Genomic DNA, 141,479 nt, shown 5'->3' on the forward strand with positions numbered 1-141,479 from the left:
ACAGAACACCTGACATCCGTGAGGAGTTAGAGGGGACCTGGGGTGAGCAGTGAGCCGAGACGGCTGGAGAAGGCACAGGTCGACCTGAATCTTGGAGGAGGGGGTGTACTCAGCTGGGGAAATGTTCTGGCACACTGAGTACGGGCCAGGGGGGCCTGGCGGGCAGCAGGCCTCACACTGCTCTGCGTGTGCGTGCCTCTAAGCCCACCACTTACACAGACGTCCAGGCCTCGTAACCACCGCTTAGGCGGCCTCTGTTATTGTTCCCACTTCACAGATGAGCAAACCTGAGGCTCGGAGTCATTAGGAGCCAGTGACCCGCAATTCTGATGAAGCCTAGGCAGCGTGGCCTCAGCACCCACAGGCATAACTTGTTTTATTCCTTAATCAGGGGCAGAACTACAGGATTAGATAACTGGTTAGAGAGGGGTATGAAAAGAGCCAAGAACTGCGCACCATGACTGCGATGTGGAAGGCGTGGCTCCGGGTAGCCGTTACACCTTGGAGGCCGATGACATCTCCCAAAGAGCACACAGTGAAGAGATGCTGGGGGCACAGCTGGGGACATCCAAATTCAAGGGCTTGTAGAGAAGACGGAGAAGGCCAGACGGGTGAGTCAAAGCCCCAACATGAGGGCCGGCGCTGTGGTGTAGTGGGTAAAGTCGCCGCCCGCAGTGCCAGCATCGTATATGGGCACTGGTTCTAGTCCCGGCTGCTCCACTTCTGATCCAGCTCTCTGCTGTGGCCTGGGAAAGCAGTAGAAGATGGTCCATGTTCTTGGGCCCACGAGAGAGACCTGGAAGAGGCTCCCGGCTTCAGATCGGTGCAGTTCTGGCTGTTGCAACCATCTGGGGAGTGAACCAGAGGATGGACAATCTCTATATATGCCTCTCTGTAACTCTGCCTTTCAAATAAATAAATAAATAAATACATAAATAAATCTAAAAAAAAAAAAAAGCAAAACACTGAAGTCCCAACATGAAACACACGCCATAAGCTGATCGTGTGTCAGAAACGATCCCCAACTCCACACCCTCAGAGGGGGCTGCCCTCTTCCTCTTGCCAGCTCACCTGCCCTAATGCCTCTGACTTTGTAACAGTGCCTGCTTCAGCAGCACGTATAGTAAAACTCTGGTAAAATGCTGGCTGTGGATCCAGCTGCTCCACTTCCAACCCAGCTCCCTGCTAATGTGCCTGTGGAAGCAGCAAAGGATGGTCCAAATGCTTGGGCCCCTGCACCCATGTGGGAGACCCAGAAGCTCCTGGCTCCTGGTGTCAGCCTGACCCAGCCCCAGCCATTTTGGCCATTTGGGAGAGAACCAGCAAATGGAGGCCCTCTCCCCCCAACACATACCCCATCTCTCTCTTTCTGTAATTCTGCCTTTCAAATAAATAATTCTTAAAATGCCTTCTGCTGTATGTATAGACTAGGGAAACACTCTAATGCATACATTAGACTATTGACATTTTATACTTTTCAAAAATTTTTATTTAGTTTTCTTTGTTTGAAAGGGAGAAAGAGCGAGAGAGAGATAGACCCACAACAGATGGTGCTGGACTGGGCTGGGCTAAGCCAGGAGCCAGGAACTCCATCTACGTCTTTCATATGAGTAGCAGGAATCCCTGTAGGTGAACCGTAATTTGTTGCCTCCCAGGAAACCGTTAGCAGGAAGCTGGATCGGAAGCTGAGGCAGGACTCTGACTCTATCCCAGGGATTCTGATACAGGATGTGGGTGTCCCAAGGAGCAGCTTTTTTTTTTTTTCATTTTAAAAAATTTTTATTTTTTAAAGATTTATGTATTTATTGAAAGTCAGAGTTACACAGAGAGAGGAGAGGCAGACAGAGAGAGAGAGAGAGAGAGAGAGAGAGAGAGGTCTTCCATCCACTGATTCACTCTCCAGATGGCTGCAACGGCTGGAGCTGCACCAATCTGAAGCCAGGAGCCAGGAGCTTCTTCCAGGTCTCCCACGCAGGTGCAGAGGCACCAGGACTTGGGCCATCTTCTACTGCTTTCCCAGGCCATAGCAGAGAGCTGGATCGGAAGAGGAGCAGCTGGGACTCGAACCAGTGCCCATATATGATGCTGGCGTTTCAGGCCAGGGTGTTAACCCACTGTGCCACACACAGCGCCGCCTCCCCCCACCCCCACCCCAAGCAGCAGTTTAACACCCATGCCACTCTGCCAGCACTTGTACTTTTTCCTAAATCCAGTATTTCATGACAAAAACTTGTCAAAAACTTAAAACAAGGACAGCTTTCTAATAAACTAGCCTCCACTCCCAGGCCATAAGTTGATATTACTGTTTGAAATGCTATTTTTTTAAAAAAAGATTTATTTGAAAGGCAGAGTTACAGAGAGAGAGAGAGAGAGAGAGAGAGAGAGAGAAAGGGAGGGAGGGAGGGAGGGAGAGAGAGGGAGGGAGAGAGAGATTCCATCCATTGGTTCACTCGCCAAATGGCTGCAACCAGGCCAGAGCCAGGAGTCAGGAGCTTCATCCAGGTCTCCCACATGGGTGCAGGGGCCCAAGCACTTGGGCCATCCTCTGCTGCTTTCCCAAGCCATTCACAGGGAGCAGGATTAGAGGTGGAGCAGCTGGGACTCAAATTGGTGCCCATATGGGCATATGGTGGCTTAACCCGTTAGGCCACAGCGCTGGCCCTGAAATGCCATTTTTGCTATATTGGGTTAAATATAAATCTTTCACCTACTTGTTTTTACTTTTTCTAATGTGGCTACTAGAAATTTACAGTCACACAGTGGCTTGCATTGTTTTCACCAGCAGTGGTTCTTCAGTCTCACTGGGACTTTGAAGCCACTTAGGCATTTCAAGTGTGGCCTCATCACCTCTCAGGGACCCCTCCTCCTCCTCCTATCACATCGGCAACACCTGAATTTTGGAAGGGGCCACCTTCAAACCACAGAAATATATTATTCATCTTTTTTAGTAGTTTAGATTCGTCCAGACGTTATTATCAGTTGATAAATTCTGATTAGGCTAACTGGCTTGATAGGACGGCTTGCACTAAGCATCTGGCTTATCGTTATTCTTAAAGATTCTGAAACACAGAATTACAAAGGGGCGGGGAGAGAAAGAGGTCTTCCATCTGCCAGTTCACTCCCCAAATGGCTGGAACGGCCAGGTCTGGGCCAGGCCCAGGCCAAGCCTGGACATCCCATTCATGGACCCAGGCACCTGAGCTGGCACCCCCTCCATCGTCTCCCGGAGGGTGGCATCACCCGGGCACCTGAGCCGGCACCCCTCCATCCTCTCCCTGTGGGCGGAAGGCACCCGGGCACCTGAGCCGGCACCGCTCCATCCTCTCCCTGTGGGTGGCATCACCTGGGCACCTGAGCCGGCACCCCCTCCATCGTCTCCCTGTGGGTGGCATCACCCGGGCACCTGAGCCGGCACCCCTCCATCTTCTCCCTGTGGGTGGCAGGCACCGGGGCACCTGGGCCGGCACCCCCTCCATCGTCTCCCTGTGGGTGGCAGGCACCCGGGCACCTGAGCTGGCACCCCCTCCATCCTCTCCCTGTGGGCGGCATCACCCGGGCACCTGAGCCGGCACCCCCTCCATCGTCTCCCTGTGGGTGGCATCACCCGGGCACCTGAGCCGGCACCCCTCCATCTTCTCCCTGTGGGCAGCAGGCACCCGGGCACCTGAGCCGGCACCCCCTCCATCGTCTCCCTGTGGGTGGCAGGCACCGGGGCACCTGAGCCGGCACCCCCTCCATCCTCTCCCGGAGGGTGGCATCACCCGGGCGCCTGAGCCGGCATCTGCCGCCTCCCCAGCCTGTGCGCAGGGCGCTGGGTCAGGCAGCGGAGCAGCTGGGACCAGAACCGGGACAAAACAGGCACTAGCATTCGGGACCAGGGACTCCCGCGCCCCACGCAGGCCCTAATGGGGTTATTTCGAGGACGTTTTTCGTGCACCTAGTGATTGAAATGGACAGCTGGTCACCGTCTGAAAGAGAATTCAACCCACTGATAAAGCTTTCATTATAAACCACCGCAAAATGTCTCCGAACGAGGGGAACAAGCACCACAAACGTATCTACATGAGTTTTTTTAAATAAATTCCTAAAAACTGAGAAAGCGAAGGAGTCCAAGTGGCTGCATTAAAAAAAAAAGTCTGGAAATGCAAAAATAATAAATAAATAATAAAATAATAATAAAAATAATAAATAAATAATTAGCTGACAAAAGATTTAAAGTTGGTGAGCGGTCAGCAGGGTTTTGGGCATTAACTGGCCACCGCCAGGGCCCCCTCCCGCGCCAGATAGCGGACCCACGGGGTCAGGACCCACCGCGTAGGGCGGCGCCCACGGCCGCGGCCCTGACGCGCGATTCGCCGTCTTCCGGCTGCTCCACCTCTTGGCCACAGCGTCTTCTGGGCGCTCGCACCGCGCCCCTCGGACGCAGGGCGGCCGGGCTCCACCCGCGCGGTGACGTCAGCGCAGGCGCGCCGCGCGTGCGCGCCTGGAAGCCTGGGCGGGACGGCCCGAGGCTCCGCCCCGGGGGTGGGGCGTGGGAGCGTGGCTCGCGGAGTCGTGCTGCTCTGGGAGCGGATGGGCGGGCGTTCCAGCTATCGCGAGAGCGGCGCTTGATGACGCACGGGAGGGCGGGAGCCGTCGCGGGCGCCGGCGGGTGCGTTTGAATCTGTTCCGAGCGCGGGAAACGGCGGGTCCCGGGGACTTGGTGAGCGCCGAGGTTGCGGAGCGGGATCGGCTTCGAAGTAGGGGCCGCGGGAACAGCTGGGTTCGGGCGGGCGGGCTCCGCCTGGTGGAGTCGGGGTTTGACTTAGCCCGTGGGCCGCCAGCGGCTCTGACGGGAACGGAGGCTGCGGCCAGCGCCCCGGCCAGCGCAGCCGGACTGTGCTGTCCGCCTCGGGGTGGGGCGGGGGGACCCCGAGCCCTGGACTCGGCTGACCCCCGGAGGTCCTGGCCTGAGAGAGGACCTCCCGGCCCTGGTCCCGGAGCGGAGCCCCCCAAGCCCTGGACCCCCTCCTGCGCCAAGTCCTGCGCGGTAGCAGTGCCCGGGGCTGGGTTCGGTGCCTCCGTGAGGAGCGGGTCTGGGGAACTCGACAGCTTTCTGACGCTCGTCTTGACGCAGTTGCAGGCTTGCCCCCCGGAGACGGACAGCCGGGCGATGCGATGAGCGCTCCCCTTGGGAGTTGCACTCGGGCCGCACGGGCCAGGTCTTTTGCCCAGATGGTGCAGGAAACCTAAAGGGACGCCGTGCTGAGGCGTGGACTGAGTGTAAGTTGAACAGTTCGTGGTCAGACGCTGCGGCCGTTACCGCGGGAGTGGGAAGCGGGGCGGTCAGCCCGGCGCCCTGCATCGCGCCTGGGCCTGGAGCGGACGGCAGCGGCCGGGGTTGGGCGGAAGCAGAGCGGGCAGCCTTGCCGCGCCCCGGTGTGTGCGTGGCCGTGCTGGTCAGCGCTCCCCGGGGGGTGGTGACGTGGGGGGTCGCGAGTTTCTGCGTGGACACGAAGATCTAGGGTTCCGGGTTGTGACGACGCCTAGTGCCATCCGTAGCGGTCATTATCCCAGCGCGGGCGATTTTTATTTATTTTTTAAGCGGACGGCCTGTGCTGCACAGGTGCACCCTCATTGGCTGTGGCTTCATCGTTAGGTGCTTGTCTTTCTAGCGGGGTACCTGTTAGCATCAGGTGGCGCACGTGTAAACCGGGGTTCGCTGGGGAAACAGACTGGGAGGAGCGTGCTCACTTAGTTTCCCCTGGGCGCTCATTATCCTGCGGGATGCGAGGACCTGCCAGGGCGGGGCACTAACGAGCTCCCCAGCGACCCCCCCCGCGCTGTTTTCCTTCTCACTTGGAATAACAAGTGACTCTAAGCCCGGGGTTTTGTTGATGGAGGTGAATGATGCCTTAGAAAGGAAGTCTTCAGAATTGGAATCAGCCCGTTCTTTGGTTGAATTGACTCAAATCTGCCTGAACCAGCGGCTTGCTAAGGCACTAAAGAGGGCGAGAAGGTGAGCTTCCTGGGGCCCCGCGGATTTCTTGATGAAAACATGTCATTAACGTTATGTTGGTAATACTTTCAGTAACCAAAATAAGTTGTGCTTTAGATACTATAACTTGTTTTTATGTCAGAATGTTGTTAGAAACTGTCTAGATGGTGCAGGAATTTTCTTGTAGTAGTTCTTGAATGTTTTAATAACAAAGCTTGTAGGAAAAGGCACATTTGCAAATTTAAGTTCCAGAGTGATTGTGTTTTCCACCAGGGTTTCAAAATAAATGCCATTTGAACAGTCTCATCTGTCATGGAAAAACGTGAGACATTTGTGCAAGCCGTGTCTAAGGAGCTGGTTGGAGAGTTTTTGCAATTTGTTCAGCTTGATGTAAGTTTTATGTTTTAAACTTATTCTGATTTTGGCTGTTACTGTATAAAATAATGATGTAGAAACATCATGTCTTCCAAGTGAAATACAGTTTTTTAGTGAAATTTTTTAAAAAGGTTTATTTATTTATTTGAAAGGCTGAGTTAGAGAGAAGGGGAGAGACAAAGAGATCTTCCCTCTGCTGGTTGACTCCCCAAATGACCGTTTTGGCTGGGGCTGGGCCAAGCCAAAGCCAGGAGCTTCATCCAGGTCTCCCACATGGGTGCAGGAGCCCAGGCACTTGGGCCATCTTCCAGTGCTTTCCCAAGCCATTAGCAGGGAGCTGGATAGGTAGTAGAGAAGCTGAGATTTGAACTGGCACCTTTTTGGGATGCCAGCATTACAGGCAGAGATTTAACCCACTGTGTCACAGCACAGGCGCCTTCAGTTACTCTTTAGAGACCAATGTTTATTTGTTTTTTTTTGTTTTTTTTTGTTTTTTTTTTTTTTTTGACAGGCAGAGTGGACAGTGAGAGAGAGAGACAGAGAGAAAGGTCTTCCTTTGCCGTTGGTTCACCCTCCAATGGCCGCCGCGGCCGGCGCACCGCGCTGATCCGATGGCAGGAGCCAGGAGCCAGGTGCTTTTCCTGGTCTCCCATGGGGTGCAGGGCCCAAGCACCTGGGCCGTCCTCCACTGCACTCCCTGGCCACAGCAGAGAGCTGGCCTGGAAGAGGGGCAACCGGGACAGAATCCGGCACCCCGACCGGGACTAGAACCCGGTGTGCCGGCGCCGCAAGGCGGAGGATTAGCCTAGTGAGCCGCGGCGCCGGCCCGAGACCAATGTTTATTTGTAAAAAGAGAACAAAATTCAGTAGGCTCAAATAGACGTGCTAATGGGCTAAGCTAAGATGTAAAAGATAAACAGAAGGCAACCCATCAATCATGACATTGAGGAAGGACTCATTTAGCTGATGGAACATCTGAAGACTAGAGAAGGCGGGTTGTATTTGAACCTAAAATTTTGCAGAGCCAGAGTATGGAAATGTCAGGTGAGGGGGGGCAGGAGGTGAGGCTAGGGGCTGGGTTACTTGGGCCTTCTACACCATTAGAAGGAGTTCAGACGTCATCCTGAGTGGGTAAGATGGAGACTTTGAGCAGGGAGGGATCTGGCATTTTGTAGCATTCTGCTGGTTAATTAGCTGTTAGTATGATTCCATTGATTCTTACTTTATTCAATAGGGTATAATCCATTACTGCCACGATTTTGGTGCTCAGATTGATTCAGAATTGCCTACAGGCAGTCCCACTTCTACCCCTCCCTGTTTTACTTTTTTTTTTTTTAAGAGTTAATTATTTGAACAGTGGAGTGAGAGGAGGAGGAGGAGGGAGGAAAGACTTTTCTCTCTGCTAGTTGGTTCCCAAATGTGCACAGCAGTTGGCCTGGGCCAGGCTCAAGCAGGGAGACAGGGACTCCATTTGGATCTCTGCTGTAAGTGGCAGGAATTGCAGCACTTGAACCGGCATCTGCTTTCTCCCAGGGTCTGCATTAACAGGAAGCTGGAATCAGGAGCTGGAGCTAGCGATAGACTCATTCACTGCGATGTGGTGATGTGGGATGGACATCCTTTCTTCCGTCCACTGGTTCACTCCCCAAATGGCCACAACGGCCAGAGCTGGGCCGATCTGCAGCCAGGAGCTTCTTCCAGGTCTTCCATGTGTGTGGCAGGGGCCCAAGCACTTGGGCTATCTTCTCCTGCTTTCCTATGCACGTTAGCAGGGATCTGGATTGGAAGTAGAGCCGCCAGGACACAAGCTGGCGCCCACGTGGAATGCCAGCATTGCTGGGTGCAGATGCCCGCTGTGCCACAATGCCAGCCCTGGGATGAGCATTCTAGCTCCTAACCTCTAAAGTATGCACTCACCTCATCAGGCAGTTTCTTTACCTAGCCCCTACAGCTTGGGTAATGGTCTGTAATTTGCTCTGTCAGAGAATGGGTGGAGCCATCTGCTCACAGAGGAAATGAGGACAGTTGTGAAGATCACAAAGGGTCTCGTTTGGCTGAGGGGAGAGAATGATGTTGGGGTGATTGGAAGGCGATGTTGAGGGTCCACATGGGGTTTAAGTGGAATCAGCCGACATGGCTGCATTTTTTTCTGTTATTGTTGCTGTTATTGTTGAACTCTTTTTTTTTTTTTGTAACCTATTTATGGGTCTCAAGATGGTATACATATGGTTCAATTTTAGGCAAGATTTTGCTAAATGGATGAAATTGTAAACTCCCAGATTAGAATACTAGGAAAGAATAGATGGAGGAAAAATTTGCTACTTTCTATTTCATAATCTGTACGTTTTCCCTTTTAGCAATAAATTTTGAAAATACACCAAACTTTTTTTTTTTTTAAATATTTATTTATTTATTTGAAAGGCAGAGTTACAGAGAGGCAGAGGCAGAGAGAGAGAAAAAGAGGTTCTCCATCCACTGATTCACTCCCCAGATAGCCACAATGGCTGAAGCTAGGAGCCAGGAGCTTCGTTTGAGTCTCCTACGTGGGTGCAGGGGCCCCAGGACTTGGGCCACCTTCTACTGCTTTCCCAGGCACATTATCAGGGAGCTGGACCGCAAGTGGAACAACCAGGACTTGAACTGGCGCCCATATGGGATGCTGGCGCTCCAGGCTAGGGCTTTAAGCCACTGCTCCACAGTGCCAGCCCCTACACTAGGCTCTTGAACTTCTGTTAACACTTTTCTGTTGATGCCATTTGAGAAGGATACAGTGAATTTTTTATGCTTGAAATATGACATTTGCTATTTCTTTTACAGAAAGATGCCTCTGATCCTTTCAGCCTCAATGAATTATTGGAGGAGTTATCAAGGAAACAGAAAGAAGAATTATGGGAAAGGCTGAAGAATTTATTAACAGACATGTTGTTAGAAAGCCCAGTGGATGGTTGGCAGACAGTGCAAGTCCAGGGTGAAGATGATATGGAAACAGAGCATAGTTCAAAAATGGTATGAGTTCTTCAAAAATAACAAATGCTCTCCTTTTCTCTGTTAAAAAATAATTATGTATTGTATATAATTAAATTTTAAGCTAAGCAAATTTTTTGATGTTGGAAGTCAGAATCTAGGAAGTTAAGTTGATTGATTGTGCATTTTTACCATTTTTTAGTCCTAGTGTTGTTAATGTTTCTAATGACAGTTCAGTGTTACTGTTCTTTCAGGACAATTGACTTGTATTCAGAGTAAAAAAAATTTTAAATTAGGGGCAGCGTTGTGGCATAGGAAGTTGAGCCGCCTCCTTTGACTACAACATCCCATATGGCCTCTAGTTCATGATCCAGCTGCTCATTTCCAGTCAACTTCCTGCTCATGTGCCTGAGAGCAGGGGAAGATGGCCCAGATGTCTGGTACCCTGCCCTCACGTGGGAAACCTGGAAGAATCTCCAGGCTCCTGGCTTCAGCCTGGCACAACCCTGCCCATTGTGGCCATTTGGGAAATAAACCTGGGGATGGAAGATCTCTCTCTCTCTCTTAGTCTCTTCCTCTCTGTAACTGCCTTTCAAATTTTAAAAAATAAAAAAAATTTTTTTTAATTTGAGAGGTGGGGAGAGCTCCTATTTGCTGGTTCATTCTGCAAATACTTGCCATGGCTGGGGCTCGGGCTGGGTCAGGTTCAGGCTGGAGCTGGGAGTGCAGTCCAGGTCTCATGCGGTGACAGGGATCCAAGACTTGAACCATCGTCTGCTGCTTAACAGGGTGCATATCAGGAAGGAATCTGGATTTGGGAGCAGAGCTAAGTTGCAGAACCAGGCACTGAAATGGGATGTGGGCATCCCAGCCAGTGTCTTAACTGCTAGGTCAGATGCCTGCCCCTTGAATTCTACTTTAACTCAGTTTTTCAACTAAACTAACTTGACTTAATTTTAGAAATTTAGTAACTTTTAAATTTCTTTTAAAAATTGAGGTTTAATTTGATGATTTTAATTCACTTGTGTTTTAATTTTTCATTTATAGAGAAAAAGTATAGAAATAATGCATGCAGTTACATCTGTGATTCTCATCTCTGTATCTGTAATAAACGAGAGTGAGAATTTTGAAGCCTTGCTGGAATGTGCTGTTATATTAAATGGTAAGCTGACCTTATTATAAGTGGCATATTTAGAAGTGGGGCATTGAAATTACTGTGAAAGTGACCTCCTTGTTTCCATGAACATTGTTGACTTCAGAAGCAGACGTGGTGAGAAGGCGTAGCTTTGCAGTCGAACGGTACTCTGCCCTCCAAGGAGCACACTGCAGTGACTGTCCTGAATAGTCACTCTGCTTTGGGCTCCCTTTTCCTGTTTTAGATGGTGAAGATGTGTAATAACTGCTATTGTTGATAAACTTTCAGGAAAGTCTTATTGGACTTAAAGGACCAATGACCAAGAACTTATTTGAAGAAAAAATATCTGATTATAAATTTCACAGCGCGTGACTGTTGCTAGATAGTGTCAGGTTAACCAAGAATTTGTGACTTTGGAGTTTTTCCTGTGGTTGTGTTGTAAATATATCTGAGTAGTTGTTGGCGCCTTAGTTGTTACTGAGGTTTAACTGGTGGTACTTCTGGTCAAGTTTTAACTGAGCTGTCAGACTATGGTTATTAACTGAGTAGTTCTTGTAGTGTGAATTAATGACAAGATCTGATTATGAAATAGTTATATAAAACTGTAGGTATAAAGGATTAAAGTAATTTAAAGTAATGCATTTTAAGGGCAATCTCCCAAGCTCCCTCGTGATGTGTGAGCATAATTAGTTCATGGGACACACCTTTCATCAGGCTTTGCGTTCTGAGCATTGCTGGTTGTGTTTCTGTTTACTGTGTTGTTTTATTCTGAATTCTTGAATCTAAATGCAGCATCCTACTAAAAATCTCCCCTAATCAACATAACAGTGACTCTCAAATACTTTGTGAATTTTACTATCAGTTTGTTTTCAGTCTCCAAAAGCTGATAAAATGATGAGCACTACCTTTTATGTTAGTATAATGGCTTTCAGAAAGTCACAGATTATAACTATGCATATATTATTAGTATTATAATTTGATTATAGGGCTTTTCTGTTAATAACAGCACTATAATTTTTATATTCATTATAATGGCAACTTTTACTATTTTTCATCTCTAGGCCAAAATTTGAGGGCTGCCCAATGAGATAGTAGTAAGTAGACCTGACCTGGCTCATTCATTTACATTTAGTTAGCTTCAAGATCTGCCTCTCAAATTTGGGATTTGGGCAATATCTCTCTGAGGCTTACAGTTCTAAAATTCTTTGTTCTAGTTTGTCTTTTTTTTTTTTTTTTTTTTTAAATGACTGACTTATTTGAAAGAGTTATAGAGAGAAAGAAAGGAAGAGACAGAGAGAGAGAGATTTTTATTCCACTGATTCACTCCTCAAATGGCCACAGTGGCTGGAGCTGGGTCAGGCTGAAGGCAGGAGCCAGGAGCTAGGAGCTTTGTGCAGGTCTCCCATGTGGGTGCAGATGCCCAAGTACTTAGGCCATCCTCTGCTGCTTTCCCAGGTGTATTAGCAGGGAGCTGGATAAGAAGTAGAGCAATTGGCATGCAAACTAGCACCCGTGTGGAATGCCAGAATTGGGAACGGCTGCTTAACGCACTACGCCACAATGCTGGTCCCTGCCTCTGGTCTGTTTTTATAACAGGAGTAAAAATTTTAATTAATATTATTCAAGTTCTATAATAATTAGCAGAAATTTTGGCAAGGTAAACATTAGTTAATATTCACTTGGGAAAGCTTTTCGATATACAAAGTCAAAATGCTCTCAACTATTGAATCTGAACTAATAAGAATTTGCTTTATAAACTGAAAAATTACTGTGCTTTGTTTTAGGTATTTTATATGCATTACCTGAATCTGAACGAAAACTACAGAACTCCATTCAAGATTTGTGTGTCAGATGGTGGGAGAGAGGCCTACCTGCCAAGGAGGATATGGGGAAGACTGCTTTTATCATGCTACTAAGGAAGAGCCTTGAGACCAAAAGAGTGTGTTTACTTTCTTAAGTATACACTTTACTAGAAACGGGTTGTGTTTGACTATGCATGGCCTGACTATGGTAGTTTTGAGTTGGAGGATTTTTTTTTCAAGATTTATTTGTTTATTTGAAAGTTAGAGTTACAGAGAGAAGGAGCGAAAGAGAGGTCTTCCATTCACTGTTTCACTCCCTAGATGGCTACAACAGCTGGGGCTGGGCCAGGCAGGAGCTTCTTCTGGGTCTCCCCTGTGGGTGGTAGGGACCCAAACACTTGGGCCATGCTCTGCTGCTTTTTCCAGGCCATTAGCAGAGAACTGGATTAGAAGTGAAGCAACCAGCACTTGAATTGGCACTCATACTGATGCTGGCTTCCTAGGTGGCAGCTTTACCTACTACACTGCAACACCAGCCTTAAGAAGGTGTTTTAAGGCCGGTGCTGTGGCTCAATAGGCTAATCCTCCACCTGCGGCACCGGCACACTGGGTTCTAGTCCTGGTCGGGGTGCCAGATTCTGTCCCGGTTGCCCCTCTTCCAGGCCAGCTCTCTGCTATGGCCCGGGAGTGCAGTGGAGGATGGCCCAGGTGCTTGGGCCCTGCACCCCATGGGAGACCAGGAGAAGCACCTGGCTCCTGCCTTCGGATCAGCACTGCGCACCAGCTGCAGCGCACCAGCCGTGGCGGCCATTGGAGGGTGAACCAACGGCAAAAGGAAGACCTTTCTCTCTGTCTCTCTCTCCCACTGTCCTCTCTGCCTGTAAAAAAAAAAAAAAGTGTTTTAAAACGCTAAGATGTTCACAAGTCAAGAATGAATGCAAAGGCTCCATATTATACTTTTTTTGGAAAAATTTGTTTGAAAGAGTTTCAGAGAGAGAAGGAGAGAGATCTTCCATTCACTAGTGTAACCCTCAAATGGCTGCAATGGCCAGGACTGAGTCAGGCTGAAACCAGAAGCCTGGGACTCCATCCACGTCTCCCAGATGGCTGCAGGGGCCCAAGCATTTGAGCTATCTTCTGCTGCCTTCCCAGGCACATTATCAGGGAGCTGGATTGGTAGTGGAGCAGCCGGAACTTGATCTGGCATTAATAGGGGATGCTGACTCACAGGTGGCAAATTAGCCACTGGTGCCACAGTGCCGGCCCTCTGTATTACAGTTCTGATGCCAGGCTTCCTCTTCCATTTTCCTGAGGGTGTGGCCTCTGACCTCCCTGTTGACACTTCTGAGTCACAAAGTGACTGCTCCATTTCCGTCTCCATCTTCTCTGAGTTCTAGGCAAGAGAAGACAGGGGAGCACACAGGGCCAAATCTCAGATTCTGAGTTTGTCTCCATGGCCTCTTCTGTCTGCTGGGTTAGTGAAGAAGGGCTGAGCTACTGAGACAGGCTGCAGTAACGGCGGCCTGTGCGTGTGGTTCTCTGAGGGGCACACACTGATGGAGCCTGTGTTCCTAACACCCCACATCGGGGTGGGCAGGAGTGGACAGGGAAAGCCGGGGGTGGGAATGCATGTAGGATTAGGGATTACTACTGGGATCATTTCACATTGCAGGGCGGTTCTAAGGAAGTTGCTGCTTAGATGAGGAAGATGTTTGATGGGCGAATGTAACTTGGTCTATTTCTCATACTTTGATCATTGGTATACAGCTCAGAAATTTAGAAAAATAATACTCCACACCCACCGTTAAGACAAAAAACGTGTGTGTTCATTTTACAAAGTTGGATTGGACAAGTAAAACTCATCTTCAGTTATTGTTATTTTGGGAGTATTTTTTTTTTTTTTTTTTTTTTTTTTTGGACAGGCAGAGTGGACAGTGTGAGAGAGAGAGACAGAGAGATAGGTCTTCCTTTGCCGTTGGTTCACCCTCCAATGGCTGCTGCGGCCGGTGCACCGCACTGATCCGAAGGCAGGAGCCAGGTGCTTCTCCTGGTCTCCCATGGGGTGCAGGGCCCAAGCACCTGGGCCATCCTCCACTGCACTCCCTGGCCATAGCAGAGAGCTGGCCTGGAAGAGGGGCAACCGGGACAGAATCCGGCGCCCCGACCGGGACTAGAACCCGGTGTGCCGGCGTCGCTAGGCGGAGGATTAGCCTAGTGAGCCGCGGCGCCGGCCTATTTTGGGAGTATTAAGAATATTTCTTTTAGATACCTCCTCCACCACCTACCAATACCCCCCCCCCTTTTTTTTTTTTTTAAGATTTATTTATTTGAAAGAGTTACACAGAGAGAGGAGAGGCAGAGAGAGAGAGGGAGAGGGATCTTCCATCCAATGGTTCACTCCCCAGTTTGTTGCAACTGCTGGCGCTGCGCTGATCTGAAGCCAGGAGCTTCTTCGGGTCTCCCACGCAGGTGCGGGGGCTCAAGGAGTTGGGCCATCTTTGCTTTCCCAGGCCATAGCAGAGAGCTGGATCGGAAGTGGAACAGCCAGGTCTCGAGCCGGCGCCCATATGGGATGCCAGCGCTTCAGGCCAGGGTGGTAACCTGTTGAGCCACAGCGCCGGCCCCATTATCCCTTTTTTAGGATAGATTTGGTGGGTCAGTGAGTATGAATTTGAAAGAAAGAATTGGAAAAGAAAAAAGACTTTGAAAATAAAACGTTTGCCTGTTTACACTCCCACCAGTGCCTGAGTGTGAGTCTGCTCTCTTTAGGGAGCAGCAGATTTTAAGGCAGAAAAGCCCTGTTTGGCTCTGTTTAGAGTTTCCCTGCTGGCCAGAGGAGTGATAGAAACCTTTTTTTTTTTTTTTTTTTTTTTTTTTGGTATCATGATTTGTTTTTATGGTATCATTTATTTGTCTTTTTTTTTTTTGACAGGCAGAGTGGACAGTGAGAGACAGAGAGAAAGGTCTTCCTTTGCCGTTGGTTCACCCTCCAATGGCCGCCGCGGCCGGTGCACCACGCTGATCCGATGGCAGGAGCCAGGAGCCAGGTGCTTTTCCTGGTCTCCCATGGGGTGCAGGGCCCAAGCACCTGGGCCATCCTCCACTGTACTCCCTGGCCACAGCAGAGAGCTGGCCTGGAAGAGGGGCAACCGGGACAGAATCCGGCGCCCCAACCGGGACTAGAACCCGGTGTGCTGGTGCCGCTAGGCGGAGGATTAGCCTAGTGAGCCGCGGCGCCGGCTCATTTATTTGTCTTTTTAAAATCCATTTTCCCTGTCATTATTTAGCTTTTTTTTTTTTTTAGGATTTATTTATTTATTTATTTGAAAGCCAGAGTTACACAGGGAGAAGGAGAGGCAGAGAGAGAGAGAGAGAGGTCTTCCATCTGCTGGTTCACTCCCCAGATGGCCGCAATGGCTGGAGCTGCGCCAATCCGAAGCCAGGAGCCAGGAGCTTCTGGGTCTCCAAGTGGGTGCAGGGGCCCAAAGTCTTGGGCCATCTTCTGCTTTCCCAGGCCACAACAGAGAGCTGGACCGGAAGTAGAACAGCTGGGACTAGGACCAGCACCCATATGGGATGCTGACATTGCAGGCAGTGGCTTTACCCACTACGCCAGAGTGCTGGCCCCTATTTAGCTTTTAAATCAAGGCTCTATTTTTTTTTTCCTTAAGGCTCTATTTTTAGTGACTTTAAATTAATTATAGTAGTTGTACTCATTTATGCAGTACAGTGTGGCATTTCAATACTGTGTACAATGTGTAATGATCAGAACAGAGAAGTAATTGTACCCATCACTTGAAACATTAACCATTTCTTTGTGCTGAGAACATTCAGAATCCTCTCCACTGTCAGTTTGAAATAGGCAATTAGTTGTTGTCAGCGTGGTTCCCTTACTGTGCCACAGAACATCAGAAGTCACTCCTCCTGTCCAACTGCTTCCTGTTCACCGTTTTCTCTCCATCCTCCTTAGTAACCCTTCCCAGGCTCCAGTATCCACTGACTACTTCACCGAGATCAGCTTTGTCGATTCCACATAAATGACAGTACTTGAAGTTTTTGAAAAATGGGATGAACGATAAGTTTTGGGCAGACGTTTAGCCCAGCAGTTAAGACACTGCTTGGAATATCTGTGTTCCATGTTGGAGTACTGCGTTTGGTGCTTGGCTCCAGCTCTTGACTCCAGTTTCCTGCTAATATAAACCCGGGGGACAGCAGTGATGACTCAGCTAATTGCATTCCTTCCATCCATGTGGGAGAGCTGGATTGCATTTCTGGATCCTGGCTTTGACCTTGCCCAGTCCAGCCATTGTAGGCACTGGGAGAGTGAACTAGTGGGTGGGCGCTCTCTGCCTTTTAAAATCAAAAATTTTATTTTATTTATTTATTTTTAATCTTAAAGACTTATTTATTTATTTGAAAGAGTTGCACAGAGAGAGGAGAGGCAGAGAGAGAGACAGAATTACAGAGAGAGGCAGAGAGAGAGGTGTTTGTCTTCCATCTGATGGTTCACTCCCCAACTGGCCACAGTGGCCAGAGCTGCACTGATCTGAAGCCAGCAGCCAGGAGCTTCCTCCCGGTCCCCCACATGGATGCAGGGGCCCAAGGACTTGGGCCATCTGTACTGCTTTCCCAGGCCATAGCAGAGAGCTGAATCGGAAGCGGAGCAGCCGGGACTCGAACTGGCGCCCGTATGGGATGCTGGCGTTCCAGGCCAGGGTGTTAACCCACTGCACCACAGCACTGGCCCCCTAAATTAAAAATTTTACATGTTAAAAATTTGTTTTGGTATACAAATAATTATGTAACTTATGCATAGTTTTATTGTATACATTTTGATGAACTTTGTGAAGACTCTTTGTACGTGAGAACATGTGGTATTTGTCTTTGTGTGCCTGACTTATCTCTCTGCAGTTCCATGTTACTGCAAGTAGTGGAGTATTATTATTTTTATGGCTGAATAATACTCCATCGTGTCATCCAGCAGTGGCCACGTAGATTGAGTCCATATCTTGGCTATTGTGAGTACTGTCGCAGTAAACATGCAGTGCCAGGTGTCTCTGACTGCTGATTTCATTTCCTTTGTGTTTGTGTGTGTACATGTGTGTATTGCTGGATTAAATGGCAGTTTTGTTCTAGGGTTTTTAGGAGTTTCTGTATTTCCATAGTGACTATACTAATTTACATTTCCACCAGCAGCGTATCCCTTTCAATAGAATTCCCCTTTTCTCTGTGTCCTGCCACTGGAATTTGTTTTTTTTTTTTTTGTCCTTTTTGATAATAGCCATTCTTCCTGGGGTAGGATGATACCTCAAGGTGGTTTAGCTTTGCATTTCCCTGGTGATAGTGGTATTGAGAATTTTTTCATATTTTCCTTTGTATGTCTTTTCAGAAATATCTGTTCATGTAGTTTGCCCATTTTTAAAAGTGAATTTTTTTTTCCTTTTCAAATGAATAGTCTGCGAATATTTTCTCCCATTCTGCAAATTGTCCCCACTGTTTCCTTGGTTGTGCAGAAACTTTTTAGTTTGATGTAATTCCATTTGTCAACTTTTGCTTTTACCTCCTAAGCTTTTGGGTTTATATTCAAAAAATGCTTGCCCAGACCAATGTTCTAAAGCATTTCTCCTGTTCTAGTAGTTTTACAGCTTTGGGTGTTAAATTTAAGTCTTTGATCCATTTTGAGTTAATTTTTGTACACGGTGAAAAATAGGGGCTAGGGACCGGCATTGTGGTGCAGCAGGGTAAGCTGATACTTGTAATGCTGGCATTCCATATTGGAGTGCCCGTTTGCAGCCCGGCTGTTCTGTGCTGCTGTCCAGCTTCCTGCTAATGTACCTGGGAAGGCAGGAGATGATGGCCCAAGTCCTTGGGAGGTGCTGCCACCTGAATGAAGTTCTAGGCTCCCTACTTTGGCCTCATCCAGCCCCTGCTGTTACAGTCATTTGGGGAGTAAATCAGCTGATGAAAGATTTATAGATCTCTCTCTCTGTTGTTCTTGCTGGGCCTTTTAACAAAATAGATATTGAACAAAAATAAAGTGTTGTTATTAAAAAGTTAAAATACTTTAAAAAACTAAAAAACACAGAGGCTACTTTTATTCTTTATCTGGATATCCGGGTTTCTCAGCACTGTTTATTGAAGAGATTTTCAAATATCCCATGTATGTTCTCGAGGCTTTTGTCAAAGATCTGTTGTCTGTGGTTGTGTGGATTTATTTCCAGATTCTCAATTCTGTTCCATTGGTCTGTGTGCCTGTTTTGAATGTTCATGCTGTTTGGTTACTGTAACTTTGTAGTATGTTTTGAAGTCGGGTATTGTAATGGCACTAGCTTTGTTCTTTATGCTCAGAATTGCTTTGTCTGTTCAGGGTTTTTTGTGGCTCTGTATGAATTTTAGTAGTATTTTTTTTCTGTTTCTGTGAAGAATGTCACTGATATTTTGGTAGGAGTTGTGCTGAATCTGTAGATCACTTTGATAACATAAATTTAATTTAGAGTTTTAAAACAGTGAAAAATTCAGCTCCTCAGTTGCACTGGTCACATTTTAATAGCTCAGCAGCCAGATGTGGCTAAGGGCTGCTTCACTGGATGGTGCAGACGCTGAACATCTTCATCACTCAGTAACTTCTGTTTAATGGTGCTGGGTATCTGGTTGCTTTTGTGTGTTTTAAAAAATACTCTGTAGAGGCTGATGCTGTGGTGTTGTAGGTTAAGCCTCCACCTGTGGCACCAGCATCCCACATGGGCACCACTTCGTGTCCCAGAGCTCCTCTTCTGATCCAGCTCTCCACATATGGCCTGGGAAAGCAGTGGAGGATGGCCCAAGTCTTTGGGCCCCTGCACCAAGGTGGGAGACACAGAAGAAGCTCCTGGCTCCTGGCTCCTGGCTTTGGATCGGCCCAGCTCAGTCATTATGGCCACGTGGGGAGTAAACCAACAGATGGAAGACCTCTCTCTGTAACTCTGCTTCTCAAATAAATAAATAAATAAATCTATCTTTAAAAAAAATACTCTTTAGAGCTGTAAGTGGTATTCGTGGATTTCAAAATTTGTTTTCATTTGTCGTTATTTCTTACTCTTTGATATGAACCATCTAGAATTATCATTATTTATGGTATAAAATATACTTAATTTAAAATACAACTTTACTAATTGTGAGAAAAATCAAATGTAACGTTTTTCTTTTCTGTTTCATTCCTAGGGTGCAGACATATGTCGACTCTGGCATATTCATCAAGCTTTATATTGCTTTGATTATGATTTGGAGGAAAGTAGTGAAATTAAAGATTTGCTACTGGAGTGCTTCATAAATATTAATTATATCAAGAAAGAAGAGGTAAATAGGCTTATTTGGTCTGTTTGTGACTTTTTGCTTTTTTTTTTGACAGGCAGAGTGGAAAGTGAGAGAGAGAGAGACAGAGAGAAAGGTCCTCCTTTTGCCGTTGGTTCACCCTCCAGTGGCCGCCATGGCCGGCGCACCATGCTGATCCGAAGGCAGGAGCCAGGTGCTTCTCCTGGTCTCCCATGGGGTGCAGGGCCCAAGCACTTGGGCCATCCTCCACTGCACTCCCTGGCCATAGCAGAGAGCTGGCCTGGAAGAGGGGCAACCGGGACAGAATCCGGCGCCCCGACCGGGACTAGAACCCGGTGTGCCGGTGCCGCAAGGTGGAGGATTAGCCTAGTGAGCCACGGTGCCGGCCCTGTTTGTGACTTTTTAATAGAGGTTTGTCCTAAATTCATGTGGCTGTTGTTTGTGGTGTGGTCAGTGTTTTAATAAAAGAGGCACTATTGTATTTATTGTATGTCATTTTTATTGCGTAGTACTAGTGAAGTAAATGCTTTACAAGTACTTGCTTATTTTATCATTAAATGGCATAGTAGCAGGTGTCTGTGTGAATCCCGGGGGAACCATATTACATTTTAAATTAAGAATGATTAAAAATAAGGTTGAGAAAACACTTCCCCATGGATGTGATCTGGCCCTCTGCCCTAATTCCACTTTAATTGGCATTTACTGAAAATCTTCATCACACAGTGTTCTCCATTTATTTTTCCACCCTTCCAGTAAATTAAAAGAGGCTTCTGGACTATGGAAGTGCCCATTGTGGGGTATACCCACATGTGGCTATTGACCATTTGAAATACACTCCATCCCAACTGAGATGTGCCTTAAGTATGAAATACACATAGATTCAAAGACTTAATATGAAAAAAAGGATATAAAATAACTCCTTTATTTTTATTTACATACTTAATACGATAACCATATTTTGGATATATTTCTTTACATAGACTGTTATTAAAATGCATTTAATGTTTCATTAGCATGGCTACTGGAGCATTAAAATTACAGCGAGGCTCACGTAATTCTATTGTATGAGGGTCCCTTGCATCTGGTTTATTGAGCCTGGACTTTGTGTCCGTGCGAGGAAAGCAGAGGAGCTGCAGTGCAGCCTTTGTTTAGCCTAGCAGATGTGTCTCTGAGGGCCTGCAGGGAGTCATCCCTCCCTGAGAGGCAGGAGGGGAAGGCTTCAGGGGAGGAGCAGTACCATGAACATTTTGAAGTACCACTGCACTTGAAAATTGTAGCTTGGCAGATAGCTCTTAACCATGAGAGTACTTCAACTGTGCATGGAACGTAGAGTTTGAAAGATAATTTTGGTGTATTTTGAGAACTGCACATGAAGGGTCTTCAGAGAGTTCATGAAAAATGGGTACTGTGAAAAAACTAGGCCTGAATGCAGACATTTTGTATACTAAAGAGTCTTTTAATTCCATTTTCCGCAAATTTTTTGAAGTACTGTCATATATGAGTCTAAGTTTTGTCATTTACAGATGCTGGAACAAGCTTAGACTTGGCTCCATGTTGACCCTTAAATGCTAGATTTCAAGCACTCTGATTTTTGGATTATGTGGCTCTCTGTAACAGAACCAGAATGAAATGCTTATGGACCAATGGTCAAGTGTATGTAGCTCCATCTCTAGAAGCTGAGGTTCCCCAGAACAGCGGTGCTGCTCAGACTCAGAGAGAGTAGGCTATGTGACTTCCAGCAGCTCAGCCTGCGTGTATAAACTAATCACTAGGTAAACTTCATTTTTAGAAGTAGCTAACATTAACTATTAAATACTCAAAAGAATTGTTTTTAGGAACTTCTTACTTGGTTGCAACTTTAAAATTATGTCCTTTTTTATTTATTTATAGGGAAGGAGATTTCTCAGTTCTCTCTTCAATTGGAATGTAAAATTTATTAAAATGATCCATGAGACCATTAAAAACCAATTGCAGGGATTACAAAAGTAAGTATTAGAGGTAATTAAAATACTATACTGCCTTAATCTGGTATTGATAGATTTTATTTGAGTTGACTTTTTTTTTTTTAAGATTTATTTATTTATTTGAAAGTCAGAGTTACACAGAGAGAGGAGAGGCAGAAAGAGAGAGAGAGAGGTCTTTTATCTGCTGGTTCACTCCCAAAATGGCCACAATGGCCAGAGCCGCGCTGATCTGAAGCTAGAAGCCAGGAATTTCTTCCATGTCTCCCATGAGGGTGCAAGGGCCCAAGGACTTGGGCCATCTTCCATTGCTTTCTCAGGCCACAGCAGAGAGCTGGATCAGAAGTGGAGCAGCCGGGACTTGAGCCGGCAGCCATATGGGATGCCGGCATTGCAGGCTGCAGCTTTACCTGCTACACCACAGAGCCGGCCCCAGATGGTTCTTTAAATAGTTGTGTGATTTGCCAGTTAAATCTTATCTTTGCTAATAATAAAGTCTGTGTCACCAGTCTTTCTGGTAGTATTTTGAATATAATGCATACTTTCCAATTGAATGTGGAGTGAATTATGTGGTGGTTGAAAGAGCTCCGCGGTGGAAGAATCTCTAGAGGTGCCAGGATGGAACCTTCTAGCCCTGTACTGCCACGTCTTCAGGGTGGTGCTTTCACGGCAGATGGTGCTGTCCCTGCTTCAGAGCTATGTACTTAATTTGCTCTTGTACGGAGTACTTTTGTTTTTTTTTTTTTTTTTTAAGATTTCTTTTATTTATTGGCAAGGCATAGTTACAGAGAGAGAGAGAGGGAGAGACAGAGAGATCTTCTGTCTGCGGGTAGAGAGGCCCAAGGACTGGGGCAATCCTCTGCTGTTTTCCCAGGCCATAGCAGGGAGCTGGATCAGAAGTGTAGCAGCTGGGACTCAAACTGGTGCCCACATGGGGTGCCGGCACTGCAGGTAGCGGCTTTATCCGCTACACCACAGTGCTGGCCGCAGTAACAGATTTCTAAACTTAACGTGATTCTAAAACCGATTCTGATACTTTAAGGTGGTTTCTATATTTGAGCAAGACTTAGTATCCTGGAAAGTCTAAAATAACTTAAAATCTTACTTGTGTTAAAACATGATTTTATGCAATGTAGGCACCTTTTTAAAGTTTTACTTACTTTTTTGAAAGGCTGAGAAACAGAGACAAAGACAGAGATAGATATCATCCACCAATTACTCTGCCAGTGCCTGCAGCAGCCAGGGCTGGTCCCGGCTGAAGCCAGGAGTCTGGAACTTCACCTGCTCCTCCCACAGTGGTGGCAGGAGTCCAGGCACTGCTTCCCGGGTACATTAGCACGCATTTTCTGCCAGATCACAAGCAGGGCGGCCAGGACCCAAAGCAGCACTCTGTGTGGAATGCGCATGTCCCGGCCTGCTCTATCACAGCGTCCATGATTGTTTAACATTTTCTGACTTGAGAATTTGGTTCTGGGCTTTTTTCTCATATTTTCACAGAAAATAACATAAAGTTCTGGGGAAGCAGTGACTGTGGAGGGAAGTAGTTTGTCACTTTTCTTTCCCATGTCCCCATTTTTTCCTTTTCTCTTCCTACTCTAGATAAATAGTACCTCTACAGATAATTTGTAAAGTCTTAGTCTTAACTGAATTTCTTCTTCACTGAGGTAACGAATAATACATGTTGAAATTATAATTGTTTATACTTGCATTAAAATATTTTTATTTTTTCAATAGATCTTTGATGGTACACATTGCAGAAATTTATTTCAGAGCTTGGAGAAAGGCTTCAGGGAAAATACTGGAGGTATTTACATTTTATTAAATGGTAACACTTTACTGTATTAGACAAGTAGTTGAGGGAGGTTTAAAGCCAAAAATGAAAATCTACATGATTGAAATTGATAGTCTTGACTCATTTATGTGCTAAAGCACAGCCTCTGAGAACCATTGACTTGTGCGGTGAAGTAAGAGTTTGCTCCTCATCAAATATTGGTTCCATGTTGAAATGATGGTGGCTTGGATATATTGGGCTAAATAATATTTTAAGTAATTTTATGTGTTTTTTTTTCCTGTTTTATTTTTTAAGATTTACTTATTTGAAAGGCAGAACTACAGAGAAAGAAACAACAAGAGAAAGGTCTTCCATCCTCTGGTTCTCTCCCCTTATGACTACAACTGCTGGGGCTGGGCCAGGCCAAAGCCAGGGACCAGGACTTCCTCCAGGTCTCCCACGTGGGTGCAAGCACCTGGGCTGTCCTCCACTGTTTTCCTAGGTGCATTAGCAGGGAACTGGAATAAAAGTGGAGTGGCCGGGGCTGGCGCTGTGGTGCACTGGGTTAAGGCCCTGGCCTGAGGCGCTGGCATCCCATATGGGTGCTGATTCTAGTCCTGGCTGGTCCTCTTCCAATCCAGCTCTCTGCTATGGCCTGGGAAGGCAGTATAGGATGACCCAAGTCCTTGGGCCCCTGCACCCACTTGGGGGACCCGGAGGAAGCTCCTGGCTCCTGGTTCCTAGCTTCTGATCGGCATAGCTCCAGCCATTGTGGCCACCTGGGGAGTGAACCAGTGGATGGAAGACCTTTCTCTTTGTCTCTGCCTCTCTCTGTAGCTCTGTCTTTCAAATAAATAAAATACATCTTTAAAAAAAAAAAAAAAAGAAGTGGAGCAGCGGAGAATTGGATTTGTAGCTTGCATTCTGTTTTTGCTGGACATTGAGGTTATTATTTTGAACTAGTCTAACTTCTTTTTTTTTTAATATTTATTTATTTGAAAGACAGAGCCACAGAGAGGCAGAGGCAAAGAGAGGGAGAAGTCTTCCATCCCCTGGTTCACTCCCCAAATGGCCACAATGGCCAGAGCTGGGCTGAGCTGAAGCCAAGAGCTTCTGGGTCTCCCACGTACGTGTAGGGGCGTGGGTATAGGGGTCCAATGGCTTGGGGCCATCTTTTACTGCCTTCCCAGACCATAGCAGAGAGCTGGATTGTAAGTGGAGTAGCTGGGACTTGAACCGGTGCCCATATGGAATGCTGGCACTGCAGGCAGCAGCTTTACTCGCTGCACCACAGCGTTTGCTCCTGGGCTAACCTTTAATGACTGTTAAGTTTATGTTATGAACACATGGCTGAGTAGTTCACAATCCCAATTAAATGTTTAAAGACCCCTTTGGACAAAAGTCAAAGTACTTTTGTCAGTTATTCTTTATCTTTTCTAAAATGTGTTTTTTGTTCCAAGTTAGAAAGGGCCTTGGCAGAGCAGCTTTGATAATACTGGCTTTTGTCCTTTTGGAGCACAGTTATCCCCTGGTGGCAGCAGGGAGGCCACTGTGGACCGAGCCAGTGATTTTGGTGTTTGCCATTTATTTCTGTTCACCCTGCTCCTCTGTCCTACTTCAGACTGTTTGTGTGTGGAAAACACAGAATTAACGGATGGATTGTACTGGTGACAACTTTTAAAATAGTTTCACAATTATTAAGTTTTTGGGTATAAAGGCAAAACCAGGGCAATACATTATTAATTGTTTTATTATTGCATAAAACTTTTCCTTGTTTTTTGTAAATGATTAAGTACTTATCCTCATCTACATGAAAGAGTGACAGAGAGAGATCTAGCTATCATCCATCCGCTGGTTTACTCTGCAAATACCTGCAGCAGCCTAGAACTCCATCTGGGTTTCCCTTCTGGGTGTCAGGGGCCCAAGCACTTCAGCCATCATCTGTTGCCTTCCACTGTGCATGCCCAGGAAACTGGTTGGGAGCAGAGTAGTTGAGACCTGAGCTGGCACTCCGATACAAGTTGTAGGCTTTCCAACCAGCCATGCATTACAACAGCCCCATAAAACCAGTTCTTAGGAAAGAATAGTTGTCCTTTTTTTTTTTTTTTTTTTTAAGATTTACTTATTTATTTGAAAGGCAGAATTACAGAGAGACAGAGGCAGAGAGAGAGAGAGGTCATCCATCTGCTGGTTCACTCCCCAGTTGGCCACAAAAGCTAGAGCTGAGCTGATTGGAAGCCAGGAGCCAGGAGCTTCCTCCAGGTCCCCCATGCGGGTGCAGGAGCCCAAGGATGTGGGCCATCTGCTGCTGCTTTCCCAGGCCATAGCAGAGAGCTGGATAAGAAGTGGAGCAGCCGGGACTCGAACCAGCACCCATATGGGATGCCAGCACTGCAGGCGGCGGCTTTACCTGCTATGCCACAGCTCTGGCCCCAGAATATTTGTCCTTAAAGTGTTTTGTCCCCTTTTCTCCAGTAGTATTTTAAAAAATAGGGGTTTGTAATTAACCTATTTATTTGACTATTTGATACAAAATTAGCACTAACAGCTTCGCATTTCTCAGTCTCATCCCCTTCGCTTCCGCCCTTTTTAAGTTTTTAAAGCAGTTCCAAGTATGATATTTCATTTCTACATGCTACATATGTGTCCTAAAAAGTGTGGCTATGTAATTTCCTTACAATGTGTAAATTCATAGTAAGTCCTCTGTGATTTTTAAAGTAATCAGGGCATATTTTCCTTATGAAACAGAAGTACAGGTGCAGCCTCAGACCTTTGTTGTGCTCTGTGGCACTGCTTGTCATGTGGACTTTGGGGTGCACACACCAGGTTCTTTACGTTGTACTTCTTGTTTTAGGCCATTGAAAATGATTGCATCCAGGACTTCATGTTCCACGGGATCCACCTTCCGAGGAAGTCTCCAGTGCACTGCAAAGTACGAGAGGTGAGTGACACACTTTTAATCAGACTGATTGTTAACAAATTGTTTTTGAAATGATGTCTCATCTTTTTTGTCTTTAGATTATTGTTTTGTTCACATTTAAGAATGAGTGAAGCTTTCACATCAACAGAAGGATTTCTCAGAATCTTATATTGGGTGTCTAGCAGTTTATTTCTGCCACTGAAGTTTTAATGAGGAAAGCAAAATTATCTGCTATTGTTAATATAATCGCAACTTTGAGTACTTTTTTTTTTTTTTTTACAGGCAGAGTTGACAGTGAGAGGGAGAGACAGAGAGAAAGGTCTTCCTTTTGCCGTTGGTTCACCCTCCAATGGCCGCCGCGGCCGGCGTGCTGCGGCCAGCGCACAGCGCTGATCCGATGGCAGGAGCCAAGCACTTATCCTGGTCTCCCATGGGGTGCAGGGCCTAAGGACTTGGGCCATGCTCCACTGCAGTCCTTGGCCACAGCAGAGAGCTGGCCTGGAAGAGGGGCAACCGGGACAGAATCTGGCGCCCCGACCGGGACTAGAACCCAGTGTGCCGGCGCCACAATGCGAAGGATTAGCCTAGTGAGCCGTGGCACCAGCCTGAGTACCTTTTAATTTAGTCTTTTTACATAGAAATCTAGAATCATCACTTTCTAACTATTTTTTAGAGATCTCAGAAAATATTTGAAATTATTACTGTTTTTTAAAGATTTATTTATTTGAAAGGCAGCGTTATAGAGACAGAGGAAGGAAGAGAAGATGGGAGGGAGAGGGAGATGGATATTCTTTTGATTTGCTCTCTACATGGCTACAATGCTGAGGCTGGGCCAGGCCAATGCCAGGAGCCTGGAACTCCATCCAGGTCTCTCAAATGGCTGACAGAGACTGAAGCACTTGGTCATCTTTTTTTTTTTTAACTTTAAAAAAATAATTTAATTGAAAGGCAGAGTTAGAGAGACATGGAGAGCTTCCTTCTCCTGGTTTACTCCCCAAATGACTGCAATGGCCGGGCTAGGCCTACCCAAAGCCAGGAGCTTTTTCCAGGTCTCCCACTTGGGTGCAGGGGCCCAAGGAACTAACCCGGTTATCTTCCACTGCCTTCCCAGGCGTATTTGCAGGGAGCTGGATCAGAAGTAGAGCTGGCCCCCATATGAGATCCTGCATTGCAGGCAGTGGCTTACCCACTATGCCACAACGCCAGCCCCACTTGGGTCATCTTTTGGTGCTTTCCCAGCTCCATTAGCAGGGAGCTGGATTACAGGTGGAGCAGCCAGGACTTGGCTCGTGCTCATGGGCTGCTGACATTGCATGCAGTGACCTAACCCCCTGAGCCATAAAGCTTGCCCTGGGAATTATTTTTGTTACTGACTTTTATACATTAAATTTGTATTTTGGAAACAAAATGGAATAAATGTTTTGATATTTTCTCTTGATAAGATACTTTGTTTTTTAAAAAGTAGTCTCAGAATTGAGATACGAATTTTATCCTTATGTTGGTAAGTGTTCTGACTATATAAGGATTTGTCAACAGTGTCATTATTAGACTGACAGGTATTTGATTGATCATAATGATCCTGGCAGGAAGAATTGGCAAGTCTGGTCGGATGTACTTGCTTAAATTAACAGATGCGATTGCTCAGCATCCCAATCCATGGGAAGCCTTGTTTGCTTGCTGTTAGTTCTGGCAAACATGTCAAGGAGCTAATTGAAGAAAGACTGTATCTTTACATTTATGTATGGTGGAATTATTATTTGTAGGATGTAAATACACATATACTAACTATATTCGTTTTGGGTAAGAAGACTTTTGTTTTTAAATATTACGGATGACTTAATTTAAGTTACCCAACAGTGAAGAACCTGGAGGTTTATTTATACCAGTGAGTTTTCCAAGGGGCTTAAGAATTACGATTTCAGGGCCAGAGTTGTAGCACAGCAGATTAAGCAGCTTCCGGTAATGCCAGCATCCCATATGAGTATCGGTGTGGGTTCTGGCTGTCACACTTCTGACCCAGCTTCCTGCAGTGCATCTGGGCAAGCAGTGGAAGATGGCCTGAGTTCTTGGCTTCTTGCCACCGAAAAGGGAAACCTAGGTGAAGCTCCTGGCCCCGAGCTTCTGCCAGACCCAGCCTTGGCTTTTGCGGCCGTTTGGGGAGTGAACCAGCAGATGGAGGATCGGTCTGTCTCTCTGTCTCTTTCTCTCTAACTTTGCCTTTCAAATAAATAAATAGATAAATAAATAAATCTTTTTTAAAAATGTGATTTCACCCTCCCTCCTACAAAGGCGTGTCTGTGACTCCCTGTGTTTGGACATGTAAGAATTGGAGGCAAAGAAATGTGGACTTGGGGAAGTTCTGGGACCAGCTTGTTCCGTGCAGGCTCAGGATCAACCATCCCACAGAGAGAAAATTGTGATCTTATGTATTTAGTATCGATATGTTCTTTGACTCATTGAGTCCTCCCTCACCCACCAACGATCCCGGTGTGGCTTTGTTAAATTGTAGGGCAGTGGGGTCATTGTTTCACATACATGATTTGGTGTTTCAAATTCTGTTTAGCAATGAAGAATGGGTCATGTAAACTCCCCAGAAATTGTGGCATACTCACTTAACCCTTGGTACCAAAGGACTGTGTGTGTGTGTGTGTGTGTGTGTGTAGAAGCTGTGGCGCAGCAGGTTAATGCCTGCTGAAGCGCCGGCCTCCCATATGGGCGCTGGTTCAAGACCCGGCTGCTCCACTTCCTATCCAGCTCTCTGCTGTGGCCCAGGAAAGCAGTAGAAGATGGTCCAAGTCCTTGGGCTCCTGTACCCATGTGGGAGATCCGGAAGAAGCTCCTGGCTCCTGGCTTTGGATTGGCACAGCTCTGGCCGTTGCGGCCAACTTGAGAGTGAACCAATGGATGGAAGATCTCTCTCTCTGCCTCTCCTCTCTCTCTGTAACTCTGACTTTCAAATAAATAAAATAAATCTTTAAAAGGTACTTCACGTACTTTAGCTATCATGTGCCACTTCCCAGGTTGTGCATCAGCTGGAAGCTGGATTGGAAGTGGAGCCAGGACTCTATCCCAGACATCCAGTTTGATGTGTGATGTCACAAATGCCTTTTTTTTTTTTTTTTTTTGACAGGCAGAGTGGACAGTGAGAGAGAGAGAGACAGAGAGAAAGGTCTTCCTTTTGCCGTTGGTTCACCCTCCAATGGCCGCCGCGGCCGGCGCGCTGCAGCCGGTGCACCACGCTAATCCGATGGCAGGAGCCAGGTGCTTCTCCTGGTCTCCCATGCGGGTGCAGGGCCCAAGCACTTGGGCCATCCTCCACTGCCTTCCCGGGCCACAGCAGAGAGCTGGCCTGGAAGAGGGGCAACCGGGACAGAATCCGGCGCCCCGACCGGGACTAGAACCCGGTGTGCCGGCGCCGCAAGGCGGAGGATTAGCCTAGTGAGCCGTGGCGCCGACACAAATGCCATTTTAACCTATTGTGCCACAGCAACCACCTGTTTTCTGATTATTATTAAGTTTTGGGAGGAACTTGACACCTCAGTTAAATTTCTGGTGTGAATCGTCACTAAATAGTGTTCTATTTATTACAGAATATATAGAATAGCAGAGAGCTGTGTGTGTGTGATAATAAACCTTGGGTTTAATAAGAGCCTTTTAGAATGAGCTGCAGGGACCACTTGGATAAACTCTTCTTTATGATCTTGAAAATGATAGTGCTTCTATTTTACTTTGAAGGGTAGAGGTTTAAACGACTATTTTTGAGATTATGTGGCTATTTTAGAATAGTAGACACTGGAGCCCAAACCATCTTATTAAACCAAAGATCTGGCCTTTATTTCAGCCATAGATTTCTTTGTGTGATTCGCTGTCTGTTGCTGTCCTGTATCCATTGTAGTTGTTCTTGTGAGGATGTCATGAGTGTGGCTGCCAGATAGCAGCCTTGCCCTGAGAAATAAGCTGTTAAATTTCTGTCAGGGGATGGCCGGCGCCGCGGCTCACTAGGCTAATGCTCCGCCTAGCGGCGCCGGCACACCAGGTTCTAGTCCCGGTCGGGGCACCGGATTCTGTCCCGGTTGCCCCTCTTCCAGGCCAGCTCTCTGCTGTGGCCCGGGAGTGCAGTGGAGGATGGCCCAGGTGCTTGGGCCCTGCACCCCATGGGAGACCAGGAAAAGCACCTGGCTCCTGGCTCCTGCCATCGGATCAGCGCGGTGCGCCAGCCACAGCGCGCCGGCCGCGGCGGCCATTGGAGGGTGAACCAACGGCAAAGGAAGACCTTTCTCTCTGTCTCTCTCTCTCACTGTCCACTCTGCCTGTCAAAAAAAAAAAAAAAAAAAAAAAATTTTCTGTCAGGGGAAAGTGTTGCTGTTCCCCATTACTACATAACATTTGAAATTCCAAATAAATCTTGTAGGTCTTTTTAAATGCATTTTTTAAAAATATTGATTTACTTCTTTGAAAGTGAGAGTTAACAGAGAGAGGGGGAGAGACAGAGGTCATCTATCTGCTGGTTCACTCCCTAGATGTCTGCAATGGCCAGGGCTAGGTCATGCCAAAGCCAAGAGCCAAGAGCGTCTTCCAGGCCTCTCACATTGGTGCAGGGGCTGAAACACTGGGGCCATCTTCCCCTGATTTTTCCAGGCTGTTAGCAAGGAGCTGGATCAGAAGTGGAGCAGTGGTCCATGACTAACACCTATATGGGATACCAGTGTTGCGGGTGGCAGCTTTACCTACTGTGCCTCCACGTTGACTATGTGGTTTTTGTTGGCTTGTTTGTAAGATTATGTATCATGGCTTTTTTCTTTCTTTTTCTGGCCCTCAGGTGCTGAGTTACTTCCACCATCAAAAGAAGGTTCGACAGGGAGTGGAAGAGATGCTGTATAGATTATATAAACCCATCCTATGGAGAGGATTAAAGGTACACATTTTAAAGAGCTTATCCATGTGTAGAATGTACTGATTATGCTTTGGAGTTTAGCATGCTGTAGTTCAAAATTGTAATAAAGCTGTAAAAAATGAGACTGCATGCTGTGAGATTTTGGAACAAATGTGTTTTTTTGTTTTGTTTTGTTTTGCTTTTTTTTTTTTTGCTTTTGTTTTTATTAAAAGCATTCTTGGGATCCATTTAACTGGAAGCCTGAATTATTTTGGTGCTAATTAGTGCACAGTTTTGAAGTTACCCGTTGGGGAAGGAGATCAGTGGCAGACTCTTAAATGAATTGTGATAATAAGGGTTCTGCAAAGCTGGGCGCAGCCATCCAGTCTTCATCTCTTCAGTAGAAGGGAGGCAGATATACACGCTTCATGTGTGTCAAGTGTCCTAGTGAATACACAAGTCTCTCTCTCTCTCTTTTTTAAAGATTTATTTTATTTATTTGAAAGACAGAGTTACAGAGAGGCAGAGAGAGAGAAAGGTCTTCCATTTGGTGGTTCATTCCCCAGATGGCCACAATGGTCAGAGCTTTGCCAGTCTGATGCCAGGAGCCAGGAGCTTTTTCCAGGTCTCCCACATTGGTGCAGGGGCCCAAGTAGTTGGGCCATCCTCTACTCATACTCTCCCAGGCCATAGTAGAGAGCTGGATGGGAAGTGGAGCAGCTGGGACTCGAACCAGCGCCCATATGGGATGCCAGCACTGCAGGCGGTGGCTTTACCCACTACCCCATAGCGCTGGCCCCCGCACACGTCTCTAACACAGACAACTTTGATGTCACCAGGACATGATGGTGACCACTTCCTAATGACACAGCAAGATGCTGAAGAGAGGAAGGTGATTTTTTTTTTAATATCTGCTGACATTGCACTGTTCAGCTTAATTTAAGGAAGGTCTTACAAAAAGGTAATTAAAATGTTATAATGGCCTTTAATTTGTAAATCTGTATTGAGATTAAATAGAGGTGTTATTTGGTCACACTCTTTCTAAGCCTGATATCTTACCTGTCTGGGATTGTGAAGTACTCCTGCTATTCTTTTATTATTACAGGCCAGAAACTCTGAAGTTCGATCAAATGCTGCATTGCTGTTTGTTGAAGCGTTTCCTATTAGAGATCCAAACTTTCATGCTATTGAAATGGACAGTGAAATTCAGAAGCAATTTGAAGAGCTCTATGTATGTATTCATGTGGTCAAGCTTCTTATGGACTTTGGCTCTTTCCAGGCTGGGTCACTTAAAGCTTTGAATAATATTTTATAATATTATAATAATATGTAAATTTAAAATGAGTAGCAAGTACTTAGCTCAGTCTCTATTGCTAACATGTAATGGCAACATTACACATAAGTGATGTGGTAAGTCTAATATAATATTAGGAATATGTAGATGAATTCTGCGTATTATGTACTTGAAATGCAACTGAGTTTTTAGAGGTGAGTTAGACAAATTACAGTTAGGGATGTAGGGTGTGAATTCTTTGTGGAAATGTAGGTTTTGTCTTTGTTGCTCCCTATTGGGTGTGTGAGGATTTGGGCTAAATAGTGAATAGTGACTTGATTTCTCTTCTGATGTTTATATTTTTATTCCATTAAATCCTTCAAGTTGATGTAAGTTGAAGTCTAATTCTGAGAATCTTAATAGTTGGTAGAAATATTATCTGCATAAATATATTTGCAAGGTTGGAAGGTTAATAGATTTTGCTCATTAACCATTCTTCAGTGGATAACATGTACATGCTAGTAAGTTTAAGAGCAGAACCAGTTAAGAAGTTTTTTACAATAAAAAATGCATATAGGAATGACAAATTCTTTTTTTTTTTTTTTTAAGATTTATTTATTTGTTTGAAAGTCAGAGTTACACAGAGAGAGTAGAGGCAGAGAGAGAGAGAGAGAGAGGTCTTCCATCCAATGGTTCACTCCCCAGTTGGCTGCAACGGCTGGAGCTGTGCTGATCTGGAGCCAGGAGCCAGGAGCTTCTTCCAGGTCTCCCATGTGGATGCGGGGACCTAAGGACTTGGGCCATTTTCTGTGTTCCCAGGTCTTAGCAGAGAGCTGGACTGGAAGTGGAGCAGCCGAGCAGCCGAGACTTGAACCGGCACCCATAGGATGCCGGCCACAGGCAGGTCTAGGATTAACCTACCGTGCCAAAGTGCCGTGCACCCCCTCCCTTTTTTTTTTTAGATTGATTTATTTCAAAGGGTAAGAGAGAGAGATCTTCCATCCATTGGTTCACACACCCAAATTGCTGCAATGGCCTGGGGCTGGGCAGATTCAAGCCAGGAACCTGAAACTCCATCTGGGTCTCCCAGATGGGCGGCTGGGGCCCAGACACTCCAGCCATCTGCTGCTGCTTTCCCAGGTGCATTGGCAAGGAGTTGAATTGGAAGTGGAGCATCTGGGACTGCAACTGGTGCTCTTATGGGATGCTGGTATTACGGGCAACATCTTAGCTAACTTTCTATACCACAACACTGATCGTATACTTGGAGTTTTTTTATTCTGGGCTCTCTGTATTGTGACATTTGAGAATTCAAGCAGGTGGACCACAAAGGCTGTGTCTGATATGAATGCTTGCTGTAGCCAGCTAAACCTCTGCATGTCCCAGCGATTGACGGAGCTGGTACATCAAGTCTAGTATCACTGAAGTTCTGTACATAGCATGTGGCACTAAGGCTGTTCGTATATCTGGGCTGTTATTTTAAAATACTGCTTTAAAAATGGTAAATCATCTGAAATCACGGAATCTGTATGTGATCAGTATTTCTGTAACTTTAAGTCTTAGTAAATTGTGAAACCTCGAAGTGCTAATAAAGTTTTTTCCTCCTCCTACTTATAGAGCCTTTTAGAAGATCCTTATCCGATGGTCCGTTCCACAGGAATCCTTGGAGTTTGTAAAATAGCTTCCAAATATTGGGAAATGATGCCCCCAACTATTCTTATTGATCTCCTGAAGAAAGTAACTGGGGAACTGGCATTTGATGCAAGCTCTGCTGATGTCCGTTGTTCTGTCTTTAAGGTAAGCTTAAACAATTTTTTTATTTGTTAAGAGATAATGCAGGAAATCGGCTACCTTCCACGGATTGATTCACAAACCCTGCAACAGCAGGAATGGGAGCCAGGAACTGCAGCAAAAGGAGCTTGAAACGCAATCCAGGTGTCCCGTGTGGGTGGCAGTGACCCAGTGATTTCAGTTGTGACCGATGCCTCCCAGGGTCTGCGTTGACAAGAAGCCGGAATCAGGAGCTGGAGCTGGGTGTTGAACTCAGGCACTCTGATGGGAGAGGTAGACATCTCAACCCACTTGGCTAATCACCACTGTACATTTTAAAATTATCCAGCAATATTTGTTTATTATAGAATGTTAGAAAATACAGATGGAAAACATATAAAAAACCCTTGTAATCCTACCCCATGGAGATAATACTGTGTGTATTTTTGTTGTCTATACAACGTCAAGTGTTTAAAAACCAAATTAACAATGTTTTCTACAAAAACAACTATTGGAAATAATACTGTTTTTTTTCCAGAGGCATTTTGAATGCTTTGTGAAGAACCTGTATATAGACCATATTTGGATTAACTAAAATGATGTTTTTATACTCATACCCATCAGTAACATCAGTAGTGCCTTGAACTTTGCAGAAAAATTTTCACACTTTATTTTCTTAGTCACCTGAACCAAGTAGTTCTAGATTCAATGAAACTGAAATGAAAGGTGGGTGGTTGTGGCTGACCCGGGGAAGTGATGACTGAGGCTACAATGACAAATGCCCTCTGGAGTTGGGTTTGGAGGATCTGTAAGGATCTCAGGCCAATTCACAGAATCTCTGGGGGCCATCAGATTAGCTAAGAAATGATCTTACTTTGCTACCCTTAGACTCAGTTATGTAGAACTTCTGACCCTTGTGAGCACAAAGCCATCGGATTTCTCTTCCCTCAGATGGAACACAGACATTTTTCAGAGAAGATTTTTGTCCTCTTGTCCTTTTGTTATCTCTTCTCTTCCCACCTTCTCTAGAACCTGTGTGCTGGTTACTTTCTGTATTTCCAGTGCGTGCTCCACATCTCTCTGTCAGCAGCATCCTTACTGCAGCATGCTCACCCTTCCCGGTAACATTCTCAAATCTCCACCTGAATACAAGCCAGCATGTTCCCTTGACGTCATATCGAGGTGTAGGCACCACCCTGCTTAACCTCTTTCGAAGGTCATCTGTGCTTTGTTGGGTAACCATCCATTTAGGGTTAGGCCTCTTTGCTGTAATTGTTGGTAGAGGCCTTTTTATTGTCAGAAGAGTCTCAAGTTTGTGTTAAATTATATGGTAACCTCAATGTTCTATCTCCCATGTTTTTTGCTTATTCCCTAATCCAGTATAAAGTGCCTTTCAGCTCCATGACCCAGTGCAGCATTTCTAGCCAAGGTTAATTTCACAAGACCGTTTCACTGTTCTTTTTGATCGATGAGCTGAATTTGACCCCTAGACTAGTTTCTTGTGCTTCTGAACATTGTTGTAGACCATCATTTGCCCCTTCTTCTCTTCTTGTCCCTTCTAGTTCTTCTTCTTCTTTCTTCCTGCTCTTCTTCCTTCGTGTGTGTGTGTGTGTGTGAGAGAGAGAGACGGATTTCTTCTTATGCTTTCAATGTTGGTCAAGGGCAGAGTTCTGAGAGGTCCACCTGCTTCTTGCACTGTTAGGCTCCCTCTGGGACATCTGATTCCCATCCTTTGCTCCAGCTGCAGCCTGTATGTAGTGGATCTCAGTTTATAGAAAATGTCTGCTTGACAGTTCTGCTTGAATAATCAGCCTGTTAGCTCAGAGATGGAGATTATTTTGCAGAATATGGATTAGGAAGCTACTCCTGGGGTGTATACTCATGGAAGGGAGAGAAGAAGTTAAGCAGTGACCGCCTATGAAGACCTCAGGTACAGCCTCAGGCAGCTCTTGGAGCTGGCAGAACCTCATATCACATGCTGATCTGCCCTGTGCTCTGACTGCTTGGAAGGAGGCCGTCCCTGCGTGTGCGCTGACAGTTGAGGGGCATTTCTTGTAGCAGATGGCTGAGGGGGAGGGAGGAGTGGACATTTTATTCCTGATGAGAGTCCTTGGGGACGCGTCTCAGTAACTCTCCCAATCTCTAGACCTGAATTTCTTGCCTACTGTTCTAACCGACTGCTTCCCGAGAAGATTGTTTTCTCTTTCCCCATCATCCCTTCTCTCTCTTGGAATGGTAAAGTTGAGCATTCCTAATCCAAAAATTGGAAATCCAAAATGCTCCAAAATTGGCAACTTTTTGAGCAGCAGCATGACACCACAAGTGGGAAATGCCACGGCTGACTACATGTGATACATTGCAGTCAAAGCATAGGCACAATAAAAATATGGCACAAAACTACCTTTAGGTATGTGTATAAGGTATATTTGAAACATAGATAAGTTTTATGTTTAGCCTTGAGACTCTTCCTCAAGATTTTTTATTATGTACATGCGAATATTTCAAAATCCAAAGAAGTTCAAAGTGTGAAGCACTTCTGGTCCTAAGCATTTTGGATGAGGGATGTTCAGCCTGTAGTACCATCTACTAGATTGCTTACCTGAGAGCTGTTCCTCTTTCTCACACCCTGGTGTCCTTTGAGGTTCAGCTTCTTCCTGCTGCTCTAATTGCAGCAGCTGTATCTCCCCAGCCCAGTCTCCTTCCGTGTTGTCCTTCCAGCTGCAGTCTGAGGACCCCTCGCAGAGTCACACCGAAATGTCCCTGCCTGATGGCTCACCTGTGAGGCAGATCCGTGTGTTGTAGAGAGGAAGGAGAGTGAGCAGAGAGTCTACAAAGCAAGTTGGGAGAGCACTTGGCTGCAGCAGAGGGCAGGGTGGGGATAGGGCCGAGCTGCAGAATGCTGTGGCCTGAACAAGTGCAGCAGAGACCTGGAGACTGCCTGTGTGGGCAGATGAGTCTGCCTTGGGCACAGCATGTCATGATATGAACTGTATGTATTTGGAATTCCTGTAGATCCTCTTAAAATGAGACTCTGCAAAAACATCCTTTCTCCTAACACTAGGAGAGAAAGCTGTAGAGTTGAAAGCGTGCAGGAGCTAATCTGTAGTTTTAATTTGGTGCCTCATCTGAGTCTGAGCATCTTACCTAGCCTCTTGTCCCGAGAAGGGTCCTTGCCCTTCTCTGAGCACCAGAGGGGTTCAGTTGTGGGTGTACTAGTTAAAACAATGTGATTATCAAGCAGGAAATACAGAGAGTTTAAGGACTCTCTCTTTTTTTTTTTTTTTTTTTTTTTTGACAGGCAGAGTGGACAGTGAGAGAGAGAGACAGAGAGAAAGGTCTTCCTTTTTGCCATTGGTTCACCCTCCAATGGTCGCCGCGGCCGGCGCACCGCGCTGATCTGAAGCCAGGAGCCAGGTGCTTATCCTGGTCTCCCATGGGGTGCAGGGCCCAAGCACTTGGGCCATCCTCCACTGCACTCCCTGGTCACAGCAGAGAGCTGGCCTGGAAGAGGGACAACCGGGACAGAATCTGGCGCCCCGACCGGGACTAGAACCCAGTGTGCCGGCGCCGTAGGCGGAGGATTAGCCTAGTGAGCCGCGGCGCTGGCCTAGTTTATGGACTCTTTAAAATGAATGAATTCTTGTATTCCAGCTTATGCTCTTGTCTATAGAAAGTACTCTGTTTCTTTTTTTTCTGGAAAGGAAACTTGCAGAGAGAGGATAAAGCAGAGAGGGAGGAAGGGTGAGGTCAATCTTCCGTCGGCTGGTTTATTCCCTAGATGGCCCTTGAAGCCAGGTCTGGGTCAGCCTTGAACTTATCTGGGTCTCCCCTATGGGTGGCAGGTGCCCAAGCACTTGGGCCCTCTTCAGCTGCTTTCCCAGGTGCATTAGCAGGGCGCTGGATTGGAAGCAGAGCAGCCAGAACTCAAACTGGCACTCTGATGGGATATCAGCATTGCAAGTGGCAGCTTAACCTGCTGTACCGCAGTGCTGTCTCCCTCTGCTTGTTTTGACTCAAAAACCCTTGCATTTTAGCAAGTAGCTTTGAAAATTTGTTTCATAACTGCTTTAATCTTGTTTGAACAAAATAGTGGTTGGGCTGATTATCAGTTGTTGAGACTATATGCACTAAAAGTATACTTTTCATAGGAAACATTTAAAAAGATAAACATACCTATTTTCCTTAGGTATGTTTATTTAATTAGTAGTTTTGGTAGATATGAAGCTGAATGTTTTCTTAAGTTCTCTCTTACTTGAACTTTTTGTTGATATGCTGATTTTGAACCGTTTGTCTTTCTCTTTTGTTGCAGTGCCTGCCAATAATTTTGGATAATAAACTAAGTCACCCATTATTAGAACAGCTTTTGCCACCACTCAAATACTGTCTGCACGACAATTCAGAGAAAGTAAGAGTGGCTTTTGTGGATATGCTTCTGAAAATCAAAGCTGTGAGGGCTGCTAAGGTAGGTAACGGAGGTTATTATATTTAATGTATGAAGTAGATACATCTGTTTTCATCAAACAGAAAGACAAAGAGTTTTAATTCCAAGAGTATTGGTAATCACATTTTAAACAAATTGCTAACATATTTGACCAATTGTATGATAAATTTTTGTTTTATGTTTTTCATTGAAGTTCTAGAAATACCAATGTATGTTTTGCTTTTGAAAGACCTTAATGTAAATTTTTATATTTTTACCCAGTGTGACATTTTTTTTAAAGATTGATTTATTTGAAAAACATAGAGTGGGAGGAAGAGACAGAGAGAGAGAGAGAGAGCTGGTTCACTCTTCAAATGGCTGCAGTGGCTGGGGCTGCTGGGCCAGACTGAAGCCAGGAGCTTGTTTTAAATGTCCCATGGGGGTGCTATCCTTCGCTGCTTTCCCAGGCACATTAGCAGGGAGCTGGATTGGAAATGGAGCAGCTGGGTCTCAAACTGTTGCCTGTATTGCGTGCTGGCATCACAGGTGGTAGCCTTACCCACCATGCCACAACACTGGCCCCAGTGTGATTTTTTTAGTTGAAATATTTGATGTAATTTTTAAAAAGATTTATTTATTTGAAAGTCAGAGTTACACAGTCCACGCAAGTTTTAGAAACGAGCTGATATGTCATCAGTGTGGGATCAGCTACAGGCTTGTGTGTTCAGACAAGAAGTGATGCTGTGGGGCTGTTAAAGGTGTAGAGAGAAATTGCTGTGGGATGTACATGGAAATATTTCTTAAGATGCAGAAGTATAACAGTGAAGTGTAGAAATGTTTTTAGTGTGCTACCAGCTATATAAAATGGGGAACTTACTTACTTATATATATATGTATTTGTTCAGATATGATTAAATAACATACTGTAAGAGGAAAACAAGAAACTAGTGATCATTGCATCATGTGGGTTGGGTTGGATTTCCAAGGGCAGGGATAACAGGGAGACTTACCTAATGTGATGTATATTGCTTTTTGCCTTTTGAAAATTTTTTTTAAGATTTATTTTATTTGAAAGGCAGAGCTATGGAGGAGGGGGTGGGGGAGAGGTCTTCCATCTGCTGGTTCACTCCCAAATGGCCACAATGGTTGGTCATTGGTTCTGAAAAGCTTTGTGTGGGCATACAAGCTAAGATTGGCCCAGATACGGAGAGCCAGGCCAATGAGAGCTGACTGCAGGCGCGTTGTCCACAAGGAAGGAGCAGCCTGGGCAGTGTGACTAGACTGTCACACCCTAGTCATGCACACATTGTAGTGGACATGCTGGCCAGGCTGAAGGTTTCCTGCCTGTAGAATATGTAGAATGAATGAGGGTTACGGTTCTTTTTGTTGTCAGCCATAGTAGGTCTGGGCCAATATGCTGAGTTTAGTGGGCCAAGCTATATCTCTCCTTCAATTTGTCTGTGTCAGTGTGTGCCTATGAACTTCTCAGATGGGCTCTTTTATGATGTTGAAAGACAGCACTGTAGAGCATTTCCAAGCCATGTATTCTTGTGCTTAATCGTGCTAAGCCTCAGTTTCTTTATAAAGTAAGGACATCTATGTTTAGGATTGTTGTGAAATCACAATAAATAGTGACAGAGGTACTTGTTCAATGCCTGGAGTTACTGGCAGTATTGGCACCTTAGGGCTGCTTGTGAGTTCAGAGTTAAAAATAACCTGTTAGGAATCATGCACGAGGCCAAGGGGTGTCTGTGTGTTAGGAGAGGCAGAAAGGGAACTGGTTGGGGAGAGGAAAAAGATGTAAGGATGCTAAGATGGTTAGAAGGAGTCTTGGTGTGTATCTTGCTCTTATTTTTTTATTGGCACCTGGAAGGAACCAGATCTAACTCATGCGTAAGAGTCTCTGGAGCCATCATTTTCAAGCCTCTTTCAGTCATGTTTGGGGCATTGGTTGGCAGAACAGTCCCATCTGCTAAAGCTGGAGGCTGTTGCTGCAGTCTCTTTCCTGTGCTACTTGGAGCCTTAGACAGCAGCTACTCTCTCCTTACTAGGGCCGCGTCATCGTGGGATTGGGGTTAGTTACTGTCTTCAAACCCTTTAACTTTTTCCGAAATGCAAGAAGTGTCTTGTGGAAGCATCCCTGGAACACTGCGCCCTCACCTTTACCTCCACTGTTCTTACAACAGATGTAGACAGGGAAAGGGAGGGCAACCCAGGATACAGACGCAGATGGAGCTTCTCTAGGTGTGGTTGTTTTGAGGGTTGGGATGGCATCGGAATGTTTGACTGCTAATGAGAAGCATCGCACTGAATACAGCTGAAAGAGAAAGTGCTCCTTAGCACAGGTCCTGAGAGTAGGCCAGGTCCAAGGCACTGCTTACATCTAGGTACTGGAGGACCTTGGAGGAGAGTGAGGCAGGGTTTGTCATTCTGCCTTTGGAATCTAGAGTCTGTTATTCTGCTTTATTATACTGTTTCTTGTCTTGACCAGAATGTTGGTGTTTTCTGTAGGCAACTTTGAGAGCTTTTGAGTGGAGAAACAATTTGTTAAGTTCTGATCTTGGCAGGCTGTCGGTAGTGGCATGTGAGGTGGGGTGGCAGGAGGCAGAGACCTAGCTGTGAGGATCTGACCCCCCAGGCACCTGGTGCAGGAGAGGTGGGGACGGACAGGCAGCCCTGGGTGTTCAGGACTAATTCCCATACCTCTAAAACAGGAGATGTGGTTTGTCCATGTCACAACTGTTAGCTACTTATTTACTTTCACTTTAGCAGGCCAGCAGTTATGGTGTTTGGTAAGCATAATTAGTATTTGAGAATTTGCTATATATGAATAATAGTATTAAATAATTTTGACAAACCCTGTGGTTTTATACCTGAGTACCTTACACATTGGTACTTTTTAAAATGTAACTTTGTTCTCATTTCTCTGCAGAAAAATCACAGAATCTGGTATGTTATTAAAAATGATTCTTTTAAATATAAAAATTAGTTCCTTTTGGGTTGTGTTCTGGACACCTTGCGAAAGCTGTCCTCAGGATTATAGGAACAGTTGATCATTTCCTTCTGCATGTGTGCTTTATATGCAGTTTTGGAAAATATGCCCCATGGAGCATATTTTGGTTCGTCTGGAAAATGATTCTCGACCTGTGTCTCGACGCCTGGTGAGCCTCATCTTTAATTCTTTCCTGCCTGTGAACCAGCCAGAGGAGGTCTGGTGTGAGCGTTGTGTCACTCTGATCCAGATGAATCATGCAGCTGCCAGAAGGTTCTACCAGTATGCACACGAGCACACCGCCTGCACTAACATAGGTGTGGACCACTGCTGCTTCTCAGTTCTTACGTTGTTTCTCCCCTAAGTGTAAGGCCGTTACACACAGTCAGTGTTTGTCAGTTTACTGGGCTTGGTGCTTTAACACATTTCTTAATGGTTTCTCCTAAAGTAATACTTTTAACTATTTGGGATTATAATTTTACTATTAGAAAAGTTGATTTTACCAAAGAAACATGTAAATTAATTATTGATAATCTTAAACACTCTAGCAAAGCTGATCCATGTTATTCGCCATTGCTTAAATGCCTGCATCCAGAGGGCAATGAGAGAGTGTCAGGAGGATGACGAGGAGCGGGAGAAGGAGAACGAGAGCGTAAGTGGAACAGCACTGCACCCAGCCAGACATGAGCTGCCCGTAACCCCCCCCCCCCCCCCCCCCAGGCAGAACCATTAACCTCATTATATCATTTCCATGGACTCTTAGGGTAAGAATATTTTGATTTTACATTTATCCCTTTAGTATTGATATTCAAATTATTTTGGAACATCATGTCAATTGTTCTTGAAAGAATTGCTTTAGAGTTGGGATTGGATTTAATTTAGAAGAAAAATTCTTGTTAGTAACACCCTACCCCAGATTTTCTTTGCCTTGAGCTTCTTTGTATATTTCTACTCTACCTAGGTATGGTATAACTGGGTGGGTTCTGGACATTCCTGTAGTTTATAGTTAAGTGTGTGATGGTGTCATTTAGAGCCACTGCCCAAGTTTCTACTAAAAACACCTTGAAGCTAAAGTTTTGGGAATGAGACGTTTTTAGAATTATCTTTTTATTTTTTATTATTTTTTTAAAGATTTATTTATTTATTTGAAAGTCAGAGTTACACAGAGGAGAGGCAGAGAGAGAGAGAGAGGGCGGTTAGGGGGGGCTCTTCCACCTGATGGTTCACTCCCCAATTGGCCGCAATGGACGGAGCTGTGCTGATCTGAAGCCAGGAGCCTCCTCCAGGTCTCCCACGCAGGTGCAGGGGCCCAAGGACTTGAGCCATCTTCCACTGCTTTTCCAGGCTATAGCAGAGAGCTGGGTCAGAAGTGGAGCAGCCGGGTCTTGAACCGGCGCCCATATGGGATGCCAGTGCTTCAGGCCAGGGTGTTAGTTAACCTGCTGTGCCACAGCGCTGACCCCTAGATTTATCTTTTTAAAAGTGTAATTTAGAGAAGGTACTCAGTAGCAGCTATTTTTTCAGAATTCAAAGATTTTAGAGGTAGACTTGCAGACTGAGAGTGGTCTTCCATCCGCTGGTTTACTCCCCAAAAGGCCGCAACAACTGGAGCTGAGCCAATCTGAAGCCAGGAACCAGGAGCTTCTTCTGGGTCTCCCTGCGGGTGCAGGGGCCCAAGCACTTAGGCCATCTTCCGCTGTTTTCCCAGGCCATAGCAGAGAGCTGGATCAGTAGAGGAGCAGTTGGGACTAGAGGCGGTGCCCATATGGGATGCTGATGCTGCACATGGAGGCTTAGCCCACTATGCTATAGTGCTGCTCCCTCAAAGATTTTTAAGAACAAGGAAAAGCTTTCTTGGTAGAGTTCCTAGTTTGAGAAAGGGTTCCATTCAGTGGGAAGACACCCAGCAAAATGCATCATCTTTTTTCTTTAAGATTTAAGATTTATTTATTTATTTGAAAGGCACAGAGTTACAGAGAGGCAGAAGCAGAGACAGAGAGAGATTTTCCATCTGCTGGTTCACTCCCCAAATGGCCACAGTAGCTGAGCTGCGCCAATCTGAAGCCAGGATCTAGGAGCTTCTTCCAGGTCTCCCACATAAGTGAGGGGCCCAAGCACTTGGGCCATCTTCTACTGCTTTCCAGGCAATAGCAGAGAGCTGGATGGGAAGTGGAGCAGCTGAGACTCAAACCAGTGCCCATATGGGATGCTGGCACTGTAGGTGGCAGCTTTACCTGCTACACCCACAGCCCTGGCCCCTGGGCTTTTAAAGATGTACTGTTGTCCTTTTTGTTTCTTTTCTTCTTTTTTTGTGAAGTCTTTTATTTATTTGAAAGGCAGATACAGACAAAGAGAGACAGCAGTCAGAGATATTCTATCTGTTGGTTTACTTCCCAGACAGCCTGATACCAGGAGTCTGGAACTCAAATCTAGGTCGCTCGTGTGGGGACAAGGACCCAAGAATTTGAGCCATCACCTGCTGCCTCCCAGTTTCCATATTAGCAGGTGATTGGAATTGGAAGTGGAATTGGGACTCCATCTCCGGCACTCTGATAGGGGATGTGGGTGTCCCCGGTGGCATCTTAACTGCTGTGCCAAATACCTACGCCAGTGCTGTTTTGTCTTAATAGCTGGTGTGATTATATTTTTTCACAATAAAATTGTTTGTATCTTAGGTTCTGGATAAAACATTGTCTGTAAACGATGCTGCATCCATGGCAGGCTTATTAGAAGTCATTGTGATTCTCTGGAAGAGTATTCATGGAAGTATGGAAAATAACAAAGAGGCCAAGGTTTATACTGTTAACAAGTTTGCCTCTGTGCTTCCAGAGTATCTGAAAGTATTCAAGGTAAGTCTTGAACTGTACTCGGAAAGAATTAAGTATTAGAATTGCATTTGTTTATGTTTTGTTTATTTAGAATTTAGTAAAAGTTACTTACGTGTTTGTCTGCTTTCTCTGTAAAACAAGAAGGTTCAACAGCAGTATACCTCGCAGTATAATTAGTCTTTCTCATCCTGCTTGAGGGTAGAAGCCACATGTCTGCTTCATGTCCTCGGTATGCTGAAAATGTCTGTGGTAGGCCCTTAACTTTCTTTTTTTAAGATTTTATTTATTTGAGGGGTAAAGTTAAAGACAGTGAGAGAGAGACAGAGAGAGAGAGATCTTCCATCCACTGGTTCGCTCCTCAAATGGCTGCAACAGCCAGAGCTGGGCTGATCCAAAGCCAGGAGCTGGGAGCTTCCTCCAGGTCTCCCATGTGGATGCAGGGCCCAAGTGGTTGGGCTGTCTTCTACTGCTTTGCCAGGCCATAGCAGAGAGCTAGATCAGAAGAGGAGCAACTGGGACTCAAACTGGCACCCATATGGGATTCTGGCAACGCAGGTGGAGCATTAACCTACTGAGCCACAGCACCGGCCCCAGGCCCTTAATTCTTCTGCTCTAGTAGTCTGTGATGCTGTTTTAGAACATAATCTGATTTGCAGTTTTAGAGGATTTTATGAACATGAAGATGAGTAGCACCTGTTTTATGGCAGTTTTACTTAGATATTGAAGGCACACAATAAGAAAATATGTTCTTGAAGTATTTGAGTTGTGTCTATGTTATTGGTGCGTACAGAACCGTGTGTGTGTGTGTGTGTGTGTGTGTTTAATGTGTATGTGTATGTGTTTGAGAAAAAGCTCCCATCTGCTGGTTCACTCTCCAAATACTTACAGTGATGTGCCAAACCTTGGAGCCAGAAACTCAGCCCATGTCTCTCATGTAGATGAGAGGAACCCAATCACTTGAGCCACTACTTTTGCCTCCCAGGATCTGCATTAGCCCAGAGAGAAAGGGAGAGACAGAAAGAAAGATCCTCCGTCTGCTGGTTCACTTCCCAGGTGAAGCCAGGAGGAGCCAGGAGCTTCTTCTGGGTCTCCCATATGGGTAACAGGAGCCCAAGCACTTGGGCCATCTTCTACTGCTTTCCCAGGCCATAAGCAGAGAGTTGGATCAGAAGTGAAGTAGCCGGGACAGTAACTGCTGCCCATATGGGATGCTGGCCCCGCAGGTGGCATCCTCACCCTCCATACCACAATGCTGACCATAGGAAAATTTTTTTCTTTAGGATCCACCAGTGAAGAATGTTTCTTATTGAATGTTCTTGGTGGACTCTGCACCCCATTTACCGTATCATTATAATAATAATATAGCTACAATTTATTAAGTAATGAATGCATGCTGCTGCACCAGGGTTTTGTATGTTTGGTTTATTCAGCTGTCCTAACAGTCCCATGTCAGTTTCATAGAGGAGCAAACTATTAATTCAGCTCTTTTCCCTTGTGCTGTATCAGCTGATAGGGTTGTAGAGTCAGATCAGATTTAGATTTGGGCAGAAAGCTCCATAGACTACGTTTCCTGTTAAACTACACTGCCTTCCCAAAGATATTCTGACTCATTCATTTTTTTCTGGAAAAAAAAAAAAAAAAAAAAAAAATTTTTTTTTTTTTAAAGATCTGTTTAGTTATTTGAGAGTCAGAGAGGGAGAGACAGAGAGAGAGAATCTTCCACTCCAGATGGCTGCAACATCTGGCTGAGCCAGGCTAATTCAGGAGCCAGGAGCTTCTTCCAGGTCTGAGTAGCAGAGGCCCAAGCACTTGGGTCATCTTCCTCTGGTTTTCTCAAGCCATTAACAGGTAGCTGGAGCAGAAGAGGAGCAGCCAAGACATGAACCAATGCCCATATGGGATACTGGTGTTGCAGGCCTTGGTTTTACCCACTGCAGCACAGCGTCACACCCCTCTGAATAATTTCTTTCTTAAGATTTGTTTATTTATTTGAAAGAGTTACTCACTGAGAGGAGGAGAGGCAGAGAGAGAGAGATATTTTCCATCCTGTTTCACTTCTGAACTGGCTGCAATGGTGGGAGCTGTATTGGTCCAAAGCCAGGAGCCAGGAGCTTCTTCCGGGTCTCCCACACGGGTGCAGGGACCCAAGGGCTTGGGCCATCTTCTACTGCTTTCCCAGGACATAGCAGAGAGCTGGATAGGAAGTGGAGCAGCCAGGTCTCGAACCGGCGCCCATATGGGATGCTGGCACTGCAGGAGGCAGCTTTACCTGCTATGCCACAGTGCCGGCCCCTACTGTAACTCTTACCGAGCAACTTTGAACATTGGTTATTAAGCATTTATGTGGAAAGACTTAGACAGTTTCTTAGTGTTTGAATATTCTGTATGATTTTTTTCCTTTGTGTGCTTTCAGGATGATCGCTGCAAGATCCCATTGTTCATGCTGATGTCGTTTCTGCCAGCATCTGCCGTCCCTCCATTCAGGTATTTGCTGCTTTTCAGTACAACGGAAAGGCAGGAATCTTGACCATCCTTGTACTCAGAGGACCCTTGCATTTAGCTTTTTTTTTTTTTTTTTTTTTGATAGGCAGAGTGGACAGTGAGAGAGACAGAGAGAAAGGTCTTCCTTTGCCGTTGGTTCACCCTCCAATGGCCGCCGCGGCCGGCGCACCGCGCTGATCTGAAGCCAGGAGCCAGGTGCTTATCCTGGTCTCCCATGGGGTGCAGGGCCCAAGCACCCCATGGCCATCCTCCACTGCACTCCCTGGCCACAGCAGAGAGCTGGCCTGGAAGAGGGGCAACCGGGACAGAATCCGGCGCCCCGACTGGGACTAGAACCTGGTGTGCTGGCGCCCCAAGGCTGAGGATTAGCCTAGTGAGCCGCGGCGCTGGCCTTGGGGGATTTTTTTTAAGATTTTTTTTTTTTTTTGACAGGCAGAGTTAGACAGTGAGAGAGAGAGAGAGAGAAAGGTCTTCCTTCTGTTGGTTCACCCCCCAAATGGCTGCTATGGCCAACGCCCTGCGCTGATCCAAAGCCAGGAGCCAGGTGCTTCCTCCCGGTCTCCCATGCGGGTGCAGGGCCCAAGCACTTGGGCCATCTTCCACTGCCTTCCCGGGCCACAGCAGAGAACTGGCCTGGAAGAGGAGCAACCTGGACTAGAACCTGGTGCCCAAATGGGATGCTGGCACCACAGGTGGAGGATTAACCAAGTGAGCCATGGCGCCAGCCCCATTTGGGAGGATTTTTAACACCTGGTGTGATGACACTGTAGGGCTTCTCGCTGCTGCTGGCCACATGTGGCTTTGAGTACTTGCAGTGTGGCCATCTGGGTTGAGTTGTGCTGTGAGTACAAAATACATGTGGAGTTGAAGCCTTGCTGTGAAAAGAGGAATGTGAAGTGTTGGCTGCCTATCAAAAGTATATACTGGATAGATGAGATTAAAAGGTGTATTACATTTTCTTCACCTCTTTATTTTTACCTTTCTGTATGTGGGTACTAGAAAAGTTAAAATTACCTATATGATTTCATTTGATGACTTGCATAGTTTTTATTGTACAGTAAAGCTCAAGTGTGGTTATTTCATGAAATTAATTATATTCAAATTTATGGATAAAAAATGAATGTTTTGAGGAGAAACAAATATTGTTCCCTGAAATTAACAACTCTTTCTCTAGACTCCACAGAGATGCCACAGAAACAAAAGGAAAAAGGGATAGTGTGGCTGGTGTGGCCCTGACCATTAACATTTACCAAAGCCGCTGTCCCATTGAGTGTTTCAGGGTAGGACTCGTCCCATGCAGTGATTGGGGAAACTATGTATTCCCCCTGCATTGGAGAGTGGTGAAGTGTTGTTATTGTAGCAAGGGATTGTGCATCCTTAGTGTTTAGCTGCTTTTTCTTCACCTCTTGGGGAAGTGGGACAGTTGTCGCCATGTTAATCTGATTTTACAAATTTGGTATTTTCAGTTGTAGTGTGATTTCCACACTGAGAAGCCAGGAGGAGAGCAGTGTAGAGAAGAGCTACTACACCTTGTTGGACTGCCTCTGTTCCTGGGGACAGGTGGGACATATTCTAGAACTTCTTGATGACTGGCTGCCAGGGGAGCAGCTGCAGACCAAGGTATATTTTCATTGGCTTTATTTAAAATTTGATGAATATGCATAACTGTATATTAAAAATTATCTGCTTTTCTAGGAGCATGCTTTAACAATCAGTTCCTGCTCTCTTTCAGAGTAATTCAGCATCTAAACGTAAAGTGCAAATCCAAGATGCACGCCCCGTGAAGCCTGAATTAGCGCTGCTGTACTTAGAGTATTTGCTGACCCATCCCAAGAACCGAGAGTGCTTGCTGTCTGCTCCCCAGAAGAAACTTAACCATCTTTTAAAAGCACTTGAAGCCTCAAAAGTAATTTGATTCCTGGGTGATTCTTTATAATTGTTAATTTTTCTTTTTACAGTACTGTAAACTTTTTCAAACAGAAGAGGAATTGAGAGGGGTCTAGTGCACCTTCCTCAGTTCGTAGACGAGACCCCTGGGTTGAGGTTGGGAGTAGAGTCTGTTTCCTGGCCCTGGCCTTCACAAGAGCAGTGTTCAGAACCGTGTTTCTGCAAGTTTCTTAGAGTGCCAGGAGCAGGTGCAGTTCTGTCTCTCAGAACACACCACCTGTGGGAAGCCGGTTCACACACAAGTTCTCTTCTGCTCTGCATCTGTCCATCTGTGTGAGATTCCTGGCTCCCTTCAGAGTTCTTGCCAGTTGTTTTCTGGGAATCCTAGAGAGTACATGGATGTCCTGTCAGTGCTCTGTGGAGTCCTTCCCACCCCTCTGGCCCTGGACATCTGCAGGAGCCAGCCTCTGAACAGCCTCTTGTCACTGCTGCTGACAGTGGCTCAGCATAGCTGGGGTGGGCAGGGACGTCCCGAGGGCTGCAGGATGAGGTGGCCTGACGTTAGGGCGGAAGTGGACAAGGTGGTGTGGTGCTTGAAGTCTCTGTGCGTCGTGGCTGTGGGAGACAGGAGGCCTGCTTGCCTGCTGTGCTTCTCAAGCCCAGTCGGGGCTTCAGTTCAGGCTGAACTACCCGAGAGCTGGTGCCTTTCTGGCGCACCTGCAGACAGGCATTTCCAGCTGGACTGAGGTGGTGGCCCTGCGGATTTGCACGTTACAGGCGGATCTGGAGGCGCTTCTGCAGTCACCTGGCGGGAAGCCTGGCGTGAACGAAGCCACTGCTCTGCGAGCCTTCAGTCTGCACTGCCGGCTGAGCATTCACCTTCAGCACAAGGTGCGCTGCGTCCGGGGCCCTGTGCCGAGGGGAGATGAGGAGCGCGTCGCAGAGCTCCTTACTGATCTGTCTTTTTGATGTTGGACAGTTCTGCTCAGAAGGGAAAGTTTACCTGTCCATTTTGGAAGATACTGGATTTTGGTTAGAAAGCAAAGTTTTATCTTTGATTCAAGATCAAGAAGAAGAGTACCTGAAGCTTCACAGAATTGTTTATCAGCAGATTATCCAGGTTAGAAATTTTAAGAAAGAAGTCTGTCTTGTGTGTTTCAGATTGCTTTTCTGCTTTAATGTAGTGATTTTAACCATTAGTGTTGCTCTTTCTAAATGATTAGAGTAGCAGTTAAGTATCACAAAGCAGAATCATGCAATTTTGATAGAATTTTACAAATTACATACGATAGATATTCAGTTGTGTTTGTGGCATTACATAACATGTGTTTCTAGATTTCTTATGGCAACAAAAATGAAAGTATCTTTATGAACATCCTTTTATACACTTACGTAAACGTGTGCTTTGGAGATGGCTGACCAGAACATCATGGGAGGTTTATCGGGCTGTACTTCTTCCCCTTTCCTCACGGCCTTTGGGAAATCCCACCTGTCTCTTACAGACCTATCTGACTGTATGTAAAGATGTCGTCATGGTCGGCCTTGGGGACCTGAAGTTTCAAATACAGCTTTTACAGCGGACTGTTGGCATCATGCAGACAGGTACAGCATACCTCATCCATTAAAAGACTGGTTTAGAGCCACTGGTACTCAAAAATGGTCCTTCGTGCTCTGCTCCCTCCTTTCGTAGATCAAGACTGTCACTTTTAAGTGATTTATATGTAATGCAAACTAGCTTATACCCAGATAGGTATTTCTTGGCTGTCACAGCCAGGAAGTTGAAGTGGGTTCCTGGCACTGGACACATCCAGAGCTTCTGATGAGGTCTGAGATTGTGCTGCTTCCCACGGTCTGCTTTGCCAATAGCTTTCCCCGTGGGATGGAGCTGTTTCCTGGTATTTGTGTAGGAAACTTCATAGAAGAGCCCTTGACTGCTGAGTGCTCCTGTACGTGGGTTGTGAGTTGGCATTTTCAGGAAAGAGTAACATAGGGCAACCTGCAGTAACGAATAACACTGCACTATGTTTGCTGCCTGCTGGGTACTAAATCTAATGTGTTTGGTGAGGGAGTGAGAGGGCAGCCACTGGGGCCATCTGGGTCCTAAAGGCCAGGTTCTCACAGCACATGTCAGGAAGGGGTAGAAGGCACCCTGGCTTGTAAGCACTGAACTGCTTCTCCATGGCTTGCTGCTCTGGGCTGTTAGTGAGTGAGTTGCTTGTTCCTTTGCAGATACTTGGGAACCTAGAATAGTAGCTTGCTGACAAGAGCCATAGAAGCCAGCATTTCCTCAGTGGCAGCCTGACATCCCTCCCAATGACTGATGAGCTGATTTTCATCAGAAGCAGAACTGACAGTACTTGTGAATCCCGACATACCTTTAGTAATTTATTGTATTAACCAGTGTCCATCGTATATTTGCTTTGTAATGTACATACTGCTTGAACTTAATGGAGTAACTTTCAATTATGTAACTTCATGGATTTTGTCAATAATTATAGATAATACTTTTTTGGTTCTCCCCCATCCACACCTCCCTTAAGGAGGGGACCAACCCTCTTGTCGGGATCTGTAGGCTTCAGAACATTAGCCTCTCCTGAGTTGTCCATGCTTTGTCTGTAAAGGGCTCGGGATTCCCGTATCATTTGTTCCACTGATGGGTAGTTTTGCAAAAGACTTACATGTGTGGAAGTTGCATTTCCTTTTGCTTTCTTTTAAATAAAAGAGAATGGTTCCTTGAAAGCTTCTGTTATGATCTGAAAGATTTTAGAGAGTTTTTATTGATCCTAGTGGAGCCATTGGCCTTTTGCTGGGTAGTCTAGGATTTCTGGAGATTGGAAATGGAATATAATTTATTTTATTATAACAAATTTTAGTTTAAGTGTGTAGTAGATTCTAAGAAAGCACCATGCAACATCATTCCTGCTGAGAAGGGTTTGCTGCCTATAAACAGGGTGGCACCCATGCATGGACACTTGAGAATTGACTGGCATTCGGGCAGTGTGGTTAGAATGGGATGAGAGTGCAAAGACAAGCCCACCCAGCTTACCAAGCTTACCAGCTCTGTTTTTATACCTGCATTCACCAGTAAGATTGGTTAGCGCAAAAATGAAAATTCAAGATCTCAAGGATGGATATACAGAGTAAATGTTACCAAATTAATGTAATCCACTAAAGGAGATGATTTGAGGAGAAAGACAGTTAATAAGCTGCCACCAGATGTTAGGAATTTAGCAGCCAGCCTGTGAGCTTCTCAGGTTGTAATCTGGAAGGTGTGAGGCCCGCCCTGCCGTGTTTCTCACTGCAGCTGGCTTTTGGTTTTGTGATACATGAGGAGTAATTCATGTTCTCTAGGTAAGGTGTCCAAGGAGACACACTGCTGGCTTGCTCTGTGTTTACATAGGCAGTGGGTATAGTGTTTAGTGTGGTGACTGAGTCATATTGTTAATGTTATTGAAGGTATTGGTTTTTACTTAAATGGAACAAAAGTCTTATTTATCTCGATTAGAATTTAGGTTCATCTAATCAACCTTGTTAGTGCTAAGTCGCCATCGTAATATGTGTGTTAAGTGACTTTATGTGATTTTCCCCATTTTATTTCTAGTGAAAGGATTTTTTTATGTTTCATTACTTCTTGACATCCTGAAAGAGATAACTGGGAATTCCTGTATTCAGAAGATGGATTCAGAGGAAGAAGTTACAACGCTATTTGACACAGTCCAGAAAGTATTTCAGAAACTGTTGGAATGTATTGCGCGGAGCTTCAGGAAGCAGCCAGAGGAAGGCCTGCGGGTACTCACGTCCTCCCTGGGTTCACTCAGTGGGCCTCAGGGCCCGGGCGCATGGGGAAGGCAGCTGCAACCAGGCAGACTCACACACCCTTGCTGTGCTGTTTGCACTGGGTATAGGAAACCATTGCTAGACGGTAGCCTTCACAAGAGTTGCCACACTTCTTTACTGAGAAAAATCGTCATCTCTGCTCACGGGGCTGGATAAGAGGGGCCAAAGGCCTTGGGTTCTTGATTGTGCCTGTAAGTCTGGGAACAAGAGTTCAGGTCGACGAGCTGACTGGACACAAAGCAGAGAACTGATTGCCAAAGCTGCTGTGTGCTCAATCGTTGTTAAATTCAAAAAATTTTAATTCTGGAATTAAACTTATTAATTAACATTCAAAGAATTTTCCAAAAAAATGTTATTTAATTTAAGATTTATTTATTTACTTTTCAACTTGTAAGTCAGAATTACAGAAAAAGGGAGAGGCAGAGAGAGATCTTTCATCTTCTGGTTCACTCCCCAAATGGCCACCTCAGGATAGGGATGGGCCAGGCTGAAGCCAGGAGCTAGGAGCCAGGAGCTTCTTCCAGGTCTCCCATGTAGGTTTCAGGGTCCCAAGCACTTGGGCCATCTTCAGCCGCTTTCCCAGGGACATCAGCAGGAAGCTGGAGTGGAAGTGGAACAGCTGGGACTTGAACCATTGCCCATGTGGGATGCCAGCTTCCCACTTGGCAGCTTAACCTACTGTGCTACAGCACCAGCTTCCAAAAATAATGTTTTTGAAGATGCTAATTTTAGTTGTTTGTAGAGCAGAGTACTTGTTCAGATTAAATACTGATTTCTACATCATGGGTCACCTTTTCATCATGTTAACCTTCCCCAAATTGTGAGAATCTCGAACCTTAAAGATGGGCTTTGGTTTCCCTTTGCTGGTGAAAAACTGTTGGGAAGTGAGATTAACCAGTACATATAAAGACCAATATTCCAGATTTGCTTAACTCCTAAAAATAATGTAATGCCAATTTCTGAACAAAATCATTGTTTCAGAGAGCTGTTATCTTTTATATCAACAAGCTATGGTTTTTATTTTTTTAAGATTTATTTATTTGAAAGGGTAAATGACAGAGAGACAGAGAGAAAGAGATCTTCCATCCATTGGTTCACTTCCCAAATCGTTGTGACAGCCAGGGCTGGGCCAGGCCAGCGCCAGGAGTCAGGACTCCATCCAGGTCTCCCATGTGAGTGGCAGGGATTCAGGTGCTTGGGCCATTTTCTGCTGCCTTCCTAGGTGCATTAGAGGAAGCTGGATCGTAAGCAGAGCAGCCAGGACCTGAACCAGCACTTGGATATGGGATGCCAGCATCGCAATCTGTGGCTTAACCTGCTCCGCCACATGCTGCCCCTTTTTAAAAATATGGTAAAAAATGGGAGGCTGTCTTGAAGAGTTTGATTTTTATTCTGTCCTTACCTGATAGAGGTAATTGAAGGCAATTGGCCATATTTTTCCTAGCCTATTTCAAACTTGAATTAATTTGAAATGCTTCTGGTTTTTAAAAAATTGTTGTATTTGAGAGGCAGAGAGAGAAAGAGACAAACAGAACAAACCGCCATCTTTGGTTATCTCCCCAAATGCCCACAGTGGCTGGACTGGCCAGGGCTGGTTCAGGACTGCCATTTGAATGGGAGAGGCCCAACAACGAGGGCCATTTTCTGCTGCCTCCCAGAGTGCATAGTAACAGGCAGTTGGAGCAGGACTGGACCCAAGGCTTGAACCCTGACACTAATATGGGATGTAGGCATCCCAAGCAGCCTCTTCACCACTAGGGTAAACACCTGCCTCAGCAGGTTTTGATGAGTTGTTTCAAGCGTCTGTGATCTGTTTCTGTAATGTAATTTGTGCCAAAACCTTTATTTTTGTCCAACAGATCTTTTATTGCTGGCCCTGAAGCTTTATTGGGAGCCTTTGCTTCACAGTTGATTTCTTTTTTTTCTTTTTTTTCTTTTTTTTTGACAGGCAGAGTGGATAGTGAGAGAGAGAGATACAGAGAGAAAGGTCTTCCTTTGCCGTTGGTTCACCCTCCAATGGCCGCCGTGGCCGGCGCGCTGCGGCTGGCGCACCTTGCTGATCTGATGGCAGGAGCCAGGTACTTATCCTGGTCTCCCATGGGGTGCAGGGCCCAAGCACTTGGGCCATCCTCCACTGCACTCCCGGGCCACAGCAGAGAGCTGGCCTGGAAGAGGGGCAACCGGGACAGAATCCGGTGCCCCGACTGGGACTAGAACCCGGTGTGCTGGTGCCGCAAGGCGGAGGATTAGCCTAGTGAGCTGCGGCGCTGGCCAGTTGATTTCTTTTTAAGATTTATTTATTCATTTGAAAGTCAGCAGAGTTACACAGAGAGAGCAGGGGAGGCAGAGAGAGAGAGAGAGAGAGAGAGAGAGAGAGAGAGAGAGAGGTCTTCCCTCCACTGGTTCACTCCCCAGATGGCTGCAACGGCCAGAGATCTGTTGATCCAAAACCAGGAGCTTCCTCCAGGTCTCCATGTGGGTGCAGGGGCCCAAGGACCTGGGCCATCTTCCACTGCTTTGCTATGCCATAGCAGAGAGCCGGATCAGAAGTGGTACAACCAGGACTCGAACTGGCGCCCATATGGGATGCCCGCCCTGCAGATGGTGGCCTTACCGCTGTGCCATAGCAACAACCCTCATAGTTGGTTTCTTACTTTCATTGACTGATTGTCCATTGACCTGATGTCCTTCTACCTTTTTTTTTCCCTTTCTTCCTGTTACTGATGGTTTTCTTCTTGAGAGTTTTTCTTTGCTTTGGGAGAAGGAATGTGAAATGGTGACTTCAGTGGACTTCGGTCTGTGTGTCCTTTTCTAGTTACCATAATTAAAAGGTAATATTCAGGGGCTGGCGCTGTGGCGTAGTGGGTAAAGCTGCCGCCTGGATTGCTGACATCCCATATGGGCGCCGGTTCGAGTCCAGCTGCTCCACTTCTGATCCGGCTCTCTGCCATGGCCTGGGAAAGCACCGGAAGATGGCCCGAGTCTTTGGGCCCCTGCACCCGCGTTTGAGATCTGTAGGAAGCTTTTGTCTCTGGATCGACGCAGCTCCGGCCATTGGGGAATGAACCAGTGGATGGAAGACCCCTCTCTCTCTCTCTCTCTCTCTCTCTCTCTGCCTCTCCTCTCTGTGTAAGTCTGACTTTTTTTTTTTTTTAAGATTTTTATTTATTTATTTGAGAGGTAGAGTTATAGACAGTGAGAGGGAGAGACAGAGAGAAAGGTCTTCCTTCTGTTGGTTCACTCCCCAGATGGCCGCAACTGGCTGGAGCTGGGCCGATCTGAAGCCAGGAGCCAGGTGCTTTTTCTCAGTCTCCCATGCGGGTGCAGGGGCCCAAGCACTTGGGCCATCCTCTGCTGCTTTCCCAGGCTATAGCAGAGAACTGGAGTGGGAGACGAGCAGCTGGGACTAGAACTGGCACCCATTTGGATGCCGGCACCTCATGTGGAGGATTAACCTTCGGCGCCATGGAGCTGGCCCCGTAAATCTGACTTTCAAGCAAATAAATAAATCTTTAAAAAAAAAAAAAAAAACAAAAAACGATAGTAATCTCCTAGGGGAGAACACTAGGAATACCCTTCTTAAAATATGTATATAATATAGTTTTTTAAAAACATGATTTTTAGCGCCACTGTAAGCAAATGATGTGTTTTCTTGTAGCTCCTGTACTCTGTTCAGACCCCTCTTCATGACTTCATAACCACCGTTCAGTCCTGGCACGCCGATACTCCCGTTCACCGGGCCGTGCTCTCGACTCTGATTGCTGCGCCTGTGGTGGAGATAAGTCACCAGCTCCGGAAGGTGAGGCGTGTGGATCCTGACACTGCTTTGTCTCTCTCTTTTTTTTTTTTTTTTTTTTTTTTTTTTTAATTTTTTTAACAGGCAGAGTGGACAGTGAGAGAGAGACAGAGAGAAAGGTCTTCCTTTGCCGTTGGTTCACCCTCCAATGGCCGGCGCGGCCGGCGCGCTGTGGCCGGCGCACCGCACTGATCCGATGGCAGGAGCCAGGTACTTATCCTGGTCTCCCATGGGGTGCAGGGCCCAAGCACTTGGGCCATCCTCCACTGCACTCCCTGGCCACAGCAGAGAGCTGGCCTGGAAGAGGGGCAACCGGGACAGAATCCGGCGCCCCGACCGGGACTAGAACCCGGTGTGCCGGCGCCGCAAGGCGGAGGATTAGCCTAGTGAGCCGCGGCGACTGCTTTGTCTCTGAACTCTGTAAGATTCTGTTTGCACCGGTAGCACATGCTTAATGTTTTTCAGAAATCTCAAACTGAATTGTATGTTTCCTAGCAGCTTTATCTTAGAGTCTAAAAGCTAAATGGTTAGACTTTTATTTTATTTTCTGAAAATTTATTTATTTGAAAGGCAGAATTACTGAGCACTCCCTCAAATGGCTGCAGCAGCTGGGGCTGAGCCAGGCAGGAGCCAGGAGCCTGGCATTCTATCTAGGTTTCTCTCTAGGGCGACGGAGCCCACGCTCTTGAGTCATCATGTGCTGCCTTCCCAGCACACTAGCAAGGAGGCGGATCAGGAGTGGAACAGCTGGGGCTTGAACCAGCGCTCGTATAGGCTGTTGGGTTCACAGGTAGCACCTAACCCATTGTGCTACAACGCCAGCTCCAGTAATTTTAGTCTTATTACTGTTGTGAAAAATATACCACGGGTGATGGGACTCAGCGAGACTCTTCCCTGCATTGGGAACGTAGCTCTTTGCTCTCTGTCAGAGATTTAAATGACCTGATACATTTAAATCGTCTTCTGTCCTGGGTACATGAAAGCAGTGGTGAGCAGAATGCAAGTCCACTCCCGGGCTGTATTTTTGAAGACTAGTTTATATATTTTTGTTTGCCTGCTGTACTAGCCTTCCCCCTCAACTCCCATTTCTAAGCATAGGAAATTCAAACTTCTGACATCAGTTTAAACAAATTCATTCATTGCTACTTGTCTTATTTTTTAGTAGTAGCTGTAGATAAGGGAAGATTTTATTTTGGTGCAAAAAAGTTGAATTATACAAATAATTTCTGTCATAATAGTATTTTCCACAAACTTTAAAAAATCCTCTCATACAAACATTACTTATGTAACATAAAATCATAATTCATAAAAAGATATTCACTAAATTCTGGCCAGTGCCACGGCTCAATAGGCTAATCCTCTGCCTGCGGCGCTGGCACTCCGGGTTCTAGTCCCGGTTGGTGTGCTGGATTCTGTCCCAGTTGCCCCTCCTCCAGGCCAGCTCTCTGCTGTGGCCAGGGAGTGCAGTGGAGGATGGCTCAAGTCCTTGGGCCCTGCATCCCATGGGAGACCAGGAGAAGCACCTGGCTCCTGCCTTTGGATCAGCGCGGTGCGCCGGCCTTAGCGTGCCGGCCACGGCGGCCATTGGAGGGTGAACCAATGGCAAAGGAAGACCTTTCTCTCTGTCTCTCTCTCTCTCCCTGTCCACTCTGCCTGTTAAAAAAAAAAAAAAAAAGATATTAACTAAATTCTAAAACATTAAATAGAATTTAAGACCCTCCTTAAAACTTGATGGTAGGTCATTTTTGCTTTAGAGTATATATAAAAGATAAAAACTGGGGTGAATTTATTTCAGCAAGCTATACAGTTGACAGTTATAATTAATGGCCTATTAGCTATCCTGGTACACCAGTTGTTTTTTTTTAAAGATTTATTTATTTAATTTGAAAGAGTTACATAGAGAGAGAAAGAGAGGCAGAGACCGAGAGGGGTCTTCCACTTGCTGGTCCACTCCCCCAATTGGCCGCAGTGGCTGGAGCTGTGCCAATCTGAAGCCAGGAGCTTCCTCCAGGTCTTCCCACATGGGTACAGGGACCCAAGGACTTGGGCCATCTTCCACTGCTTTCCCAGGCCATAGCAGAGAGCTGGATTGGATGTGGAGCAGCCGGGACTTGAACCAGCGCCCAAATGAGATGCCGGCACTGCAGGCAGTGGCTTTACCCACTGTGCCACAGCACCGGTCCCACCACTTGTTTTTGTAAATAAAGTTTTATTGGAGCACAGCCATAGGCTATCATGGTTCTTCCCACAACGTACAACATATTTACTGTTTTTTGTAAATATTTAATATTTTGCTGCCTTACAGAAAAGTTTGCTGACCTCTTCTATTTCCCTGTTGATTTTCTCTACTTGTTCTATGATTGTTGATGTGTCTCTTTTTATTGGTTCTGTCAATTTTCCTTTCATGTGTCTTGGAGCATTTTTGATGAGTTGATTTTCCTCATGAAGTGTGCCTTGATATTTTGACAGCCAAACCACTTTTGTTTTTTTTTTAGCCTTTTAACCTACCTTTCTTTATGCGTGCTTTCTAAAACACTACATTGGTGGGTGTTTTGAAAATCCAGTGAGTCTCTGCCTTTTATTTGGGGTGCTTATTGTCCATTTGTGGCTTTTTTGTTTTTGTTTTGTTTTTAGTCCATTTTAGTTTAGTGAAATTACTGATCTTTGACTTTAAAACCATCATTTTGGTGTGTGTTTTCCATAGTCATATCTGCTTTCCTTCCTTTCTTGCCACTTTTTCATGAATCATGTTTTTACTATTTCATCTTCTCTGTTGACCTTGCATTTTCTTTTTTGTAATTTTTAAAGTTTCTCTACATATTTCATTATGCATGTTTAACTCATCACAGTCTCCCTGCAGAAGGTCATAATTATTGTAGATATTTCAGCAGTTAGTAAAAGTGGTTCTTTTGAATTTCTGGAAATCTTTTCTCAGTTGTTAAAAAAAAAACCCAGAGCGGTTTATAAGAAGTAATTAGTCCAGACTGAATTTAGAACTTTCTCATTTGAAGCTCTTTCTTTTTAGGTTTCTGATCTAGAAGAGCTTAGCCCACCAGAGCATCTGTCTGACCTTCCACCATTTTCAAGGTGTTTAATAGGGATAATAATAAAGTCTCCAAATGTCGTCAGGTAATCATTCCTTTACTCTCTTGAAACTCCTCTCAGGGCTCTTAAGTACTCTCAGCAACTTTGATAATTTCCAAGGATGCGTTTTTTTCTTTGAGAAAAATATGCCATAGAATTTTCTGGGTTTTATCAGTAATTGAAAATGTTTACATTAAATGTATCCAGAAAAAATATCTGAGTTCCTATATAGTATATTCATTGAAATAGTCTCTGGATCGGTTTATCATAATTAAAATTCAGCTAAAATGGAGAAATGTTATTGTACTGTGAAATACTTCTTACTGTGTGTATTTCCAGAACATTTTATTGGTTAAAGATCAGTTTAATTTTCACTCAATACAAGAGCTGTTGTTACTCATTTCTCTACTCCATATGTCAGTTGACTCAGATTCTAGGGTGTTGTGGCATACACAGGACTGACAGATTACAGAGGGGATAGCTGTGCGGGCATCTGATACCTTGGAACTTTAGCAGCAGGTATTTTCAAGAAAGTGCCTTAAAGCACTGTGTTTAAACTGAATAGTCTTCCAACAACATGTTGAATCTTTGTTGTGTGCGTTGAGACATGAGAGTAGCCTTTAACTGACTACAGCCTTTCCTCTTTTCTAGCAACAGCTTGATTTTAAAGTCTTTTGTGGTTTGCATACTTAAAAATATGGAGTAGGTTCAGTTAGCTTCCCATGTTACTTGAAAAGTGGAGTTTGGTTGTTGATGAATGTTGACTATATTTGTTTCTCTATAAAATATTAGCCTGTGTGCTGTAGAGTAACTTTAGCTGTTTGCTAATTTTTACAGGTCGTTTTTAGATGAGCTAAAGGCCTGTGTGATTTCTGATGACGTTGAAGGCATTGTGTGCCTCACAGCTATTCTGCACATTATTTTGGTTATTAATAAAGGTTGGTTACATTTCCTCTCTTTGATCTGGATCTACGTCACACACACTGTTACGGGGTATTTGCCAGGCGAGGCATCTCAGCTGTCCTGCCCATATGAGGTGGAACATCGTTCTGTCCACTTGGGCTTCTTCTCCTTAGCACACTTGGACCTGTGTTTATTTGAGCACGTGCACTTTACTTTAATACATTTCCTCTTCGGCTTTCACTGTTGGACCCATTTCAGTATCTCTGTATGCCTCTGTCTTAGCTTTTCATTACTATAATGAAATACTCGAGGCAGACTGCTTTATAAAGAAAAGCAGCTAATTAAAAAAGGGTTTATTTTGGTCATGATTTCTGGAGGTTCATTTTCCAAAATTGAGTGAACCCCTTGGTTTGGCCTCTGGTGATAGTGTTCTTGCTTAGAGTCCGGGGTGGCGCAGGGCATCACATGGCAAGAGAAAGGGAGTGTGTATCTATGTTCCTTTCCTTGCAGAGCTAACCAGGATTCAATCTGCTCCAATCTAATTACTTCCCAGAGGCACCACTCTAAATGCCACAATTCGATTTAGTTTCCATTGCCTTAGTGGCATTAACTAAGACTTTTGGGTTTAAACTGCTGAGTAAGTTTGGGGGCCAGATCATATTCAGACCACAGTAAGCAAATTTTCTGTTGATTTGGCATATATTTCCTATTTTAAAAAACTTGAATTTATTTTGTTAATAATGGATGCTTTTGTGTTAATATTTAATTTAGCTACTATTTCTCTTAAACCTTAAACTTGGCTATTTTGAATTTCCTAACCAATTGAAATAGTATTGGAAAAATAATTTGTATGCTGTAGCCATGTGAAAAACATTGACATCCCTACAGGGGCTACATTTGACTTTTTAATTGTTTAGTCAGAATTATTAATTTTGAAATAATTTTCAAAGTTAATATAGATAGAGAGCTGCTTCTGCAACAAGCTCTTTCCATAATTCTGGTGCATATTTGAAGATTTGAGTTTCACTGATACCACGCACTTGAAACAGGAAGTGTTTTTGAAGATTTTCAGATTTTGGAATATTTTCATAAATTGGCCAAGCATTTTTGGTTCAAAATCCAAAATGTTTCTAAATCTGGAGTTTTTTTCAGCTTCATGTCAATCACCAAAAATTCTGAGTGCCTGGCACTTAATAAATATTAAATACTTATCATATTTAAACAGGTGGATAACTGAAATATGATTGTAGTTAGGGCGTGTGTGTGACTTAGAGGTTCAGATGACCCCGTCTCAAGCAGACTACCTGGGTCCAGTGCCCGACTCTGGCTCCTGACTCCAGCTTCCCATTAATGCACACCCTGGGAGGCAGTGGTGATGGCGCAGGTCATTGAGTTCCTGCACTGAGGAGGCTCCAGCTTACGGAAACTGTACCCATGTGGATAGCAGAGCACATTTGCTTTGTGCGGTAATGTGAAGATCTTTTCTCTGTTTTTATTGTAACCTTCCCAAAGGTAAACATAGAAGTTCAAAAGTGAAGGAGGTTGCAGCCACTGTTCACAGGAAGCTGAAGACATTCATGGAAATTACTTTGGAAGAAGACAGCATTGAAAGGTAAGGTGCGAGATGTACTCTAGATGTGATTATCTGAAAACCGGGCGTATTTAAGATTGCATTTTCATTTCTGCTGCTTAAAGCCAGGTAGTTCGGAAAAAAAAAGATTGTCAAAATAGAAACATTTCTGTTGGTAAAGTCCTTTGATCTTATGTTTAATTTGCTTACTAATTCTGTCTTCAAAAGCAAAACTGTCATTGGCAAAGTTCTGTAGAAAAATAAGGGTATACACACTTAGGTGGTTTTGAAAGCTAGACATTACTATAGGTTGCTGTGATTTTGAAATCAGAGGCATTTCCCAAGAATTAGTACTCGGCCACGAACATCCACACGGGATGGGACTGGCCTCCAGAGGCTCTGACGAGATGTGCGCTGTTTCTTCCCTTTTGGTGCCCGTTGCTGCACATACTGCTAGCTGCCATGTGTCCTTTGGACTCCTTTTTCACTCACGATGTTCTTGCTGCTGTTTTGTGTTTCTTGCATGGTTGCGTGTTCCTGTAGACTATGAGTTCTGTTTGATTTTGAGATTAGCCACACACACACACACACACACACACACACACACAGAGTTTTATGAGCTTAGTAGGTTAAGTGTCACAGAATTCTGCATTAGGTAATCCTAGTTTTACTTGTGCTTGGAAAATAAATCTCCAGAGCTACCTCCTCTCTTAGAGAACGGTTTCAAAATCCTAAATTCTAAATTGCTAGTTTATGAATAAGCTTCCTAAGTGAGGGTTTTTTGTGTTTGTTTTAAAGATTTATTTATTTGAAAGGCAGAGTCAGAGAGAAAGATCTTCCCTGTAGTGGTGCACTCCCCAGATGGCTGCAATGACTGGGTCCAGGCACATCAGCAGGAAGCTGTATTGGAAGTGGAGCAACCAGCAGGCATATGGGATGCCTGCTAGCATCACAGGTGGTGGCTTAATCTTTCGTGCTACAGTAGTGGCAGCCCCCAAAGCGAGGCCTTTTTTAGACTGTTTCGATTTGTTCTATTGACCCAAATATACTTAATGCTGACTTTACTAGAAAAGGTTTACAAATAAATTTGGGAATTCAGATAGTATAGTTAAATGAAAAATCAATTTTGACCATCTTTATAAATGACACGAGAATGTTTGGCTTAATTGGGATCCCTTAATAAAAATAAAACAGCAAAACTTCCAGGTTTTAAGACATTTGTTTAGAGGTGGCCATTTGGCATAACAGTTTAGACATTACCCAGGACACCTGCATCCCAGAGTCCCTAAGTTTGAGTCCTGGTTCTGCTTCTGATCCAGCTTTCTGCTGATGTCCACCCTGCAAGGTAGCAGGTGATGACTCAAGGGCTTGGGACTGCCACATACATGGAAGATTCAGAATGGGGACTGACCTGGCCCTAGCTGTTGGGGTATTGTGGGAATGAACCACCCTTGCACACACATACTGCCTTCAAATTAAAACGACAAAAAAACCCCACATTTGTTAAGTCTTTTCCCAATTGTTGGGGGGGGGGGGTTAATCAGTAGTTTTTGATAGTATATGAGGGTTCATGGATGGAAGTAAAATGTTTATTTTGACATAAAATTTTTTTTGAAATCCATGCAGCTTTTTTTTTAAAGGTTTATTTATTTATTTGAAAGTCAGAGGTACACAGAGAGAGAGGAGAGACAGAGAGAGAGAGAGACAGGTCTTCCATCTGCTGGCTCACTCCCCAAATGATTGAAATGGCTAGAGCTGGGCCAATCTGAAACCAGGAGCTTCCTTTGGATCTCCCACGCAGGTGCAGGGGCCCAAGTCCTTGGGCCATCTTTTACTGCTTTCCCAGGCCCTAGCAGAGAGCCACATTAGAGGTAGAGCAGCTGGGACTCGAACTGGCCACCCATATGGGATGCTGGCACTGCTGGCGACAGCTTTACTCGCTATGCCACAGAGCTGGCCCCTGTTAATACGTATTTCTATTTTTTGGTGGGGTGCTAATGTACATTGTATTGTGTTTTAATTCCGTTCATTTCGGGTATATGGGCTAGCGATTGACTTTTGTATTAACATTGTATCCAGCAACCCTAGTATAATTGCTCACTCTGGGAGTTTTCTTGTTGATTCTTTTGGGTTTTTTACACGATCATGTTTTCTTTGAGCAAAGGCACTTTTATTTCTCCTTCCCAATCAGTATACCTTTTATTTCCTTTTTTTTTTTTAAGATTTTATTTATTTATTTGAGAGGTAGAGTTATAGACAGTGAGAGGGAGAGACAGAGAGAAAGGCCTTCTGTCTATTAGTTCACTCCCCAAATGACCACAACAGCTGGAGCTGCACCGATCTGAAGCCAGGAGCCAGGTGCTTCTTCCCAGTTTCCCATGTCCCATCTTTTACTGCTTTCCCAGGCCACAGCAGAGAGCTGTATTGGAAGAGAAGCTGGGACTAGAACCGGCACCCATATGGGATGCCGGCGCCGAAGGCAGAGGATTAACCTACTGTGCCATGGTGCCAGCCCCTCCTTTTCTTGTCTTATTGCATTACTTAGGACTTCAGTACAATGTTCAGTAGGAATTATAAGGGGGCCATCTTGCCTTATACCTGGTTTTAGTGGAAAACTGTGTTTCTTATGATGAAAAGTTATTTTTAAGGGGCCAGCTTTGTGGTATAGCAGGTAAAGCTCCCATTTGAGTTCCAGCTGCTCCACTTGCGATCCAGCTCCCAGGTAATGTGCTTGGGAAGCAATGGAGGATGTACCATCTGGGAGACCAGGAAGAAACTTTTAGCCATTGTGGTCATTTGGGGAGTGAATCAGCAGATGGAAGATCTCTTTCTTCCTGTCTTTCCCCTTAACCCCTCTCTAACTTTGCCTTTCAAATAAATAATTCTTTAAAAAATTATTTTCCAGTTTTGTTTATGTATCAAAATGTAGAGAGAGAGCTTTCATCTGCTGATTCCTTTCTTAAATGCCTCCTACAGCCAGGGACAGGTCAGGCTGAAGACAAGAGATTAGAACTGTGGGTCTCCCATGTGGGTGGCAGGGAACCAAGGACTTGATCCATCACTTGCTGCCTCTTAGGGTACACATTACCTGGAAGCTGGAATAGAGAGCAGGAGCCCGGACTTGAACCCAAGGACTCCAGTATGGGATAAAAGTGTCTTCCGTGGTGTTTTACTCTGATGTGCCAAATGCCCATCCCTGGTTCTTAGGTTAAGTATGATGTTAGCTGTATCTATCTTGTAGTCATTGTGTTTCTTATTGAGGAAGTTCTTCTAGTTCACTGACCATCTTTATCGTGAATGAGTATTGGATTTTACCAAGTGCTTTTTCTGCATGGATTCATGTGATCATGTGGTTTTTCTTTTTCAGCTTGTTAATGTGATGGGTTATAATAATTGTTTTTAAGTGTTTAACTAGCCTTATATACCCATAAATTCCACTTGTTTCTGGGTGTATAATTTTTTTCTCATTATTGGATACAACTTGGTGATATTTTCTTGAGGAATTTTGGTTCTGGTATTAGGTTTTGGCTTTGGCTTTATAGATTGAGTTAGGACTCATTCTCTCTATTTCTATCCTCTGAAAGAAATCATTGGGAATCAGTATAATTTTTTCTTGAAATGTTTGGTAGACTTTACCAATGAATCCATATGGACCTGGTCTTGTCTGTTTTTGAAGGTTATTAGTTATTGATTGAACTTTGTTAATAGTTATGTGCATAATCAGATTGTCTGTTCCTTCATATGTTAAGTTTTGCCTCGGCCCCGGGCAAGCCTAGACCCCAGGGCCTGGCTCTTCCCTGGCTCCTGTGCCAATACTGTGACCTGGAAACAGCATTCCTGTCGGGGTCGCACTCCGCCTGCTGGACAGCCGAGCCCTAGCCCAGCCACTGGATATGTCCATGCCCCCCACACACTCGGGAGCCCTGAAGGGAGTGGGGATGAGAACCCCGGGCCGGCTAGCATCCTTTGAGGGACCTCGGCCTGACCACCAGCCGTGGTGGCTGTGGGTTGGTTTTGATTGACACCTGGAGCAGCTGAGGGACGGTTGTCCTTGTGGCAGGATTACCAGGGGCTGTGGCAAGGTGGCAGCACTGGCTGCAGAGTCCCGTCCCCTGCCCCTGCCCTAGATCCCCAGTCCAGTGGTCTTGGGAGCAAGGTGGGAGAAGGGGGGCGGGGCAGGGGTGGTGGGGGCCGCATGGTGTCATGTTACTAACACCCCCATATATGTCTTTGTGAATCACCGTGAAATAAAGTATGGAAACTTGAAAAAAAAAAAAAAAAAAAGAAATTTGTTTGTGTGTATATGTGTGTGTATTTTTGATTGTTTTGTTTTGAGCAGGTGCTGTGATGCTGTGAGTTAAGTTGATGCTTGGGATACCCAATTCCATGTCAGAGTGCCAGTTCAGTGTGTGTGTGTGTTTGATATATATATAATGTATAATATATATATATAAATAAACATATATATATTGAAATGAAATATATATATATAAGTATATATATATATTTGTTTATTTATTTGGAAGGCAGAGCAACAGAGGGAGAGACAGAGAAAATGATCTTCCATACCGAGGATGACTTCCAAAATATCTGCAACTGGCAGAAGCCAGGGCCTAGAACTCCATCCAGGTCTCTCATGTGAATGGCAGAAGCCCAAATACTTGGGCCATCTTCTGTTGCCTTCCCAGGCATATTAGCAGGAAGCTGATTTGAAAGTGGAGCAGCTAGGACTTGAATTGGTACTCTGTGGTGGGGCGCTGGTGCGGTCAGTGGCTTAACTGGCTTCAGCATACTGCTAGCCCTGCTGCTCCACTTTTTTCACTTTTTTTCTTTTCTCTCTCTGTTTTTTTTTTTCTTTTTTTTTTTTGACAGGCAGAGTGGACAGTGAGAGAGAGACAGAGAGAAAGGTCTTCCTTTTCCGTTGGTTCACCCCCCAGTGGCTGCTGTGGCCGGTGCACTGCGCTGATCCGAAGGCAGGAGCCAGGTGCCCCTCCTGGTCTCCCATGGGGTGCAGAGCCCAAGCACTTGGGCCATCCTCCACTGCCTTCTGGGGCCACAGCAGAGAGCTGGCCTGGAAGAGGGGCAACCAGGACAGAATCTGGCGCCCCAACCGGGACTAGAACCCAGTGTGCCAGCGCTGCAGGCGGAGGATTAGCCTATTGAGCCGCGGCACTAGCCGCTGCTCCACTTCTTATCTGGCTTCCTGCTAATGTATCCTGGGAGGCAGTGGATTGTGACCCAGTAATTGGGTTCCTGCTACCCATGTGGAGAACCAGATGAAGTTCTGGGCTCCTGGCTTCAGCCCAGTCCAACAGTGGTTTCTGTGAATATTTGGGGAGTTTCTCTCTCTCTCTGTAGCTCTGCCTTTCAAGTAGATGGAAACAAAGAAATAAATAAGCATTTAAAAATGTTTAATATCTGTAGTGATGTCCTCTCTTTCTTTTTAAAAAAAAAGTTGAGAGGCAGAAACATATATATGGGGGAGAGAGAGATGCTATCCACTGGTTCAGTGGTTCACTTCCCAAGTGGTTGCATCAGATGGAGCTGAGCTGGGCCAAAGCCAGGAGCTGGGAACTCAATCCAGATCTTCCCGTCGCCCACGTGGGTATCTGGGACCCAGTTACTTGAGCCATTATCACCACTGCCTTCCCAGGGTTGGGTCCACATTATCAGAAAGCTGGAACGGGGAACCACAGTTGAGCATCAAAACCAGGTCATGGTATCCTAACTGGCTTCTTAGTTGCCAGCCAAACACCCACTCCCCCCAACTCCCACCTTTATTTCTGACTAGTAATTCTGTCTCTCTTTTTCTTAATTAGCCTGAATGGAAGCTTATTGATGTTATTGATATCTTCCAAAAAAAGCTTTTAATTTTGTTAAATTTTTTTCTATTGAGTTCCTGTTTTCAACTGTTTTAATTTCTGCCAGAATTTTTATTATTTCTCTTCTATTTTGGATTTAATTTGCACTTCTTATTTACTAAGTTAGAAGTTTAGTTGATTTATTTTTACATCTTTTTCTTCTCTAGTATATGCATTCAATGCTGTGAGTTTCTAAGCATTGCTTTCACTTCATCCCCCCCCCCCCTTTTTTTTTTTTAAGATTTGTCTCCTTATTTGCAAGGTAGAGTTACAGAGAGGCAGAGGTGGGGGAGAGAGAGAGAGGGCTTCCATCCACTGGTTCACTCTCCAGATGGCTGCAATGGCTGGAGCTGCACTGATCCAAAGCCAGGAGCCAGGAGTTTTTCTGGGTATCCAACAAGGGTGCAAGGGCCCAAGGACTTGGGCCATTTTCTGCTTTCCCAGGCCATAGCAGAGAGCTGGAGCGGAAGTGGAGTAGCCAGGACTCAAACCGGCACCCCATGGGATGCCAGCACTGCAGGCAGTGGCTTTACCCGCTATGCCACACCACCGGCCCCCACAAATTTTTAGTAAGCTGTCCAGTCATTTTCATGTTGTTCCAACTTTTTAATATTTCTTTTATTTGAGTCATTTAGAAGTGCTGTTTGATCTCTCCAAGTATTTAGAGATTTTTCCATCTACTCTATTTAATTTTTAGTCTAATTTTATGGTCTGAGAGCAGACATTGTATGATTTCTGTTCTTTTAAACTTTTATAATCCAGAATTTGGTTTATTTTGATAAATATTCTTTGTGAGCTTTAAAGAATCTGTATATTCTCTAATTGCTGAATAATGCAGCCTCTAGGTGTCCGGTTTTCAGCGGTTGACTGGTAATATTATTGAGTTTAGCTACATCCTTCCTGATTTTCTGCAGCCGGATCTCTCCGTTTCTGATAGAGGGTGTTGATGCTTACAGTATGATGGTATATTTGTCTAATTCTCCTTACCGTTCTATCATTTCTTGCCTCATATAGTTGAGTCCTCTGTTGTTAGCCGCATACATATTGAGGATTGTTGTCTTTCTGTAAAATAAAGTAATATAGCTGCTCTTTGTTTTAAGTGACTGTAAAGTCCATTTATCAGGTATGAGTGAATTAATTGTACCAGCTTTCTTTTGGTGAGTGTGTTTGAGGCAGGCACTACATAGTGATTTGGACAGGGAAAGTTCAATGTGAAGAATTCTTAACCAGAGATTGGATGATTAAATTAGTGGCTAGCGGTAGGGGAGGACCTTAAGGAATGCAGAGTGGCAGATAGAGCAGCCCCCACCCTGCGTGAGGTCAGGCGCTCCAGGAAAGAGTCCTCCCAGGGCTGTGACCGAGACCTGGTTCCCTAGATGGAGGCATCTCCAAGGGCCTCTGGGACTTACTGGGCATCTCTCTTGCTGGAGTCAGGTCAGGGGCTGATGGGGTTTAGACCGGGGTGCTGTTAGGGTCTCCTCCTCCAGTGTCCCTGCAAAACTCCACCAGCAGGACCTTAGGCACTAAACCAAGGGTTGAAATTGGGTTCATAATCAGTTTAATAAACTTGTTTCTGGGTCAGTGATCTGATTTGGAGATGGCAGAGGGGTATTTGTGCGTTTCAGAAAATGCAGGGCAATGTAAATGGGTGTACCAGGTGTAAAAATTTTAAAAGTGATCAGAATTACAAACTATGCAAATGTCAAATTATTTTCACAGAAACATAAGTGCAAACATATTATAGTGTTTCTTTGTTAGAAGCACCATTGGCAAGGATGGCTCTTTTTAGTAAAGCATGGTGTGTACTGTTTGAAGATGCACGGGAAGAGGACCATTTTACTGCCTATTAGGAATGTCCTTCATTTACGCTTGTACATAGTTTCACGTTAAATACTTGAGTTGTGTTTGTTACACTGAGAGAAGAAAGGCCTGAGAAAGTAAAACCTCAGTCTGTGGAAACAAAAAGGACACTAAAGTGATTTAAAAACAGGAGATGTAATGTTGTTTCCCTGTGGTCCGTAGCTCTATGCCATCTTTTCCACCAAGCTGATACACAGATGGAAGCAAAGGTTCTTTCCTATAAGAAGATGACATCTTAGGAAATAGTCAGGGACTGTGCAATACTGACCTCTTACTTAAATATGCAAGAAGTAATCTGCTGAGAAACCAGTGTCCACAAAAAAATCAATCTGAAAAATTGATGAAACAAAAGAAAATCAATCTAATGGAAGATAAACAATTAAGATTTAAGACTGTATTTTTAAATATTATTGATTTCATGTTGGACTAGAGATACTAAGGCAAGTAAACAACTTTTAGGACTGGGAAACCTCTTGCTCCAATTATATTTGAGGCAGTGGGGCCTTAATTTAGAAGCAAACATTTTCTTAACTAATCTAGGTTTCTCTCCAGTAGGAATAGTATTTTGTTGACTGATCTGGTGGGTACTGGATGAAAATTGCTTCTCTTTGCTCTTTAATTACCTCACCTTGTATTGCAAATTGCAAATTGGACATATTTTCTCAGGAGAGACACAAATTTGCCAGTGCACCGGTGCGTTTCGGTGTCAAGTATGTTATACTTAATACTTTCATAAGTAGTATGGTGATAGCAGTACATTTGTAATTGATGTTACGGAAGTATCCATTTATTTATTTATTTATTTTTTTAATGTATTTATTTGACAGGTAGAGTTACAGATAGTGAGAGGGAGAGACAGAGAGAAAGGTCTTCCTTCTGCTGGTTCACTCCCCAAATGGCCACTACGGCCGGAGCTATGCCGATCTGAAGCCAGGAGCCAGGTGCTTCTTCCTGGTCTCCCATGCGGGTGCAGGTGCCCAAGCACTTGGGCCATCCTCCACTGCCTTCCCGAGCCATAGCAGAGATCTGGACTGGAAGAGGGGCAAACGGGACAGAATCCGGGGCCCATATGGGATTCCGGCGCCGCAGGCGGAGGATTAGCCAAGTGAGCCACAGCACCAGCCCATTATCCATTTATTTTAAGATTTGTATTACCTTATGAATTTTCTCCACTGAATAAATAAACTGTAATCATATTAGCAAATTACTTGCCACTATTGATTATACCTATATACAGCCAACTTTCAGTTTTATAAGGCAATCATCAACATTGATATGAGACTTTGAACAAAAGGAGTGCTCCCTGAGGACGTGGCTGGCCTCTTTTTTTGTCTCATATTGATAAATGAATATCACCTTATTTTATTCGGCTTTTTTCTAATTTTAATAGTATTTTTAAATGAATTTGGAGTTGGATGCCTTTTATAGCTTATTTAATAGCATGGTTTTATAATCAACTTGGTGTTGATATTTAAAAACTGAGTAAATTAAACTGGAATGAGTATCTACATTTTGTATCACTGTTTTTCTCAGAACCTTGGTGTTCTCTTCCTTTCTTATGGTTGTGGTCCCACTGGACCCTGTCCAGCTGTTGCCATAATCAGACAGTGGGAGAGAAGATGGAGGAGGTTTCTCCTCTGTGTTTTTGTGGATTTCTAGGCTCTAGACTGAGGCAGCCAGGTGCCGTCATGTTTCCGTGTGCTTACACACGTTAGAGCTATGAGGGAAAGGTCTGCTTACTGTATGAGGAAAACCTTGGCCCAGGGAGGATTTTGTGTTGTGTTTTGTTTTTTTGCCTAAGGTTTTGCTCCCATCCCTTCCTTCTCAGATTCTATGTTTTGTTCATTTTGACTTCAGTCCTTATTTCTCTGATTTACACAGTGTATGCACCCCTCTCTTTGGGTTGTAGCAGAATGAGTTTGAGGGAAAGCAGAGTGCTTTTCTGGCGTTGGCATCGTCCGGAGACCTGGAGCGGTCTGGGTGTAATCTGCCCGCCCTCGAGTCTGAGGGTTGGCAAGTGCTGCACCACCCTTCCTTGTTAGCTTCTCCAGCAAAGGAGAAGCATGCTAGTTACTGCTGTTGCTGGTCTAGACGCAGGTCAACAGTTTATATCTACTTAATGTATATTCTTGCCAAGATAACCTAACATTTCTTTCTTAAGTCTTTTTTTTTTTTTTTTGATTTATTTTATTTTACTGGGGCTGGTGCTGTGGCATAGCCGGTAAAGCCACTGCCTACATTGCTGGCATCCCATATGGGCACCTGTTCAAGTCCTGGCTGCTCCACTTCCAATCCAGCTCTCTGCTAATGTGCCTGAGAAAGCAGTGAAAGATGGTCCAAGTCGTTGGGCCCCTGCACCCACGTAGGAGATTTGGAGGAAGCTCCAGGCTCCTTGCTTTGTTTAGGCTCAGCTCTGGCCGTTGCAGCCATTTGAAGAGTGAACCATCAGATGGAAGACCCTTCTGTCCCTCTCTGTATCTACCTCTCTCTGTAACTTAAAAAAAAAAAAAATAAAATAAATCTTATTTATTTGAAAGGCAGAGTTACAGAGAGGCAGAGGCAGAGAAAGAGAGATCTTCCATCTGCTGGTTTGCTCCCCAGGTGCCCGCAATGGCCAGAGCTGAGCCAATATGGAGCCAGGAGCTTCTTCTGAGTGTCATGTGGGGGCAGGGGCCCAAGCACTTGGGCCATCTGCTACTGCTTTCCCAGGCACATTAGCAGTTAGCTGGATCAGAAGTGGAGCAGCCAGGACTCAAACTGGTGCTACAGTGCCAGCCCCTTTTGAATTCATGCTCACTTAAAGAGGGAATTTTTTTTAAGTAGTTAGGAATTAATTTTAGATTCTAGAGGGTTGGTGATTTAGTGTCCTGCTGTCTCTGTGTCTCAGCTGTGGTTGCCAAGCCAGTTACTGGACTGACAGATGGGCACAGCCTGGGTTGTGGACAGAGTGCTCTCCTCCCTTGTGGGCTCTGGGACCAGGCGTGAAACCCTGAGGCAGTAGGTCCAGGGAATCAGAGAGATTGGCTCTCCTGAAGGATTTGGCCTCCCCAGTGAGGGGAGGGATCGACATGTATATTTTCTTCTGTTGCTGAGCTTAGGAGAGCTGAAAGGACTGTAGGGCTGGCCCTGGCCTCTCTGGAAGGTGAGGTGCCGCCTGCTGAGGGGCTTCACACCCTGTGCTGCCACCCTGTCCTCTTCACATCTGGCCTGTGTGGACCCACGTCACCACATGCAGGCTAGCCAGCAGTTGGAGAGGAATCCAAGAACAGTGTTATTGGGCACGCGGGCGGCTAGGAGTTAGCAGAGTCCTTGCACGAGAGTCCAGGGCAGCCCCAGAAGGACTGTCAGAGCTGAAGCTGTGACAGACGCACTGAGAGATGGTCTCTGCTGGGAATCAGATGCCACATGTCCACAAGGACAAGTTGGGGGATTTCTCAGAACACGGAACTAACATTGCTGAAGACAAATCATGAGAAATCATGGGTCAGAAGGAAGCTGTAATTCAACAAATAAGTAACTGTTTTTCTGTCACTAAATTGTGTGTGGAATTGGTGAAGGGAGGGAAAAAAAACCTAAATAATTTTGGGTAAACTTGCCGAGTTCCTGGAGCTGTGGTTGTGGCAGTGTAATAAGCTGTGAGCACCAGTCTTTATCCTGGCTGTTCTACTTCAATCCGGCTCTCTGCTAACAGCCTGTGAAAAGCAGCTAAAGATGGCCTAAAAACTTCGGCCCCTGCCACCTACCTGGGGGTCCTGGATGAAACTCCTGGCTTTGGCATCTCTCTCTCTCTGCATCTCACTGCCTCCCCAACACCCTGTAACTCTGCCTTTCAAATAAATAAATCTCTTTTAAAAATTCTGAGTTCCAGAGATAGTTGAAAAATCTTAAAATTTTTCTAGATTGTTGTGGACCAGTGCAGTGTCCACTGAGTGAACTGAATATATGTCAATACAATTTTTATATTAATTATTACTTGACTTATTTTGGATGTACTGGGTTAAATAAAGTATATTAAGGTAAATTTACCTGTTCATTTTTATCTGTTAATGTGACTACTAGAGAGTTCTGAATGGCATACATGAGCTGCATTGATGTTAGGTGGGGCAGAGCTCAGTTTCCAAAGTGCAAGGTGAGGTTGAACTGAGTCTTCTCGTTTGCAGCACTGGACACAGGGAGATAATAAAAGAGCATCTAGAGCAGAGGTGGGGAACGTCTGGTCCACAGGCTGTATGCGGCCAGAAAAGTAATTTGGTGTGGCCCTGTCAAAGCAAACACAGGAAGGACTCAAAGTTCAATAGGTCTGTAGCAGGCTAATTTTTAAGTTGATAATTTTGTCGGCCCGTGAATGCTGTTATAAATATCCAAATGGCCCTTGGCAGAAAAAAAGGTTCCCCACCCAGATCTTGAGACTGTGTGTGTGTGTGTTTTTTTTTTTTTTTTTTTTTAAATAAGATTTATTTATTCAGTTGAAAGGCAGAGTTACAGAGAGGTAGAAGCAGAGAGATCTTCCATCCTCTGGTTCACTCCCCAAATGGCCACAATGGCTAGAGCTTCCTCCAGGTCTCCCATGCCGGTGCAGGGTCCCAAGGACTTGGTCCATCTTCTATTTTCCCAGGCCATAGCAGAGAGCTGGATCAGAAGTACAGCATCCAGGACTCGAACCAGTGCCCATATGGGATGCCAGCACTGCAGGCTACTGTTTACCTGTTGTGCCACAGTGCCAGCCCCATCTGTATGGGTTTTTAAATCTAGCTAAGATATCATTTAGGATGAAAAGATATTCATGTTGAGGAGGAATTCACAGATTAGCTTCTCCACATACCTCTGAGGACAGTGCTTGGGAATAGACTCCAAACAAGCATATGTTGGAACCATCTAGGAGTTTATAGACATAAAACAAAAAACGATAGTGATATATGCACTTTGTAATATGTGTATATTTAGGTCTACAAGAACAGTGATATGCTACGTGAGTGTGTTTAATACTGTCCAGTAGTGACTTTTGACATGCAATAGACAAACTGCAAAGGAAGCGAGAGTAATGCTCCAGGAAGAAAAGTACTAAGTGATCTCACCTGCCTTTGTCCTGGGTGGGCAGAGCAGCAGTGGGAGGGCCCAAGAGTCTCAACCTGGGGAAGTGATGTTGGGGCACAGGGGGAGGGGGCGGGAGAGCGAGAGCTTCTAAAGGTCTGAGGTTGTTGTTGACAGGTGAACGTCTCAACAGCATTTGGTGGGAGGGAAGGGTCATTTACCTTGTTTTCTGGTATACTGAAGAGTTTCTTAGGCTGCTGTAGACCTGGTCAGTGATTTGGGTCCTCATTACTGAGGGTAGTTTTGATTAATGAAAGCATTCGGCAGCACCCCCCACGGCCAAGAGGGCACACGCAGTCAAGTGGTAGTGCTTGGATGGGGCCGTTTTGGGGGCTCACTGTGCGTGTGCTGCGTCACGGTGGGGTTCTCACAACTAGTGAACACTGCATTTTTAAGTGGATCTGGTTTCAAGCCGTTTTTTAAATTGAATTTTTTAAAATGTACCCTTAGATAATTTGATCACTTCTTCCATAGCTAACTGAGTACTTTCTTTGTGTTTCAGATTTCTCTATGAATCGTCCACTAGAACTTTGGGAGAACTTTTGAATTCATAACTAAGCCAGCATCTTTGGATATGTAAAAACCGGGAGAAAAGACTCACAGAAAGTTGAATACATGTGTATTTTCTTAGTGTTTTTAATGTTAATAAGGGTGAGACTTCTTGGGGGTAGGGGTGAGTTGAAAACTCAGAAGTTCTTAAATTTTTGCCCAGTGCCTACATAAATAATCTATTTAATATAAAGGTTTCCGGGTTATCCGTGGTACAGAATCCATGGTGCAAAGGAAAACAAAACCAGTTTTGTAGCAAACATGGTTGTTTTAAAGATGACTTTTATATATGTCATATTGTGTGTAATCTTTGAGTAATAAAGCAGTGACAAGACAAGACATATTTGTGTACTTTATTCAGAATTACTGCTGATACAAGCTGTCCCTTGGGAGCAAGGCTGATGTCTGGGTGACCCTGCCATTAGGTTTACCTGGCCCTCAGGCAAGGTCCCCAGGTGTGTGCAAACACAGAGACACCACGTTCTGTAGAAATCAGCCTGGAAGTGGACTGCCTTTATTCCATCTCTTCTTTCTGGGAGCTGGCATGGGACCAGAGGTGCTGCTGTTGTCCCGGCCTTGCCTTGCCTGCTCCGTGGATGCCAGTTGTCTCAGAGCCCCGTGCTCATAGTGCTGATCCCCGGAGGGTCCCCTCGTGGCCCTGGCAGAACACCTTGTAGCAAATTGGAAACCAGTGCTGCTTAGATTTCAGCTTATTCTGTTTGGAGCCCAAAGAAGTGCCGGTGTTTCAGTACCTATATTCATCTGAAAAGGTGCAAAACTCACCACAGTTACGAGCATTTACGGTAAGGTTTTCCAGGGAATCTGAGAAATGGGAGGTAGGGTTGGATTCATGCTATGGGTTAATCCACCTAATTTTGGAAATACAACTTCATAGGTATCATTGCTGACTGAATCATGTTTTATTTTGGTGAATGACATGGACACTGAAAATAATTAGATAAGTAATGGTAAATCAGAATCATTTGTTGCAAAGGATTTTGCTAATTTAAGAGTGACAGTTGAGTGAGGGTAAGATTGCTGGTGATCTGCGTCCCCCGCCTGCCATTACTCATGCTCCTTTTCCATAGAGATATCTGATTTTGTGAGCGGGTACTTGCCCACCAAAGCCCAGCCAGGCTTGAAGCTGTGTGCCGGGTATCCTTCCCGGAAGGTGACAGTGAAAGTATCCTAGGACTTCCTCATAACGTGACTTTTGTCCTCGTTCTGCCTGGAATGAGATTGGGATGGACGGTGTTTCTGCTGCCATGTTGTGAGAATGGTGGAGCTTGCTATAGTCCTATATTGTTTAAAACCCTAGTAGCTTCAGGAGAACTAGGAAACTGAGCTTGAAACTGAGTTCAAAGCCATACATCACAGCTGGTCTGCAGATGACTAGCCTGTGGTGGCCTGCAGGCACTTGATACTCTAGCATACGTGTCCCCGAGACTTGCCTGCAGCATCCCCACTCCGCACACCAGAGTCACTGACACCCCGTACTGAGGGAGAGATGCGAGCTGTCTGTGAACTCCTCAGAGTGCCTGGCAGAACCCAGGTTGCGTAGCTGGGAGGGCAAATATCCAACATTTTGCAGATTTTCTGCAATGAAAGATATCCTTTGTCACTCACCGAGACTTAAAGTGGAGAGAGCCGCTGAACAGAAAGATACTCCGATTCTGCTCAGCCAAAGGAAATTTAATAATGATAATTTAAATTATCCTGTTTGTCCAGATCAGTGGTTCTCAAGTAGACGACTTCAGAATTACCTGAGGATTGCTAGAACTTGATGCTGCTGGGCCCCTTCCCCGGACTCACTCAGCACAAGTCGGATTCTTGTTCACTTGTTGATGCTTGTTGGGCTGTTAGAAATAAAGTTGTACAAGTCTGTGCGGCCATGTTTCATCAGGTCAGTTTCTTGGAGAGGAACTGCTGGGTGATATGTCACCTGCACACTTAACCAGCTCTCAAACCATTGTATATCCCCCTGCACTCCTTCATATCCCCCCCCAAATAGCTGTTTCTAGTGTTTCAGGTAGTGTGTGTTCTCTTGGTAACTCATTGGCTTTAGTTTGCATTGCCCTGACACTTGACTGTTTGTATATCTACATTGGTGAAAAAACAGCTTTGGCCTCTCCTCTGATTTTTACTGTACTATTGCCCTGTTTGTCTTACTGAGTTCTAAGTGGTTTGTATGTTCTCAACTCAAGTACTTTTTTTATGTTTAGGTGTTACAGTATGGTTGTGGCTTGCCTTGTTTTAAATGGCTTTTTTTTTTTTTTTGGACAGGCAGTGTTAGACAGTGAGAGAGACAGAGAGAAAGGTCTTCCTTCCGTTGGTTCACTACCCAAATGGCTGCTATGGCTGGCGCTGCACTGATTTGAAACCAGGAGCCAGGTGCTTCTTCCTGGTCTCCCATGCGGGTGCAGGGCCCAAGCACTTGGGCCATCCTCCACTGCCTTTCTGGGCCACAGCATAGAGCTGGACTGGAAGAGGAGCAACCGGGACTAGAACCCTGGGTGCCAGCACCAAAGGCGGAGGATTAGCCTAGTGAATGGTCTTTCAAAGAGCAGATTTTAGCAGAAGCCCTAGTTATCTGTTTATACTTAAATTTTATTTATTTAATTTATTCGAAAGATTTCTCATCTGCTAGTTCACTCCCCAAATGCCTGTAACAGTTGGGGCTGGGCAGGGCCAAAGCCAGGAGCTAAGAATCGGTAACTCAACTCTGGGCCTCCTATGTGGGTGGCAGGGACCCAATTAACTTGAGCCATCATCTGCTGCCTCCCAGGGTATGCACTAGCAGGAGGCTGGAATTAGGAGTGGAACGGAGTCTTGGAAGCTAGGAACTCCAATGTGGGATGTGTGCATCCCAAGCAAATGCCCAACCCCCGATTTATACTTTCATAGTTTGTGCTTTCTGTGTCCTATAAAAAGTGTGTAAAAAAAACATGCTCGTGTTCTGTTCTGTGTAAGTACATGTTTTATTTTGTCTTACATATTTACAAGAATCCTTGTACCATTAGACCAAAATGCTTATAGTTTTATTAATGAGCTACCTGACACAGTCCTGGCTCTGCTCCCTCGTGTAGACCAGCAGGCGACTGGGAACAGCTCTGCCCCTTAGTTTGGCAGTGTCATAGCTGTCATTGTTGTGAGGACTTGGGTTGTTGGGTACCATCTTTACAATGCGTCGAGCAGCCTGCTGCAGCAAAGTATTCCAGCCCCAATATCCGTGGCCTGGTGAGAAGCCCTGTTACAGAAATGTCATGGCTTTGGCCGCTTTAGCTCTTGTGATCAGGTGAATGACCCATTTCAACTGAATTTTGGATATGGAGGGATAGGAAATGAGAATTCACGCTATTTTTGTCCATCCTTTCCCCTCTCCCGCCAACATGATTATCCCACTATGTAGTGAAAACTCCCCTTTGTCCTGGGTTTATCTTGCACTTTTGTCAGAATGCTGTTCTTCAGATGTGGTCTTGTTTCTGGAGTCTGTGCCACTGATGTTTGTCCACCACCAGTACATTCAGACGGGCTGTGTTTGTTTGTTTTTTTTTTTTTTTTTTTTTTTTGGGTACTCTTCTTTTTAAAGATTATTTATTTGAAAGGCAAGGTGACAGGGAGAAACAGATTGTCCATCTTGTGCGCTCCACAAGTGTCCACAACACCCTGGGCTTGGGCAGGCCAAAGCCAGGAGCCAGGAACTCTGTCTGGGTCTCCTGTGTGGATAACAGGAACCTAGGTGCTGGGACCATCATTGCTGCCTTTTCAGACACGGTAGCAGATAGGTTAACACCATAGGTTAAGCCACTGCTTAGAACTGTTGCATCCCATGTTGGACTGGTAGTTTTGAGTTCTGAGCGTTCCACTTCCAATCCAGCTTCCTGCTAATGTGCCTGGGAAGACAGTGGATGATGGCCCAAGTGGTTTGGCACTTGCCACTCATGTGGGAGACCAGGATGGAATTCCGGGCTTCTAACTTTGGCCTGCACAAGCAGATGTCTCGCTCGCTCGCTCGCTTGCTCGCTCTCTCTCTGCCTTTCTCTGTTGCTCTTCCTTTCATCAAATAGATTAATTATCCATCCATCTTTGGAGGGGAAAAAGGTGGAAGAACCAGGAATCAAGGCAGCACTCCTGGGGGTGTGGGTGTTTAAGCAGCAGCTTAAATTGCTGTACCACAGCACTCATTGTCCCCCTCCCCCCTCCACATGTCTTCTCATTATAGCTGTTTGTTTTGTCTTGAAATCATGAATTGCAGGTCCTCGACTTTGTTCTTTTAAAAATCTTTTGGCTAGTCTAGCTCCTTTTCCATTTTCATATACATTATAGAATCAATTTGTCAATTTCTACAGAAACAAAAAATGTTCAGTTTTGATTGGGATGGGATTGAATATACAGATCAATTTGGAGAAAACTTGATACCTTAACAGTATTGAGTTTTCTGATCCATGACCATGTTCTATTTGTTCATACAAATTTCTCTTGATATTTTGTCATTTTCATAATAGGCCTCCCATATGTTTTATTAAATTTATGCCTACACATGTTATATTTTGTGAAACAGTTGTAGATTGTAGAATTTTAAAGGCTTCATTTCTACCTGTTCTTCCTAGAACACAGAAACTTTCTTGCTCTGTCTGGACTTTGTATCCTACCTTTTTGAACTTATTTGAGAGTTGTGGTAGCTGGTCTGGCATTTTCCCCTTTGGATTGTCTAGAAATAAGCACCCTTTTACTTTGTTTCCCATCTGGATGCCTTTGTTGCTTGTTGCGCTCTGTTGTGCTGGCTGGGACTTCCAGTAGAACACAGACTGCAAATGCTAAGAACAGACACTCTTGCTTTGCTCCTGATCTAAACAGCAAACATTCAGGTTTTCACAATGATTGTAGTTCTAACTGTAGATTGTAGATACCTTTTAGGATGAGGAAGTCTCATTGTAAACCTATTTTTCTAAAAGATGAATAGGTGTTAAATTTTGTCAAGTGTTTTTTATACATTTATTAACTAATGTATCATCTACCTTCAAGAAGTATCGGAACCATTTATGAATAGCTCCATTCATGAAATGACTCCATTTCTCCTCCATTGTGGTAAACATTTTACCTGTACTTATGTTTAACCCCACCACTAACTTGTACTCTTTGTTGTTGTTTTAAACTGTTAGTTAACATTTTGAAGGATTTAAAAATGAGGGGAAATTGTGTCTTAAGGGAAAAGGCCCAGGCAAGGCCTCTTTTTTCTCTTTTAAAATTTTATTTTATTTATTTGAAAGGCAGGTAGACAGATAGGCACTCCAGTATGGTTGCAAGTATCCAAACAGCATCTTTTAACTACTATGCCAAATGCCTGTCCTGGAAAATTTTCAATTTCTTGTAGTTTTTTTTTTTTTTTTTTTTGGTTCAAATTTCTGTGTCATAATTTTCCTTTTTCCTAAAGAGCTCTTTATCTGCTGTTTGGGAATTTTCTCAGAGTTTTTTATTATCTGAAAGAATAATTTGCCTTCATTTTTGAATGATTTTTTTTTTCTAGACGTGGAATTCTAGGTTGGTATTTTTCCTTTAGGATTTTACGTTTGTTTATTTTGACTCTGGTCATTCCTGTTTTGATATGTCTGGCTGCTTTCACGACCCCTTTGTCATTAGTTTTCAGCAATTTCATTGGGTGCGTTTGGGTGTGGTTTTGTTCATGTTCTGCTTGAGTTTCACTGGAATTCTTAAACGTGGTGCTTTTTGGTTTTATTCAGATTTGAAGAAATTTCAGCCATTATTTCTTCAATAATTTCCTGTTCCCTACTTCTCTCCAAGTACACATTAGCCTGCTTGATATTTTCTTTTTTTTCTTTTTAAAGATTTATTTATGTATTTGAAAGTCAGAGTTACACAGAGAGAAGAGGGGCAGAGAGAGAGAGAGAGAGAGTGAGAGAGAGAGAGAGAGGTCTTCTATCTGCTGGTTCACTCCCCAAATTGCTGCAACAGCCAGAGCTGCACTGATCTGAGGCCAGGAACCTGGGGCTTCCTCCAGGTCTCCCACGTGGATGCAGAGGCCCAAGGACCTGGGCCATCTTCTGCTGCTTTCCCAGGTCACAGCAGAGAGCTGGGTCGGAAGTGGAGCAGCCAGGACTTGTACCAGCACCCATATGGGATGCCAGCGCTATAGGCAGTGGCTTTACTTGCTATACCACAGTGCCGGCCCCTTGATATTTTCTTGTTGCTTCTTCAATTCTCCATTCCCCCCCCTACTATTTTGTGTTTTCTGCTGGCTAGTGGTCATATTTTCTTCTGTCGTCCTAGTAATATCGTCATTATTTTAAAAATTTGATTAGATTTTTAAAAATTGTTTATTTGAAAGGCAGAGTTGGAGAGAGATATCTTCCATTTGTTCACTCCCCAAATGGCTGCAGTGGCCAGGGCTGGGCCAGGCTGAAGTCAGGAGCATCATCCAGGTCTCCCAAGTGGGCACAGGGGCCCAAACACTTGACCCATCTTTTGCTTTCCCAGGCGTATTAGCAGGGAGCTGGATCAGAAATAAAGAAGCTGGGACATGAACTGGTGCCCATATGGAATGCTGGCATCATGGGCAGTGGCTTAAGCGGCTATGCTACAATGCCAGCCCCTTGAATATATTTTTGGATAGATGATGGACACCACAAATTTTATATCAAGGTTGCATGCAGAGTTGATTTGGGGATATCTTTAGTGTTGGAAAACTATTACCATACTTGCTTGCTAATTTGGGGATAGAATCTAGTTTGTAAATAATTTCTCATCTCATTTATGATGGTGTTGTTTTACTGTCTTCTCTTAAGAAACTTGAAGAAAAAAGATGTGAGCTTTGCACTCAACAGTGTCACTGTTTACTGTGTTTTCAGGGAGCCCCAGCTCATATACCCCTGAACATAACAGTTGTCTACCAGAGTGTGCATGGGGATCCCAGGCTCTGTCTGCTTCTTACTTCCTTTTGGATTTTTATTGTGGGTGAGTATTCACTAATTGCATGTCAGATTTTTTAAAAAACTTCTCCATATCCAATCCCATCCCCTGGGTTATTTTGAAGCAAGGTGCGGATATCACGTGATAATCATCATTGCACCTAAAACAGTTCTGTGGATGAGATGTTTAATTTTATTAATAGGGAATTATGATGAAAATGGTGCAGTAACGTGTATCTCAGGTTTTATATATATATGTAAAACATATACAAAATATATATTTATATAAAAATAAAACGATAGATAGATATATAGATAAAGCACGTCCTTACCCTTGGCCTGCCCGGGCTGGATCTGCAGGAGGCCTGTGTTAAGTGTCCTGTCTCATGGGTCGCCCGCCATCTTGTGAGTGTTTTGTGCACTGCTCTGTCTGTCCTGTGGAGTGGCAGGAGTGCTGACGCCACAGCTGTCGCACTGCTGTTGCTGGTTTCCCTGTCGTTGTAGCTGGCTCTTTTCATAGGATGTTTCTGTTAGGATGTGATTCAATTCAGGTTTATCTGTGTTTAACAAGGTTCCTTCTAGAGGGCACGGCTGCTCCCCTCAGGATACATGTGCTGTCTGATTGCCTCTCTTTTTGAGATGTCATTAGCTATGGATGGTACTTACCTACATTCATAAAGGGTTTGTACAAGTAATGCTTTTAATTCTTAAATTCCTTTCTCTTTTATCAGCTAGATTATTTTATTTTATTATTTTGTTACATAGATTGAATAAGAAAGGGGGAAAAATTACCAGATTTCCCTTGTTGTGTACCAGTCCTCAAAATAACGACCATCTTCTAAAAACAGCTAATCAGAGTTTATGAAAATAGTGCCCTGTGATGTGTTTCAGCCTGATGTGGTGATGCTCCGTACTGGTGCCACACTGCCTGGCTGCTGGGCGGGTCCAGCCGCGTCCTGGGTGCTGCCTGACTGCGGTGCTCGGCTAACTCCCTGGCTCGCTGACGTGTTAGGTGGTTCCTGCACTTCCTCTGCAATCAGCCATTTTCCCAAGGACTCAGGTTTTGTTGGAGTGAAGAACGGTAGTTTGGAGAGCAGAGTCTGGCTCCTAGGGGTGTCACTGCTGATGAGTTTGGTCACTGATCATTGTTTTATATAGCGATGTATTTTTGTAAAGGGCAAGCATGAGTTCATACTGCTCATTCCGATTCAGATGCAGGACTTCAGGATTTGGGCTTCAGCTCATTGGTCTTGTGTCTGTATATCCTTGGAACCAAGCCAAAAGTCTGAGTTCTCAGCGACTCCATTGTGGGCACTCATTTGCTTCAACCAACAGTAGGGTCACAGTGCTCTTAGATCCACATTTCAAGAAGTACCACCGTCAATGTGATCCTTGAAAACAGCTTAGGATTTTGTTGTAGTTCTTGTGACCTTTTGTATTCTATTAGAGGAGTACAAAGTTCTCTCTCTATGAATACGTTTCCCCTAATTGGACACATAATCAGATACATTTGTTTAATTTTAGCACTGATGAGTAGGCATTGTTTTTAAAATCTCTGTATTTCTGGAATTATTTATTTGAAAGTCAGAGTTACACAGAGAGAGGTAGAGACAGAGAGATTGGTCTTTCATCCACTCCCCAGATGGCCACAATGGCCGGAGCTGTGCCGATCCAAAGCCAGGAGCCAGGAGCTTCTTCTGGGTCTCCCACGTGGGTGCAGGGGCCCAAGCACCTGGGCCATCTTCTCCATCTTCTACTGCTTTCCCAGGCCATAGCAGGGAGCTGGATTGGAAGTGGAGCACATGCTGGTGCTTCAGGCCAGAGCATTAACCCGCTGCGCCATAGCGCCGGCCCGGGAATTATATTTATATAGTGCCAAAATTGAATTTTAAAGAAATATATGTTCAAAAAATACATAATTCCTCATTTCCAAAATAAGTAATAACTTAAAAAATTCTATTGAAAATTCTGTAGGCTTATTCTATTGAAAAAGAAGGAAACGATGTGTCACATTAATTTCCCTTTTCTTAGGTTAATGGCTACGTACTAGACACCCTTGACCTTTTTTCTTTTGTTTTTAGCTCAATGTATTCCAGAAGCCACTTCTAAAAACAGAGCGGAGCTCCTCGTTCCCCCTCTCCCACAGTGGCTAGGGCTCCCTCGTGCATATGCCCTGCCAGCCCCTTGCTAAGGCTGTGTTCAGTTTTGCCTTTACAGCAGTACTGTGCTAAACAGTCCTGTGCATATTTCTTTTTATGCTCTTGCTGGTATGTAATTAGGATAGATTCCTAAAAGAGAGATTGTGATGAAGGCGTAAATGGGTTTGTGATTTTGCTTAATTGCCTAATTCCTGTCTCGAGAGGTTGCAGCATTCTGCCTCCCCATCAGCAATCTTCGAGTGCCCGTTTCCCCTCAGCTTTGCCAACAGAATATATCATCGAAATGCTGGATTTCTGCCAGTCCAATAGGTGAGACGTGGCATCCGAGTATCGTCTCAATTTGCATTTCATTATGAGCGAGTCAAACCGCTTCTTAAACAGACTCACTGATTTTTCTCCCCAACTTCACTGCCATGTGCAGAGTAGCTGGCGCTGCCAAGTCTTGTCCTTGGGGGACTTGGCGCGAGAGATCAGGTACTTGTCTTTGTGGTACAAATCGCTGTCCCCACTGTCAGCTTAGGAATTGGCTGTCTGTAGGTATATGAACACAGAAACTCTTCTTTCTGACTCTCACCTTTTAAAATACAGGTACCCTATGCCTTTAAAGAAAATTACTTCGTTCCCGTCTCACCGGGCTTTTGGGATAACAGAGGTAAGTGTCTGTATTCAGGTATAGAGGGAAGTGTCTATATATTTATCTTTAATCTGAATCTGAAGGGACTTTTTTTCTGTGCTGAAAGCCAACACAAACTCCATCCATGTTCGTGATTCAGGAGGGAAGAACACGTCCAGTGACTCCACAGCCCACTTCAGAACTTAGAGGGAAGAGCAGTCCTGGTGTGAACACCCCAGTTTGAATGGGGCAGGGCTGGGGAGGCAGCGGCTCCATTTCCTGCCCCTACGTGGAGGGCTGAACCAGCTTACTCGAATCAGTTCCATGGCAGTTGACAGAGATCAGTCCCAGACCCTGTGACTTGAGTATACGCTTTCCAAGCTGTGTTCTTCTAACTGGGAATGGGACAAGTAAGTTTGGAGGATGTGGTGGGGTGGCTTCGCCCAGTTAGCTGCGTCCTGAGAAGGTTCTCGCTGTCCAGTGCATGGATACCTTGGGATGTCAGGGGCCCCACTGTTGGCAAGAAGCCTGTTGTGTGAGAGTCCCTGCGATGATGGTGTTCCCTCAGTCAGGAATGAGAGTAACGTGAGAGGATTTCACAGTTGGACATGTGTGTATTGTAGATAAAACGGCACAATTTAAACTGGAGATTTTATTACGTGCGTGTATCCTTTCGAGATTCCACAACACGGCAAAGATATCTTTGCTACCTTGTTGGATAGCATCACACGTACCCTTCGCTAATTTGATTCCGTAATATACTTCCACACAAGCTTCTTCCCGGAAGAGAGTTTTTCTGTAGAGAATCCAGCCCTGAAGAATGGATTTAGCTAATTCTGTAGTGTCACGCGTGATGGTAAAACTGAAAGTGGTAAGGCAAAATAAATACGTTCTGTAACTGTATCATGGGATTTTTTTTTCCCCAAAGGGAAATATCCTCAGGTTCTTAGATTTTAGGTGACTTATATCTGCTGTGTGCTCTAGAAGACACTTGGTTAATGCCTGGGTTTCCTGAAAGCCTCAACCAAGCTGACAGCCAGCATCCGTCATTCGGCTCTCCACTCCACCGACGTGGGTAAGAACCAGCACAGCTTTGCTGCTGCTTGTAAAATGGGATTGAGCTACAGTGATGCAAAGCGTGGGGTCGTCTCATAAACACATGTGGGGTTCCTGTGTAGCTGACATTTCAGGCAGGGTAGGAGAGTGAGTGGTGTGCGCCTCGTCCCGCCCACATGTCTGAGATGACGTCAACACCCAGGACTGCCTCTGCCTTCCGCCCCCAGCTGTGTTTGTGTGGAATGTCAGCCGGCACTTCCTAGCACGAAGTGGCTGAGGCGGTGGTGGCAAAGCTGTATTCTGTTACCAAATCCCATGTGCTCGTTCATGCAAAGTGGTGAGAAAAGGAACTTTTGAGCCAGAACTGGAATGAATGGTTTTCCCTGGAACTACGGCACATTTTTTATAGAGAGAACATGGTGTTCTTTGACTTACACATAGCGGCTTCCTGTCTACCAGGGACCCTTTGGCTTGTTAAAAGCTCCTTGGATCTACTTTAAATTGTATCCTGACGCAGCACTCTAATGGTGTCTGTGTGATGGCAAAGCCGGGGATGCAACGGCGTGGCTGGCAGAGCTGGTGCTCGGGACCACGTCTTCCTGCCCAAGGCAGGTGTAGGTTGGCATCCGCCAGGTTGAAGCCCGGGCTCGTAACCTCAGCCTTTCTGTTCTCTGAACTTGAGGCTGAAGAGAACCGACATGCTGTCAAGCTGTTTGTTGGTGCTACAGCGCATGAGAGGGAAGGCTGCAACTCAGCCCTTCTCCTGTGGGCAGGCCCCAGGACCTCACCACGTTTATGAAAGCCAGCCATTGGAAGTAGCTCAGGGCAGATGGGCAGTGCCTGTGTGGAGAGTTTGTTTCCTATTACAGCTGTCTGGCTCACTTTGGCCTGCCTTCACAACTGCTCTAGGCTTGTTTCTTATTCTGTAAAGCGAATGGATTGAAATGGTACCAACTGGGGCCAGCGCTGTGGCATAGTGGGCTAAGTCTCCACCTGCAGCACTGGCATCCCATATGGGTGCCGGTTCGTGTCCCAGTTGCTCCTCTTCTGATCCAGCTCTCTGCTATGGCCTGGGAAAGCAGTAGAAAATGGTCCAAGTCCCTGGGCCCCTGCACCTGCATGGGAGACCTGGAAGAAACTCCTGGTTCCTGGCTTCAGATAGGCCCAGCTTCGGCTGTTGTGGCCATTTGAGGAGTGAACCAGCAGGTGGAAGACCTCTCTCTCTCTGTCTCTCCCTCTCTCCATCTGTACCTCTGCCTCTCAAATAAATAAATAAATAAATGGAAGGAACCTGGCAATGATGGCTGAGATCTTTGGGGAAAAAAAAGAAATGATACATATTTAGGACAAACAGTAATTTAGTTTTCATGAAGCAATAATTTCTCAAAAGTTTTGGTCCTGCATGCTTTGTTAGCATTTCCCAGAAGAGCCAGTAGGATGTTTTTGTAGATGCATTCAAATAGGAGTTTTCACAAAGTTCACAGAAAATACACATCACAGCCAGTGCTGTGGCTCAATAGGCTAATCCTCTGCCTTGCGGCGCCAGCACACCGAGTTCTAGTCCCGGTCGGGGCGCCAGATTCTGTCCCGGTTGCCCCTCTTCCAGGCCAGCTCTCTGCTGTGGCCCGGGAGTGCAGTGGAGGATGGCCCAAGTGCTTGGGCCCTGCACCCCATGGGAGACCAGGAGAAGCACCTGGCTCCTGCCATCGGATCAGAGCAGTGCGCCAGCCGCAGCGTGGCGGCCATTGGAGGGTGAACCAACGGCAAAAGGAAGACCTTTCTCTCTGTCTCTCTCTCTCTCACTGTCCACTCTGCCTGTCAAAAATAAAAAAATAAAAATAAAAATAAATAAATAAAAAGAAAATACACATCAGAAAACTGCATGGATTTAAAAAAAAATTTGCTCCAAAATTAACATATTTTAATTTCATTTTCCCGTGAGCTTTTTTAAGTTCCCTCATGGGGGAGTATGTCCTGATGAACCAATAGTAACTTGAAAATGTCCTAAGTCACAGTGCGTTTAATACACATACAGAACATATAGCTTAGCACCACAGTCCACTGTAAGGTATCTGTCGTTTACCCTCGTGAGAACTGAGTTTCCCCGCTGTGGCTGCTCAGCGTTGCGAGAGGATCGCGCCACACTGCCAGCCAGGGAAGCGATCAGAACTCACAGTGCAGCCTCTACTGAACGTCTGCTGCTTTTGTCCCTTTGTAGAGTTGAAAAATTCCAAGTTGAATTCTTGAGTCAAGGACCATCTGTGTGTGTGTGTGTGTGTGTGTGTGTGTGTGAGAGAGAGGGAGAGAGAGAGAGAGAGAGGGGCGAGGAGCTGGCTTAAGTGGTCCTGGAGGCTGAGAAGGCCCCTGACCTGCGAGAGAGAGAGAGAGAGAGAGAGGGAGAGAGAGGCGAGGAGCTGGCTTAAGTGGTCCTGGAGGCTGAGAAGGCCCCTGACCTGCGAGAGAGAGAGAGAGAGAGAGAGAGAGAGGGAGAGAGAGGCGAGGAGCTGGCTTAAGTGGTCCTGGAGGCTGAGAAGGCCCCTGACCTGTGTGGTGTAGTTTCAGGATGAGCCTGAAGGCCTGAGAAGCCAGAGAACTGGTGGTGTCGTTCCAGTCCACAGATGGAGAAAATGGGCGGTGCAGCTCAGCGGGCGGGCAGGTGAATCCATGCTGCCTCCTGTTGGTTCCAGGCAGGCCCTCAGAGGATTGGAGGCTGCGCCCCACACCGGAGAGGGCAGCCCGCTGCACTGAATCCAGCAGTTCAGGTGCTGTTCTGTTGTGGAAACACCCTCCCGGGCACACCCCGAAATAGTGTCACCAGCTATCTGGGCCTCCTGTGACCTAGCCAAGTTGACACAAGAATTAGTGTCACGTACGCCTTTATGTGTTTAAAACTGTCGAGGACCCTGGTTGGTCTCAGCCGAGTCGTTGCCTGGCCAGAGGTGGACATGAGGTTGCCGCACCTGCTCTGCGTGCTCCAGTCTTCCTGCCCACTGCGCATGGGCAGGATGGCCTGCAAGCAGATCTGTTACCCAGAAAACTCCCCAGACAAGCACCCCAAACCCTCCTGATGTCTGAGGAGGAAGGCAGGAGACTTGGTGTCCACCAGGTCCAGGGTGAATCCACTACTTGAGTCGTGAGCCAGAGCCACGTAGTCTTCTCTTCAGATGACCTCTTCCAAAAGAGCCACAAAAGTGAAATATATCTGCCCACATTTAATGTGTAAAGTAGCTTTCAGTGAATACTTGGAAAATATGCAGATCACGCATCCATACCTGCACGAGCTGTATTTTTCACAGCAGCAGAACTCAGTTAAAGGCAGCTGCCCGTAGTTACTCTAAGGGGTTTAAGATAAAATGTCCTCTAGGCAGTGTTCTCTCTCTCTCCCTCTCTCTCTCTCTCTCTCTCTCCCTCCCTCTTTCAGATAAATTTATTTATTTGAAAGGCAGAGTTACGCAGAGAGAGCAAGCGAGAGGTGTTCCTCCGCTGGTTCACTCCCCAAATGGCCACAACAGCCAGAGTTGGGCCAATCTGAGGCCAGGAGCTGGGAGCTTCTTCTGGGTCTCCCACGTGGGTGCAGGGGCCCAAGGACTTGAGCCATCTTCCACTGCTTTCCCAGGCCACAGCAGAGAGCTAGAACGGAAGTGGAGCAGCTGAGTCTCAAACCAGTGCCCATATGGTATGCCTGCACTGCAGGTAGCTTTACTGGCTAAGCCACAGTGCCAGTCCCCAGTTCTTCTCTTAGTATAAGTGCTTGCCTTATATATAATATAATAGGCTTGCCTATTACCTTTATTAAAGTTTGTATATTACATTTTTTTAAAAAATATTGAAGATACTGAGAAATTTTTTTCTGTGGTTTACCTATTTTTAAAGATTTATTTATTTGAAAGGCAGAATTACAGAGAGAGGGAGAGACAGAGGAGATCTTCCATGTACCGACTCACTCCGCAAATGGCTGTAATAGTTGGGACTGGGTCAGGCTGAAGTCAGGAGTCAGGAACTCCATCTGGGTCTCCCACATGGATGGCAGAGGCCCAAGCCCTTGGGCCATCTTCCACTGCTTTCCCAGGTGCATTAGCAGGGAGCTGGATCGGAAGTGGCGCCGATATGGGATGTTGGCATCACAGAATGTTGCTTAACCCTTTGCAACATAATGCCAGCCCTACAAATTTCTTAAGACAACTGAATTCTCCCATTTGTTTCTGTTCAGAGCTGCATCATTTTGGTTGAATTTTATAAAGAAAATTCTGCATCACACAGATGCATGGTTGGAGAATGGATGCCTGTTAGATAATTGTGGTCAGTCTTTGATACTGCACTAGACGTTGACAGTGGGGTTGCTTACAGTTGTTTGCCATGTGGACTGTGAAACCCCACGACTGGAGTGTTTGTTACACCACGATCCACGGGTGTGTTTGCATGCTGGATGCGTCTTGGCTATGCGTGGTTTGTAACCTTATGCCTTGTTCATTGGAAAGTATTGATTCTTTGAGTCATGCAGATCTTCTAAATGGCAGCACATTTAGTTATCCAACATTTAAAAATTACATTTAATATCACCAATCTCACACCGTTTGATACTTGCTTTCCAAAGTTCCAGTTTTTGCTCGAGAGTTCAATTTTATCTTAGCAAGAAGTACTGTCAGTTACTCCTGAGCTGAAGGACTTGTTGATTAGAGGAGAGGTCTGCCTGAAATGCTGTCTGAACAGCCAGACTGCCTCCCAGCCGTCCTTGCAAACGGGGTGAGTGTTCCAGGAAGAGAAGTGACAGGTTCACCTTGAACTGCACCGCAAGCACAGGGCTTTTCCCGGAGAGACTCCTGACTGCAGTAGCAGCAGGGGCACTTTGTGCATTTGTCCCATTTTAGATGGCCAAAAAGACAGTCTCGAGGGTCAAGCTTTAAAAAATATTAACCGTTTTATTCCTTCCTCAAGGACTTTCTTAAAGGAAACTGGTCTTTTATTGCCCATGAGTGTGAGACCGTGAGGGGCTCGATACCTGGGACTCCCTGCTGAGGCCCCAGTGGGGTTTCTCACTGCTGTGTCTCCACCATCTGTGCAGGTGTCAGCCAGTGAAAGAGGCAGACGACGTGTGAGGACAGTCGCGGACATCCTGACAACCTCATGAACCCGCGTGTCGTGGGTACCTCCAGGGGTCCCTGAGCCACTTGGAAGCCCGTGGCAGTTCTGTCCAAGCCACCAGCAGTGCTGGGATGGAGGAGGAGGGTGTCTGCGTTGGGCAGAGCTGCATGACATGGTAAGCCAGTACTGTCCCCATGAACGATGGGAGGCTTGCAGCGAATTTTGATCTGTAAGCTGGAGGAAGGTTCTCGAGCAGCCACACCGCTTGGGAGCAGTAGGCGGCCAGGGCCCCACAGTGCGTGGTCCATGGTGAAGCCTCTGGCACTGCTCCCACCACCCTGGGCTGATCCATTGCTGCCGATCAGCTCTGAGACCACCTGTGCCCGTAACCAACCCCGGCACAGCCCACCCTCCTCCACCTGGCGCCTTGGGGACCACGTGCCCTTGTCTCCCCCCTCTTTCTCCTCACACCCACTGGTCTTTCACTGCCCCGTGCTCCTGCAGTGTCCCCTCCTTGACTTGCCCCATAGACTAGGAACTTGACATTGACTTTCAGCATGGAGTGTGTGCCCGCCGGACCTGAGCCTCATTCACAGGAGAGCAGGAGCTCTGGCTGTATGCGCTGCCTCAGAGGTCAGTCCTGTTCTATGAAAGGGACGTCGTGCAGCAGAGACCTGGCCTGTGTCTCACCACCCCACTGGCCCGAGGGCTCGGCCCACAGCAGCGGCTCAGGGCTAATTAGAACTCCATCCATGGTGCTACTTCCGATGCCCAGCATGCCTCACGCCAGCCTGACCCCCACAGCTGCCCACAAGGTCTGTCCTGTCTGGATGCCTCCATCTGTCTCCATGTACTGGAGCAGCCTGGGTGCTCTCCCCTCGCCGCCCCCCACCCCTGTCTGGCCAGATATGTGGTTTCTTGTTGGTTCAGGAGGGTCTTTGTTTTGACAACCATGACTTTTAAGAAGCTAGATGTGGTGTTTTTGGCAGGAAAGGCCAGGGGAAGCGCTGAGTTTTGACAGCAGGTGCCTGGGTGACGGCGACACAGGGAACGGCCGGTCCATGTCTGAGTGCAAAGTCCAACCAGGAAAGAGCTCAGGGCACTCCTGGCTGCGGCAGGGGAGCCCTCTATTGAGGGTTGCTGTGCTGATGGTCTGGGTGTGCATGGGTAGCATATTCTTGCCTTAAAGGAGGAAGAGACAGCATGTTCAAAGGCATCATGTTTCCAAGTTCCCCGGTTACTGAGGCCTGAAATCCCTTTGTTAGCAATCCGCTGCTAAGCCTGCTGTCTCCTCAGGTTCCTCCTCCACCTTTTTTTTTTTTTTTTCCTAAGAATTTAAAGGAGTGTTAGGTAGAGAGAGAAATCTTCCATCCACTGATTCGCTTCCTAAATGGCTGTAACAACCAGGACTGACTGGCCAGGCTGAAGCCAGGAGCCTGGAACTCCATTTGGATCTCCCATGTGGATGGCAGGAGCCAAAGCACTTGGCCATCGTCTGCTGCCTTCCCAGGTGCATTAGCAGGGAGCTGGATTAGAATTGGAGCAGCCGGGACTTGAACTAGCTCCGGTTCCAAGTAATTGCATTTTTACAAGGAGACAAGGGGGCTGGCATTGTGATATAGTGGTAAAGCTGCCACCTGCGATGCTAGCAGCCCATCTGGGTGCCTATTTGAGACCCAGATGGAATTCCTAGCTCCTGGCTTCTGGCTGGCCCGGTCATGACTATCAGGGCCAACTAGGAGAGTGAACCAGTGGATGGAAAAACCTTTCTCTCTCTGCCTTTAAAAAGTATGCAGTTCCTCTCAGAAACCCTGAATAACTAACTGAAACTTCTGCTAACAAGTTAGTGTGTGGCGCCAGCTGCATGCAGAGTGGAGCTGCCTGGGGGGCAACCTGTGGAGTTGCTGGCGCAAGGGCAGACGAGCAGGCTCCGGAGTGCGGGCTCAGGTTCCAGGCCCAACGCCTGAATCTCTGATTGAAGAATATGGCTGTTACATGTTGGTGACTCATGCTGAGTGTCTCAAACGGAATCTCACGAAGCCGTCATCCTGACTGGGGAGGTAGGAAGTCTCCTTGGAGAAAGTGGCTTTGCCCTGCCCTGGCCAGGGGAGTGCGATCTGGAAGCAAGAACGGCACGTGGGAGCCCTTGGGAGACTGACAGGTGTGTCTTAGTGCTGGTGCACAGGGGACACGACCAGGACTGGGGGTGGGGGTGGGGTGAGCCCCCAGAATGGCATGGCCAGGCTGAGCTGCTCACCCCAGGAACCCACATGCCTCCAAGGGCCTAGAGCAGAAGGGGAGACGAATTCCTGCCGTGGGACTGTCCTTTAGGCTCCGTCGTCTGCTGGGCTGCAGGATTGGCCCAGAAGCTGTCGGGGACCGTCCGTGGGCAGAGGCAGCGGGGTGGGGAGGGCAGACTCGGGGAGGCAGCGGGGTGGGGAGGGCAGACTCGGGGAGGCTGCGTGGTGGGCAGGCAGTAGCCTGGCTTTGGAGCTGCAGGAAGGTTGCCTCTGCCTTGAGGAACATGAGGGGACAGGTGGGAGAGAGGGGAGTCTGGACTTTCTGGGCCCAGGGAGGAGACACAGCCCCTTCTGAATGTGCCCACAGCTCCTGGGCCAGGGGTGCCCCCTGTGCTGTGCAGTGGGACCTCTGTTAGAGGACAGAGTGCTGATAGATCACACTTTGTTACCAACTTTATTCAAGTCAGTGTCTTTATCACCGCCTATACAGGCCTCAGCCATAGGGTTGGAGGCAGAAAGCTGAGTTTGGAGGTGTTGGCTGCTTTTCTCTGTGGGTGCGTCTAGAAGAATGGAGGTGGGGAGTTTGGGGCAGGTGCAGGGAGAGAGGGGACTGACAGGTGCAGGGAGGCCAGGGAGCTAGCAGGGTAGGCATGCCGGGGTGCCAGCAGGAGGAGGCGTCATTCTGTCTCCAGCTGGGGTGTTTGCATGCAGGTGCAACTAACAGGAGGTGGAGCAGGAGCGTGACGGGGTGGCGGGAGTTGGAACAACAGGCCGGCACCTCACTTGGAGCCTTCCAAAGCCTTCTTGGAAACCCCTGTTGCATTAGACGCCTCATCGTCGATGTTAGTGGCTTCATCTCAGGCATTGTACCCCTGAATGCTGGACATTGTTGGGTCGTCAATTGCCTCAACTCTGGAACGAGGATTAGATGCGAGCAGTTGGCCTTCAGACTCTGTGCCACATCTCTGTCTCCCCCCGACCCCCCGCTCTACCCCATCGCGTTTCTTTGTCTCCTGGTGGCCAGTGATGAGGGCAGCAAAACCCTCACCCACAGGTTTGCTGGGGGGAGCCTCGCAGACCCGTCGTCCGGTCTTGCCGCTGTCATTCCACGGCCCTCTCTTTCTGCCTGTGTGTGTCCCCAGTCATACTGGGCTGGCGGCTGCCAGGCTGTCCTCTCCTTAACCCAGCTGCCTCTGGAAAGAGCCTGTTTTCCAGCTGAGGTCACGTCCGGTCCCGGAGGTTAGCACTCCAACGTGTAAATGCAGGCAGGAAGGAGTTCTGCCTTTGATATCCTTGGACAAGAATCTGCATTTTTTCTGCTGGTCCCCAGGAGGCTGGAGGCCCCTGCATGAGCCAGGTCCCGGAAGCCCCCCAGGGAGAGATTTTCCAAAGGCATCTGGGGCTGCAGCAGTGGCACGGACTCACCCCTGCCCTGGGTGTCTGCGTGGTGACACTCACATTAGGCTGTCACAAGCTGCAGGTGGCAGCTGTCCCACCAGCGGTTCCTGGGACTCCGGAGTCTGCAGGACCCACGGCCTGGCCCAGCTTTGAGTCCCTACCCGCTCCGGTCCTGCTCAGTCTGGTTGTCTTTTGTAGACCCCTCTGTGGGGCACAGCAGTGGCCTCAGGGGAGGGACGCTTTGTCTCTAGGACCAAAAATGCCAGCTGGCGGCTGTGTTTTCTTCTCAGGGGAGGGGAAGAGGGTGCACAAAGCAGCTACTATTCTTTGCCGTCGGACAGACTATGCCCAGGTCTTCCCCAGACCCCTGCTCCCTAAGTTCTTAGTAACACGGGAGCCCTGGACCTTGGTCAGGTGTGCAGTGCCGCCCAGATCCACGCGTCTTACCAGCTCCTCGTACTGGCCAGTGCTGGCCATGTGATGGGGGCCTGCGTCCTCACATGCATCCACGTGGAAGCTGGCACTGCCCTGAGCGAGGCTGGGACATGTGCTGTTCTGAACCCCCTTCTGTGGTGGGGCAGGAAGAACGTGTTGACCACACGCACACTGGTATTCCTGAGGCTGTGTCACCTGTTTGGACAGGCTCCCCAGGGACTCTGCGCTGGTCCCTCCTGTGTTGGGTCCTTTCCTGGGTTTGCAGGACAGACAGGAGCCCGATGTGGTGAGGACCTGACTTGTGTCCTCTTGGCTGTCAGAGGCTTTGCCAGCCCTGCCCTCTCTCAGTGGGGGCGGGGCAGCCTCAGAGGCCTCCACATGGCCTTCCTCCATGCCGCAAGATTCAAGAGGGTTTTGGCTAGTTATGCCATATGTTCGTTCCCATCACACTTTTGGGGTGATGGTCCCTCATCAGGACCTAGGTGCAAATGGACAGCTATGACACTGCTTCCCATCTGTGGGCTGGTGTCGGTGTGGGTTCCCCGCAATGTCACAGAACTGGAGTCCATCTGGAACATTTGTCCAGAGATCTCTGGGTTGTCATGCAGATGATCACAGCTTTGGACACAGTGTTGGTTTTACTTATTTTGTTTAAGATTTATTTATTTATTTGAAAGAGTTATACATAGAGAAGGAGAGGCAGAGAGAGAGAGAGAGATCTTCCATCTGCTGGTTCACTCCCCAGATGGCCACAATGGGTGGAGCTGTGCCGATGTGAAGCCAGGAGCCAGGAGCTTCTTGCGGGTCTCCCACGTGAGTGCAGGGGCCCTTGGGCCTTCTTCTACTGCTTTCCCAGACCATAGTAGAGAGCTGGATTGGAAGTGGAGCAACCAGGACTTGAACTGGTGCCTGTGTGGGATGCTGGCTCTGTAAGGTGGCGGCTTTACCTACCACACCACAGCGCCGGTCCTGATCATCTGGTTTTTCTTTAATTTATCAATGCAATGATTTTCTAATATTGAAGCAATCATGTATTCCTGAGATAAGTACAACTTGGTGAAGGGTAATGTTTTCTGTAAATTGTTGAATATGGCTGTAAATATTTTGGAAGTCTTGTGTCTATGTGGTAATCATGATTTGTATTTTTTCTTGTATTATCCTTGTTTGATTTAGTATCAAAAATAGTCTGCCCTCATCAAATGAATTGAGAGGGCTCCTATCTTTCTGTATTCCCAGAAGAGTTTGTATAACATTAGAAATAGTTCCTTGGATTTTTTTGGTAGCACTCAACTATAAAATTGTCTGAGGTTAGTTTTTAAAATTCATATGATTGTTTTCAGAGTAGTCAGATTTTCTCTCCTGTGTTGATTTTGATGGATGAAATCATAACACAATTCACTTATTACAGGGCCAAAATAGCTCATATCCCCTCCTACACAAATACCCAAGAGATGTCATCTGAGCACACCCAGGCCGACCTAGCAAGGCTCCTCAGAGCGTCAGTGTTTGTAAACAGCTCTGTGCGGCCAACGCAGGTCCCCTGCAGGAGGCAAGTGGGTGAGCCAGCTGTGTGTGTGACTCGCTGTGTGTAATCAGCTGTGTGTGTGATGGCTACGTTGTGTAGCCAGCTATGTAACTGTGTAAGTGGCTGTGTGTGTGAGTGTGTGTGTAACTGGCTGTGTGTGTGTGTGTGTGTATTACTGGCTCTGTGTGTTGACGGCCGGGTGTGTGACTGTCTCTGTGTCTGACCCGCTACGTGTGTAGCTGGCTGTGTAACTGTAATTGGCTGTGTGTGTAACCATCTGTGTGTGTAGCTGGCTGCATGTGTGTAGCCAGCTGGGTGTGTGTGACTGGCTTTGTGTGTGAGACCCACTCTGGGTGTGTAGCCAGCTGGGTGTGTAACCGAGTGTGTGGCTCTGAATGTGGATGGAGGGGCATTTCTGGTGCGTGAGGTTGAGGAAGACGCACACCACAGAATGGTATAGTGTGATCTCCTTTACATGAAGTTTCAAGATGTGAAACTGGACAATGTATAGCTTAGGCACATATATGTGGTAACACGGTATCAGTAAACAAAGAGAAAGATAAAATTCTGAATACTTCTTAGAAGTAGAAGGGTGGGGGTGCATATGAAGCTCAAAGGTGATGGCCGAAATCTATTTCTTTTTCCCCAAGATTTATTTATTATTTGAAAGGCAAAGAGAGACAGAGAGGGAGAGAAGAGAAGAGAAATCTTTCATCCACTGGTTCACTTCCCAAATGGCTGCAATGGCCAGGGTTGGTCCAAGCTGAAGCCAGGAACCTGAACTCATCTTGGTCTCCCGCATGAGCACAGGGGCCTGAGCACTTGGGCCACCTTACACTCTTTCCCAGGTGCATCAGCAGGGAGCTGGATCAGAAGTGCAGCAGCCGGGGCTTGAATCAGCGCTCTGGTGTGGGTGCTGGCGGGGCAGGCAGCAGCATGGCTCACTCACTGTGCCACAGTGCTGGCCCCAGAAATCTGTTCTGCAACTGGAAGTAGACACTTGACTGTTGGCTTTATTGTGCCTCCTCTTTGCTTTATATGTGTTCTGAATATTTGTATTCAGTATTGAACCACACACCCGCAACAGAACCAGGTGTGAGGAATAGAAACAGGAGCATAGACCATGTGTTTACCAACTCAGGAGTGCTGCCCGGGACCCCAGAGATGGCCGACCGTTCAGCCAGATAGCTCCTGGAAGCCCAGAGAGGCCCAGAGGACACTGGCCACAAGCAGGGGGCAGAACAGTACCAGGTGGGCGGGCGGCTCCCTGTGCCAGCTGTGCTCTGACGGCCTTGCAGGACCCTGAAGCTGTAGGAGCAGCTGGCAGCTGCACTGGTCACGGCGACGGCCAGGTCAGAGGGGCAGCCAGGAGGCCCTGTCCACAGATAAGCCTCCTGGTGTCCCCAAACCGAGGGATGGCAAGGGCCCTGCTCAGCTAACAGCCTCGACTCTTACTGAGGACCTCTGAAACCTACTTTCTACAGTGTTGTTGGTTCCATGATATGTTTCAGATGTGCCCTGGTTCAAACTAGCCACCTGCAGATCTGTGCATAAATGGGAGATTTTCCTTTAAATTTGTCCTAACGTGAAACGTTTACACTGTATATTGTTTCTATCATGAGTATGCTCTCCAGGGAACACTCAGGACTGAATAATGAAAAAAAAAAAAATGATGGGAAGAAACGGCTGTACCATCTTGCTTGTTTGTAAAATCCCCAACATAAACTATAAAGATGACTCTCTGAGGCCCCTGGGAGTGGGCTGTGGTGTCTCTGTTCTGTGAGAGATGATGGATAACAGTGCAAATACTAGCTGCCTGCAGCTTGGTGTGGCAGACGCTCATCGCGGACCTTGGGTAGACATCCATTTTAGAGGCCGCGGAGTGTTCTGGAAGGTTCCCGGCTGGGCTGAGGAGCCTGCCGTTGGTGCCGTGCTGCCGCAGAGTAGGGAGGGAGCCACAGGACTGGATCTTCACGGGGCTCACCTGGCCCACACTGAGTGCTGTGGAAGTATCCAGAAAGCTGCTCCTTAGAGTCCATGAGGTTGCTCACTCATGGACAGGAAACCTGGACCGCTTTCACAATGAATGCTTATCCTCACTTCCTTCTGGAAACCCAGGTCATTCCTGGAAGCGGGTAGTTGCAGCCGCTGGGTCTGAACTCTCCCGCTCACGTGTCACACTCTTCAGGTCCTTCCAGCCAGGGAAAGGGTCCTGCAGCCCCTGGCTCTTGTTTCTCTCTCCTCCCGGTGCCAGCATCCGACGTGGAGCCCCCTGCCTGGGTGACGACGCCCCTCAGCCCCTGCAGGTGCCTGCAGCTGCTCCTGGGTGACAGTGGCACCGCTGGGAGAGAGCCTGTGGTGTGCTGAGTGTTCAGAGGCACTAATATGTGAGGTTGAAGGGGCCACCCGGGCTCTCCTCCTCCCAGAAAAAATGGTAGAAAGGTGCACACAGGACAAACACAAGCCAGGCTTCCACTTCCTGTGCATAAATCAAACACACACAGTGGAATTAAACTCTCCCACCAGCAATACATCAGGTTCGACCGCAGCTGACTTCTCTGTAGTCCTGTCCCTGCCGGTGACCGCCATACACACACTGCAGGATAGCAGAGAGCGCCGCAGCCTGCTGGTGTGTCAACCCCAGGGGATGCCTCCTCATCTCCTGCTGCCTGTGCTCTGCCGCCGGACGCTGGTTCTGGAAGGAATCTCAGATCGTCCAGCCTACCTGGCGGATGAGTAAATGAGGCGCATGGGGTGGGAGGAGTGTGCTGACGTGAGGGCCACCCTGCGGCATTGCAGGTTCAGGACCCTCTTATTTATTTATTTATAAGATTTATTTATTTAAAAGGCAGACTTACAGAGAGGCAGAGGCAGAGAGAGAGAGAGAGAGGTCTTCCATTTGCTGGTTCACTCCCCAGATGGCCACAATGGCTGGAGCCATGCCGATCCAAAGCCAGGAGCCAGGAGCGTCTTGCAGGTCTCTCATGCAGGTGCAGGGGCCCCAAGGACTTAGGCCATCTTCCACTGCTTTCCCAGGCCATAGCAGTGAGCTGGATTGGAAGTTCACTGTGCACAGTGAACTCTATATTCTATTTTGCCAAAGGGGGACTGATGGCTACTCTGTAGGGCAGACCGTTTTACAGAATGAAAGTAAATTTCCGGGGTGGGTTGGTGTGTGGCTCAGTGCTCATGGAGGGCACCTGAGGTGGGCTGAAGAGTGTCCCAGTACATGTTCTGTCCTGGTGTCTGGAAGCTACGGATGTCGCCTGCTACGGAAAGAGGCTTTGCAGATGTGATTAAGGATTCTGGGTTGGGGAGATGTCTGAGTTATCTGGGTGGGCCCTGCAGGCCGTCACAGTATCCTTGCAAAGGGAGGCACTGGGAGCTGAGGGACAAGCACCAGGAGAAGGGGACGCAACCGCCAAGGCAGAGGTGGGAGTGAGGCAGCCACAAGCTAAGGAGAGTGGCTGACCCGGGAGCCTGAGGGCCACAGCAGGGATTCTCACCTGCAGACTCTGAAGGACACCTTGCTCTTGGCCCAGTGGAACTTAGCATGGACTAGGTCAGAAGCTCAAGGTCAAGGCATCCATGGGCCGCGCTGCTGTCTCTGACGGCTTCTAGTTTCTGGTGGCTGCCACCTTCCTTGGCTTGTGATGGTTCCCTCCAGCTCCTGCCTCTTATCACATGGCCCTGTTCCCTGTGTGTCTGTTTATAGCTTCTCTTCTTTCTATTAGGACATGTTGTTGCAGTGGGGCTCACCGTTGTGACAGGTCTGGACAGACGTGCATTTTGGGGTGAACCCACAACAGGGCATGAGGGGCAGTTCGTTTTTGCACTGCTGGGCCCAGTTCTCCCTTCCAGGTGTCCACACAGTTCACCATGCAGTAGCACAGTGCCCCTCCTCTGGGAGGACTCACACTTGCCAGTTCTCTTGGCTTCGGCCATGTGATGTGCCCCAAACCAGCGATGTGAAGATGGAGTGCAGATGTGTTGAGTTCAGCGCAGGCCTTGTGTGCTTCTCTCTTATGTTGTGGGGAGGGGAATGAGGGGCACGTAGGCTGAGCTGCTCCAGGCCTCCACCTCTGTCGGGGACCCACACACGTGTGAGCCACAGTTGTTTTCGGCCTCTGGGTTGTGGGGCCTGGTTTTGCAGCATCAGAAATGATCATATTCACTGACTTTGGAAGGGATGCCCTTACGCACATCCCGGACACGGTAGGTGCTGGTGCTTTGCACTTCTCTCCCAGCTGCTGGTGTGCACGCTTTCCCCAGGCATTGACTGCGTGTTGCACGCGAGTGCTGTTGGCACCTTGTCACCAGTGCCGTGAGTGATGGTGGCGTCCTCACCACTGAATTGTAGCATGGAGTCAGAGCTACTGCCGCTTCGGACAAACCTGTGCCGTGCGCTCCTGCTGCTGCAGGGAGAAGGCAGCGGCTTCTGGTCTTTTCTGTTAATCAGGACAGAAAGAAAAAGAACTCATTAAATTGTTAGGAACCGGCGCAGTACGAGGGGCTGTGCTGATTTGCTCCAGTTGACTCCCAGAATGGAGAGGAAGCTGCACTTGGTGTCACGGCCAGATCGCACTCGGTTAGCCCGTGCTGTTCCCTCGGACTCCTGTCCCCCACAGGCCACGCAGGGGGAATCACTGCCTGACGTCATTAGGTCATTAATGTGTGTACACATTCCTGAAACGTCAGAGAAACCGATAGTCCTTAAATTGAATAATAGTTCACATATAACAAAATACACTGAAAGCAAGTGTATGAGGTTTTTAAAAAATGTATTTATTTATTTGAAAGGCAGAGTTGGAGAGGGAGAGGGGGAGAGAGAGAGAGAGAGAGAGAGAGAGAAAGTGAGCTTCCATCTGCTGGTTCACTCCTCAAAAGTCTGCAACAGCCAGGCCGAAGCCAGGAGCCAGGATCTCCATCCTGGTCTCCCAAGTGGGTAGCAGGGGCTCAAGCACTTGGGTCATCTTGCACTGCCTTCTCAGGGACATCAGCCGGAAGCTGGATTGGAAGCGGAGCAGCCGGGTGTCTCCCTGGCACTCAGATGTGGGATGATGCGGCTTAACCGGCTAGACCGCAACACTGGCTCCAGTTTGATGAGTTCTGAAGAATGCATTCAGCCACATAACCCACGCTCTAATTAGGATATGGACGATTCTGTCACCCCAGAAAGCTCCCTTCTGCTGTTCTTCCCACAAGAGGCACCCATGTTCTGATTTCTGTTGTCAAAGGGCATTCTTGGCTGTTCTTGAACCTCCTCTGAGTGAAGTCACACAGTAGGACAGCAGCGCGGCCCGTGGATGCCTTGACCTTGAGCTTCTGACCTAGTCCATGCTAAGTTCCACTGGGCCAAGAGCAAGGTGTCCTTGAGTCTGCAGGTGAGAATCCCTGCTGTGGCCCTCAGCCTCCCGGGTCAGCCACTCTCCTTAGCTTGTGGCTGCCTCACTCCCACCTCTGCCTTGGCGGTTGCGTCCCCTTCTCCTGGTGCTTGTCCCTCGGCTCCCAGTGCCTCGTGTGCCTGGCTTCTTTTACTCGGCACCGATCATTTACCGCATGCACTGACAGGTCATTCCTTTTTATTGCCAAGTAGTATTCCATTGTGCCAGTGCACCACCGATTGCCTGTCCATAGTCATGCCTTTGGTGGACTGTTTTCATAGGGAGGACTCTACCTTGCTTTCTATGCCACAATAGTCTTACTCCATGGCTGGGGAACTGGTATGTGGTTCTGCAACCTGTTTACAGCAGGTATTCCAACCACATGCTTGGAAGCCAGAGACGTTATGTGGGATGGAGCTGGGCCGCTGTGACTGCTTTGGCTGACATATTTGTCTCACCAAATGCACGAGGGAGTTGAGTTCTCAAACTTTTCTTTAACGACACTAAGAGGGTAGAAGCTTTAATCCGACTGTGGAGGTTGAAGGAGGAGCTTTTGGGAGGTAGAGATTAGACTGATCATCAGGGTCTAGCCTCTGAATCCTGGTGGCTTTAGGAGAAGGAAAGAAACAACACAGACAGTGACACACTCGCTCCCTCCATGGTGTGACCCATTTAGATGTTGACTCCACAACCGTGAACCAGAATAAACCTCTTTTCTTTACAAGTTAGCCTGTCCTCATACATGGACCATCATGGCGTCTGGCTTGCCAAGATTGGAATGAGCCCACAGTCACTGTTCTACAAGGCCTGACAAGTGTTCACACTGGCCTTTCCCAGGTCCAAGTTCTCTGGCAAATGACAGCAGATCCTTTGGGAAAGGAAAGGAAGTTAAAGGCACATGTGCCGGTAATGGTATTTGGTCCTCCCTAAGCCGGAACATGAACCAGCGCCCACATGGGATGCTGGAGCTTAGCTCACTACATCACAGCACCGGCCCCTCTAACTCTGAATTCCAAATAAATAAATAAATAAATGTTTTTAAAAAGTTTTTGAAAAATATGATAGCACTCTGACCTCAGAATCAGCCCTTAAGGCATTCTGGTCAGGCTGGAAAGTCAAGACACTGTAGCAAAAAATGTCCTACATGAAGGACCTCCATGGGAGAGACCCTAGTGGAAAGAAGAGGCCATCAAAGAAGGAGGTGCTTTTCTCTGAAGGGAGGAGAGAACATTCACTTCACTTAGTATAGAGTTGGTCTTCTGTGTATAAAGTTAATCAAAAATTGATCTTAGTGGAGAATGGGAGTGGGAGAGGGAGGAGGAGCAGGGGTGGGAGTTGGGGTGGGAGGGCAGGTATGGTGGGAAGAATCACTATGTTCCTAAAGTTGTACTTGTGAATTGCATGAAATCTGTATTCCTTAATTAAAAGGTTTCTTTGGGGTGGGAATGATTTGAAAGGGAGAGAGACAAGAACTCGTTCTAGGGCTCCCATGCAGGAGGCAGGAAGCCAGTCACTTGAGCTCTCACCACTCTTCAACATTAGCTGGTGTCAGGGAGCTGGAGCTGGAAACTGAGTCCAGAGGCTCCTGTGGGGGCTGTGGGGGCCTTGACCAGCGTCTTAACTACTGGCCCAAACACACACCCCCATGCGTTTCTTTTGTATTCTACCACTTACAGGATGGATGTTCCAAGTTGAAAATCATACTGTTGGGGCAGGCCTTGTGGTACAGCAGGTTAAGCCAGCCAGCATCCCATAGGAGTACCTGTTGAAGTCCCGGCTGCTCCACTTCCTACCTGGCTCCCAGCTAAGGCACCTTGAGAAGGCAGCAGAAGATGACCAAAGTGCTTGAGCCCCTGCACCCACGTGGGAGACCTGGGTGGAGTTCCAGGCTCTTGGCTTTGGCCTGGCCCGGCCCTGTGTGTTGTAGCCATTTGAGAAGTGAGCCAGCAGATGGGAGATTTCTCGCTCGTGTGCTCTCTCTCTCTCTCTCTCTCTCTCTCCACTCCCCTCTTTGTAACTCTGCCTTTCAAATAAATAAATAAATCTTGTAGAAAAAAAATTATGCTGTCAGCAAATATTAACAAAAATATAACATTGAGGTCCTTGCTGTTCATCAAAGGGTACGGAAATATTCTAGTATTTTAGCAACTAACGTGTCCTATTTCTCTGCATAATCGTTAAATTTGTCTCCTGTGGACTCTCTTTTTCAGTTATTGGAAGAGTTTATGTTACAAAGCACACTAAATCTTCAGCAGCACATAATTTAATTACGGCCCACCTATACTCCAGAGTATTGTGTAGTCTTTACTTGAGATGAAGCAAGCCTATAAATCCTGACACGAGAAGATCTCAAAAACATGTTTCAAAGTAAAAAAACAGCAAATGAGAAAAAATAGTGCACGAGGCTGGCGTTGTGGTGCACTGGGTTGAGCTGCCTCCGGGGACGCCTGTTTCCCGTATTGCTGGGTCTGGTTCAAGCAGTTTTGATGACGCTTCCTGCTCATGCACCTGGGAAAGCAGCGGATGATGGCACAGGTACCTGGACCCCTGCCGCCCACATGGGAGACATGGAGGAGTTCCTGGCTCCTGGCTTTGGCCTGACCTAGCCCTGGCTGTTGCAGGCATATGGGGAGTGAACCAGCAAATGGGAAATACTCTCTGTCTCTCTCTCTCTTTCTCCGTCACTCTGTCTTTCAAATACATAAATCTTAAAACCAAAAAGGTGATAAAATAGATAAAACAGGTAGGAACCTTGTAGGAAGTCTGACAACAGAAAGAACACGAGTCATTAGCCTTAGGCATGGGAGAGGAAAAAGCATCCTTCCGTGCAGAGAAGGGTTAGTATGAGAAGACAGTGAGTGGAAGTCGAGGGGTTTGTGTCACCCCATGTTGGGGGTTGTTGCTGGAGTTACAGAGAAGTTAGAGTGCCTTACACGTTGACCTTGTGTCCTGCCAGCCTACTGACAGCCAGGGGAGGCGCTTACATGTTCGAGTCACGTGCGTCGGCCAGTATTCCGTTCTTCTTCATCAGCAGTGACGGCCGATTTTGCTCCAGGGCCCTCGCTGGATTTCCCTTTCACCTTTAGTTTCCGGTGAGTTTAGTTTATCGGTAACTGAAAATGGCCCTATAGTGGCGTGTCATAGGTGCACCCTAACGAGTGTCACCGTCCCCAGGACTGCTGGTGGTTTCTCCAGGGTTCATTTCCTCACCTTCCATACTAGCAGAGGTTTGATCTCCTGTGTGGTGGGGCACGTGCAGTGAAGTGGACATGGACGCATGTCCGCTGAGCACCTCCAGCAGCGTCCAGCCTCCCTGAGCAGCCCACTCTGGACTTCTCACTGTAAACGGACCACAGAACCTTGGGTATGCATCGGAGAGTTTCAATCCATTACCGTGTTTTACTGTTTTTTTAATGCTCTGCTTCTTCCATCTTTGGCCTGTGGGAGCCCACGGAGCACTTGGAGACGGTTTGGCAGCCCGGGTGGCAAGGGAAGGGATATTAGTGTTCTGGAGTAGGGACAGAGAATACATGACATTCAAATTGGGATTTGAGATTTCCTCTCTACCCTATTCCCGAAGTTATCCGGGTCTCAAATATCACCTGCTAGGCAGTAGAATCCGAATCAGCTGCAAAGCTGTGTTAGTGAGACGCTGCCAACGCTCACCACTTGAATCCCGATTTAGGATTTAATCCATCATCCTGTAGACTTTGCTCGGCTCCGTTTGATCAGAGAGATTCCTGCCTCTCCACAAGGGGCTGCAGTGTAATTACTTGCGGCCTATTGGGTCCTTTATCATCCTGAGACGGAGGGGCAACATGTAAACGAGGCTCTCCCACTGCAAACGAACGCAGTGGAAACACAGTTTGCTTTGTGTAAACTTTGGTTCTGAAATCCAGACGGCACCTCTGGTGGGGACTCGATTGCACGTGGCCCAAGGGGATGGGAACTGGTACAAGAACCCTTCAGGCTGCAAGTGGTCGGGCCGGTCAGAGAACTGATGAGCTCAGGTGGTGCACGCTCCAGGTCTGAAGGAGAGGTTGGTTCTTCTGTAGGGGCCAGACTTTTCTCTCCTTGCCTCCCTGCGCCCTGCGGGGTCTGGGAGACAGGATGCTTGCTGATAACTTGGGGAGAGGTGGATGATGAGGCATGACCAGGAGATGAGCACCCCCAGAGTCTCTGGTTTGGGTTCTTGTGTTGCTTTGCTGGAGTCAACCAGAAGATCTGTGTGTACCACTTGGTCATCTAGAACATTCTGGGAAATGCACTGCAGACTAGGAATGTCTTCCAGCAACAGATTCATGGACCAGTTTTTTGGAAAAGGTTTATTTTATTTATTTAAAAGCCAGAGGCCAGAGGCCAGAGTCAGAGAGAGAGAATCTTCCATCTCTGTCTCGTGAGCCAGTTTATTAGGAAAGTGTGAATTAGTGGGTGAAGAGAGATTGATGCCTTTGCTTCAGGTCTCTCTAGCTTCTCCCTTTCTCTGACACTGGTTTAATAGGCAAATACCCAAATGTCAAATGCCACTGTCCTCCACACCTTAACTAACTCGACCAATCAGCAGCCTCACTAGGGGTTGTCCTTTCTCGTGTGAGGCTGACATTGGCAAGTGGAAATGTCATTCTCTTGTGGCAGGAATGTTTCCTGCAGGAGGGAGTTGAGGCAAAGTCCACAAGGTGATAAGACCTCAGGGAATGGTGGATCATTTCCTGATGGCTCCTCTGTGCTGGGCAGCAGGAAGCTTCGTGGGTGGCAGGGGTAGGAACCTGTTCAGTAAACATTGCAGGCTGACTGACACCTGTCAGGCAACCCAGCAGGCTCCTCCCTGTGGGCTGATCCTCCCTACAGACTGGAGAGGAACCATCAGAGGACTCCAGCCTGGTTTTGACACTCAGACATCTGGGCTGTGTTTAAATGGTGAAAAATAGCCAATTAAAAATGGTCGGTCTCGGGCAGGCATTGTGGCATAGTGGCTAAAGCTGCTGTGACGCCAGCATCCCGTGTAGGCACCTATTCAAGTCCTGACTGCTTCACCTCTGATCCAGCTCCCTGCTATGTCCTGGGAAAAGCAGCAGGAAATGGCCCGAGTGTTTGGGCCGCTGCTACCCATACGGGGGACCCAGAAGAAGCTCCAGGTTTCTGGCTTCGGCTTGGCCCAGCCCGGGCCATTGTGGGTATCTGCAGAGTGAACCAGCGGATGGAAGATCTCTCTCTCTGTAACTCTGACTTTCAAATAAAAAAAAAAAGGTTAATCTGGCAGTTTGCTTTAATCAATAATTCAAATTTCCTGGTTGACCCAGACTCCTGTATCATTTATTAAAGACCAAAAATGTTTGTCTGAGATGAATAATTTTAAGTGTGTCTGTTAGGACACATGCAGGTACCTTTGCTTATGAACATGGAGCATGCGAAAGCTACCTCTTGCTTGAAAAGCTCACCTGAAATCTGTCCTTTATAAAGCTAATCTTTTTTTGGACAGGCAGAGTGGATAGTGAGAGAGAGACAGACAGAGAGAAAGGTCTTCCTTTGCTGTTGGTTCACCCTCCAATGGCCTCCACGGCCGGTGTGTTGCAGCCGGCGCATCGCGCTGATCCGAAGCCAGGAGCCAGGTGCTTGTCCTGGTCTCCCATGGGGTGCAGGGCCCAAGCACTTGGGCCATCCTCCACTGCCTTCCCTGGCTACAGCAGAGAGCTGGCCTGGAAGAGGGGCAACCGGGACAGAATCTGGCGCCCCAACCGGGACTAGAACCTGGTGTGCCGGCGCCGCTAGGCGGAGTAGATTAGCCTGTTGAGCCGCGGCGCCGGCCTATAAAGCTAATCTTGATCAAGCAGAAAATCTATGAGTGTTTCCAAGTAAACACATTAAACATGGAAAAATCAAAGCCCCAGCCTTCAACCTGAAGAAGACAGACGTGCAAGGAACAATGGATGCTGTCAGCCGAGCTGTAAGCCCTTGAGGATTCCTGGTCGGGATTCAGATGGCATTGACCAAGTCCTGCTGTAGCCAAGGCTCTCGGGCCAACTCGGGCGATCTTCTGCAGCTGGGTGGCTTTTAGTTCTTTAAATGGAGAATCAGAGACCTCGTTGGCCCCTTTTAAATACCTGTTGGTCCTCATGAAAAGTCGCATTATTCTGGGCAACTCCAGGCTAATCCAGAGCACCGGTTAATATGGACAATGCAACCATCAGGTTGGCCACTGCGTGCATCTCTGGCACCATTTAGCAATGTTAAGATCACAGAGCTGGTGCACCCTGGGGCATGTGAGCCCTGTGGCTCACCTGAGCCCCCTGCTGGTCTCTTCAGGCCAGTGGGAGGCCCTTGAAGGGGTGTGTGTGGCTCAAGGACTGTGTTTGCAGAGTGGCCCTCAGTCTTGAGACTCTTGGAATTATTCCTTGATCTGTGATTGCAAGTGTAAGGGAAAGGTTTGTATTGCATCAAAACTACAAGATTGCACTATGGAGACCCTGGCACTCTATGGGTATGTATCATAAATATTAACCAGTGTTCCAATAAGGGGTTCAATAATTTTACAGGTAAAAGGCACAAAGCATAAATATATGTAGGAGGAACTCCCCATATAAAAGGTTTAGAGAGGGACTGGCATTGTGGTACAGCAGTTTAAGCCTCTGTTTATGACAATGATATTCCATATTGAGTGCCTGTTCAAGTCCTAGCTACTCCCTCCACTTCTGATCCATCGTCCTGCTGATATGCCTGGGAAAGCAGTGGAAGCTGGCCCAAGTACTTTGCTCCCTGCATCCATGTGGGAGTCCTAGGTGGAGTTCCTAGCTTCTGGCTTCAGCCTGGCCCAACCTTGGCAGTTGCACCATTTGGAGAGCGAACCAGAGGATAGAAGACCTCTCTCTCTGTAACTTTGCTTTTAAAATGAATAAATATTTAAAAAAAAAGTTCACAGAACAAAAACTTGTTTTAAAGTTATACACATGTTAGACAGGTACACATTTAACTTGGGTACTTCGAAAGCTCATAGGAAATGAAATTAAAAATTTGCTTGATGCAAAAAATATTTTTGTAAAAAAAAATTTATTCTGAAAGAGTTATAGAGAGAGAGAGAGGGAGAGTCTTCCCTCTGCTGTTTCATTCCCAAAAATGGCTGCAACAACCATCGTTGGCCCAGGTTGAAGTCAGGAGCTTCATCTGGTTTCCCACGTGGGTGGCACGATCCCAAACACTTGGGCCATCTGCTGCTGCTTTTCCTAGGCCAGTAGCACAGAGCTGTATCAGAAGTGGAGCAACCGGGACATGAACCAGTGCCCATATGGGATGCCAGTGTCATAGGCAGTGGCTTTACCCACGATGACACGATGCCTGCACTGGTGCAAAAAAAATCTTGAAACCCATGCATAGTATTTTTTATAATACACATTTTCTATGAACTAATAGAAGACATCTCATATATGTGCCTGTGTATAGCTTTCAAATTTTTTAAAAAAATATTTATTTACTTGAGAAGTAGAGTTACAGACAGAGGGGGAGAGACAGAGAGAGAGAGAGAGGTCTTCTGTCTGCTGGTTCACTCCCCAGATGACCACAACGGCCAGAGCTGAGCTGGTCCGAAGCCAAGATCCAGGAGCTTCTTCCAGGTCTCCCATGTGGGTGCTGGGGCCCAAGCACTTGGGCCATCTTCCACTGCTTTCCCAGGCTCTAGCAGAGAGCTGGGTTGGAAGTGGAGCAGCCAGGACTGGCACCTATATGGGATGCAGACGCCGCAGGTGGAGGATTAACTCACTGTGCCACAGCGCTGGCCCCTTCAGATAGGTTTTCACCCACAGACACACACAGCCCCCTCCTTGTCTGGGGCCCAGCATTGAGGATCCGCGGGTGACATCTGGCCATACATCCTTTTCCAGATCAGAAATCACAGCGGCTTAAATTCTGGGACCCAGCCTTGCTCCTGCACAACACTTCTATTCCGTCTGTTCACACCTTGCATTTCTTTGCTTTTAGTGTCTTACAGTTTTAGCTTGGCCCACGGTTGATAACGCCGTGGTCAGGATCCGTGCTAAGCCTTTCAGCTGGAACTGCCATCTTCCGGTAATTCGCCAAGATGGCTAACACAAAGCAGAGAAGCACCATGCTCTCCTGGACTTTTGGAAGACATGGGGTCATCCCTTTGGCCACATGCATACAAGGGTGATATTGTAGACATCAGGGGCACGGGGACTGCTCGAAGAGGAAGGCCCCATACATGTTACCAAGGCAAAACTGGAGGAGTCTACAGTTACCCAGCATGCCGTTGGCATGGTTGTCAAGCACGTTGAGGGCCAAATGCTTGCTGAGAGAATTCATGTGCACACTGAGCTTACTAAGAAGAGCTGAGGGAGGCAGCAGGAAATGAGGGAAGCCAAACACAGACGCCTGGGCGCCACACCCAGAGCAGCCCTCTGTCAGCCTGAGCTGCTGGAAGCCAATTCCCTCTGAATTCATGGTGTAATCAGTGTGATTAATAAATAAATAAAAAACAGACCTCTGGACTACTAAAAAACAAAGTGCTGCACATGCGCAGTGGCCGAGGCCAGGAGTGGACCACACCTCCTCTGTCTCCTCTTAGGGTTTTTGTTCCGATGTCTCCTATCAATCCCTGCTGTGCTTTTGATTGTCCACATTCACCTCTCTGGGGTCCTTTGCACTCCAGCTCTGCTTTGATGCAGCCCAGACCGCGGAAGCTCAGGGCCCTGGGTGAAGCAAGACCTTGTTCAGGAAACTTCTCCCAAGCAGCAAGGCAAACAATGGAAGTACAAATAATCCCTTCCTGCCCGAAACCTGTTGAACAGTAAACAGGGCTTAAGATCAGGACTGCTGGACACCACAGCCCCAAAGTCAACAGTGCTCCAGGATGTAGGCGCTAGCAGGCGTGTTCACCTGCCCCGGGGACTTCCGACCTCCACTGTTAGGTGCCAGTGGACCGACAGACACTGGGAGCCCAGACAGACCTCGGTCACGGCTGGAGCAGGTCCTTGCACAGTGTAAACGCAGTGACCCACATTCAGACACGGGGTTTGGTTGTGTGGATCCCGGCTGAGGCAGTTGGCTGACAGGAGCTTCAGCCTCACCCTCATGCTTCTGAAGCCCGCCCTGGGCATGAAGAACATCTTCCTACTGCTGCCCCCTCTTGATCTTTTTGTTTTTCCCCTTTTCCTGTCGTTCTTGTCACCGAATTTATCGTCACCTGGCCTCTCGGGGTACACCTGCCCATCCACGCTGACCGCACCTCCCCTGCCCAGCCCCTGACGTCCTCCATCCGGACCCCTCTCGCCAACAGACCCTCATTCCGGGCGAGCCCGTGTGCGTGCACCACGGTTTGCGGGTTCCCCAACCAGAGCAAAGCCAGTGCTGTCCATGGTGGCTAGGACACGAAGGGGACGGGCAGTGGGCGAGAAGCCTGGCTGATGACCAGGGCCAGGCAGGGCAGGAGTGAGAAGGGAACACAGGGCTTCTGGAGGGTTCAGGCCACTCTGCCCAACACAGGAGGCAGGCTGGGGCCCCCAGGCAGTCCTACAGGGACAGGGGCTCAGGAGGGGATGGCCTGGGAGGGCTGTGACAATGCACGCTCCCCCAGAGTCCTGATGCCTGAAAGCTATGCCCCGGAGCCACACCTCTGCCTCAGGTCTTTGTAAGTAGGAAAGTCGTGGGTAGGCTCTGCTGGCCAGTGCCAGCTCCAGTGTGAAATCCTGATCCTGCTGATGGAGGTCAAACCACGCACAAGGGGCATCCAAGGCAGGGCCAGCACCCCCAGGCCTGGCTCCCATGGCGTCTTTTTACCAGGCTGGGGACCCCACTTGCCCCTCCCCCCCACTTTTCTTTTCCCTGTAAGCTCCAGTTCAGGCCCCTCTCCAGGACCCGGCTTGTGCCCCAGGTGAGGTTCCAACTCTGTCTACACCTGTAAGATCAGGTATGGCTACGTGTGGCCCTGTTAAATAAAACTGGGTACGAGTAGGAATTTAGATCCTCAGTCACATGAGCCAGTGCCCTAGCCCTGCGTCGAATGGGACTTCCGCGGGCTGACCACCCTCCAGGGGTCGCGCACCGGGCAGGCCTCTCAGTCCCTGACCAGCGGGGCTGGGGGCCACCGTCCCCACCTCCGTCCTGCGCGGAGGGGCGCGAGAGGCCTGGGGCTCCAGGTGGGGTCAGGTAGGTGGGGGTGGCGGTGGGATCGGGTCGCATGGGGGCCTGCGGGGAACAGGATGGGGAGGTGGGCGGGCTCGGAGATGGGCAGGGGCAGGTGGCGCGCGTGGGGTGTGCAGCGAGGGTCGGCCAGGGTTTACTGGGGCGTCCCTGACGCCCGCAGCGGGCGAGGGCCTGGCCGACGCTGCCGGAAGGGTTGGGGGCGGAGTTCCCGGGCCCCTTCCCGGACCCTGCCCAGCGCGGTGGGCAGTGGGCGTGCCCGGGCCGAGCGGGAACGGCAGGGGGCGTGCCCGGGGGCGGAGCAGCGTCGGGGGCGGGGCCAGCCTCCGGCGGGGGCGGGGCCGGGAGGCGCTGTCCGGTGCTGAAGCCCGGCCCGGCGCCGCCGCAGGAGCGCGGAGAGGCGCGGCGGGAGGAGCTGGCGGCGCCGCCTCGCTCGCCTCTGGCTCCCGCTGCTCCCGCCGCCCGCGGAGCGGCCATGGACTGAGCGCCGCTGGACGGGCCGCGGGGATGGGGCTGCCGCTCCCGCCGCCGCCGCTGCGCCTGCTGCTGCTGCTGCTCCTGCTGCCGCGCGCCCTGCCCGCCGCCCCCGCCCCGCGAGGTCGGCAGCTCTCGGGGCGCCTCGGTGAGTGAGTGGGGGGCGCCTCGGCGGGTGGGTGGGGGAGCGGGGGTCGTCAGGTTCCTCGGGCTCCGGGCCTCGCCGCGTGCTTCGCCGTCCTCGCCAGCCACGCCAGCCGAGCAGGTCTCGCCGCGTCCCTGCCTCAGTTTCCTCCCCCAGCGGCGGCCGCACCCCCTCCTCCGGTGCTGGGCCTCCAGCGCCCGCGGCGCCCCGCCACGCGGGCCATCCCCGCGAGGCCTCGGTCACCCGCGGGCCGCGCCGGGCGCCCTGCGCCCGAAGCAGACCTGGGCGCGGGCTGGGGGGAGCGCGCCCCGTGCGCCCGGGGCGTGGGCGCGCCCCCCGCGCGTGTTCGTGCCGCGTGCGCTGCTAGGCAGGCCGGGCCGGCCCTTCCCTGCGCCCCAGGCCCGGCCCCGCCTGCTCCCGCCGCGCCTCGGCCGCCACCTGCCTCTCCCCACGCGGACTCCGGGGCCAGCGCCGTGGAAACCACACGGACATTTTCCTTCCGTGCCAGCCGCTGAGGAGAAGGAAGGGAGCGAGAACAGAATTAGCGTCCTCCGCCCTCCATGCTAATCCTATTTGTTAAGGAGATTTGCCATAAAGCCAATGCTTCCAGGCGGCTTCCATGGCCGAATTACCACGCCGCACAGCTCCGAACAGTGGGAGTGAGAGAGGCGACTGCAGGTCGGAGGCCGCGGAGAGGGGTCCCCGCCCGGGCACCGCCTGGGCGCTGCTCCGGCTCCGCTCTCTCCTCCTGCCTCTCCGGCCCTCTGGCCCCAGCGGTGCTTTATCCGTCAAAACCCCGAACAAAAACTGTAGGCAACAAGGAGGCTGGACATAGATGCTTAGACCCCCGGGCCAGTGTTCCCTGCTCTGCCCCTCGCTTCCTTGTGCCCTGGCTTGGCTCACACTTCCCTGCACGCTCTGTCCTAGTGGGTAAGGTGGTCCAGTTGGGGGGGGGGGTGGGAGGGTCGGTGGGGAGGGCAGAATTGCAGGAAGTGGGAGAGGAGGTCCTTGTCGCTGCTGTAGCGAGTTGGGGGCAGTATGTGCTGACCCTCACCCCCAGAGCCACTGTGCCCCTGAGGCCAGTACCCGGCCCCCAGCCTGCATTCTGTACTGAGCACCTAGGTCATCCTGACCTGGTGGGTCCTGCTTGGGCAGGCTTGGGGGGACTCAGCTGGTACCTCCCTCCGTTGCACAGGCTCTCTCTTGCTGGGGCTCTATTCCTTCCTGCTGCTGGCCTGAACTGGCCTGTCACCTCATGGAGCAGCTGTCTGCCCAGCTGGCCAGACACCGCGTGCACAGGGGCTGGACACAGGTCAGGGAGGTCCAGGGCCCACTGACACCGGCCTGCTCAGTGACCCAGGGAAGGTAGAGTCTTAGGGCACGTGCCGCTGGCTGGTCCCCAGCTGCTCTCTTTGCCATTGTATTTAGCAGTTCATAGCATTTTGCCAGAATCGCAGGGAAAGGCGGAAGGGGGAGGTGACAGCAAAAGAAAAAGCCAAGATAAAAGTGTAAGCAGGGCCGGAAGGTGCCTGTCCGTATGGGCAGTGCTGCCGGGTGCAACAACAAGATTTTGGCTACAAGCAAAGTGGTCAAAGAGGCGCCGTATACCCTGTGTTCGGCTCTGATAATGGTCATGGGGGAGACTTACGGACACAATCTTCTGGGACAACATTAAGGACCCAGACCCCACTGGAATTGTTTTAAGGACTCAGGGTGACAGATGTAACCCGCTACATTCCTCATATACTCAGGAGCAGCTCCAGGGGCATATCCAGAAAGTGAGATGTTGGTGAGACCTTCCCCAACTTGGGGTAAGCGTTAGACGCTTCTACCCACGTCCCCTCTCCCCGCCTTTCTGTCCCAGCACCCTCCTCGCTCAGAGTATTGCTACCACGTTTTTAGAATCCGATCTCCAGAAAGTAAAAGGGGAAACATGTTCACCCACGAGGGGCAGATGCTGCTTCGCTTTCTCAGCTGCCTGGATCTTGTTTGATAAGGGCCACGCCAAATAAGTCCTTGCAAGTAACTCACCATGAGGCACCCTTGGAGATGCGCCTACTGGCCTTAACTCTGGCCCCAGCTGTGTCCTTTGTAGGCATTATTTAGCTTTGCACATCCGACCTCAGGTTAAGGCCTGCAGAGCACACGTTTCAAGGGAGTCGAAGTTGTTACTCTTCTCTTACATCAAAAAACCGTGTAGGTTGGAACTAGGAGTTACATGTCACCAAGACCTAGAGACTGATTCCTTTTGAGTAGGAAGCGTGGTGTGAGCGAGAGGGCTCGTCACACGTGGACAGGGAGGAGCTGTTGATGGAAGCCAGGGTCGACACCGGCATGTCTGAGTTTATTCTCACTGCTGCGAGCCGCGCGCCGGGAGCCTGACTGATTTCCAGATCAGCTGTCAGCAGCACCACGGGGCTGGTGGACGCCCCACCTGCTTCCTGTCCTCAAAGGACACTCTTTCCCCTTAATCACTTTAGCTTCCTGCCTTCTAACCACCCGTGCTGCTGCCTGTCTGGTGGGAGAGGCTCCCTCACTGCGTTCACTATCTGTGAGGCCATTATCAGAGCTGATCGGAGGAACACGGCACGATTCCACGTGGCCAAAATGCCACGGCTGCGTCCGGCAGGGTGGTCAGGGGCAGCCTGTGGATTTCTGCTCTCCCTTCGCCCCCTCTCTCAGCCGCCACCTCCTCTGCCTCTGTTATTTCATGCTCTTGTCCAGGGTCTAAGTACTTTTTCCTTGAACCTAACTTTGAATGTGAGCCTTTTGTGAAGGGCTTCAAACCGTTCTTAGGTTCCACGGAGGAGGCTGGTTTGTGAAGCTGCTGAGGCAGCCCCCATGGTGAAAGGGCAGTTAGATAAAGGACCCCCACCGCATTTGCTAAAGAAACAGGAATTTCATTTGCACAGGATAGGGTCAACCTTTCTTGCAGATTTTGCTTAGAGAGTCTAGATTCACATGTAGCCGATGCACCTGCCTGGGAGGACAAGGGATTGCTCATTTTCTTCTTTGTTTTTGCCTCCCGATCTGCCTACACATATTTTTCATTCACCAGCGAGCCCACACGGAGCTGAGAAGCAGAACAGTCAAGAGCTGGAGTCGGCTGGCTTTGTGAACTAGCTAGCGTGATTGTTTATTTTTAAATCAAAGGATCCTTGCTCCCACAAAAGCACGAATCCATCTTTGCTTCTTGGGGTCTGGAGCCTTTGATTCTGTTTGGTTGTATGGTAATGAGCCATACAATGGACCTGCCCCTTCCCCAGAGCTAAAGCCTTGCTCGTTCTTGTCTGAGAGCTGTTCTCTGCTCGCTGCCTCTTGCCTCCATCAGCCTCAGGTGCTGTTGTTCTAGGGCAGAAGCATTGGGGTGCGTGGAAAGCCCTGGGCTCCTGGCTGGAGGAGGTGCCAGACAGTGAGGATGGGCTCCCCTGTGGGACCAGATGCATTGAGTGGAACTGTGGGATGGCTCTTTTTCCCCAGACCAGAGATGGCAGTTAAATGTGTTAGCCTCGGAAGGGAAAGGCAGCGAATAAAAGGTTTTTAAATGGCTTCCTTTCTGTGCGGAGCTCAGCTGTGCTTTTTAGCATCTTGCAGCTCTTCCTTAAGAGTGGCTCTGTTTTCGCTCCGGGTCATCAAGGTCGCCATTCAGTGGTGCCCACCAGGGTAGAGAGGGGTGGTGCTTCCCTCTGCGGTGGCGGCGGGGCCTGTCACGGCACACACGCCGGGCGTTTCTGTGTGCTGTGATGTATGTGGGTTTGCTGGGCCCTCTGGCTTCCGGAGCGCCACGAGGCCACAGCGGGGCCACTCGGGTTGAGGTCAGGTGGTGACGTGCAAAAATCCAAGGCTGTCACCTCAAGGCCTTTTGTGTTGATGGACTCCGTGGGAACTGTTGATTCTGTTCTGTGACAGATTTATTTTACTCTGCTGTGTTCATGCTGTCGTACCTAATTCGTGGTTGCAGTGACCCGACTTTGGGTCACTTTTTTTGAGAGTTGGGGATCTGGGACGAGGAAGAGGAGTTGGGGCTGAAGGCAGTGGGGCCCTAGCCGAGCTGTCGTCAGCCAGGGTCTTGTTAAGTCCTCAGTTACTGCTGCCCTTAGCAGTATGAAAAGCTGTTTGTGACTAACCATGGCCCCGGCTAAAAATAGCTCCCTGCCTTTAGGTGGCAGATACGTAAGATACACAAGATACACGGCAGGGTCTGTGCAAATGTTGCTCCTTGAAGGAGTGAGGAGGGGCAAAGCCAAAGCTTACGAAACGGGCAGGAGGGGTTTTCATCCAGGCAGATCGTGGGGGGCGGAGGCCGGTGGCGGTGGAGCCCCAGCGAACTCAGAGCCCGTGTTATCGTCTCTGGCAAGATGTTCTGTTTCCCAGGGAGAGCGAGAAAGCAAACAGCTGAATTCACGGCAGATAACCCCCGCGCCCCATAAAGCACCTGGCAGCTGTTTCCACATTCGTCTAAATCGACCTTCATGAATGTAGACCCAGCGGGACTTATTTTTTGCTTTTTTAATCTTGCTTGATAGGAGGCCAGAAAGCCTGAGAAACACAGAACAGTCTACTTTGTTGCTGCTTAGAAACGGCGTGGCAACAGTTTGTCCAAGGCAGGGCCTTTCTCTGGCTCGCTCTTCGTTCTTGCTATCTCTGACAACTCTTTAAACATCAGGGCGGGAAGCAGAAACGGGAACACCTGCTTCTTCATACAGGAGGCACCTTTGTTTGGTTTGCTCGTCTGCCACAGGGGGCCCGTATGTGGGTGACTCGGGGCTGTGGCCTTTGTCTTCGATGGCCTCTGAAGGCAGGTGGGGAGGTGGTCGGTGTTGTCTGAGGATTCCCGGGCGTCAGTCTCACCTGTGCAGGGGGGGAGCGGGCGGGTCACGGTTGCTCTCTCTGCTCCCTCCCTGTAGTGCCATCTGCGGTTCAGCAAACAGGGGCACTTCCTTGTGTGCATGGGGCAGCTCCTGGCTCCTCTGAGGGCAGTCCAAGGGCGTGGCAGGTGGACAAACTCATATATGCAACAGATGCAGAGCTTGCTTTTTAAAAATTTAAAGAATTATCATACAGTAAAACGGACCTTTTCCTTTTGGTTTTCTCTTCTGTGTATAGACTTGGGTGGACACCTCTGCTACTGGGATCCAGAATATCTCCATCACCCCAAAATTCTTTGTAGTGAAAAATCCTTCCCCATCCCCTCACCCCTGGCAACCCCTGGTCTCAGCCCCCTAGGCTTTCTAAGTGTGGTTGTGTGTACTCCTCAGAATAATTGGCAAGCATTTCTATGCCCATTTTACAGGTGGAAAGACTGAGGCTTAGATGGTTAAGGAATCTACCATAGGATACCCGGTGGGGAAAAGCTGATACAGGGATTGGGTCCTAGGCCTCTGGCCTTCACAAGCTCCCAAGATGGGGGGAGGGGTGGCTCTTGTGCAGGTCCCAAGGTCAGCAGAAGACATCCTCTTTGCTCCACAAGCCTTTTGCCTGCCTGCCCTGTCACCTGTCTTCCTCTAAGGAGCTCGGTATCTGTGGGGGTGAGGGGTTTGGTCGGCGGTTGCCACCCCTGGGGACCCCTGCCTGTTTCGAGTCCTAGCTCTTCCACTTCCAATCCCGGGTTCCTGCAAATGTTCAACCTGGGAGGCAACAGGGGATGGGTCCCTGCCACCGCCTGGGAGACCTGGATGGAAGTGCAAGCTCCTGGCTTAGGTCTGGCCCAGGGCTGGCTGTTGTAGGCATTTGGGGGGTGAACCAGTGGGTGGGAGATTTTATCTCTTTCTCTCTCTCACTTTCTCCTCTGTTTTAAAAGAAGATGCTGCAGGCTCATGGAGTCTGTTCTGGGAGGATTTTAAATGCTCTTGGGCAGTAGAGGTGGGAGGGGAGGAATTGTTGATTTTCTGGCTGTGTTGGGTGTCAGATGAAATATTTGGTCTGCGTTTCTGAGGGAATTTTGATGCTTCGAAATGGAGGACTTGTTTTGGGGGATCTTTAGGCTTCCCGTAGTGGCCTAAAGCACCTGCCCCTGGATGTGTTCAGGATGCTCCCATCGCGTCTTCTAACCACAGTAACGTGAACTCTGAAGACGAAGCTCTCGTCTCAGACTCGGTTGAACAAAAGCCACTTCAGAACAAGGGATGAAGGAGGGATTCCTTTCACAAGAAAATTTTGAGTAGGTTCCACCGAAGCTTGACATTTAAAGAGTGTCAGACAGGCAAGGGGGAGGCTCGTGTTAGCAACTCGTTATTCTTTTCCGTGGAAGGAAGGAGTGAAAATTTCCACCCCATGACATGGCCATTCTGTGTCCCCGTGTGGCTCTAAAGTCCATGCTGGCTGCTGATGCAATGTCCTACATTCAGTATCAAGGATGTGTTTGGAAATGTCTGTTGAGTGGAAGGAATTTCCAGAAGAAAGGCTGACCTGATTTCCAAAGAGAAAGGACTTTATATTAATGGCACAAGTCAATTCTGGTTCCCACAGCGAAGTGCATCCAACTTGTAATGGATGGAGTGGCTAATAAAATTGGCAATGGGAGGCTGATGCTTGTTCCATTTGGGGATATGGTTTTAATCCAGCTCAAAGCAGCAGTCAACCGGTTCAGAGATGTGTTTGTCCTCTGAAATAGCCAATACCCCAAAGGAAGTGGCCAGACCCTGGGTACCCGTGAATGCTCCGTCTTCTGTCCCTCAAACTCACTTCTGTCTTTACCATGAGTGCTTGAATCTCTTTTTCTGCTTTAGGGAAAGCAGAAAAATAGGCCAAGGTTGAGATCACCCAGCTTGCATCTGATTTGTGCTGAAGGGCGGCGATACAGGTCGGGGGAAAAGCCCCCGTGGGAAGCACAACTCCTGGTGCTTCTGGAAACGCACCCCCCGGTCTCATGACTGACACTGCCCAGCACCCTCGCACCTGCCTTGTCAGGGTGTTCTGCACCTCGACTCCCCGAAACGATCAACGTGGCACTACGATCAGTTAAGGTAACAGGAGCTTGGCGTTTTTCCTGAAATAGGAAAGGATTTAGCAGACTTAGAAGTGGCAGGTGATTTCTGCAAAGGTGGTGAGGAATGTGTGGGTCCGAGTCAGGAGCAGAAATGAAATGACAGAAGAGGGGCCAGTAGGTTAAACCTACTGGTTAAACCAGGAGCACCAGCATCCCATGTGGGCACTGGTTCGAGTCCCGGCTGCTCCACTTCTGATCCAGCTTCCTGCTAGTGCACCTGGGAAAGCAGCAGAAGATGGCCCAAGTGCTTGGGCACCTGCACTCACGTGGGAGACCTGGATGAAGCTCCTGGCTCTTGGCTTCTGCCTGGCGTATCCCTGGCTGTTCGTGGCCATCTGGGGAGTGAACCAGTGGATGGAAGATCTCTATGTCTGTACCTCTCTCTGTAATTCTTTCAAATAAATAAAATAAATTTTTAAAAAGACAAAAGATAACGTTTTAGTGCAGCACTAATTGAGAGGTTGCTGTATCTTTATAATTTCACAATCATACAGTTTTTTGGTAAATATTTATTGAGAGGTATAGTTGCAGACAGAGAGAGGGAAAGAGAGAGAGAGAGAGGTCTTCCTTCTGCTGGTTCACTCTCCAAATGGTTGTAATGGCTAGAGCTGCGCCGATCAGAAGCCAGGAGCCAGGAGCTTCTTCTGGGTCTCCCACCTGGTCCCAAGCACTTGGACCATGTACTGCTGTTTTTCCCAGGTGCATTAGCAGGGAGCTGGATTGGAAGTTGAGCAGCCAGGACTCGAACTGGAGCCCATATGGGATGCCAGTGCCACAGGTGGATACTTAACCTACTACGCCACAGCACCAGCCCCAATCATATAGTTTTTTTTTTTTTTTTTTTTGGACAGGCAGAGTGGACAGTGAGAGAGAGAGACAGAGAGAAAGGTCTTCCTTTGCCGTTGGTTCACCCTCCAATGGCTGCTGCGGCCGGCACGCTGTGGCCGGCGCACCGCGCTGATCCGATGGCAGGAGCCAGGAGCCAGGTGCTTTTCCTGGTCTCCCATGGAGTGCAGGGCCCAAGCACTTGGGCCATCCTCCACTGCACTCCCTGGCCACAGCAGAGAGCTGGCCTGGAAGAGGGGCAACCGGGACAGAATCCGGCGCCCCGACCGGGACTAGAACCCGGTGTGCCGGCGCTGCAGGTGGAGGATTAGCCTAGTGAGCCGCGGCGCCAGCCTTCCAATCATATAGTTTTATGCTCATATTAAAGATTGAGAGAAATGAAAGGATTGAACTTATCTCCCTGAATTCATACCATGAATAAATACCTGGTTATTCCTGTTTTTGAGAGCATCCCAAGAGATGGGAGGGCAAGTCTTGGTGGCCGCAGTGTCTCCAACAGGTTCTAGCTGCTGTCTCTCCTGTGAGCTCCAGGTTTGTCCAGTCGATGTCGGAGGCTGATGGCAAGATGGGATGGAATTTTGTGATTATTGAAAATAATATTGCTTTAGAGAGCCCAAGTCCCAGATGAGTTCACTGTTGACATTTTTGTAACAGCATTACTTCTTTTTTAAAAAATTATTTATTTATTTGAAAGGAAGAATGAGAGAGAGAGAGAGAGAGAGAGAGAGAGAGAGAGAATCTTCAATCTGCTGGTTCATTCCCCAAATGGCTGCAATGGCCAGAGCTGGGCCTTGCTGAAGCCAGGAGCCTGGAGCTCCAGAACCCGGTGTGCCGGCGCCGCAAGGCAGGGGATTAGCCTAGTGAGCCGCGGCGCCGGCCATGAAGAACGGTCTTGGAATGAATAATTTGTTAGAAAAAATTATGGCGAATACGTAAGGGACCCACAGAACATCAGACCTGGCAGTGGAATGAGATTGTGCCTGGTGATGTGTGTACAGGCTCTTTGGGAAGGAAGACGTAGTTCTCAACGAATGTCTTGCTAGATGTCTATGTCACTGGGCTGTTCTTAGTCTCCAAAGGGTTTCAGGAGTTTATTAAAGATGCCAAGCCCGTGTTCCTGTGCTGGCTGTTGTGGTTTGGCCATCCCTCCCAACGAGCGTGTTGAGATGTAATGGCCATCGTAGGAGTGTTAAGAGGTGCTAGGGGTATGGGGGCCGTGACGAGTGGATTAACTGCATGCCTGCAGGAGTGGAGTAGGCGGGGTGCCTTTGGCCTGGTTTTTCTCTCTCTGTCTCTCATGTGCCTGCCTGCCCCTCTGTGTGGGGCGATGCAGCACAGAGCCCTCACCCATAAGCTGGTTTCTTGCTCCTGAACTTGCCAGTCTCCGGAATCGCGAGCCAAAGTAAGTGAAAATCACCTGGCCTGTGGGATTCCATTGTAGCAGCAGAGAACGCACCAGGATGCCGGGTGCCAGCATCACTCCGTGCTAAATGTTGGAAGGGGTGCACTTGCTGTAAATAGACACAGTTCAGGAATATATGACATCTGCCTAATGCTGAAATATTTTCCACAAGGACTCTGGATCAGATATTTGGCGTAAGTTTAAAGTGATTTTCACATGCATCCTGGAGAAGAGTGGCTCCCCACTGAGGTGTGAGGTCTTACGGCTCTGGGACGGAGCGTGTGGCATGGGGCAGCCCTGCTGCACAGACGCCTCCTGCCCAGAGCGCCCCCAGGCTGAGACCGAGCAGCCCTGATGCACGTGGGGCACCTTAGGAGGACACTGCTGGTCACGTGGTCCTGTCATGAGCTCGGGGAAGCAATTGGCTAAAACTGTAGCGGAATGAACTCTGACGAAAAAGAGGTCTTGCCCGCCTCCACGCGTGCTCCAGCGCTGGCCAGGGCGACTGCAGCGTGGACAACCTGACTTCTTGTTCTGCTGGTCACAACCTCCCAAGCTTTGCTCACAGCCTTCAGGGCCCTTGGGGGTCTCTGTCCCCCTCCCTGCTGCCTGGCCTCTCCCCTCTGCCCCTCACAGGAGAAACCTGCATTCGCTTCTCACCTATGCAGATGACCTGTGTGTGCTCCACTGACCTTAAAGTATATTTGTTACGAAACCAACTCAGAAACAAACGTAAAAGAAGGGAAGATTACTACCAATGAAGATATTTTGTTGGTACAAAGATCTCCTTTTTACTTACTAATGTTTATTTATGATGCGTGGTTTTGAAATGTCTTTAATCCCAGTGGCTTCGAGCTTTGGTTGTCTGCTGTCCCAACATACTCTGTGCACCCACTGCTAGCCATTGGTGATAATCTGTGTAAATGGGGCCGGCGCTGTGGCATAGTGGGTAAGGCTGCTGCCTGCAGTGCTGGCATCCCATAGGGGCACCAGTTCAAGTCCCGGCTGCTCCTCTTCCCATCCAGCTCTCTGCTATGGCCTGGGAAAGCAGTAGGAGATGGTCCAAGTCCTTGGGCCCCTGCACCCATGTGGGAAACCTGGAGGAAGCTCCTGGATTCTGGCTTTGGATCGCCATAGCTCTGGCGGTTGCAGCCATCTGGGGAGTGAACCAGTGGATGGACAACCTCTCTCTCTCTCTGCCTCTCCTCTCTTTGTGTAACTCTGACTTTCAACTAAATAAATAAATCTTAAAAAAAAATCTGTGTAAATCATTGTTTGAGGTTTCATCTCTTTGGCCACCTTATTGTGGGTCTAATTCAGTGGCCATACCTCCCCCTCAAAAAGTGGCTGAAGGAGGGCAAATACAGACCACCACCATGTTCTCGCACTTGTGTTAGCTGCAACACTCTTTAAACTTGTGGATCATTTTGTTTGGCGAAAATGGCTCATCTGATCCTTAAACCTGGGCCCGGACTCTACATAGACCCCAGCACATGGCGGGAAGAAGGGTGGGAGAGCGCCCGCTCTTCCATCCCACACTCCTCAGGGCTGTCTGCCTGGTGGGCTACAGCATTAACCCGTAAGTCAAAGGAGCTTAGTTTAGTTGGTCTGGGAATAGGCATCTCTAAATAGAAATTTTTGCTGCATGAATCAATGACAGAATTCCAGAGCTGGAAAGGATTCCCAGGTCCAGTTTCATCCTTTTTTTTTTTTTTTTTTGACAGGCAGAGTGGACAGTGAGAGAGAGACAGAGAGAAAGGTCTTCCTTTGCCGTTGGTTCACCCTCCAATGGCCGCTGGGGCCGGCGCGCTGGGGCCGGTGCACCGCGTTGATCCGAAGGCAGGAGCCAGGTGCTTCTCCTGGTCTCCCATGGGGTGCAGGGCCCAAGCACTTGGGCCATCCTCCACTGCACTCCCTGGCCACAGCAGAGAGCTGGCCTGGAAGAGAGGCAACCGGGACAGAATCCGGCGCCCCGACTGGGACTAGAACCTGGTGTGCCGGCGCCGCAGGCGGAGGATTAGCCTAGTGAGCCGCGGCGCCGGCCAGTTTCATCCATTTTTAAGTAACCGCTAGGTAGTGAGGTTCAGGCGGGGGCGAGCGGACTTTGTGGACAAGGACTCGAGGAGGGCTGTGGAGACTCTGGCTCGGCCGGGCGGCCCCCCAGGAGATGGTTCAGCCCCTGTGTGCTCGTGCGAAGCCCGTGTGAAGCCCGTGCTGGCCCTCTGGGTGCACGGCCTGCTGCCCCTCCAGAACCCCATCCAGCCGGTGTCTCTAAAGTTGGACTTCAGATTCATACGCTGACTCTTTGCTTTTAAAAGTGGTGCCAGAGATGGACTGCTTTCACAAATCACACAATCTTGGTTTGAAAACCGCTGTTCTGTATCTGCAAATCCATCCTGGCTTCATCAGCACCCAGAGTTCGCGTGTTAGGCAGCCGTCTCCTTTCCCAGTCTGCACCCTACTTTGCTGGGCGTCTTCATTTGCTTAACTCGGTGCACAATATTATTGGAATACCCAGGAGCCTTGATGACCAGATGGGGCGTCTGTCCAGGGGATGGGCACGAATTCCTATCGAGAATTTTGTCTAACAGTACAACAAGGGACAGAAACACATTTCTGCACTATAAGCATTTCCCTCTATTCGTCATGCATCATACGAACGTCTCTCTTCAATTTAGATTCTTCTTCTATGAGCATTTGAAAATGAGTTTACAACTATTCTTCAGCCTCCAAAATGTCAGGGAGTGAGCTTCATTTATTCAGCTGGAAGAAAATGTAAATCATTCAGAAAACATAAACTCATATTTGCAAGCTTACGACACTGGCAGCACCCGTGGGCTGAGTGATCTATAGCCTGCTCTCTCTGGTCTTTATTTAGAAAGTGCTGCTTCTGTATCAGCTTGATCACTTTCTGCTGAAGGACAAGATGCGAGGCAGTGTCGATGCCAAGGGTCCCAGCAGAGTTCTGTGTCCACAAGTGGTGGACTAAGGGGCTTGGGGGCTCCTCCCGCCGAGAACACTGGGGAATCTTGATAGAGTGTTTTTTTTCTTAAACTGGGCTTAGCTTTTTGGCTTTTAGAACACTGTGGTTTTTTTTTTTTTTCTTTTTAACTATTTATTTATTTGAAAGTCATAGTTACACAGAGAGAGAGGGAGAGGCAGAGAGAGAGAGGTCTTCCATACGCTGGTTCACTCCCCAATTGGCCACAATGGCTGGAGCTGCGCCAATCCAAAGCCAGGAGCCAGGAGCTTCCTCTGCGTCTCCCACATGAGTGCAGGGGCCCAAAGACTTGGGCATCTTCCACTGCTTTCCCAGACCACAGCAGAGAGCTGGATCGGAAGTGGAGCAGCCGCGACCTGAACCGACGCCTATGTGGGATGCCGGCACTGCAGGAGGCGGCCTTACCCACTACACCACAGCACCAGCCCCTTGACCAAGTTTGTATCATGTAGGGGAGGATCAGGGTGAAGAGTCGGAGGGCGGAGACCTAGGAGAGGGAGGTGAGGGGACGAAGTGCCTGGGACCACCAGGGGGCGCCAGTGCTGAGGGGCAGGGTGGGCAGAGGGGAGGGAGCCTCTGGCTGGGGTCCGGGGGTCCGTGGTGTGCCTCAGAGAGCTAGACCGGGACTCTGCTGGTTGCACGGAGGAGAAAGGCCCAGGCAGACGCAGGGCAGCCCTCATGGGGTCAGAGCCAGCTTTGGCCAGCCCCGTGCTGGGACCCTGGAATTCTGGGCCTCCAGGCAGAAGCCCGAGCAGTTCCTGAGCAAGGCTGTAGGAGCAGAGTTCCCAGCGGGCGCTGTGTCCTTCCCAGCTGCTCCCAGAACCACAGTGACGCGCTGCGGGGAAGTCAGACGGTCGGCCCTGTCAGGTCCCGCTATACCCAGAATAGCGATGATCAGTTCTTCAAACTAGACAACGAGCCGGGGAGGAACCCTCCTTTCAGTGCGGTGAACTGAACACGCACTATGTGGTCCACCTTGCACAGGGCACTGGGCGTGCGAACAGAGAGGGAGGGAAGCCTTCCCTCTGCCTGAAGCCTCCCCTGCCTTCTAGAACCTTCCCAGCCTCCCGGAATGTTTTCTGCCTTCCGAACCTTCTCAGACTCCCACAACCTCCCCTGCCTCTCAGAACCTCCCCTGCCCTCCGGAAGCTCGCTGGGGCCAGGGCCTTTCTCGTTCCAGTGCATTCCCAGTCACATTGTATTGGATTAATTCACCTGATACTGCTGGGTCATTTTCCTTGCCCTGTACACGGCTCTTTCTTTGGGAAGCTCTTGCCCCCTGTGGCAAGACTTTGGAGAGTAACCACAACATTTTTATTTCATGGATATTTATTTTGTTGTATTTCCTTATTCTTTTTTTTTTGACAGGCAGAGTTAGACAGTGAGACAGAGAGAAAGGTGTTCCTTTTCTGTTGGTTCACCCCCCGCCAAATGGCAATCTGAAGCCAGGAGCCAGGTGCTTTTCCTGGTCTCCCATGGGGTGCAGGGCCCAAGCACCTGGGCCATCCTCCACTGCCCTCCCAGGCCGCAGCAGAGAGCTGGCCTGGAAGAGGGGCAACCGGGACAGAATCCGGCGCCCCGACCGGGACTAGAACGCGGGGTGCTGGCGCCACAAGGCGGAGGATTAGCCTAGTGAGCCGCAGCACTGGCTGTATTTCCTGATTCTAATCAAGAGATGGAAGCAGGGCCTGGGAATTTGGCTCTTCCCTCTGCAGACCCTTTTTGGGATTCCGGCTCTGCCAGTCCATTGCTGTAGCTAACACAGCACCGCGTTCTGTGAGGTCTGCCTTCTGCACCTGTTAGCAGGCCCCTCTGTGTTGTTATCTGGAGGCACACATTTAACGTGAGGAAGTGGCCATCATCACAGCTAGCAAACCTTTCTGGAGGGCTTGTGGGTGGCAGGATGTGCATGCCCCCTCCAGAGTCCCCCATGTGCGTGTTCACTGCTAGGCAGTCGCCTAGAAAGGGGGGCGTGTCCTTGGGACTGGGACAGATTGTTGCTGGCAGCAGCTGTGGATCGTGGCTCCGTGGGCTGGAGCAAATGGGCCTCCTTTTCTTTTACAGAATGGTGATAGGAGTGGAGAGGATTAAATGAGGAAACATCTGGCCGGCGCTGCGGCTCACCAGGCTAATCCTCCACCTTGCGGCGCCGGCACACCAGGTTCTAGTCCCGGTCGGGGCGCCGGATTCTGTCCCGGTTGCCCCTCTTCCAGGCCAGCTCTCTGCTGTGGCCAGGGAGTGCAGTGGAGGATGGCCCAAGTGCTTGGGCCCTGCACCCCATGGGAGACCAGGAGAAGCACCTGGCTCCTGCCATCGGATCAGCGTGGTGCGCCGGCTGCAGTGTGCCGGCCGTGGCGGCCATTGGAGGGTGAACCAACGGCAAAGGAAGACCTTTCTCTCTGTCTCTCCCTCTCACTGTCCACTCTGCCTGTCAAAAAAAAAATTAAAAAAAAAATGAGGAAACATCTCATGAACTGGTGGGTGTGGAGCCTGGCACGCTGCCAGGGCTCCTTGTGGCCCTCGTGCTACTGACCAGGGGAGACACCCCCTGGGGCCCTGGGGCCCTGCTTCAGGGTTCCCTTCTGGCGACCCAGCCAGGTGGTTCAGTAGCACCTGGTCCTCTGTTTCCACTTCTCATGGCAAGCAGCCGTACAAGACGTAGGCAGCTGCGTGGCTGGGCACCGTGCACGTCCCCGGGGCTTCCTGACCTGTCCTGGGGCCTGGCCCCTCCCGGTGCTTTCACACTAACTCCCCAGGCAGCTCCTTGACCGCTTGGAGAAGCCACAGGCAGCAGTTAGCATCTGGCCCTCAGTTTCTTAAAAAAATTATTTGCAAGGGGGAGAGAGGGAGGGACAAATCTTCCATCTTAGGATTCACTCCCCAGTGCTCACAACAGCCAGGGCTGGACCTGGCCAAAGCCGGGTTCTCAGAACTGAATTCGGGTCTCTCACATGGATGTCAGGGATCCAGTGAGTTGAGGCGTCGCCTGCTGCCTCCCAGGGTGCACTTTAACAGGAGGCTGCAGTGGGAAGTGAACCCAGGACCCAAACCCAGGCGCTCTGATGAGGAATGCAGATCTGGGTCCTGATGCCTCAGAACACTGGGTTTCTGCTGCCTCTGTGGAAGGTCTGGGTTGCAGGCCCAGCCCTGGCCACTGTAGGCATTTGGGGAGGGAACTAGGACCTGGGAGCCCTCTGCCTCTCGACTAAATAAATCATACGATTATGAGAAACTGTGTGTGTTAGTGATGTTTTAAAAGAAGTGATTGTGATAGCAGCAAATTTTTTTTTTTTTGCTCTTTAAACATTTGTAATTAGAGACATGGAGACTTGTCAGCCTTAATAAAAATGGTTGCTAGTCCGTGAAAAAAATTTTTTAAAAGATTTATTTGTTTATTTGAAAGGCAGAGTTACACAGAGAGAGAAGGAGAGGCAGAGAGAGAGAGAGAGACAGAGAGAGGGAGGGAGGGAGGGAGGGAGAGAGAGTCTTCCATTTGCTGGTTCACTCCCCAGTTGGTTGCAACAGCTGGAGCTGGGCCGATCTGAAGCCAGGAGCCAGGAGTTTCTTCGGGGTCTCCCAGGTGGGTGCAGGGGCCCAAGGACTTGGGCCATCTTCTACTGCTTTCCCAGGCCATAGCAGAGAGCTGGATCGGAAGTGGAGCAGCCAGGACTCGAACCAGCGCCCGTATGGGATGTCGGCACTGCTTGGGGGGGGGCTTCACTCGCTATACCACAATGCCGGCCCCTGTGAAATTTCAGAAAACATACAAAGTGCTGTTCTAAGGGACATCTCTATGAAGTGTGAAAAGTAGAAGTTGTTTGTTTATGGTATTTGTGTAAATATCTCAATTGTTTAATAATATAAATATACCAATATTTGAAGACCTCCTTTTCTGAAAAGTCTCTCATTATTTCAGAAAAAGGACATCTAGTTTCAAAGCTGCCTTTTTTTTTTTTTTAAAGATTTTACTTATTTATTTGAGAAGTAGAGTTATAGACAGTGAGAGGGAGAGACAGAGAGAAGGGTCTTCCTTCTGTTGGTTCACTCCCCAAATGGCCACAATGGCCGAGCTGTGCCGATCCGAAGCCAGGAGCCAGGAGCTTCTTCCAGGTCTCCTACGTGGGTGCAGGGACTCAAACACTTGGGCCATCCTTCACTGCACCTCCTGGGCCACAGCAGAGAGCTGGACTGGAAGAGGAACAACCGGGACTAGAACCGGTGCCCATATGGGATGCTGGCACTACAGGCTGAGGATTAACCTACTGTGCCACAGCGCCCGTCCCAAACCAAAGACTTCTAGAAGTAATCCTTTGATAACATAAAGATAATAATGAGTTTCCTTGTGTTAGGTGTGAGCTCGGGCAACTTATCGTCTGTCTCTGACTCAGTTTCCCCATCCATAGGTAAGGCAGTTGAACTGGAGACTGTTTTAGGTACACAACTGAAGACACCACTTTTCATATAAGAAAGTGACGCCTCCCGTGTCTGCTTCTGCATCCAGGCTAAGCTTGCACAGGACCTGTGCTCCCCCGTTCTGCACACCTGTGCAGGGCTCGCCTGCAGTCCGCGCCTGCGTGGTCCTTTCGGTCCCTGAGTTCCTCACCAGGTGCTCCTTTTCCTGACCCTCACCCCCGCCAGCCTGTTCCGCCGTGGACGCTGTGTCCCTGCCTGGTGCGTCTCCCCTTCCTGTGTTTCCAACCAGTTAATTCACTCAGCGGTCTGCTGGGGACCGCCTGCTGGGCGGGCGTGGCGGCTGGGGCTCAGCACGTGGCAGGAACTCGCCGTGCGTTTGTTGTTAATGAGGGAGCCTGGCACATTTCAGCACTGACATCTTCCGTCGCCATAATGAAAAGCCTTCCTAAAAATACATGTGGCCTGCGCAACGTCTGTTGGGTGCCGTGTGAAGGGTGGGGAGTGCAGTGGCAGCCACAGGCCTGTTTGTCGGAGCCACGGTGGGCTCGGAGCGTGCAGGAGGGCCGCCTGCCGGGCTCAGGCTCAGGGAAGCCCGGTGTGCTGAGTGCCACCCAGCTTTCTCTGCTGCTGACCTGTTCCGGAAGGGCCACCAGCCACGGGAACTGGGACTCAGGAAAGCGTGGAGAACAAACTAGAATCAGACAGCGAGACTTTGCTTCCTGATGAAGCAAATGGAAGTCACTTTGCCTTGGGGACGTAATGGTGGAAGTTCAGGCAGGCTCCGGTGCCACGACCCTGGGGACTCCCCACACCCTCGAAGGTGGGCACTTGGTGGGCTTATGACCAGGGTGGCTGGCCCAGGGGCCCCATTTGCCTGGAAATTGCCCTGGGAGCCTTTTGCCGTTGCCACACCTGGCTGTCTCTTTCTTGAATTACGTGGGAACTAAACCTCAACCCACAGAACCTTCTGTTGTCGGGAAAGACAAGTGATTTTACAGATCTCCAGTGTTATTAAAATGCCTCATACTTTCAGGGAGACATTTTTATCTTTTATTTTTAATGCTTAATGCAGGATTTATTTAAGCACGAATACATACAGTTGTCACTGTCACACTAAATATGAGATGTTAAGTGTTCCATCCAGTTTTCTCTCCCTGAGAAGTTTTTCTTTTTTTTCCTATCCCTGTCTGTTTTGAAAACCTAATACCAGGCCGGTGCCGCGGCTCAATAGGCTAATCCTCTGCCTTGAGGCACCGGCACACCGGGTTCTAGTCCCGGTCGGGGCGCCAGATTCTGTCCCAGTTGCCCCTCTTCCAGGCCAGCTCTCTGCTGTGGCCAGGGAGTACAGTGGAGGATGGCCCAAGTGCTTGGGCCCTGCACCCCATGGGAGACCAGGATAAGTACCTGGCTCCTGTCATCGGATCAGCGCAATGCACCAGCTGCAGCACGCCATTGGAGGGTGAACCAACGGCAAAGGAAGACCTTTCTCTCTGTCTCTCTCTCTCACTGTCCACTCTGCCTTTCAAAAAAGAAAACCTAATACCAGAAAAATGGGAGCTCCACCCCCAGCAGAGCTATGGGTGGGTTCTTGGGAGCGGGCCTGACATTGGGATAGGCATGCGCTGGTCTTGCATCTGTCCAGCGAATCAAGGCAGGTCTTCCATGCGCCCCTGGTGCCTGGGGTCCTTGTACTGAAGCAGAGGCTCCTGTTGAAGTGGGGGCATTACAGCCAGCCACATGGTTTCACCCGCCAGGCTTCTGGAGACAATGTCGTGTTTGACTGGGTCAAGAGCAGGGGGTAGTGGCAGGTCCTGTGGCTTACGCTTGGGGAACGAAGCACCTGTGCAGCTCTGGGCCTATTTTGTATTTTGAAAGATTTTTTTTCAGGTTTATATATTTGAGACACAGAGATGGAGAGAGAGAGAGAGAGAGAGAGAGAGAGAGAGATATTGGACATCTTCCATCTGCTGGTTCACTCCTGAAATTCCTATATCAGCCAAGCCTGCACCAGACTGAAGCCAGGAGCCAGGAACTCCCTCTGGGTCTTCCAGCTGAGCGGTTGGAATCCAAGTACTTGGGCCTTCGTTTACCTCCCAGGCACATGAGCAGGGAGCTGAATGGGAAGTGGAGTAGCTGGGATGAGAACTGGCTGTGGATAAGGGATGTGGGCATCCCTAGCAGCAGCTTAACCCACTGTGCCACGATGCCTGACCAGGGAGAGTAATTTCTTAGAGATTTTATTTATTTATTTGAGAGGTAGATTTACAGACAGAGAGAAAGGTCTTCCATCTGCTGGTTCACTCCCCAGATGGGCACAATGACCAGAGCTGCACCGATCCAAAGCCAGGAGCCAGGAGCTTCTTCCCGGTCTCCCATGTGGGTGCAGGGATCCAAGGACCTGGACCATCTTCTACTGCTTTCCCAGGCCATAGCAGAGAGCTGGATCAGAAGAGGAACAGCCGGGACACTAACCACAGCCCATATGGGATGCTGGTGCTGCAGAGGGAGGCTTAGCCAACTATACCCAAGGAGAGATTTTTAGAGGAAGGGAAATGGCAAAGCTAAAGAATAATATATCTGTGCCAAATATTTAGAAGACAGCATTGTGGCTGATCCGTGGGCTTAGAGTCGGTGACCTGGCAGATGTTACAGCGCCTCTGCACCTGTTCTCTGTGAGGGGGCAACACCGGCGCTGCCTCAGGGTTCCTGCTCACCATGCGGAGAGAGGAAGTCAGAGTCGGGAAGGCCAGTGGCGGCTCCCGACTGTCAGTGCCCACCGGGCCTTCGCTCCACTTTGCTCCTGGCAGGTTCCCGTGTGCTCACCATCAGGGGAGGGCTTGCAGACCTTAGGCTGGAAGTGTGACTCCCATGACAGGGCTCTCGCCAGCTGAGGTGGCCCCGGCACCTGGCGTCCAGGTGACCGGCTGTGGCTCCGAGATTTCTCCCTTGCACCCCTCCAAAATGCACTGTGGGGATGTGCACTGTCCTCTTTGCTGTGGATGTGTTGAAGAGTTGCTGATTTGATGGTCTGTGCTCACGTAGCTGTAAGTAGACTGTATGGATCGCAGTCTAAATGTTGCAAAGGTAGCTTGGATCCTGAGAATCAGATTGGGGTGCAGTATGGTGGTTATCATGCCTCTGGGAGCCTCGTAATTTATAAAGGAGAAGCCTTCCTGCTCTGTTGGCTGTACCCTTGCCTTTCTCCCGCACTACACAGTTTTCCCAGTGGTGTCAGCATCTCTGGGCCATGTATGCCCCAGGGAGCACTTTTTATAATTTGTCCAAAGGTGTTATATAGGACAGGACTTGAACAAGAGCCTCCCTGTGGTTTCTTATGAATGCAACTCCCATTAAAAAGGAGGTGCACACACAAAGGGAACGCTCAGCCTTGCTTGTCCCATTGCATAATTCTTCCTAGATTTTTTTTTTTTTTTTGACAGGCAGAGTTAGAGAGAGTGAGAGAGAGAAAGGTCTTCCTTCCGTTGGTTCACCCCCCAAATGGCCGCTACGGCCGGCGCTGCGCTGATCCGAAGCCAGGAGCCAGGTGCTTCTCCTGGTCTCCCATGGGGTGCAGGGCCCAAGCACTTGGGCCATCCCCCACTGCACTCCCTGGCCACAGCAGAGAGCTGGACTGGAAGAGGAGCAACCAGGACAGAATCCGGCGCCCCAACCGGGACTAGAACCCGGGGTGCCAGTGCCACAGGCGGAGGATTAGCCAAGTGAGCCGCGGCGCCGGCCTCTTCTTAGATTTACTTGTATTTCTCTTTTCTTCCAGTAAGACCTTTCTTCTCCTGGTGGATTTGGACCATGGAGCCACTTCCTGGGGATGGGGAAGGGCTGGTGGTTCGCTGGGCTGTGCTGGCCAGTCTCTGGCCATACCACTGGCTTTCCTTATGTGCACTATAAATAACTAAAATAAATAAACTGCTGGGGAGTCTGCCGGGCTGGGGTTGGCGAGGGCGTGGTGCACGGCACTCTTGGTGTTCTGTTGCCAGTGAGGGCAGCGGGGCTGAGGTAGGGAGACAGGCTGACTGTATCATGAATGACAACTCTTTGGCCCAAAACGGTGCTTCCAGGAATTTACCCAGCAAACAGTCGCACGCATGTGCAAAGATGTTTGCACACGCACGTTCATTGCTGCATATTTTGTTAGAAGCTAATACTAGAAACAACCTAGTTTTTCATGAACAAGAGACTGGTTGAATATGTCATCGTGGTACCGACACAGAATGTCTTGCAGCTGTTGCAAGAATGAGGTGGAGCTGCCCGCGGAGATGTCGGGACAATCTCTGGATCTATGATTAATGATGCTTTTGACAGTGGACCCTAGTGAGAGCTTGCTACGTGCCTGGCACTGCTGTGCCTTGTCTCTGTCTAACCGCGGTGGCCTGCTCTGTGTTGAAGGCGCCCTCACGATGTGTGTTTCCCAGAGTTCCCTGAGCCCTCGCCACCCGCACTGTGTATCCAGAGGTCTGTCCTTGGGAAAATGAGCATATCCTGTAAACAGGAGAGAGACTGCCTACTACCAAATGGGAATCTCATCCAAGGCTTCGCCCCACTTCTCATGAAGTGTTAAGGGGTGAGGGGAAGGGAGGCGAAGCAGTGCCCACAGATGTCTTCTTGGGGGTTGCAGGCCTCTCTTCTCTTCCCATGCCACAGTGCATGCCTGTATTCACACTCAGCCCCACCACATATGTGCTCCCACTCAGCCACGCCCACTGCTGTGCCCACACTCAGCCACGCCCACTGCTGAGCCCACACTCAGCCATGCCCACTGCTAAGCCCACACACAGCCACGCCCACTGCTGTGCCCACACTCAGCCATGCCCACTGCTGTGCCCACACTCAGCCACGCCCACTGCTGTGTCCACTCAGCCTCGCCCACTGCTGTGACCACACAGCCACGTCCACTGCTGTGCCCACACTCAGCCATGCCCACTGCTGTGCCCACACTCAGCCATGCCCACTGCTGTGCCCACACTCAGCCACGCCCACTGCGGTGCCCACTCAGCCACACCCACTGCTGTGCCCACACAGCCTCGCCCACTGCTGTGCCCACACTCAGCCATGCCCACTGTTGTGCCCACACAGCCACGCCCACTGCTGTGCCCACACTCAGCCACGCCCACTGCTGTGTCCACACAGCCACGTCACACGGCTTTGCTCACACCCAACCATGCCCCACCTCTGAGGCTCTGCAGAGGGTGGGGGCCTGAGCCATGGATGCCCAAATATTCCAGGAAGGAATGCACACCCAGTCCCCTGTTGCAGAGGGCTGGGAGCAGCTGAATGCTGTGTGATTAGCTCCACCAGGAGAAGTGTTGGTTGTAATCAAGTCATATTTCCAAGGCCTCACAGCCCAGTTGGTTTTTTTCAGCTTGTACCAGCTGGGAGATGGCACTGCTTCACCCGAACTTCAGCTTATGAAACAGCACGGTTAATTTGCAAACGGCTGGATGATTAAGACGTGCAATTTGCAATGCTTTCCGTCCTTACTGGTGTGCCCTACCCACATGCCACTCGGAGACTTCCTGCTCCGAACTCCCAGCAAACGGCCGTTGGCGATCAGTCAGTGCTAGGGGATTGTTGTCATTCCGCCTTCCCACAGAAGCGAGACAGGTCCTTCCTGGGGGCCTGGAGCCCTGCCTGGGGGCTGTGGTGGGACCCTCCTTCTCAGGTCACACTGTGCAGTGCGTGCCTACCTTGCCTGTAGGAGGTTCAGGGGACAGCGTGGGCGAGCGTGTGGCTCTGGCTGCCAGTCCTCTGCAGCCAGGAGGACCACTGCCTGCAGCCTCCGTGCGGGTAGCCAGGTAGCTTCCAGTCCTTAGGTCATTTGTTGACCTTGGGGCCTGCACTCAGTGTTGTGGAGGGCCTGGTGCTCACCTTTGTCGACACAGGAGGTTGTGAGTTGAGTTCCATTATGTTTTGGCTCGTGCCTTGGGCAGCGCTCATCACCACATCGATCCTGACCTGCTGCCGGGAGACTTCCAGCTCTGTGTAACGCAACAAGGCTTGGTGGTACAACAGAAGACGTGCCTCATGCATTATTAAGGCCCATGGTAATTGAGAGCTTCCGTCTCATGGTATATTACTCAACGCGTTCTCCTTCGGCTTCCCCAGCAGCGTATAGGACGCCGTGTGACGACTGGCATCGCTGTTTTTAAGTGCTAAGTGGACTATTAATAATAGGGAACTTTAACATAACGCCGAGTTTATTTGTGGCCGATGGAGCGGGTGTCTTAATGCAGACAGGCCCTGGGTATTGCTGTATTGATTTGCATCGCGTTTGCTGTTGTCGTCGCCATTGATTTTGTGATTATTAAGTCGAGGGAAGGTGGAGGAGTAGGACTGTATGCCCCATCCTTGTTGGGGTCCTCCGAAACTGCTGTGTTGAAATGCTGGTCTCTGCGGGGATGGTGATTGAAGGTGGCGGCCTGTGGAAGGTGACTAGGTCCTGACGGGGGAGCCCTTTATAAACAGGCCCCAGGGGATTCCCTGCACCTGCCACCAGGTGAGCCCACGGTAAGAAGGCTTCTGTCTCTGAGGAACAGGCTCCCAGCAGGCATGGGATCTGCCAGCACCCTGACCTCTGATTTCCAGCTTCCAGAACCATGAGAAATGCATTTCCACTGTTGATGAGCCTCTGGTCCAGGGTGCGGTGTGATTGCCCACAGGAAGACTCCCCTACTCAGACGGCTTCTCTTGGAGGTGCTAAGATCCCCTGGGAAGACACGTGTCTGGGAAGACACAGCACCCGCGAGGGCAAGGTCTGTGGCTTATGTCCCACACCTGCTGAGATGACCTAGCGGTGTTTCCCGGCTGCTTTCTGAAGGCACCGTGCTGCTTGGTTGTAAAGCTCCGCCCAAACCGTGGCATCATAGCTGACATGGGGTGGCCTGGCCCCTGGGAGGGTCTGGCCTTGGTGTCCCCCACGGGCCATCGTCCCTGTGGGAAGCATTTTGTATTGCATGGTTCTTCTTCTTCTTCTTCTTCTTCTTCTTCTTCTTTTTTTTTTTTTTTTGGTAAAAGATTTATTTATTTGAAAGACAGAGTTATAGAGAGAGGTAGAGTCAGAGAGACATCTTCCATCCGCTGGTTACTCTCCAGATGGCCACAATGGCTAGAGCTGTGCTAATCTGAAGCCAGGAGCCAGGAGTTTCTTTGGGGACTCCCAGGTGGGTGCAGGGGCCCAAGCACTTGGGCCATCCTCCACTCCCTTCCCGGGCCACAGCAGAGAGCTGGACTGGAAGAGGAGCAACCGGGACTAGAACCCGGCTCCCATATGGGATGCTGCCACTGCAGGCCAGGGCTTTAACTCGCTGCACCACAGCGCCAGCCTTGCATGGGGATTCTTTTTTTTTTTTTTTTTTTTAAGATTTTATTTTATTTATTTGACAGGTAGAGTTACAGACAGTGAGAGAGAGAGAGACAGAGAGAAAGGTCTTCCTTCAATTGGCTCACTCCCCAAATGGCCGCAATGGCTGGAGCTGCACTGATCCGAAGCCAGGAGCCAAGAGCTTCTTCCTGGTCTCCCACGCGGGTGCAGGGGCCCAAGCACTTGGGCCATCTTCTACTGCTTTCCCAGGCCACAGCAGAGAGTTGGACTGGAAGAGGAGCAGCCAGGACTAGAACCGGCGCCCATATGGGATGCTGGCGCCACAGGCGGAGGATTAACCAAGTGCGCCATGGCGCCGGCCTGCATGGGGATTCTTTAGCTGTGATGTGCTCTTGAGTGCCTTGAGGCTGTTAGATGCTTGAGTGTGGTTTCTGATGAAGGTCACAGTTGGGATTCTGCATTTCTGACCAGGTCCTTGCAAGGCTGACGCTGCTGGTCTGGGGACCACACCGAGAACAGCAGAGTCTGAATCAGTGTTGAAGGCATGGACAACCAGAAAAAGCTGGTTACATAAAAGAAAGGGACCGGGGCCGGCACTGGGCGCAGCGTGTTAAAGTCCTGGCCGGAAGCGCCAGCATCCCATATGGGTGCCGGTTCGAGTCCCGGTTGCTCCTCTTCCGACCCAGCTCTCTGCTCTGGCCTGGGAAAGCAGTAGAAGATGGCCCAAGTCCTTGGGCCCCTGCACTTGTGTGGGAGACCTGGAGGAAGCTCCTGGCTCTGGATCAGTTCAGCTCTGGCCATTGAGGTCATTTTGGGAGTGAACCAGCAGATGGAAGATCTTTCTCTCTCTCTCTCTTTCTCTCTCTGTAACTCTCAAAATAAATTAAAAAAAAAAAAAAGACAAAAATCAAAACAAAAAGACCAAAACCTTCAGGTGTATTGAAAACCATCTAGTCCCTGCCTTAAACATTTTCTTGTATTCAGTGAGAAAACATACAGCTATTTTTTTTTTTTTGACAGGCAGAGTGGACAGTGTGAGAGAGAGACAGAGAGAAAGGTCTTCCTTTTTGCCGTTGGTTCACCCTCCAATGGCCGCCGCTGCAGCCGGTGCACCGCGCTGATCCGATGGCAGGAGCCAGGATCCACTGCACTCCCTGGCCATAGCAGAGAGCTGGCCTGGAAGAGGGGTAACTGGGACAGAATCCGGCGCCCTGACCGGGACTAGAACCCGGTGTGCCGGCGCCGCAAGGTGGAGGATTAGCCTATTGAGCCACGGCGCCGGCTCAACATACAGCTATTAAGATTGCCACGGTCCAGCGGAAGTGAGTGAGTGCCTGCCTGGTAGCAGGTGCGGCACCGTACTCCAGAGAGCTGTCAGGGGTGCATTTTCCCAGGCAGGCGTTATCTCAGATCTGAGGTGATTTGGTTTTCTATGGCAACAGGTGTACTTTTGAAAAACACCCTGAAATATCAGAGTTGCTGAGAGAGCAGCTTCTCAAATCCCGGGAAGGTTCTGGTTCAGGAAGCAAGAGAGGGCCCTGCTCTGCTTGATCTTTCTGGATTTTTGAGATTCATTGACTTGATCCAGTTTATAAGGGCTGCAAGCTTTACTAGAATTGGAACCTGGGTCTGCTGATGCCCAGGCCTTGACCCTTTCCTGCGTATCAACAGAATGCCTACTGTGTGCCTGGATTTGACTGACCTGGGTCACTGAGCGTCTGTGACACGGGTGAGCGTCCCTCAAGTTGACTCCCGCAGTGCCTGGGCTGGGCGTTTGGCACAGTGGTTCATGTGCTGCTTGGGATACCAGCATTCCATTTCCGGGTGCCTGGGTTTGAGTGCCAGCTGTGCCACCGATTCCAGCTTCCTGCCAACAGTGTGCACCCCGGGAGGCAGCAGACAATGGCCCAAGTGAACCTGGGTCCCCGCCACCCACATGGAAAACCTGATTTGAATTCCTGGCTCCTAGCTTTCTTTCACTTGGTCCAGCTCTGCCTGTTGTGGGCATTTGGAGAGTGAGCCAACAGATGGAAGATCTCTGTCTGTGTTTCTCCGCCTTTCAAAGAAAATAAATAAATACAATTTTAACAAGTACCCAAGGCCCAAACATACCCAAAGGAACAACGCACAGGCAGAATTTCTTTTCTTGTGTGATTTTGATGTTTATTTGCCAGGCTAGGAAGAGGAGAGGTCAGGCCTAACTTCCTGACATTCTAGGTGCAGCTTTCAGTTTTCTTTTTTTAAGGATTTATGTATTTGAAGTCAGAGTTGCAGAGAGAGAGGGAGAGACAGAGAGACATCTCTCATCCATCGGTTCATTCCCCGGATGCCTGCAATGGCCAGGGCTGAGCCGTTCTGAAGCCGGGAGCCAGGAGCTCCATCTGGGTCTCCCACATGACTGGCAGGAGCTCATGCACTTGGGCCATGCTCCGCTGTTTTTCCCAGGCCATCAGCAGGGAGCTGGATCAGAAGTGGAGCAGCTGGGACTCTAACTGGTGCCCATGTTGGATGCTGGTGTCGCACGGGGCAGTGTTACCGGCTACTGCACCATGCCAGCCCCCAGTCTTCTCTCACGTGTTTTTGGAAAACCACATATTCTCTGCTCTAGCTCCAGAGATAACATTTGATTTCTGTTCTCTAAGGGCTTCATGGAAGGAGCTGCCCTTTGTACCTGTGGCCTGGGGTCACCTGACAGTCAGGGAATCCATGCCCGGCCAGCTCTTGGAGTAGCACCTTGGGAGGGGTAAACACGAGTTAGTTATTCTATTTTTTTTTTAATATGTATTTATTTTAAAAGCAGAGATAGGGAGCAAGAGTGAGAGAGTGAGCAAGAAGACGATCTTTCATTCACTGGTTCACTTCCCAAATGGCCACAGTGGTCAAGGCTGGGGCAGGCTGAAGCCAGGAGTCAGGAGCTTCTTCTGGGTCTCTCATGTGGGTGCTGGGGCCCAAGGACCTGGACCGTCTACTGCTGTTTTTCCCAGGTGCATTAGCAGGGAGCTGGATTGGAAGTTGAGTAGGCGGTACACAAACCGGTGTCCATATGGGATGCCAGCACTGCAGGTGGAGGCTTGACCTACACCACAGCACCAGCCCCTGAATTAGTCATTCTTGTCCATAGGTTTTCTAAGAGTTTGGCTCTTAATAGGTTCCCAGAGAATATCAGTTCTACTTTCAACTAGAGATCTAGCGATTAATTTAAAAAGCACAATAACACTGATTCTTGTCTCCTAGCTAGGCCAGACATTTACTTATTACTCTTGGTGTTCACATATGAGAGCAGAAATCATATGACATAAAAATTGAATTATTCCTTCTTCTGGGTGTATAACCAGAAGAATTAAAAACAGAGACTTATACAAACGTTTGCACACATTTCCCAGGCCATAGCAGAGAGCTGGATCAGAAGTGGAGCAGCCGGGACTAGAACTGGTGCCCATATGGGATTGCGGCACCGCAGCCACCGGCTTTACCCGCCACGCCACAGTGCTGGCCCCAGCTAGTGGAGTTCTGAAGATGCACTCTCAGAACTCCATGTGTAAGGCTGCCGATAAGAATGGGGTAGGCAAGGAAGTGATAGTAACTTTCAGGAATTCAGAGAAAGAAATAGAGGCACAGAGGGCCCATGCCTGGCGTGTATGAGCAGGAGTGAATGAGGCCGGCGCCGCTGCTCATGGCCGGCACCATGGCTCACTAGGCTAATCCTCCGCCTGCAGCACCAGCACTCTGGGTTCTAGTCCCGGTTGGGGTGCCAGATTCTGTCCTGGTTGCTCCTCTTCCAGGCCAGCTCTCTGCTGTGGCCCGGGAAAGCAGTGGAGGATGGCCTAAGTGCTTGGGCCCTGCACCTGCATGGGAGACCAGGAAGAAGCACCTGGCTCCTGGCTTTGGATCGGTGTAGTGTGCTGGTGGCCGTAGCGGCCATTTGGGGGGTGAACCAACAGAAGGAAGACCTTTCTCTCTGTCTCTCTCTCTCACTGTCCACTCTGCCTGTCAAAAAAAAAAAAAAAAAAAAAAAAAGAAGAGAATGAAGTCAAGGTTTTGTGAACTTACCACTTTAGTTACTGGACCAAGACCAAGAGCCCGAGAGAGAAGCCATGCACATGGACTGCCTTGTAGCCGGGGGACCGCCTCCTTAGCTGTGGAGCAGTCGAAATTCATCATTCAGACACACTCGTCCCAGAGGTCTTTCCAATGATCTGGAAACCCTGGTGTGCTCCGGGACGGGCCATCTCCCCTGAGTGCCGGTGGTGCCAGCAGGGCACGAGCCCTGAGCCCGGCTGCGCGCGGTGGGTGCCAGGGAGCGAGCGGAAGTCCCTGGTGACTGTGCCTCTGGCTGGGGCGGGCCGCTGGCTTGCTTCATTTCATGGACCTTTGCTGTCTGGGAGAGGGAGACACTCCCCTGCCTGCTGCCACCGTCAGGAACCTGAAGCCCGAAGCCTGCAGGCTTTGGTGGCCGGGCAAAGGCTGAGTGAAGCCGTGGTGGATGGGAAGAGGTGGCACCCCCTACAGGTGCAGGAAAGCCAAAGGACACAAATCACTTGAAAATAACATGGCCCAAGCACTTGGGGGCGCCACCTCTTCCCGCCACTTTGCCCGGA

The 141,479-nt window shown here is 48.2% G+C and overlaps 2 protein-coding genes, 1 long non-coding RNA gene and 1 other non-coding gene across 7 annotated transcripts in view; all 4 read left to right on the forward strand.

Moving 5' to 3' along the window:
• The first annotated feature begins 4,558 nt into the window (after positions 1-4,558).
• NCAPG2 (non-SMC condensin II complex subunit G2) lies at positions 4,559-75,651 on the forward strand. 4 transcript variants are annotated; one of them, XM_051857035.2, is made up of 30 exons: positions 4,578-4,702; positions 5,117-5,262; positions 5,883-5,998; positions 6,251-6,367; positions 9,170-9,358; positions 10,364-10,478; positions 12,236-12,390; positions 19,454-19,588; positions 21,455-21,549; positions 23,260-23,329; positions 26,151-26,237; positions 31,036-31,131; positions 32,195-32,320; positions 33,980-34,159; positions 38,442-38,594; positions 41,639-41,861; positions 42,093-42,196; positions 44,220-44,393; positions 46,786-46,856; positions 48,341-48,494; positions 48,607-48,780; positions 49,539-49,652; positions 49,741-49,881; positions 50,264-50,363; positions 52,363-52,550; positions 56,257-56,397; positions 59,420-59,523; positions 60,316-60,416; positions 61,894-61,993; positions 75,266-75,651. In XM_051857035.2, exons 4-30 carry the CDS (start codon positions 6,290-6,292, stop codon positions 75,315-75,317), a joined length of 3,420 nt encoding a protein of 1,139 aa, XP_051712995.2. In that variant the 5' UTR covers positions 4,578-4,702; positions 5,117-5,262; positions 5,883-5,998; positions 6,251-6,289; the 3' UTR covers positions 75,318-75,651. The 4 variants fall into 4 exon arrangements, 3 of the variants coding, with proteins under 3 accessions (XP_051712993.2, XP_051712995.2, XP_051712994.2); XM_051857033.2 differs by lacking the exon at positions 5,883-5,998 and having other exon boundaries at positions 4,559-4,702; XM_051857034.2 differs by lacking the exon at positions 5,883-5,998 and having other exon boundaries at positions 4,644-4,739.
• LOC127493855 (small nucleolar RNA SNORA38) lies at positions 28,493-28,624 on the forward strand. Its single transcript, XR_007924393.2, has one exon. It is a non-coding gene; the product is annotated as a small nucleolar RNA SNORA38 (small nucleolar RNA).
• Positions 75,652-81,124: 5,473 nt separating the features above from the next.
• Positions 81,125-91,925, forward strand: LOC127493704 (uncharacterized). Its single transcript, XR_011390273.1, has 4 exons — positions 81,125-82,284; positions 84,986-85,049; positions 85,939-86,085; positions 91,129-91,925. It is a non-coding gene; the product is annotated as an uncharacterized lncRNA (long non-coding RNA).
• A 20,713-nt stretch (positions 91,926-112,638) lies between these two features.
• The window catches only part of PTPRN2 (protein tyrosine phosphatase receptor type N2), a 1,115,035-nt gene continuing 1,086,194 nt past the window's right edge, over positions 112,639-141,479 (forward strand). Inside the window, exon 1 of the mRNA XM_051857048.2 lies at positions 112,639-112,898. Coding sequence (XP_051713008.2) covers positions 112,784-112,898 — 115 coding nt within the window. The 5' untranslated portion in view covers positions 112,639-112,783. The remainder of the gene's footprint in view (positions 112,899-141,479) is intronic.

The sequence above is a fragment of the Oryctolagus cuniculus genome, chromosome 7, assembly GCF_964237555.1.
Source record: "Oryctolagus cuniculus chromosome 7, mOryCun1.1, whole genome shotgun sequence".
Classification (NCBI taxonomy): Eukaryota; Metazoa; Chordata; class Mammalia; order Lagomorpha; family Leporidae; genus Oryctolagus; species Oryctolagus cuniculus.

What these genes read in the sequence shown, in the direction of transcription:
- NCAPG2 (XM_051857033.2), top strand. Translation starts at nt 6,290, where the DNA reads ATGGAAAAACGTGAGACATTTGTGCAAGCCGTGTCTAAGGAGCTGGTT. An exon ending in AGTATCTGAAAGTATTCAAG is followed by an intron (nt 44,394 to 46,785) that starts GTAAGTCTTGAA and finishes GTGTGCTTTCAG; the next exon opens with GATGATCGCTGCAAGATCCC. An exon ending in AAGCACTTGAAGCCTCAAAA is followed by an intron (nt 48,781 to 49,538) that starts GTAATTTGATTC and finishes TGCACGTTACAG; the next exon opens with GCGGATCTGGAGGCGCTTCT.